This window comes from Pelophylax lessonae (assembly GCF_965119305.1).
Source record: "Pelophylax lessonae genome assembly, chromosome: 2".
Classification (NCBI taxonomy): Eukaryota; Metazoa; Chordata; class Amphibia; order Anura; family Ranidae; genus Pelophylax; species Pelophylax lessonae.
This window is the reverse complement of record NC_138769.1, coordinates 445,674,604-445,818,782: the sequence shown is the minus strand read 5'-3', so window position 1 is coordinate 445,818,782 and position 144,179 is coordinate 445,674,604. Positions and strand designations below refer to the sequence as shown.

The window sequence follows — 144,179 nt, the reverse complement described above, 5'->3', positions numbered from 1 at the left end:
CAATACAGATTAAGCCTCGCTCATGCTTGCTGTGTGGCCCGACACCCAACAGGCAACAAACCGGCACTAGTCCGCAGCACGGGGGTTGAGGATCTCTGGCCTATAGCCTGCATCCATGCACGTGGTTAAAGTGTGAGCTTAGCAAGGGAACAAATCAAGTACCAGATGCTTTGTTATGGGGGCGTTCTATACAGTGCATTGTATAGAGTGACCCACCCACAGGTCTCCTTCAGCTCCAATCTAATGACAATAAACAGTGATTAGAAAAGGATTATTAAGGAATATGGTTATCATTTTGAGCAATCTGCTGGCAGGGTTCAAAAACGAGTTAATGCAGTTATTAGAAAACATCATAATTCAGTAAAGAGTGTCATCCTAAACATGTGCTTGGCTTACCTGTTAAAGAAATCACTCCACATAAGTATGTGTAACATATTTGTGATAATGAAAGGAATCATGCATAAGATAATTATGTAAAGGCACTCCTATGTTTATTTGTTGGTGTGCAAAAGTGATTGGAATGTACCATCCCATACTTAATGCAATGGACCATTATTGACAATTAAAACATTAGAGATGGTGCATGTGAATCTTTAATGTTGTTGATAAAATCTCTAATATTCACTTTGTTGATATTATCTCTATTATTTTTCTTTCCACCCTTGGCAGGCTATGAATTGTACTGTTTTGCATGCACCTTTGCCAAACAAGCGTTGGCCAGCCTTAATTTTCTTTTAAAGTGGAAAGTTAGGTAATTTTCAAAACATTTAATTTAATTTTTTTTTAGCAGAGGAAATTTTACATGTTTCTTCTGCTAAAAAAAAATACTTTACCCTCTCTCCTAGCAATATTTCAGTCAAATTTAGTCATAGATTTGTTCAATGACTGAATTTGTAAAAAGCACAATTTAAAATGCAGTCTATCCAAGGGCTTTTTACACATAAGGAAAGAGGGAAAAGTATTTTTTTAGCAGAAAAAAAACATGTAAAAAACAAAAATTTCCTCTGTTAAAAACTGTAATTTCCTACAGATGTTTTGCAAATTACCCAAATATCTAGGAAAGTATGGCCAAATCTTGTCAGGTGATGTGACAGAGCCGGTCCTGTTAATAATGTCAGGATTCACCCAGATGCCTGATTCACTTGTGCCACTAAGAGCCTGAACCAACCACTTCTGCCCCTTCCCGAGGCTGGTGCTCCGCCCCTCCAGGTGCTTGAGGGGCAAAGCAGACCAAAAACTGAGCAATCAGCAGTCATGTGATCGCTCAGTTCTCACGCTTAGAGCTGGCGGGGGAAAGATGCAGCATTAGACTGATGCTGCAGCCATAGAGGTAAGTATGTGTATGTGTTTTATGATTCCCACGCCTCTCCTTTAAAGATGGTGGCTTTTTGTACAAGCCCCACCCCTTCTGTTATGCCATTATTTTGGCCAATGCTGTGGCTAGTTTGAAAGCAGCATGGAGTCCATTTTATACGCATGAATGCTCTTTAACTGTGCAGAGTAAAAATAAAATAAAAAGGATATATGGTTTTATGTTTACTGCAAAAGGGAAGCCTCCAAATTTCTTTTGGTGTAGATTTTCTTCAAGGAATCAGACCCACCCACTCACATGTAGGGGACTATCAGGAATAGGGCTGCAGTGGATTACACAGGTCATAGTAAACTGAGTGATCCTTTAACTTTAGCTCCATTTACATTTTTGCTGGATAGGAATTTACTAACTGATTAACTTGATTTCAGGAATACATCCATGTAGTAAATTACTAAAAAAGTAAAGGATAACCTTTTTGCAAAGTGAAGGTTTACAATAAAAATGAAATTGCTCTCTTTTGCAACATTATATAGTTGTGATCACTTTGAATATCAAGTCATGTTCGGGGCAAGGTAGAAAACTGTATTTTACATTCTAGATAATTGGATAACTAAAGTGAATGGTTTATTAAGGTAAAATTTTAATCTTTTGGTTAAATCAAGAACATGGAAGATTGGGAAGGAAGGATTTTCCAGGCACATGAAGTAATAACCAGCTCTGTGCTATATGTCCATGTCCATGGTGTCCTCATGGCGGCGGTTCCCCATCCGGAGAGGACACCATGGACATATAGCACAGAGCTGGTTAAAGGCAACCCACACACCATTTTTTATATGGTATAACTTATGGGCTTCACCCATTTAGTTATAGGGAAATGCTCTCAGTATTTGAGTGCTTGGTGGCAGCCAGGTTTTTACCAATCCTGGGCCAGCTTTCTTTCATATGATACCGAGCTCTGACTAATCCATGAGTGTCCCTTCGTTACTAACTACCAATTATTCTGCGGTGACTTCTGTCCTGCATAACAAATATACAGAATCTTTCTACAATACTTACAATTAGGCTCCAGACGAAGCCTCTATATGAGGCGAAACATGTGGAGCAATTAAACCATTACTCTTTGTCACCATTTTCTGATCTCGTGTGGGACGGTGCCTGCCATTGGACTGACCTCTGACAGCATCCCCGTTATGTATTTACAGTCTTTATTATGGCTAACAGCATTGTAGTTGTGTAGATTTACACCTATTAGAACTGCTGTATGTTATACAGATGATTGGTGCAGCCGTTCAGGCCCCAATCCATTTTATATTGTATTTTTTCATATGTGTTTTTTGTTCCCTCTTTCCTCCCCTTCCCCTTCCCTTTTTTTCTATGTGTTATGGAATTTAAATAAAAATTGATTTTAATTACTTCATGTGCCTGGAAAATCCTTCCTTCCCAATCTTCCATGTTCTCGATTTAGTAAATTCTAGGATTGGCACGACCACTAACTTTTTCATATGCTCAGACTGCTGCTGTCTGAAGGCATATCTCATTTATAATCTTTTGGTTAGTCTTCTATAAGGGTAGTTTATTTTTGATTTATCAGTTTTGCCTTACGCTAGCTAAACCATGCTTTAGTTGCAACTGTTTGTCTGACTCGGGTTCATTGTGAGAAATATTAAATCTTTAATGCCTGGCACAGGGGAATTTCCTGTTGGGTCCCTGGAAAGTTAGAATGCCAGAGCCAAATTTACTTCACTTGAAATGTGATCACACGATGCTAGCCAAGGAGATAAAATTGAAAGATGAGCAATGAGATATTAATAGTAATCAGGTACTGACTCACTTGTCATAGTTGTCCCAGATATATATATATATATATATATAGATATAGCGGGTAAAATAAGTATTGAACATGTCACCATTTTTCTATGTAAATACATTTCTAAAGGTGCTATTGGAATTAAAGTTTTCAACACATGTTAGTAACAACCCATGCAATCCATGCATACAAAGAAAAATGAACCAAGACATTCTTGATGAAAATCTGCTGCCATCTACCAGGATGATGAAGATGAAACAAGGGTGGACATTTCAGCAAGACAATGATTCCAAACACAAAGCCAAGGAAACTCTCAATTGGTTTCAAAGAAAGAAAATAAAGTTGCTAGAATGGCCCAGCCAATCACCTGACTTGTGATTATGAATTACTTGTAGGCAGTTTTACTTTTAACCACTTAAGCCCCGGAAGATTTTACCCCCTTCCTGACCAGGGCCTATTTTGCGATTCGGCACTGCGTGGTCATGCGACGCTGTACCTAAACGAATTTGACGTCCTTTTTTTCCCACAAACAGAGCTTTCTTTTGGTGGTATTTGATCACCTGTGCGATTTTTTGATCATGCGCTATAAACAAAAAAAAGAGCGTCAATTTTGAAAAAATAATATTTTTCACATTTTTTTATATGAAATCCCCCCCCCAAAAAAAAATGTAAAAATCAAAATTTTTTAACATTTTAGGCCAATTTGTTTTATGCTACCTATGTTTGGTAAAAAAGAATCGCAAAACTCGTATTTTGATTGGTTTGCGCAAAAGTTATTGCGTTTACTAACTAAGGGAAAGATTTTTGTCATTTTTGTTTTTTTTTTTTTTAACGAGTAATGGCGGCGATGTGCGATTTTTTTTGCAGGACTGCGACATTGCAGCAGACAGATTGGACCCTTGACTGACATTTTTTTTATTTTTTTTTTATTTCTTGCAATCATTTTTTAGTGTGTTTACATAAGAACAAACAATGAAATAAGGAGAAGAACAATAACATAGTCTATGTAACTGAATGACAAGCAGCATATGGTTTGGGGTACGCATACATCAGCCAACAGTCACACAGTAGAAATGAAGCATCCATAATGAAATACAGTTTGATTGTAGTAGGGATGCCCATCCTATCCAGGCACCCCATCTGGGAGCAAACTGTGCCACGGGGAGGATGACAGCATAGCCAGCATCTATTTAGCATGTGTCAAAATGTTATGAAAGCATAGAGGTACATCAATGGGGTTTTAGAAAGTAGAACAAGAGAAATAGGATAGAAGGGGTTAAAGGTGGTTAAAAGGTAAAGGAATCTCCGCAATAGTAGGAGGCAAAGGGGGAAAAGAGAAAGAGAAGAACGACAAGAAGGTCACGTCAGAGGTTCCCATCAGCAGGTGTCAAGTGGCCTGGGTAGAGGGGAATGTTAGAATATATTGCCCACGGCTCCTAAACTGCTTCAGAAATGTGTTCCCTGTCAAGCAAAATGCCCGCCAATTTCCCCTGAGACATAATCCAGGAGATTCTTCATTTTGCCGCAGTGAGGGAAATAGTGTCTCGCTTGGCACCAAGAAGGATAAAAAAGAGCAATCTGGACATGTGTTTGGGGGCGTGAGCAATAGGATAATTAAGTAAAGCTATCTTGGGGTCCTGTGGGATAGCCCGACCAGAAATCTTCCTCAAAAGGTGGAAGATCTTATTCCAGAAGGACCTGATATGTAGACAGGACCACCAGGTATGATACATAGAGCCCGTCATCCCACAATTACGGAAGCACAATGGGGAGGTATTAGGAAACATCGCAGCCAATCTGGTCGGGACTCTATACCATCTGGTAAAAACGTTTACATTGGATTCTATCAGGGAGATATTCAAGACACCTTTAAATGAGCGGCGAAAACATTGTGTCCAAGTATCCAATGGGAGCAACTCCCTTGACTGACATTTTTGACACTTTTGGGGTTACCAGTGACATTACTACAGTAATCAGTGCTATACATATGCACTGTTACTGTAAAAATGACACTGGCAGTGAAGGAGTTAACTTTATTGGAGAGGGAGGGGTTAAGTGTGTCCCTAGGGGCGTGTTTCCAACTGTGATTGGCTGTGGCTACATGTGTAAGAACAGAGATCAACGATCCTACATAGTAGAACCGTGTGATCTCCATTCTTACACAGGGAAGAATGACAGACGGCTTTGTTTACATTAGCCGCCTGCCTTTCTTCCGGTGTAACGGAAGATCGCGAGTGCCCGGCGGACATCGGGTCCGCCGGGCACACGCGGGGGGGGGGGGGGTCCGTGACCGCGCGGGAGCGGGAGCGCGTCTCAGGCGGCGTGCGCTCGCTCCCTAGAGCCTCACACCTACGTCCCTTTGCCTGTGAGGGGCTGACCGCCGCAGTAAATAGTCGTGCGGCGGTCGGCTAGCGGTTAAAAGCTTAAAAGGGTTCAAATATTTTCTTAGCCTTTGTAATTGTGTAAATCTATGGGTTTGTGTCTACATTAAACGTTCCTAAATGCTCCTAAACACCTGTACAAAAATGCTCTATATGAGTTCTTTTTTCTGCCAAGGGAATTGGTGTTTTTTTAAGGCCCAGTGTGCACGGACCCAAATACTGAAGAATGGACGGAGTTCCACTCTAAACAGACACATAATTAAGTAGTGATCAGGCTGAGATTTCATTCAGTTGTAAGTGCTTCTTTGGAGCAACCAAAGAGAGAATTTATAACCTTGTAATAAATCTGTCTCATGATGCGATGCATTTCACTGCTTCTATTTAGCATTGCTTTGCCATGTGACATGATTGATAACTGCCCCCCCCCCCCCCCAAGAGAACCTGTGAGACATTAAATATAGAAGTTGCCATTGTTAAGTTGAACCAAACTCAAAAAGTGTGTATTTGCTATCTTATATGAAACATATAGAAATGATAATTGTGTCTCAGTAGAACCCTGAAAGATTTAATTTTGTATTGCTTAGGCCCCTTTCACACGGGTGGTCCAATGTCAGCTTTTCGAGTGGATCTGAATTGCAAGACAGATATATAAAGGAGGCAAATGTAAATGGATTTGTGTAATTGAATGTGTTTTTAAATATGACAGCGGTTGTGAGGAGAAGAACCCCTTCTTGTTCTCACTGGGAAGAAGGGTGTGGGGGATTGAGGTGGGGGTGCTGAACATGTTACATGATGCATCCTAAATACAGGTGTAACATGTAACATGTTAAGATGGTGAACTTAGCCTTTTAGGTGATTGTACCCATATTAGTACACTTGCAAACACACAGAGTACAGATCATGAAACCTTTTCGAGCTTTCTAGACTTTGGTCCTGAAGACTCCCTGAAAAATAGCAGTGCTGTCTTTGTGCCTACAGCCTCATAGCTGTAAATCCATAATGTGAGATCCAAGGCACTGGGGGGCCTCTGTCTGCTAGTTTATTTTAGATTTAGGGATCGTTTACACTTGCTTCAAAATGTGGCATTGGACACGCTCTGAATGCCAGTCAAAGCCCCTGTCACTAAATAAACTGGTTAGCTTACAGTCCTGTTCACACATTGTGTTTGCTTTGATTCAAAAATTGTACAATATGTCGCTTTAGTGGTGCTTCAAAGCATCTTCAAAGCCTCCATAGAAGTCTATGACAAAGCTATCTTACAGCACCTGCAGCTTTTGGGAGGCTTTTATTCAGCTTTAGCTTTGCTTTGTTTTGGAGAAATTGCAGGTGTAGCACTGCCCTCGTAGGGACCACTGGATATTCACTCTGTGGGTCCCCCCCTGGTTACCAACACCCGGTTAACAACAAATGCAATTCTTACATTCCTCTTGGCTCTTCACTCCATTAACCAGTCCAGGGGTGTTTGGTTGTTTTTGGCTGTTTATTTTGTAATGGGGATAGGGGAGGGAAATAGTGGGATACTCCAATTTAACTATTCACAATTTCTGAGGACTTCTATCTTCTACTTCACTTGTAGTTATGGAACAGCCAGGCTTTTAATTCATCCTGCCACTTTAGATGAATGGGATTAAGTCTCTTGCTTAATCTCAACATGACTTGGTGGAAATATATTATCTAATCTTCAGGATACTCTCCCTAGCACCCTTTTTCTTCTGACACCCATCCGCTGACTATCCTACGAGCAGGGCTGGCCCCCCTCAGGTCAGGGGGGTCAGTTACTGCAGCCACAGGGTCTCCAGTGTTTCCCCTCTCAGTCAGTTTTCCTGGACCTCTGGGTTCAGCTCCTCTCAACTGCTCCTCTGGCCCTCAGGATGCCCTCCTGCGACCGCATGTCACCTCTACAGAGGAGGAGGCAGCCACCCCCTCCCTCTGGGACTCCACTCTACAATGAAAGATCCCGAGCAAAGTGCTCCTGGCTTTTATACAGTATCCCAGCATGCAAGGAGGCAACCTGCCCTCTCCCAATCATCATCTGTATCAAAAGCCTATGCACCCATTTGTCAGGTTTCCTCTCACTGTCCAACATGCCTCCCTATTGGACCAGCGTGAAACACTCAGCTGTGTGCTGTGGGGGCACCCAGAAGTGAGGGGCCAGAAGAGCCAAAGAGGCACCTGAGATGAGGAGGATCCAGGCTGCTCTGTGCAAAACTAACTGCACGAAAGAGGTAAGTATAACATGTTTGTTATTTTTAGAAAAGAAAAAAAAAAAAAGACATTACAAATACTTTAAGATATGGTGGCTACATTTGTTTATTTTCAGGCTCTCATCAGGCTTTTTTTTACTTTTATTTGTACCTGGTACTCTCATGAACAGCACACTACTTATCTTTTTTTTGGCCTATACTTATTTCTCCATTATCTGTAAAGAGGGAGCCATGATTGCCATCCACATTGGCCTTTAAACATGTCTTCATTTGTTCATTTCTGTTACATGGCAGATTGATAGGACTAGTATCTTACAGAATAAACAGGCAAATAATTTGGGGGAGCATACCCATGTATTTCCAAAGCTGCTGCAGCTATGAACCAAAAGACATGTATATTAAAAAAGAATAGCGCGCAAATGCAAAAGAAATTACTACCAAATCTGAAGAGAGTCCATAAATAAAAATGGGGGTTTGGTCCCACCATATGGCCATATCGTGCTCAAGCCCACTACTGCGTCAAAGTACCCCATTATCAGTGGGTCCTACACTATCCATGAAAAAGAGATGAATCCAGCCCTTCTAACCCTTGGAGACAACACTCCTTGCTGGGAAAAATGTGCAAATGCACTACAGGGGACTCCTCCTATATCCATTTGATGGTGGACACTGATTGAGTACAGGTGTATGTGGGGGGTGGGGAGGGCTGCTCAACCTCGATAGTCTGGTCAGACCGAATACATAATAAACAGGCAAATAATTTGGGGGAGCATACCCATGTATTTCCAAAGCTGCTGCAGCTATGAACCAAAAGACATGTATATTAAAAAAGAATAGCGCGCAAATGCAAAAGAAATTACTACCAAATCTGAAGAGAGTCCATAAATAAAAATGGGGGTTTGGTCCCACCATATGGCCATATCGTGCTCAAGCCCACTACTGCGTCAAAGTACCCCATTATCAGTGGGTCCTACACTATCCATGAAAAAGAGATGAATCCAGCCCTTCTAACCCTTGGAGACAACACTCCTTGCTGGGAAAAATGTGCAAATGCACTACAGGGGACTCCTCCTATATCCATTTGATGGTGGACACTGATTGAGTACAGGTGTATGTGGGGGGTGGGGAGGGCTGCTCAACCTCGATAGTCTGGTCAGACCGAATACATAATAAACAGGCAAATAATTTGGGGGAGCATACCCATGTATTTCCAAAGCTGCTGCAGCTATGAACCAAAAGACATGTATATTAAAAAAGAATAGCGCGCAAATGCAAAAGAAATTACTACCAAATCTGAAGAGAGTCCATAAATAAAAATGGGGGTTTGGTCCCACCATATGGCCATATCGTGCTCAAGCCCACTACTGCGTCAAAGTACCCCATTATCAGTGGGTCCTACACTATCCATGAAAAAGAGATGAATCCAGCCCTTCTAACCCTTGGAGACAACACTCCTTGCTGGGAAAAATGTGCAAATGCACTACAGGGGACTCCTCCTATATCCATTTGATGGTGGACACTGATTGAGTACAGGTGTATGTGGGGGGTGGGGAGGGCTGCTCAACCTCGATAGTCTGGTCAGACCGAATACATAATAAACAGGCAAATAATTTGGGGGAGCATACCCATGTATTTCCAAAGCTGCTGCAGCTATGAACCAAAAGACATGTATATTAAAAAAGAATAGCGCGCAAATGCAAAAGAAATTACTACCAAATCTGAAGAGAGTCCATAAATAAAAATGGGGGTTTGGTCCCACCATATGGCCATATCGTGCTCAAGCCCACTACTGCGTCAAAGTACCCCATTATCAGTGGGTCCTACACTATCCATGAAAAAGAGATGAATCCAGCCCTTCTAACCCTTGGAGACAACACTCCTTGCTGGGAAAAATGTGCAAATGCACTACAGGGGACTCCTCCTATATCCATTTGATGGTGGACACTGATTGAGTACAGGTGTATGTGGGGGGTGGGGAGGGCTGCTCAACCTCGATAGTCTGGTCAGACCGAATACATAATAAACAGGCAAATAATTTGGGGGAGCATACCCATGTATTTCCAAAGCTGCTGCAGCTATGAACCAAAAGACATGTATATTAAAAAAGAATAGCGCGCAAATGCAAAAGAAATTACTACCAAATCTGAAGAGAGTCCATAAATAAAAATGGGGGTTTGGTCCCACCATATGGCCATATCGTGCTCAAGCCCACTACTGCGTCAAAGTACCCCATTATCAGTGGGTCCTACACTATCCATGAAAAAGAGATGAATCCAGCCCTTCTAACCCTTGGAGACAACACTCCTTGCTGGGAAAAATGTGCAAATGCACTACAGGGGACTCCTCCTATATCCATTTGATGGTGGACACTGATTGAGTACAGGTGTATGTGGGGGGTGGGGAGGGCTGCTCAACCTCGATAGTCTGGTCAGACCGAATACATAATAAACAGGCAAATAATTTGGGGGAGCATACCCATGTATTTCCAAAGCTGCTGCAGCTATGAACCAAAAGACATGTATATTAAAAAAGAATAGCGCGCAAATGCAAAAGAAATTACTACCAAATCTGAAGAGAGTCCATAAATAAAAATGGGGGTTTGGTCCCACCATATGGCCATATCGTGCTCAAGCCCACTACTGCGTCAAAGTACCCCATTATCAGTGGGTCCTACACTATCCATGAAAAAGAGATGAATCCAGCCCTTCTAACCCTTGGAGACAACACTCCTTGCTGGGAAAAATGTGCAAATGCACTACAGGGGACTCCTCCTATATCCATTTGATGGTGGACACTGATTGAGTACAGGTGTATGTGGGGGGTGGGGAGGGCTGCTCAACCTCGATAGTCTGGTCAGACCGAATACATAATAAACAGGCAAATAATTTGGGGGAGCATACCCATGTATTTCCAAAGCTGCTGCAGCTATGAACCAAAAGACATGTATATTAAAAAAGAATAGCGCGCAAATGCAAAAGAAATTACTACCAAATCTGAAGAGAGTCCATAAATAAAAATGGGGGTTTGGTCCCACCATATGGCCATATCGTGCTCAAGCCCACTACTGCGTCAAAGTACCCCATTATCAGTGGGTCCTACACTATCCATGAAAAAGAGATGAATCCAGCCCTTCTAACCCTTGGAGACAACACTCCTTGCTGGGAAAAATGTGCAAATGCACTACAGGGGACTCCTCCTATATCCATTTGATGGTGGACACTGATTGAGTACAGGTGTATGTGGGGGGTGGGGAGGGCTGCTCAACCTCGATAGTCTGGTCAGACCGAATACATAATAAACAGGCAAATAATTTGGGGGAGCATACCCATGTATTTCCAAAGCTGCTGCAGCTATGAACCAAAAGACATGTATATTAAAAAAGAATAGCGCGCAAATGCAAAAGAAATTACTACCAAATCTGAAGAGAGTCCATAAATAAAAATGGGGGTTTGGTCCCACCATATGGCCATATCGTGCTCAAGCCCACTACTGCGTCAAAGTACCCCATTATCAGTGGGTCCTACACTATCCATGAAAAAGAGATGAATCCAGCCCTTCTAACCCTTGGAGACAACACTCCTTGCTGGGAAAAATGTGCAAATGCACTACAGGGGACTCCTCCTATATCCATTTGATGGTGGACACTGATTGAGTACAGGTGTATGTGGGGGGTGGGGAGGGCTGCTCAACCTCGATAGTCTGGTCAGACCGAATACATAATAAACAGGCAAATAATTTGGGGGAGCATACCCATGTATTTCCAAAGCTGCTGCAGCTATGAACCAAAAGACATGTATATTAAAAAAGAATAGCGCGCAAATGCAAAAGAAATTACTACCAAATCTGAAGAGAGTCCATAAATAAAAATGGGGGTTTGGTCCCACCATATGGCCATATCGTGCTCAAGCCCACTACTGCGTCAAAGTACCCCATTATCAGTGGGTCCTACACTATCCATGAAGAGAGATGAATCCAGCCCTTCTAACCCTTGGAGACAACACTCCTTGCTGGGAAAAATGTGCAAATGCACTACAGGGGACTCCTCCTATATCCATTTGATGGTGGACACTGATTGAGTACAGGTGTATGTGGGGGGTGGGGAGGGCTGCTCAACCTCGATAGTCTGGTCAGACCGAATACATAATAAACAGGCAAATAATTTGGGGGAGCATACCCATGTATTTCCAAAGCTGCTGCAGCTATGAACCAAAAGACATGTATATTAAAAAAGAATAGCGCGCAAATGCAAAAGAAATTACTACCAAATCTGAAGAGAGTCCATAAATAAAAATGGGGGTTTGGTCCCACCATATGGCCATATCGTGCTCAAGCCCACTACTGCGTCAAAGTACCCCATTATCAGTGGGTCCTACACTATCCATGAAAAAGAGATGAATCCAGCCCTTCTAACCCTTGGAGACAACACTCCTTGCTGGGAAAAATGTGCAAATGCACTACAGGGGACTCCTCCTATATCCATTTGATGGTGGACACTGATTGAGTACAGGTGTATGTGGGGGGTGGGGAGGGCTGCTCAACCTCGATAGTCTGGTCAGACCGAATACATAATAAACAGGCAAATAATTTGGGGGAGCATACCCATGTATTTCCAAAGCTGCTGCAGCTATGAACCAAAAGACATGTATATTAAAAAAGAATAGCGCGCAAATGCAAAAGAAATTACTACCAAATCTGAAGAGAGTCCATAAATAAAAATGGGGGTTTGGTCCCACCATATGGCCATATCGTGCTCAAGCCCACTACTGCGTCAAAGTACCCCATTATCAGTGGGTCCTACACTATCCATGAAAAAGAGATGAATCCAGCCCTTCTAACCCTTGGAGACAACACTCCTTGCTGGGAAAAATGTGCAAATGCACTACAGGGGACTCCTCCTATATCCATTTGATGGATATACAAGAAGACAGATAACATTATTTTTGCTTTTTTTTCTGCTCACGGGTGACAAGGACACTGCATTTCTTGCACGTTCAATAGATATTTTCTTTTGCTAAAAATGTTTTTAGTCTGAAAATAAGAAAACTAATGCAAGACTCCATGTCTAAGGAATAAATAATTTTTGTTTTTGGGGTTTATATATAACTATGGGTTAAAATTTTTTGGCTGAAAACCCATAAAATTGCTTTTCTGCCAAAAATGTTTTTCTCTTGCTTCTAGAAAATGTTTATTTTGTGTACACTTACTGCGTCATATACTGAGTGCAGCGTGAGATGCTGTGAATGGAGCTAAATGCTAAGGCACTGTAGTGCCCATTGAAGGAGCAATGAGCAGAAGTGTGAGGGTAAACTCTATAGCGCATGCATGCATATTGTATTGTAAAATTCCCCTTTCTCCGTATAATCTGAGCTACTACAGCATATGTTAAACACAACACCCGCTGGCCCTCCAGGCAATTTCAAATGGCCCTTGCACCTCTTCTGCAGCTGCAGCAACCCTCTAATTTATGCCCCTACCTTGTCTCAGCAGTTGGGCTTTTCTTTGAACCCGTGGAAAGGCTTATCTCAGCCCCCCGTCTCAGATGTTGGCAGCAGAGAGGGTGATGGAACTCCTCCTACAGATCCTGTGCCTTTGTGCAGCTGCAGCACCTCATCACAACCTCCCCTGATCTCAACATTCAGCATACTCTGGAAGCTGACTCCAGCCCTTCTCTGGTCCTCCTGCAGACCCTGCACTTTCTGGTTCCCAGCTCTGCCCCCAGCTTCTTCTCGGTAGCAGCATAAAGTAAGGGGGCCACTGTAATGTAAGGGAGGGTGGGGGGGGGGGCTCTTGACATGTGATGTAAGGGGGTTGAGGTGCTCTGGACATCTATTCTTACAGGTACAACCGGCCATTTGAGGACAACCATAATGATGATGTGACCCATGATAAAATAATGTTTTACACCGCTGTACTACAGTGATAGCAGCAGTCCTCCGAATACAATGCTAAGTGGCTTTTCTTCTGCATATTAACCACAGAGGATCAAATAATCAACACGGCTATCATTCAGAGAATGCTTTGAATTTTTCTGAATGAAAGCAAAGCGTTCTCTCATTGGACAAGAGATGGTGGATATCACAATCTTCACCTCATCCAGGATTTGCCCCAATAGACTTCCGTGGGAATTAGAGTTTGCCAAACAGGATTCACCAGCTCCTTAGTGAATTGAACTCTGGCAGGTGTACCTGTTCCTAGTAATCACTAAGTCTGTTATGATATGATGTAATATTAATGCTGGTGTATGTTTCTTTTTTTGTGCTTTTGTGGTGTAGCGATAAGTTTCAAAATGTTTTTAGAGACATAAATCTTTTTGCACCTTTATGCCTTTTTGTCAACCTATAAAAAAAAAAAAAAATCTGAGCAGGGTATTGAATAAATAATAATAATAAAAAAAATCTGAGCAGGGTATTGAATAAAGCAACGGAGTAAATAAATGTATGTATCCTTTAAAATGTCCAAAAATGATTTACATACTTGTCAAAGATTTATTGTACATTTTACCAATGCATATTGGAGGTGCTTAATTTGGTCTGTACATCTTGGCATCCATGACCTTGGATCATGAAAGAGTGAAGCTGCATGTGAAAAATGTATTTAGAAAAGTTCAAAAATACTTTTTTCAGACATAAAAAATGAGAGTTTCCAGATTTGAACTTTCTGAAATTTTATTAAAAAGTATGACAACATTTTTCCACCATAAATGCCACCATGGAAAATACTCTTTTTAGCTTTTCTATAAAAAGCAACATAAAAATCATTATTTCTTTTTCACTTTCATTCTATATAGTCACCAGCCTTCTTTACATTAAACACTAGATGGCAGCAAAGCCCTTTTTTTGTTATTATAGATCAAGTTGCTATGAAAAATGAAATACTGGAGAATCACAGCTCTAACAAATCTTACTTGTTCACACTCAACTTTATCCACTGTATTAGTAACTCCATAGTACTGTATCTCCATAGCAAAGTTGAAGTGTTGTTGCTACAGGCAATTCATTTGGTAATTTGATCAGTTCCACTTTTTTTATTTTTAGATTTTTAAAATGAGAACAACAAAGTGAAACTTAAATTATTAACAAACTAAACTCACTAGTTTGGAGTGATAAATAAGATATTCATGTTACCCAAATGTCTGTCTCTGAGGTATCAAGTACACCAAATAATATCTAGACAAAGAGGTAACTTAACTGCTTCAGCTCCAGAAGGTTTACCCCCCCTTCCTGACCAGGCCATTTTTTTGTGATACAGCACTGCAGTCGTTTAACTGACTATTGCGTGATAGTACAACGCTGTACCTAAACAAAATTTATGTCCATCTTTTCTCACAAATACAGCTTTCATTTGGTGGCATTTGATCACCTCTGCATATTTTATTTTTTGCACTATAAACAAAAAAAGACCGATAATTAAAAAGTATATATATATATTTTACTTCTGCTATAAAACATATCTAATAAAAAACTGTAGAAAATTTAAATTCTTTAGTTTAGGCCAATATGTATTCTGCTACATATTTTTGGTAAAAAAAAAAAATTCCCAATAAGCGTATATTAATTGGTTTGCGCAAAAGTTCTAGTGTCTACAAACTATGGTATATTTTTATTTATTTTAAATTTTCAGCGACTTAGAGAGAGGAGGCGCCGCGACATCACTAGACACAGCTACACGGCGGTTTGCACTGCAGGCGACCGCCGTCACCTGCTCCTTCTCTGGAAGGGATTTTTGAAGCTTGGTCCTTCTACCTAATTGTAAAGCCCCGTACACACGTACCGATCGTCGGCCGACCGATCGGCCGTCTTTTGTCCCCGGGCTGTCGTGTCCGCTGAAAAGTGCAAAAGACTGCACACGAATTTTGTCCGCCGACTGCAGAAGTGATGTCATGTGATGGTTAACTTTCCCTGTGTTTTTTCTTTTCTGAGCATGCCCAGTCTTGCAAATCTGCTGTCTGTCGGCCGAATTCTGTACTGACTGGCGAACAATCGGCCGTTCTGGTGTCGGCATACAAAAATTTTAATGCTTGCACGACAGATTCTGTTCGGCCGAAAGTGCGCTGTCGGCTGTCGGAAGCATCATACTAACAAGCCGAAAATCGGCCGATCGGTCGTCGGCCGAATCTTTTCGGCCGACAATCTGCACGTGTGTACGGGCCTTAAGTGTATCTTTTTATGCTTAATAAATGTTTTTATGGTAATGCACCATGGCGGTCCCTCTTTCTTTGTTCCCATAATACTGAGGACAAGAGATTGCACCAGAGAACTACCTCATATCCCCTTGCAGGACAGGAGTACTGAATTGTTCCAGGCTTGATACAACATTCCTTCTGGTAAGAGTCCACTCTCTCCCTTGGGGATTGGTGCTGGCCTTAGCTGTTTGGAACTCTTCTCTCCGCTGCATGGTTTTTGGAGCAGAGCTATCTCTACATGCCCTTATTAATTCCATCTTCTGGTAAGCAGTAAAGCTGGTGGTGGGATGCTGAACCTTCCTTCACGTGGTCTACACACTTCAGTTTTATTGTCTCTTCACTGGAAAACTTTGGATAGTGACCTGTATTCACTTGTTCACATCACATGTGGATTGTTTTTGGACATTCATTTGAATGGACACTTTTGTTTGTTACACAAGGGTGTTTTTGATTCAGTTGTATTGATTTGCATCTGTCAGGCCTATATAGTTTTACACTGCAGCACCAGCACTTATACATAGGGCTACGTCGGTCGCCTATGAGCCTCTAGGGGGCGAGCGCGCGCCGCTGGAGGCGCGCTCCCACCCCCGCTCGTTCCCTGAAATGTCCGCGCAAGTGACCGGCAGCTACGATGTCCGCCGGTCACCCGCGATCTCCCGGTAAACAAAGCCGCCTGTCATTCTCCATGATCTAACTGCAGAGACTGCACGATCCTGCTATGTAGAATCATATGTCTCTGTGGTTACATCACTAGCCACGCCCCTTTACAGTTAGAATCATGCCCCTAGGGACACACTTAACCCCTTGATCACTAATAAAGTTAACCCCTTCCCTGCCGGTGTCATTTTTACAGTAACAGTGCATATGTATAGCACTGATTACTGTAGTAATGCCACTGGTACCCCCGAAAGTGTCAAAAATGTTAGTCAGGGGTCTAATCTGACCGCCGCAATGTCGCAGTCCGGCAAAAAAATCGCAGGTCGCCGCCATTACTAGTTAAAAAAAAAACAATAAAAATGACATAAATCTTTCCCTTAGATAGTAAATCCAATAACTTTTGCGCAAACCAATCAAAATACGCTTATTGCGATTTTTTTTACCAAACTTATGTAGCAGAAAACAAATTGGCCTAAAATGTTAAAAAAATTTGATTTTTACACATTTTTTTGGGGAATTTCATATAAAAAAATGTGAAAAATATTGTTATTTTTTCAAAATTTACCCTATTTTTTTGTTTATAGCGCAAAAAGTAAAAATCGCACAGGTGATCAAATACCACCAAAAGAAAGCTCTGTTTGTGGGAAAAAAAAGGACGTCAATTTCATTTGGGTACAGCGTCGCAGGACCAAACAATTGTCTGTTAAAGTCACGCAGTGCCGAATCGCAAAATAGGCCCTGGTCTTTGAGCAGGAAAATCCTCCGGGGCTTAAGTGGTTAAAATATGTGCCTGACGTGCTTTACTACTGTGGGGGAGTTGTCTGTACAGAGAAGGCATGGATCGGTGCCTCTGTCTGGAGCCATGTCTTCTGTAGTGACAGACTGGCGATCTTATTTACATAGGCAGACTGCCGTTCTGTCAGTGTACCGCCGTACCTGCTAATCAGCTCCCGCTGTGTTTAATCACAGTGGTAGCAGGCCTCCGGTGACATGTGACCTAAACCTGAAAGTGCAAGATCGGGTTTTTTCCCTCAGTTTTTACCTGGTGATCTGGCCAGTATTACATGAATAAATAAAAACGGATAATTGTAAGCATCAAGAAAAATCTGCTTGAGTTTTAAGTATTGTGCAATGACTTTCCAGAAAGATGATTGAATATAAAGAATATAACACACCATTTATTTATTTCATATCATAGTTCTGGAAATCTATTCTCCACTCGTTGCTTATCTTGGCAGGATTGTTACCAATTACAAGCCTTTCCCACTCATCTCTACTTGCTTCATTGTTGCAAACCCAAGGCCACCACGGGTTCTCAGTCTTTCTCTTGATTTCTCCTTCCATTATCCCAAAAGCAATGCAGCCACATTTATGTGAAAATCAATGCAAGCCGAAGACAACTGGAGGTAATTTCTTAGGAGTAGATGCTATTCTTATGAACAGTGTATATTGACTGAGCTGAGGTCCTGTTATAGCAAAAATTGTGTTTTTTTTCTTTAAATTTCCCTCCCACGTGATTGTGTTTTCAAAATGAACACAGGTTTACCTTAATCACTAACAGCAAAGTGAAGATATACTTTATAAAGTGAACATTCACTTTGCTAGGTAAACAGCCTATTTCCCTGTGGCAAATTAATCTAGGTTTACCTCTTAGAGTGGAGAGCAATTCAGGCTAATTTATGGTACTAATTCAATACAGAAATATATATTGTATAATTGTCACCCGGTGCACACTGAGCCTTCTTTGCTATCTCATTGTTCCCCTTGCTCTGGACTCTCTGGTGTACGTGCTAAATATTGCCGAGGACCAGACAGGGCTGTGTTCATGTATCATAACTTGAAACTGTCATACAGGTGCCTCCTGGTCCAACGATACATAAACCTTCTCAGGATGCAGCACTCTGAAGGAAACATCACATAGCAGGGTCCCGTTCCTATCTACCAGTGAAAAAAGCAGACCCAACGGGAACAAGAATGGACTCCATGCCCGCGCATAGTTATCTCTTTCTGCTCCAGTACCATTCAGCCAGATCCCTAGGGTGTCCACTACGCAGGTCTAGTCCGGATTGCTTGGGAACCGACCGCTTCCTTCACTATGCATGAGACCCGTCACCCCTGCTGGTACCACTCTCCCATGTAAGGAAAAAGGAAGGCTGAATAGCCCCTTTTTCCTCATGGGAAAGTGGCAGGATAGAGTTAGTCAGGTTCAGTCAATTTCCCCCCCCCCTTTTTTCCTCAGGGAATAGAGAGTGTAGTAGAGTGAGGTATTCCTGAGGTAAAACACCTGGAGTGGGCGGTCCTTTAGCTGTGCAGAGGTTAGAGCACCTATGGGAAGAGAGCAGCTGGAAGAATTCTCTAGAACTCTTGGGGACCCTATTTAAGAAGGGATCGCCTCAGAGAGGGCTCATTCGCCTCAGAAGACTCGTCAGAGCAGTTCAGGAGTTTATCTCAAAATTTTGAAAATGAGTCTACTGAGGCAGCTTATTGAGAGAGCGGGTGAAGAAGGGGCAGAGGAATGGATAAGAAGATGCCTCAGCTTACCGGGTCCTTTAAGTCAGGAAGCGCGGGTGACAGCTACTTCATAGTTACAAGCAGATCGAGCCCCAGCTTCAAGATTACCGCCACCTGAGGCGGTCATGGAAGGAGCGGCGGATGTCAGTCCGGGTCAGAGGGAAAACGGCAGCGTCACCTCCGGAGGCGGTTCAAAAAGGAAGAGGTCGTCCACTCCGTCGCCGGTGCGGCGGCCTCCCGCGAGAAGGGCCGAGACAGGGTCGCAGAGTCGGCGGACCGGGCGAGCGGAAGAACCAAGACAAGACACCGGGAGCAGAAGGCTGGTAGAGGCGGCGAATAGAGAGCGTCAGGCTCCGGTCCATGAAGAGGCGGTGCAGCAGCAGAGAGGAGAGTCGGAGGAGCGCAGAGGAGGAACAGAAGAAAGGGGAGCCAGTATTCAAGCAATCCCTGTGGTCGGCGTAGAGCAGGCAGAACAGCTGCTTCCTCAACATGCTAATGGGAATGGTGAGTTAACTACACTACCAATCCTCTCTAACATTACTGAAATGCTTTTTAAATTAGCAAAAGATGTCAGTGAATTGCATAAGAGTGGTACAGCTGTTCAGTCAGAAAAGGAAGGGGAGACAGGTATTTCGGCGGCCGAGGTTTGGGCGCCATCTAGCGGTAGTTCCGCTAACAGCAGGAATGTTTTAGAAAGTTGTGAGGTTTTAGTTGATTCTGCAAAATCTCAAAATATCCCCGAATCCTGCCTAAAGGAAGCGCTTTCCTGTGAAATTTCACCGCTAGGCTTCCACTTATCACCAGGGGTAAAAGAAAAAATATGGAAAGGCGAGTTTATTGATCTATTGTCTTTGCTTCCATCAGCAAAAGAATTCCTTACTAAAAGTGGAAAGGAAGAAAAAATGGAAGATGATAGAAAAAGACTTATAAGTAAATCTTTTAACAATTGGCTACAGGCCTTTTTTATTTTCTCAGCAGTATTGTGTGAAAAGTCTCCGGAAAAAAGTGTTGGGCTTTTCCAACACTTAGATATTATTTTGGAGGCGTATAGAAGTTTTAATGGTACCAGTTGGTTTAATTATGACGAGGCTTTCAGACAGAAGCTTTCTGTTCATAGGAACCTAAAGTGGGGAGTAAAGGACATTGGGCTCTGGCTAAATCTTTTTCTCCCCCAGAAGCAAAATTTTATTAAATCAGGAACAAGTCAGCAAGCAAACTCTAGTACAGGTTATAAAAAAGGATTATGCTTTAATTTCAATGACGGCCAATGCAAATGGCCCAACTCTTGTAAATACAGGCATGAATGCGCATTTTGCGGGGAGAGTCACCCCGTGGCAAAATGCTTTAAAAAAATGGCGAGTAACAACCAACAAAACATTCCAAAAGGCAATATCGCCAGTGAAATTGCAAAGCATGGTGCCTTACCTGTTAGTTTTCCTAGACAAGGAGAAGGCGCAGCTACTGTTTGAAGGGTTTAAGGATGGTTTTTTACTCCCCCCTTTTAGTGGTTTGGGTTGTAAGTTATGTAAAAATTTGAAATCAGTAGAGACATTTTCTGAGATAGTACAGGATAAATTGGCTAAGGAAGTTTTTGAAGGAAGGATGGAAGGTCCTTTTGTTCATCCTTCTTTTAAAAACTTCAGGATTTCCCCCCTAGGAATTGTACCAAAGAAAGAGAGAGGTGCCTTTAGGCTTATTCACCACCTATCTTTTCCTAAGGGTTCCTCTCTAAATGACCAGATTGATAATGACTTAATATCAGTTTCTTACTCATCTTTTGAAGATGCGTTGAACATATTGAGAATTCTGGGTAAAGATGCATTATTGGCTAAAGCCGATATAAAATCGGCTTTCCGATTATTGCCGATTAATCCAGCGTGCTTCAATTCATTGGGCATTTGTTTTCAAGGTCAATATTACTTTGGCAAATGTATGCCAATGGGCTGCTCACTATCTTGTAATTATTTCGAAAGTTTTGCTTCTTTTATAGAGTGGGTCATAATTAAAGTGTCTGGTTCACAATTTCTAATTCATTATCTAGACGATTTCCTGTTTATGGGTAAGTCTGAATCTCAAGGATGCTCTACTCTTTTAGAAATCTTTTTTGAGATGTGTAACAGGTTTGGAATACCATTGGCAGAGGAGAAGACGGTTTGGCCCACAACATGTCTGGATTTCTTAGGGATTACGATTGATACAACATCGCTGGAATTCAGGTTACCTGTTGAAAAAATTCAGAAGTTGGAAGGTATGTTGTTGGTCATGGTAAGAAGAAAAAAAGTATGTCTGAAAGAGATGCAATCTCTTTTAGGTTTATTGGCCTTTGCATCCAGAGTTATGCCAGTGGGAAAAGCTTTTACCAGAAGGCTATACCTGGCAATTTCTGGTTTAAAGTCACCATATTCACACCTTAGAGTAACCTGTGAGCTTAGAGAGCACATGTTAGTGTGGTTGCAGTTTTTAATACATTTCAACGGTAGGAGCGTATGGCAGGAGGATTTTATTTTGGATGAAAAATTTTTGTTATTTACCGATGCAGCAGGGTCAGTTGGGTTCGCAGCAATCTGGCGCAACCATTGGTGTGCGGATCGCTGGGCTCCTAGGTGGGAAAGAAAAGGCTTTTTGAAGAATATCGTCCTGCTTGAACTTTTCCCCATTTTGGTTGCTTTAGAAATATGAGGGAGGGAGTTTAAAAATAAAAGAATCTTAGTTAGAACTGATAATAAGGGAGCAATGTACGCCATCAACTGCCTAACATCTAGATCTCCGCCTGTCATTGCTTTATTAAGGTATATGGTTTATCTTTGTTTAAAGTGGAACATATGGATTAAAGCGAAGCATGTAGCAGGGAAAAGCAATGACATGGCGGATGCATTATCTCGGTTGCAGATGGGCCGATTTTTTCAACTACTGCCGAACGCGGATCGAGAGGGCTCCCCCTTCCCACAGAAGTTATGGGATCTGATCTAGAATTGATCTCAGAAAATATTAAGAATTCATTAGCCCCTTCAACCTTAGCAGGATATCAGTTAGCTTGGTGGATGTGGTGCAATTTTCTTTTGGACTTAAAAGAAAGTAATGAAGCTTTTTCTGAGGGTCTTGTGCTTTTATTTTTAAATTCCATATTTAAAAGGAATTATTCCTGGGCACACGTGAACAAGATTCTGGCCGGAATATCTTTTTTTCTAAAATTAAGAAATTTGCCATCCTGTATTTCCTTCTTTTCAGTTAAACAGTCATTAAAAGGCTATAAGAAGGTGAATTTTAAAAAGGATAAGCGCAGTCCCATCACACCAAAGATTCTCTTGGATATATGCGAAGCAACCAAGGAAGTATGTTTTTCTGATTTTGAGGCCGTGTTTTTTAAAGCGGTTTTTGTTGTGGCCTTTTTTGCAGCTTTAAGGGTGTCCGAGATTGTAAGTATTCTAAGTGGGGATGTTATTTCAGAAGGAGGATTGGCAAGTATTAGGATTAGAAAATCAAAAACTGATCAAATGGGAGAAGGAGTCTTGATCCATTTACATGAGTTGAAGGGGTCTCCAATTTGCCCTGTGCAAGATTTACGTGAGTATTCTGTTTTGAGACCAATGATAGGGTCGAAGTTTTATTTTATTCATTTTTCTGGTTCGGCTTTAACCACTTAAGCCCCAGCCCTATTTCGGACACTTTTTGTTTACAAGTTTAAATCAGTATTTTTTCCTAGAAAACTACTTAGAACCCCCAAACATTATATATATTTTTTTAGCAAAGACTCTGGAGAATAAAATGTCGGTCATTGTAATATTTTTTATCACGCGGTATTTGCGCAGCGGTCTTTAAAGCGCCATTTTTTTGGAAAATTTTTGAAAAATCACATTTCACTAATTTTAAAAAATACTAAACAGTAAAGTTAGCCCATTTTTTTTGTATATTGTGAAAGAACATGTCACGCCGAGTAAATAGATACCCAACATGTTACGGTTTAAAATTGCGCCCCCCCGTGGGATCGCGACAAACTACGGTCAAAAGAGATCTCAATCTGCGACGCTTTAAATTTATGTAACGGTTACCAGTTTAGAGTTAGAGTGTAGCTCTTTTTTTTAAATTATTGCTCACGCTCTGGCGATCGCGGCGATACCTCACATGTGTGGTTTGAACAGCGATTTCATTTGCGGCTCGACTTCCGTATACGTTTTTTTTTGTGCGCGAGCTAACGGTGACGGGGGCGGCTAAATTTTTTTTTTTTTTTATTTTCCCATTTATTTTATTTATTTTTTTAACTTTATTAAAGTTTTAAAAAAAAAAAAAAAATCTGATCACTTTTATTGCTGTCACAAGCAATGTAAACATCCCTTGTGACACCAATATGTAGTGACAGGTACACTTTATGGAGGGATCGAGGGTCTAAAAGACCCTAGACCCCTCCACTACACTTCCCTGTATGCAAAACGCCGAAAACGGCATTTTTGCATACAGCCGTTTTTCAAATTTGCCGCCTTTTGCAGCACAGTAACCCGGAAGTGACGTCATGGACGCCGCCTCCGGGTTACGTCATCGGAGACCCGATCGATGCCGTTTCCGGCATTCATCGGGACTCCATCCAGCCGGCGGACGTGCCGGCTGGGTGCTCGGGGCTCCCGGTGGAACGGGAGCCCCGGGCAAAGCCACGGAAGGCGGCGGGAGGGGGGGGGACGTCCCCTCCCGCCCCCCCGGGTACCGATCGAGCGGCTCCCGAGCCGCATCGGTCGGTACCGACGGAAAGCCAACCGTCGGCTCTAAACCACGGTACCGGGATGGTGCCTCTAGCTAGAGGCATCATCCCGGTACACTACCGCAAAGTTTACTGACGTAGACCTACGTTAGTATGCGGTAAGTGGTTAACAAAATTTCAGTTTACTCAAGTTTTGAAAAAATGTTTGAAGAAGTTAAAATTGGATGCTCTCCATTTAACATCACATTCTTTTAGAATTGGGGCAGTGACTGAGGCCTCCAGGTTGGGTTTAGATGAGTCAATAATAAAAAAAAGTTGGTAGATGGAAGTCGAATTGCTTTCAATTATACGTTCGACCTAATTTTTCTATTTAATTTATTTCAGGTGAGAGCCGCATTATTTGGATTGTCGGCCATTCTTTTGTCTATTGGGCTTTCAAGAGAGCGCAGCAAAGGGTATATTCAGAAAATTTAGGATTGGATCCCGAAAAATACAGAATTTTCTGGTATGGCAGAAGGGGAATGGTATGGGCGGATCTCTTAATGGAAATCAGCAGGCTCCAGATTCTATTTCCTCATCCAGATGTACTAATTGTACATCTGGGAGGGAATGATATTGCCCAAGAGAGAACTTTGGATCTTATTTACAACATTAGAAACAACTTATTTAAATTTAGTTTGTCTTCCCCGAACACGGTTATCGTTTTTTCCGAGATTATCCAGAGGTTAAGGTGGTTGTGTTCCCCTTCTCTGAAATCTTTGGAAAAAATTAGGAAGAGGATCAACAGATCTCTAGCAAAGCTGTTGGAAAAAATAGGGGTTAGGTCCTTTAGGCATAAAGAATTGGAAGGAGGTACGGAGGGCTTGTATAGGGATGATGGTGTACACCTATCGGAGATAGGTTTAGATATTTTTAATGCAGACATGGTTGACTGTATTGAGATGGCCGCGGTGCGGGGTGTTGTGTGACAGAAGGGGTTAAATTTTCCCCCTTCTGTCTTTTGGAAGTGATGATTTGAAATCTGAAGTTATTTATTATGCAGCCTGAGCCGTGGTGGCTGGGTTGTCACAAGTGTTATATATTTTATATTATATTTATGGAAGTTTTAAAACCAATAATAAACGTCCGCGGCCAAATTTTTGCCACAAGTACAGTTGTCTGCTGTTTTTTATTTATTTACACATTTTATTTATTTACATAGTTTACAAAATACTGCCTACTGTCCCATGTAAGGAAAAAGGAAGGCTGAATAGCCCCTTTTTCCTCATGGGAAAGTGGCAGGATAGAGTTAGTCAATTTCCCCCCCCCCTTTTTTCCTCAGGGAATAGAGAGTGTAGTAGAGTGAGGTATTCCTGAGGTAAAACACCTGGAGTGGGCGGTCCTTTAGCTATGCAGAGGTTAGAGCACCTATGGGAAGAGAGCAGCTGGAAGAATTCTCTAGAACTCTTGGGGACCCTATTTAAGAAGGGATTGCCTCAGAGAGGGCTCATTCGCCTCAGAAGACTCGTCAGAGCAGTTCCCCAACCCCCCCTCCCTTGTCGCGGCTGTTGTTATGTGGTGGGTCACCTTTGCAGTTGCAAAGGGGGACGGTTTTTAAGTATATGTGGAAGTGATGATTTGAAATCTGAAGTTATTTATTATGCAGCCTGAGCCGTGGTGGCTGGGTTGTCACAAGTGTTATATATTTTATATTATATTTATGGAAGTTTTAAAACCAATAATAAACGGCCGCGGCCAAATTTTTGCCACAAGTACAGTTGTCTGCTGTTTTTTATTTATTTGTTTAAGTACATAGTTTACAAAATACTGCCTACTGTCCCATTGTTTAGCTGTCATCTCATCCTTCTCTTGTACTTGTTGCCCCTAGGATGTCACAACTTCACTCTGTATGTGTGTAGCACCCTCCTAGGTAGGTGCTAGAAGAGAGAGTATAGTTTTTGGGTCTTTCTGCTTACCAGAGAGATCGCAAGGTACATTTATATTGCTCTCTGCCTACCAGAGAGCAGGATCTGCTAGTGAGGTCTGTTAATGGTGCTCAGGTGCAGCTCAGTTTGTCTGAAGTGTTTCACACTGGTCCAATAGGGAGGCATATTGGACAGTGGGAGGAAACCTGACTAATGAGTGCACAGGCATTTACCACAGCCCTGGTGATTGGCAGAGGAAAGTGCCACGGTGCATGCTGGGATGCTGTATAAATGCCAAGGGCAAATGTGCTCAGGTTCTTTCAGATGGAGAGTGAGGTAGCGGGGGGAGGGGGCGGCTGCCCTCCTCTGTAGAAGCTGCCATGCAGCCTCCAGTGGTCAACCTGAGGGCCTGAGAGTCAGAGAGGAGCTGAACCCAGATGTCCTCCAGAGCTGACTGGAAGGGAGACACTGGAAAGGATCTGATTCTGCCTATAGTGAGTACAAATCTGTGTCGTGGAGCCTGTCCTGTGAGGGCCACCCCTTCTGTTAGAAGACTCAGTGGACGGGTGTCAGTCACGGGGATGCTAGAGAGTGTCCTGATGATAATGTAGTTGCATCAAGTCTACGGCTATAAAGAGCAAGAAGACCTAATTCTTCCATACAAGTGGCAGTATAGTCAAAGCAGTGTGTCTGCTTCCTCAAATAACCTGGTGAGGCAAAGTGAGATTTATCCTAATCTTCTGTGAATAGTTCAAGTTGGAGTATCCCACTATTCCCTTCTCCCATCCAACTTCCACAATAAATATAAAACCAAATCCCCTGGACTGTTTATAGAGTAACTAGCAACACACAGCAAGCCCTATGGGGACAGTGCTACATGTGCATTACAGGCCCTTTTCTTCCACACGCCATTACCATGATGCATCCCTTAATACCTGGCATGACTATGTTTCAGAAGCTTTACTGGAAACTCTCGGCATAACAGTTCCTAAACAAAGTGCACAGTCTATTCCCTAAACGAATCTCTAACTCAGGCTTGTGGTTGCCCAGGCAAGAGTCTATACACAGCAGAGTCCAAAGTAGAAGATCTCCAGAGCTGGTGTTCTTTAGGGAGCACTGCTGGTTTCAGCAGTCCCAGGCATGTTGCTATGTTGGAAAGTTCCTCAGGCAGCGACCCTGGACTGCTTTGTGTGGTGCTCAAGCTCTCTGTAACTGGTTGTGAATCCTAAGCATTAGCTGCTGGGAATCCTGACAGGAGAGGGAGCTCGTCCCAGCTCCTACAATCACTGACAGTAATAAAAGGACTTTTTGGGGGCGTGGCCTGATCGGTGTTCAGGCTGAGGTTGCCATTCATACATCTAGTTTAGGAACAGCACGGGTGTGCGGTTTCAGGTAGTCCTTTCTTGACTGCCAAGTTCCTCAGGCAGGCAATCTTCAGTAATGACAGCTGGATAAGAGGGTAGCTGAAGGCAGAGAGCAGAGCCCCTCAGGCTGATGGCTGCTGGAGGATCAGGTTACATCTCAGCTATCAGCCTTCCCTGCTTCCCATGTGGCTGGCAAAGTCTTCCTCCTGAATTTTTGAGCACAGGGATGGGGGGGGGGGGGGGGGCAGAGTCCAGCAGAAGCACACCAAAGCAAGAGACCTGGGAAATACAGTTAACCCTTTCCCATTCTTATCCCATCTGCATAAATAACAATGCAGAGCAGACAGGGCTAAAATAGTCACAGGCACCTGCACATACTAAAAAGGAAAGACAATAGACAAGAGATTTGATACTAATAAAATGACTACGCATGGAAGTATAAAAAAAGAAATAATAAAGCTATAGGATTCTTTTGTTAGTATATCTGCTGCCTTTTCCAAATGTTCTTTTACCATCATACTTTTATCAGATGTACAAAGAATGGAAGATTGGTTTGATGAGGAGTGTAGAACGCCAGTGAAAGGAAATTAATATGGCCAGATCTAATATTATAGACAGAAAAACTAAAGCAAGTATGGATGAATATACTTATAAAAAGAAAGATAAGTGACATATACGGGGGGGGGGGGGTGGGGGGTGGAGAGGGAGTCTTATTTTAATGCCAGAAAACTGAAGCCCCACCAAAACATAGCATTTACATGTATCAAAAGGAACCACAGTACCAAGAAATTACAATATTAGAAGGATGGTATAAACAGGGCCTGTACTACTGCTAGGTGAACTAGGCAGCTGCCTAAGGTGCAGCCATGGTCGCTGATTTCTCTACTGTCTGCCAGCTTCCTAAAACTCTGCTGGCTTCCCCACACAGTCTGCAGATGTTCCCCACCAGGGCCGCCATTAGAGGGGGACAGCCCATTTACATGTAGGGGCCCCGGCTGTCCTGAGGGCCCTGGGCCCCAACTGTCCAGTTGTTGCTGGGTCCAAACTCCTTCAGAGCATCCTGCCCAAATACCCAGTCAGCGTCCCAGGCCGCTCAGCAACAATGCACGCTGTGTACAGGGTTGCCGCTACAGCTAGGCAAACTAGGCAGCCGCCTAGGGCGCAGCCACAGCCCCTGGTTTCCCTATTCTCCTCTGGCTTCCTAACACTCTGCTAGTTTCCCCACACAGTCCGCCAATGTTCAGTCCCCACACACTGCACTGGTGTTCCGCATATTGTTGCAGCATTGGACGAATTTGTCTCCTGCAAACTTCAGCCAATCAGTAAGGAAGAGGCAGCCGGCCAATGAGGTGCCACGCAAGCCGTGCTGCATGCAACAGCTCCCCAGTCAGTCTCCACACAGAGCTAATGTTGGCAAGGAGGTGAGAAAGCATCCCTGCAAAGGCGTTTGCAGCCTTTATTCTTTTTTTTTTTTTTTGGGGAGTGCAAGTAACTGGTCTTACAATCTGATTGTACAATCTCCTTTAGCTCTACCATCAGCTATGCTTAAATGGATTATTTAGGTGGGTCCTTATATTCCATAGTTTTGGTAAATCTAAAGGAAATTGTACACAGATTGCACAATCAGATTGTATAGTGTATGAACATCCTTGTACAAGTAGAAGGGAGTAGATGGAGACACTCAGCTGTCAAGCCCTGTTCTCATCTTCATGTAAAAGCAACTCGCATTCCCGCGTGTATGTTTTTTGCCATTTTGGAGTGTTTCCGCTCCTCCCAAAGAAGCCCCCGGACCTTTTTTTAGAGAAGAGCATGGTGCACTTGCAACACATTTGTTGCATGGCAGACATCTGCCTGCTACCCGCACTTAAGGTGCCATTAACCTTTATTGGCGACGCAAATGTGTGATGCGCATTTTCAGCTAGTTTCCAAAACGGACAGCAAGCGTGCATTTGGGGTGTTATTTATTTTGTTGTGAATGGAACCTCATTATTCTTGTGTAAACACGCCAATTTCAAATTCAGGCCCCATTCACATCTAGTGTAGTGGGAGCTCACTTTTTTGGCTTGTTTTTCCTGCAGCATGCATAGGTCTGCCCTAAACATGGCAAACTGGCTCAGGGGACATTTTGGTTCGTTGTCATTTGTACATTTTATTACTGCGTCTTTTGATGCGTCTGTCACTAGTTTTTTCAAGAAAATGTGTTTTTGCTTCTGCATTTAGGGTCCTGGTAACAATTAAGGGTACTAAAAGTATGACTAGTTCATTTTAGGTGTATAAAGGTGGCAATACACTATACAATTTGATTGTACAATCTCTGTACAATCTCCTTTAGGTTAACCAAAACTAAATAATAGGAGGACACACCTATCCAATCACTCTGTATACAGTCAGGTAGGCACTTGCACTACATAGTTGATGGTAGATCTAAGGAGATTGTACAATCAGATTGTATAGCGTATGGTAAGCTTTGCAGACTTCCAGGGACATATTTCTCTTGTCAATACTACAGTTCTACTCCACATAGGCTGTTAAGTGATTGCTCAGCTCCTGCACACTCTGCCAAATTAACGATCTAAGAAAGATGAAGGTAAAGTACAAAACTATTGATGGCTGTGTATTTAGTGAGGACAGTGCTGACTGTTAATGACTGCATTGGAAAAGCATTTAACTGCAGAGGTGGGCAGGAGCCATCTTCTGGAGGGGGAGGGCAGGTGCAGGATGTGTGTTCAGTTTGAGTAAGTAAAAAGAGCTGCTACCACTTAAAACAGTGCATACACTGTAATGATAAATAAAAAAACAAAAAAGTAGCGAAGCACTCTAAGGAATAATTACCAAAATGAATCAATAAAAGAATAAATAAATATAAAAAATCAATGGTCAAAAGTGCAAGTTCATCAATATATATAACAAATATACCAGTATTGCATCCAAATATACTTCATATGTAAAAAAAGGCTTTCAATTAGATAACATTTGTGCAAAAAGAAAAAAAAATTGGTATCCCAAAATATGCGTGTCAGATGTGCCACTTATAATAAACAAACACTTGTGCAAACAAAAGCAGGGCTGCACTCTCCTATTGATTGTTCGCAACCCTGACCGATGATTGGTACAGAGAAGAGGAAGTGGGTGAAGTTGGTTTCCCTGGGAAGTGTATGTAGCACTACTCCCATGGTAGCTGCTGGTTACAGGTTTCCCTGGGTTACCCATAGCAACATCTTGACATTGTAGCGTATTCAAAGTGCTTGGCTCAGTCAGAAAAAAGTCTAGGGGTTTTGGTTTTTGTTGATTTATTTGAGAACTTGGATAGGAGAAGGGATGAGTGGGATACTCCAACTATATAAACTATGCACAACTTTGCTGGGACTTCTATATAACACTAACTGCGGCAAGGCCGCTGCTTCACCTTGATACTGCAGTGAAGAAGAATTAGATGAACTGTAGTGTACTGTGTATCGCTCTTAAGGGTCCTACTTGGCACCCCCTTTGTCCCTACTCTTCAGGGTTCTAAACGGCACCCCCTTTACTCTGACACTCTGTGTGAGCTGGCCCCTTGATCCTCTGACTTCACTGGAGTGGTCCCCCTTCCTGGGAAGACCCTTTGACAAGTCCCCTGGTACTCATGGACACTGTTTTTCCCAGAAGATTCTGCCAGCAGCTCCACTGTCAGCCTCACTGGATCCTCTGCAGCTCAGCTCCACACCTGGTTCACTAGGCCAACTGCCTAAGACCACTTTCCTCTTGCTTTAGGAGGAGAGACAAACCATCAGCCTCCTCCTGGGACTCTGCTTCCCACCAAAGACGCCATGTCACATGTCCCCCTGGCTTTTATGAGCAATCCCAGGTTGCACTGCAAGAGTGCCCACCCACTGAGACTCCCACAAAAGCAAATGTGTCACTGGCTGGGTTTCCTCCACTGTCCAACAAGCTCCCTCATTGGATACAATGGGGACACTCCCTCAGACCCAGTGAATCACACCTGGAAATATGTAACAGGCAACCTAACAGATCAGGCTCCCCTAATAAGCAGAAGGAGCAATAGATGCTTTTACCTAGCACCTACCTAGGAGGGTGCTACATGTATGATTGCCATGCCACCCTGAACTTCCTTTATAGACCATCCAGCTGTTAAATGGATGCGGATGGGGGTCAGGCGGCTGGCTGACACTGAGCAGGTGGGTGATGTTACTTCTCGCAAATCTCTCCATAGTGGTATAGCAGTCTGCTGTGCAAATGAGCTCTGCCTAGTGTACAGTACATGTGTAGGTCAGTGGATAGGTTGGGGGGGGGGGCACCAGGAGAGAGGAAGAGCCAGAGGCTCCATTGCTTGTCACATAGAGAACAACAGAGATCAATGTTTTTATGACTTATAACAATCAGAGGCCAGTAGAGAACAGTATGGGGGGCAGGAGGATACACTATAGCACTGGGGTGCCAGGAGGGAACAGCATAGCACAAGGGGCCAGGGAAGAACAGCATAGGGGGGCAGGAGAGGACAGCATAGCACAGGCAGGGGGACCAGGAGAGAACATGATAGGGGGGCACGGGAGAGCCAGGAGGAAATTGGAGATAGAGCTGATTGGAATATGTAACAATGTAATAGTGGGATCTGTAGCAGTTAGGGAAGCTGCTGAATTGTATAGCATCTTGCGCACTGATTCCTGCCCGCATTTCTCTCTCATCCCTGGCAAATGATGTGACACGCAGGCACCTGGGAAGGACAGGAGGGGAGGGCCGGCTGGGATCCGAGCATGACAGTATTGCAAGTTGTTTATCTCTGCGCTCTGCAGCCTGTCAGCTATGTTGGGATGCAAATCCAGCATGCATCTGCTTGTGATTGTGGCAGAACCCCTGTCAATAGTACATTGAATACCCCTGTATGTTGTGGTCGTTAAGGTGCCCATCTAATAGTTTTTTTAAACTATTGATGCTCCCCGCTGACACCACTACTTGTGGAAGAAAATTTCACATCCTTACCGCTCTGATGGTAAAGAACCCTTTACGCAATTTAAGGTTAAACTGCTTTTTTCTACTTTTAATGAATGGCCGTGAGTCCTTTTATATTCCCTTTCGCTGAATAGTTTGTTACTGCTAGGGTCGCCAGTACGGTATTTGTACATTGATATTATCCCCTCTCAAGCGTCTCTTCTCCAGAGAGAATAAGTTCAATGCTTGTAGTCTTTCCTCATAGCTGAGATCCTCCAGTCCATTTATTAGCTTTTTTTCCCTTCTCTGGCCTCTCCCCAGTTCCAGCACATCCTTCCTGAGGACCGGTGCCCAGAACTGGACAGCATACTCCAGATGTGGCCGGACCAGAGACCTGTAGAGTGTGAGAATTATAATTTTATCTCTTTTATCTCTGGAGTGAATCCGCTTTTTAATACATGCCAGTATTCTGTTGGCTTTGCTTGCAGAAGCTTGACATTTCATGCCATTGCTGAGCTTATCATCTACTAGGACCACCAGGTCTTTTCCATCTTAGATTCCCCCAAAGGCTCTCCCCCTGGTGAGTAACTTGCGTTCGTATTTCTGGCACCCAAATGCATTACCTTACATATTTCAACATTAAACCTCCTAGATGCTACCCCATTGTTTTATTCAGGTCGTCTTGTAAGGTTTCCACATTCTGCGTAAAAGTTATTGCCCTGCTTAATTTGGTATTGTCCACAAATACAGAGATTGTGCTGTTTATCCCATCCTCTAGGTCAGGGATTCCCAAACTATGGCCCTGCAGCTGTTGCAGAACTACACATCCCATGAGGCATTGTAAAACTCTGACGTTGACATACATGACTAGGCATGATGGGAATTGTAGTTCCTGAACAACTGCATGGCCGTAGCTTGGGAATCCCTGCTCTAGGTCATTTATGAATAAATGAAATAGGATTGGTCCCAGGACAGATCCTTGGGGGACCCCACTTTCCACACCAGGTAATTCCGAGTACTCCCCATTAATCACCACCCTTTGGACTCACCCCTGAAGCCAGCTTTTAATCCAGGTACTCACTATAGTCCATACCTACGTACCTTAGTTTGTACAGTAAACGTTTGTCTCTGTGTGTGTCTAACAAGCACCAAGGAAGAGAATGGGACTGTGCAATTGTTTTCCAGGGTGAACCTGAGTAATATATGGTTGGAAGTGTTCTGCCTTTATTTAGGAGGGAGGGGGTTGTCTGTTTGAAAGTAAATCTGCAGCATGAAGGAAGACAACATGAGCTTTTGTTTAGGGAAATTATTGAGAATCATTTTTCATATTTCAGGCGTGCCTCCACCTCGTCAAATCAGGGAACGCTCGAGCAGGACGTGTTTCAATAGACTTCAGTGGGAGTTGGGGTTTTCCAAATTTCAAACAGGATTTGTAGAATCCTCAGTAAATCAAACCCTGGCAGGCTCACTCATCCCTAGCGATTACCAAGTCAGCTATGACTTGATGATCACATGGCCTTATTTGTAACATCTGTCAGTGATATTTGATTATGTTTTTTTCTGTGCTTTTGTGGTGCCGAGATAAGTTTACAAAAGAAGAAAAAAATCATAGATCTTTTTGGACTTGTATGTCCTATTTCAGCCTATAATAATACATCTAAGCAGGGTATTTGTTAAAGCATTGTACCAAATCAAAACCGTATGTGTCTGCAAAATATATTTAAGTAGACATATTTATCATAGCATTATTACCTTTTTAACAAATGCAAATCGGTGGTGCCAAACTTGTTCTGTACATTAGTGACCTCTGGTCATGAAAGGATGAAGTTACATTTGAAAAAGTAATTTAAAAAAGTTCTAAAATATTTTTTTGTAAACCTAAAACATGAGATTTGAACTTACTGAAACTGTAATTAAAAAATATGACAAAATATTGCCACTGTGGCAATAACTCAACTTAGCTTGTATTTAAAAATTAACCTAAAAATCATTGCTTCTCAGTTTGACTTTCTTTCTATGATAAATTCACCAGCATACTTTACATTGCACACTAGATGGCAGTGAAGTTCTTTTTTTTTTGAAGGACAAGTTGCTATGAAAGATGAAATGCTGGTGAATTAGAGCTCCAAAAAATCGAAAACTTCCCTTTTCTCACTCAAAATTGTCAGTCGTGTAAAATATTGCTAACTACATACACTGTATATATCCAATGACCCAAGCATGCAACAAGCTTGCTGGTACTCCATAGCAAAGTTGGTGTGCCATTTTACTGCAGGTGAATAATTTGGAACTTTGATCAGGTCCACTTATTTTTTTGGAATTTTTAAAATGAGAAAAGCAAAGTGAAATTTAGATTATTAACATGCTGAAACACACAAATTTGGAGAGATAAATAAGATATGTATAATACCTACTAAGTCTGTCTCTGAAGTATCAGGTACGCCCAGAAATATCAAGACAAAGAGGTCAAGGACCATTCACTTTTAAGAAAGAAAAGCTAAACCAATGGTCATTAATCTACAGCATAAACAAAAAAAAATCGAAATCAGGAATCCTAAGTGGCCTTTGATTAAAGAGTAACCATTCTAATGGAGGAAGTGATATGTTGCAGCATATCAAGAAAAACCTGTTTGAGTTTCAGTTAGTATGAAATGACTTTCTAGATATTTAATTAGATATAAGGAGTATGACACATTATTTATTTCATATCATAGTTCTGGAAATATATTCACCACCCCATTGCTTATCTTGGCAGGACTCTTACCCAATTATAAGTCTCTCCCACTCATATGTTGACTTACTTTAACATTGTATACAGTAGTGAAAAACCCAAGACCAGCGCCTATTCTCAGTCTCTCATGATTTCTCCTTCCATTTTCCCAAAGCAGTCTGGCCACATTAATGAGAATAATGCAAGCCAAAAAGAACATGAGTTGATTTTTAAAAGGAGTAGAGGCTGTTCTCATTTAAAGTGTTTGTTCACTGAGCTTCCTATATAAGGTCAAGCTGTGTTCACTTTAAATATACAACTAGTGTTCTAGCAAAAATTCTGTGTTTTTTTATTTCCTTCCTAGATAATTATGTTTTCAAAATGAACACAGGTTCGCCTTACTTACTAACATCAAAGTGAAGATATACTTCATAAAGTCACCATTCACTTTGCTGAATGAGCAGCCTCTCTCCCTATGGTATAATAACCCAACCTCACCCCAGCAGAGCGCAATTCAGGCCAATTTTTGGCACTTATTAAATAAAGAAAAAACTGTATATATTGCATGAAGATACTGAAAGGAAAGAAAATAAGGAGATTTGATAACAAAAACTGAAAAAACCTGGAAGTATAAAAAATAAATATCAAGCTATAGAACTCTTTTGTTAGCCTACATGCTGCTTTTTTTTTTTTCTTCAAAATGATCTAATGTACTTTTAACATGATGCTTTGGTTCTCAGATGTACAAAGAAGGGGAGGTTGATTTTATGAAGAGTGAAGAATGTCAGTGGAAGAAAGGAATAAGGCCAGATCAAAAAATCTATATAGAAAAATTAAAGCGAGTATATACTGTATGTATTTACAGTAAAAACAGGGAATGGTGACTAACATAAATGGGGGGGAGTAAAGCTATTCAGAGAATAGAAACATTGTTTGATTAAAAATAAAAAAAAAAGAAGTTAAAAAATTGCTATCTGTAGCACACCCCAAAAGAGCCACTGGTGAATTTTAGTCTTAAGTCTCCACTCAGAGCACACATAGCATTTCTTCCATTCTTCTACTGGCCCAGAAAACAGTCTAGAGGTTCCCTTTTTAGCTTTTTTTGGGGGGTAATTATGAACTTTGATCGTCAGAGTGAGCATGGGATACCCAAAAAACTGTAGAACTGGATAAATTGAGGACTCGTCATTTTCTGGCTGCATTTCACAAACTGCTGGCTGCACTGCACAACTGCTGAATGTCGCACAGGGCATAGCCTGTACTTCTTCCAGTGTTTAAAAGCTACACACAGTCACTTACTCCTCAGCAGATGGGTTGCTCACTCACTTAGCTACAGGATCATCAGTTGCCTCCTGCCGATATCCACAAGGCTCTACCTAGTGAGGGAGATGTAGACTCACTCCACCATAAGACAGCTCTTCTTTTTCTCACCAACTTCCTTCTGGATCTCTCCAGTGGGCTTCTCCAGACCTCACTTGATCCTTGGTTTTCAGCTTGCTAATAGGCCTCCCAGCTAAGCTAAGCTTGGGCCTTGATGTCTTCCTCACAAATTCTTCCAGAAAGCTGCCCTAGGGGCAAAGCCCTTGCACAGGGATCTCCTCCAGAAGAACTGGACCCAGGAACTCTGCAGCTGCTGCTCAGGCCTCAGACTATTTATGAGCTCTTCCTATAGGACACACCTCCCCAGGGATTGTCTGGAGTCCCATCAATATTCAGGTCGCATGCCCTATTCTTCCTCCCACTATGATTCTAGAATTCTCTAGAACACAGGTGCAGTAACAGAGCAGAAGCCTGTGAGAAAATAAACTAAACAGTCATCAACCCCTGCTTCACTTACAGAGGAGCTAAACTAAATTTACCTAGCAGCCTGCGCTACACTAAGATGGTGCTACATATTGTTTTCTTGACAATGTATAGAGATAAAAATGGAAAATTAAAAATTGAATATTAAAGTATAACTAAAAGGCAAAACTTTGTTTTATTTTGGCTATAGAGTGGAGACGGATTAGAACACCTGTCAGGTTTTTATTGCTACCTGTGCCTCCATTAGGGAGATTCACTCTCTCTATTTGGCATGTTTCCTGTTATAATCAAAAGTGAAAGTAAATAAAATTCCTACATTTTGGGTTATTCCTAGAACAGTAATAGAAGTAATATCTGTCAAAGGGGTCATTCTGGTGCCCCTGGTGACAATCTGGGATTCCCTCACTTTGGAAGGATTTCCTTTCACTACCTGTTTCCTATGAGACAGGAAATGAAGGTAAAGCTCTCCAATGGGACAAAAATGGCGAAAAAAACTGACAGAGGTTATAAAACCCTCTTACTCTATGCAAAATGAAAAAAAGTATTGCCTTTAGTTCTGCTTTCATTTTGAATTAATGATGAAAAAGCACCAGAATGCTGTACTAAATACCCTGAAGGACTTTTCCTCATTTCATCATTTCCCATATCCCTGTATATTGTGTTCTCTAAGATGCACTTCTAAGAGTCTTTTAAAACTATCAATACTTCCTGAAACAAACAAAAGTAAAATGCCCAGTTTAATTTGCTAGCCAGTTTGCTTACCAACCAGATTAACCTATCTAACAGTTTGCGTCAAAACAGGGGTTTAGTTAGCACACATTTGCAAACGCATGTGAAAGCTGCAGGGCCACTTCACGGCTCCCTGTATACCTGCAGTCCTAACTCTAATGAATTTATAAGAGTCTTCACAGTGGAAGCACATGCAAGCTAATGGATAGATAGGGGGCAGGTGAGCCTGGAGGTGGCCCATCCCTCCTAAAGGTAATTGGGGGCATAATGGATGCCCAGCTGATGGTATTACAGCAAAGGCATCCAGTATGTCCACTCACCAGTACATATTAACAACAAAGAAAATGGCCTCTGCCCCCACCTATTACTGGCCTTCATAGCAAAGAACACATGGAAGGCCAACGCACATGAAACAAACAAAAGTAAAATTCCCAGTTCAATTTGCTAGCCAGTTTGCTTACCAACCAGATTGACCTGTCTAACAGTTTGCGTCAAAACAGGGGTTTAGTTAGCACACATTTGAAAACCCATGTGAAAGCTGCAGGGCCACTTCACGGCTCCCTGTATACCTGCAGTCCTAACTCTAATGAATTTATAAGAGTCTTCACAGTGGAAGCACATGCAAGCTAATGGATAGATAGGGGGCAGGTGAGCCTGGAGGTGGCCCATCCCTCCTAAAGATAATTGGGGGCATAATGGATGCCCAGCTTATCAATACTTCCTGTTGACACCACTGATTGTGGAAGAGAGTTCCACATCCTTACCGCCCTGACAGTGAAAAACCTCCTACGCAGCTTAAGGTTTAACCGCTTCTCTTCCAATCTCATCGTGTGGCAATCCATTCAAAAGTGATATTTGTTCACTTTTCTAATCATAATGGTGGTAAAATTGTTGTTCCTTTTCGACCACAGTGATAAAAAATTCCAAGGCACAGAATTTAAATCTTTTCTCAGACTACCCAATTTTTAATAGTGTATGTAGTTTCCGTTTGGAAAATTACATGCATTCCAAAACCAGATAATAAAAGAAAAGAACATTATGAAGTACTATTGAACAACATTTACTGAATTATTGAATGTACTGAAAATTTTCATGCGAATGATCATATAAATATTAGTATGAACATTGCTTGAGAATCTGCTAGTGTATGGTCAGTTTTAGGTACTATGATTGCAGATGTGTAATGGGAGCAGGTAGCTATATAATGACCAGCAGATGCTTCTAACTGAATTCTGTGGTGATGTGGAGACTTCCATTCATGATTCCCAACCCAACATATGCTCATAGCACTGATAAGGGGCACAATTACCCTCATTTCAGTCTGTCCCTGATTTTTTTTTCTGCAAGCTTACATAAGATAGACATGCATTAAATAAAAAAAAAAAAAAAAAAAATGAATCTACTGATTTTAATAATGTTTACTTTTTGGGTCCAAACCTACTTTAAGAGATTCAGGCCCCCTTTGCCAAAAGATCAAGGTGGCTTCTACATTCCCATTCAAAAGCATTGAAGAAGCGATTCAATTTTAAAGTTTATTATAAATTATTACACTCAAAAGTAAATGTTTAACCTTTGACAGATTGTTACTCCAGTTTCAAGTTTTACAACAATGGCATTTACATAAATATATTACCCATTACCCATGGAAAAACCACTGTGGATGCACAAGTGCTTGTGGTGCCAACAAGTGATAAAGGCAATCTGGGAAAACCTTTTTGCAAAAGTCTGAATGAGTCAGATTGGAAATGTTTAGGTCAGCCTTCAGTATCCGTTTTTGGTGTTGCTGGTCATAGCACGTGATTTCTTAGGCATGTGAGTTTCAAGAAAAAATAACTATCTCTTGTAGGTCAGATTGACATCTAAAGTGACATTAAACAATATCCTTATTCTCCAAAAATAATTTAAAAAACATTGACTACTTAATGGCTCTGTAATCCATTTTTGATTACATATTTTCTCACTATGTTTCCCTCTCACCTCCATTTGTTTAGAACGGGCAGTGTGTGCCAGTTGAGGTCATATGCACTATCCTATCTAATACAAATCTAATAGTCCATAGACCCTAGTCCAGAGTGACCAAGAGAGGGTGGCTATGTTCCTACATACAGTAGGACCATCAAACAAATACAGCCACCCTCTAACAGGAAGTTGGATGAGCCATAGAAGGTACTTCTGAGTTAAAAATATATACTTTGATAGATTTTTTTTTCAACAGTTTAGTGTCATTTTAGTTTTCAATTGCAACCTTGTGCTTGATATCTTTGTGATCTTAGCACACACAGGCATCTATTTATAAATACTTCCACACAAGTTTCACACCACATTCCCTGAAGTCACACATTTCATTTTCAAGAACGTATGAAATTTGTGTGAAAACATTTACATAAATAGACCACCAAAAGAAGTAGCTAGCAAACAAACCATGCATGCATGTAAATACATTTGTTATGACCTTCTCTCCTCCTATATCCTGTCTGTCTTCATTCTTTCTTCTGGAAGTATATAGGTACATCTTACCAGTTTGTGCTTAATGCCCAGTGTCTGCAGTTTTTTCTAAATGTATAACATGGTTACTTCAGTTCCCCATACTTTAATTAATCGATTTCTATAGGATGTCCTGACTATCCACATCTTCCTCAAGAACTATATCAAAATATGGCTTCTTTTTGGTTGGCTGATATATTGGTCTTGCATTGAGCTGTTTCTGGGGCTCATTCTTCTTGATTGGCCAAGTCCCAGTTCTAGTCCTATTCCTAGTTTCCTCCTTTCCAGCATTTTCTTGAAGATTTTGTGATGGTGAAGGTGGTAAGTTGGTACCAGGCCTAGATAGAATTCCTGCTGGCTCCATAAATACAGAATCACTATCATGATCTTGACCTGAAACAAAAGCAAAAAAAATCCCAATTGTAAATATCCCATAAAATATGTAGAATAAAAACCCAAAGAAAATTTAGTACTAATTCCTAATGGCCAATTTGTGGACTAAATCAATGTAAGGCTTTTTTATTTTCCATAAAACAATTAGGCCTCATAAACACTGGACATTTTTCAAACTCTTTTAGAAGTTTTTTTCCTCCTGCCAACAGCGTTTTGGAAAAAAAGATGTCTGATGCTTGTAAAAGTGTGTTTAGGCGCATTCACAGGCGTCAAATGCTTGGGCGTTAATTCATTTAATTGGCCAGAATAATAATTTATTCTGGGCATTGAAATGAATTAACACTCAAGAGATAAACGTGCCTAGCGCTAACGCCCGTTTAGATGCGTTAAAGCGCATTTTCAAGCATCAAGCAGTACTGCTTTGCATTGACATTTTCACCTTGTAAATATTGATGATTGTTCCATAAATATTTTTAATATTTGTTTTCTACATTAAAAACATAACTTCATTGACCAAGTCTCAAATAATTTGTTTGCATTTACACACAGACATACTAAATATGTCACATTTTGCTCAGTATAATGTAAAAAAGAAGGACAATCTGTAGTAATAATATAGTACATGTAAAATGTTTTGTGTAAAAGGCATAAGAACAAACATATTATTATTATTATTATTAACATTTTAAAAATGTTTTGTTATTATGGATATTACCTTGCAAAAATTGCAGGTCATAATCTTCTCTTGTTTTATAACAGTCATGGGGCAGTGATAAATAGCGTACATTCCGGACATTTGTCTGTGCAATAGAAGGACAATAAAACAAATTGTAAAGGAAGGTAAAGAAACATTGATTTGCATTTTCTACAAGGCTAACCTGCAACAGAACTTTGTCATATAGCTTGACATGGTTAGTTTTAAGAAATACAAAACTGATATTTGTACGTGCTCCCAACCAATGTAACAAGTTTTAGTACATGCTTATTTTGTAATTCTCAAATTATTGGCTGTGTTTGAATAATCAATTTTTGGTTTACTACTCCTCCTATGTGTTAACGGTTCAATGGACAATTTAAATGTACCGCCTTTGCTCAGGAATAGTGATGAGTGAATATTCTTGGGTTCAATTTAAGGGCTATTTAGCAAAGTCATTGTAAAATCTTGTGAATGTTAATGCAGATCCCAAAAAAGTCAATCAGAGGCAAATCCTGAAAATCAATTCTGCCCATTTTCAAGGTTAATAGGCAAGGAATTGTCAAACAAAGGGCATAGAGAGCTGTGACTGCCATAAGGGACATGAACCATCGCAAAAAAAAAAAGTTTAAGAATACAGTTCAGCAGGAGTACTTTGTTTAATAAGGCTTAAAGCAAACCATTAAACATGCACAATTCTTTTAACCACTTGATGACTGGCATGTTAATCCCCCTTCCTGTCCATCCATTTTTCAGTTTTTAGCACTGTCATACTTCTAGTGACAATAAATTAGTCATGCAACACTGTATCCAAATGAATTCTATATCATTTGTTTTAAACAAATAGAGCTTTCTATGGTGTTATTTAATCACCACTATTTTTTTTTACTATTTAAAGGAAAAAAAAAAAAACACATCTTGTTAGTGTTTTGCAAATATTCATCTTTGTTCATAAATTTGGGCAAAAAATGTATTTTGCTAAATTTCTTTGACTGAAAAAACAAATAGGTGTATACTATTTAATTTGTGCGAAAGTTATAGAGTCTGCAAACGATATATATACAGTATAAAATATGTAAACACACACACACTCTCATTTCTTGAGGCCCTAAAATGCCTGGACAGTACAAACACCCCCAATATGACCCATTTTGGCAAAGTAGATAGCCCAAGATTTTTGGGCGGAAACTACCGGACCAGTCCAAGCCCAAGCAGGGTGATTTCCAGAAGTGGCAGATCCCCTAGTCTTTCCTTACTTGTCTGGAACCTTTCCCTGGTGCCGTTACTTTCCCTGACAGATGAGTGACCTGTCCCTACATTATCCACACACTAAATGCACGCCAAACTCAGGAGCCAGGGTCCTAAATAGACTCTATAAAAGTATTTCTCCTCCTCTCAAGTGGTATGCGGGAAGGTGAGTGGTCTATATGATCCTTAATATCACAACCTAAGGTCTTGCTGTCCCCTTAGGACCATGGTTATCCAAACATACAGAAAAACAACAACAAGATAAGGGCACACCGACCTAGTGCATTACCACTAAAAACATTTTTATTTAAATAAAAGGACAACATACCATATAATGGTATATACAGTATAAAATACACATATACTGTAATATATATGTGTACCTAATAAAGTGGGCGATGAGTATATATATATATATATACATACAGTATCTCACAAAATTGAATACACTCCTCACATTTTTGTAAATATTTTATTATATCTTTTCATGTGGCAACACTGAAGAAATTACACTTTGCTACAATGTAAAGTAGTGAGTGTACAGCTTGTATAACAGTGTAAATTTGCTGTCCTCTCAAAATAACTCAACACACAGCCATTAAACACTTAAGCCCTGGAGGATTTGGCTGCTCAAAGACCAGGGCCTATTTTGCGATTCGGCACTGCGTGAGTGTAATGGACAATTGCGCAGTCGTGCAACGCTGTACCCAACCTGTGCGATTTTTACTTTTTGCTTTATAAACAAAAAAAGAGCAACAATTTTGAAAAAATAACAATATTTTTGACATTTTTTATATGAAATTCCCCCAAAAAAAGGTAAAAATCAAAATGTTTTACCATTTTAGGCCAAATTGTTTTCTGCTACATATTTTTGGTAAAAAAAATCACAATAAGCGTATTTTGATTGGTTTGCGCAAAAGTTATTGCGTTTACTAACTACGGGAAAGATTCATGTCATTTTTATTGTTTTTTTTTTTTAACTAGTAATGGCAGCGATCTGTGATTTTTTTTTTGCGGGGCTGCAAGATTGTGGCGGACAGATCGGACCCTTGACTGTCACAGTACATGTTGGCATTCATGGTTCCCCCAATGAACTGTAGCTCCGCAGTACCGGCTGCACTCATGCAGCCCCAGACAATGACACTCCCACCACCATGCTTGACTGTAGGCATGATGCACTTGTCTTTGCACTCCTCACCTGGTTGCCGCTACACACGCTTGACACCATCTGAACCAAATAAGTTGATCTTGGTCTCATTAGACCACAGGACATGGTTACAGTAATCCATGTCCTTAGTCTGCTTGCCTTCAGCAAACTGTTTGCAGGCTTTCTTGTGCATCATCTTTAGAAGAGGCTTCCTTCTGTGACGACAGCCATGTAGACCAATTTGATGTAGTTTGCGGCGTAAGGTCTGAGCATTGACCGGCTGACCCTCCACCCCTTCAACCTCTGCAGCAATGCTGGAAGCACTCATACATTAATTTCCCAAAGACAACCCCTGGATATGATGCTGAGCAGGTGCACTCAACTTCTTTGGTCTACTATGGCGAGGCCTGTTCTGAGTGGAACCTGTCCTGTTAAACCTCTGTATGGTCTTGGCCACCATGCTGCATCTCAGTTTTTGGGTTTTATCAATCTTCTTATAGTCTAGATGATCTTTATGTAGAGCAACAATTCTTTTTTTCAGATCCTCAGAGAGTTCTTTGCCATGAGGTGGCATGTTGAACTTCCAGCGACCAGTATCTGGAGAGTGAGAGTGATAACATCAAATTTAACACACCTGCTCCCCATTCACACCTGAGACCTTGTCACACAAACGAGTCACATGACACCGGAGATGGAAAAATGGCTAATTGGGCCCAATTTGGACATTTTGACTTAGGGCTTTACTCACTTTTGTTGCCAGCGGTTTAGACATTATTGACTGTGTGTTGAGTTATTTTGAGGGGACAGCAAATTTACACTGTTATACAAGCTGTACACTCACTACTTTACATTGTAGCAAAGTGTCATTTCTTCAGTGTTGACACATAATAAAATATTTAAAAAAAATTTGAGGTGTATATTCACTTTTGTGAGATATTGTATACACACACACACACACACACAGACACACACACACATACACACACACACACACACACACACACACACATTTTCTTGAGGCCCTAGAAAGCCTGGAAAGTACAAACACCCCAATAGTACCCATTTTTGGAAAGTAGATAGCCCACGATTTTTGGTGAGAGGCACGGTGAGTTTTTGAAGTTGTAATTTTTGCCACGATTTTTTGGAAAATGAAGAAAGTAAATGCAATTTTATTTTATTTCACAAAGTTTTAAAAAGGTATTTCTAACACACAGCATAGGCATACTTACATCTACAACCCAAAAATCACTATTTAACTCCTTCCAAGTATGGAGATACCACATGTGTGAGACTCACTGCCTAGATGCATAAAAGGGCCGAAGGGCATTAATAATGCATCTATATTCATATTCATCACATTTGTTAAGGCCCTGAAGTGCCAGAACAGGTGAAACACCCAAAAAACTACTACACTTTGCAAAGTAAACCTTCAAATGCATGTAATTAGAGATCACATTTTGTGCCACAAGTTTTCACATACAACTGTCAATAATAAGATTTTTCTCTCACATTGTCTGGGCATTATTAGAATCAAACAAATTATTTATTCTTCTTGAGTATGGAGAGATGTTTTTGCCGCCTAGCCGCATAATGGGGGTCTAAAATCCAAGAATCCATAAATTAGGCATCTAAATTCCAGTCTTCTTATCTGAATCTTGAAGGCCCTGGAGTGCCAGGACAGTAGAAAAACTACAAAATGACCATATTTTGGAATACAAACACCCAAAAGTATTTTTTAAGGGGCACGGTGAACCTTCTTAAAAGTTAATTTATTGCAAACCTTTTTAAAAAACTAAGAAATAAAAGTTAATTTTTGTTTTACACAAAATTGTCAACTAATAAGATATCCTTATCATGCAGTATGGGCATACTTAGATTTACACCCAAGAAAACATTCTTCTACTCCTCCCAAGTATGGGGACACCACATATGTGAGACTTTTTTGCAGGTTAGCCACATAGAGGGGCCCAAAATTCAAGGAGAATGTGGGAGGGTGCAGTGTGGTGCAGAAGCAGTAACCCACACACAGTCCAGTTGCAATAGAAGAAACTTGTATTTTCGTCAAAATATAACATTTCACAACAAGCCCAGAGAATGGCAGCCTGACCAGGAACACTTACAGGTGAAAAGCAGCTTGTAGCAGAGCAAATCTCATCTGAACTGACAGCGTCTGTCTTGAGGGGTGGAAATTACCTGACCGGTCCAAGCCCAAGCAGGGAGATTTCCAGAAGTGCCAGATCCCTGGTCTTTCCTTACTTGTCTGGAACCTTTCCCTGACAGATGAGTGATCTGTCCCTACATTATCCACACACTAAATGCGCGCCAAATTCAGGAGTCAGGGTCTTAAATAGACTCTAAAAAAGTATTTCTCCTGCGCTCAAGTGGTATGCGGGAAGGTGAGCGGTCTATGTGATCCTTAATATCACAACCTAAGGTCTTGCTGCCTCCTCAGGATCATGGGTATCCAAATATACTGAAAAACAACAACAACAACAACAACAAGAGAACGGCGCGCCGACCTAGTGCATTACCACTAAAAACATTTTTATATAAATAAATGGACAACATACATTATACTCACAAATGTATGATGTATACACGCATATCAATAGAATGGAACCAATCGCCTTCAAGACTCCTGGGATGCACCGATGATTCAAGGAGACCTGGTGACTTCCATATGAAACCTGGTTGATGTGTTTTGAGGGAGAACCCTCTTCCTCAGAGCTGAAAAGACTACTGACCCACCATAAGTTTAAATAGGGATATCTGACCAATCTGTACCGCCTTCAATAATCTGCCCCTCCCCACAGGAAATCAAGATGAGAGGTATGTATGACTGGGGTGGGGTTTGTTCACTAATAGTCTGACTTGCGTGACTTGTGCCACTCATTTTTGTGGATGCCGCACACTTTTTTTAAGGAATAATGAATCAGCAAGTTTTGGAATATGCAGAAGGAAAATGAAAATTTGTTTATACAAAGTTTTCAATTTAAGGCGGTTCTTCATTCTGTTTGAAAAACAATTAAAAGTCAGCAGCTACAAATACTGCTAACTTTAAAAAAAAAAACGACACTCATTTGTTCTAAGATCCAGCACAATCCTCACCTGGGCCAGTTCTTCGCCGGTCTTCAGGTCCGTTTAGAGGGGGAAGCCATCTGTGACTCCTTGCAGCCTCACAGCCAGCTTCCCACTGCACATGCACAAGCTGTGCCGCACTGTGTGAATGATCTGTAGCCTGCTGGGACCTGTGACATGTCCCAGAAGACTGCGGGCAGGGGTGCTGAACTCTTGGTGGAATCGCTTAGGCGATTTGACTGGAAGTGGCAGCCGGTACCTACCAAAATTAGAGAACCCCAAAAAAAATGTTCTAAAAGAATAAGGGGAGAGGACATAAAACAGAACTTCCCCTTAAGAGTGAAGTTCTGCTTCAATAATAGATTTCTCACACACAGGATGAGCATATGTAGAATTTCACCCCAAAACATTATTCTGCTACTCCCGAGTATGGGGATACCACATGTGTGAGTGCTTTTCAGTGTATAGACTAATTATGTACAGGACATATTGTATTTTTTATATCATAAACAACAACCAATATTGTATTAAAAACAGTGTACTATAATGCTTGCTTCTGTATGAGTGGCAAGGGAATATAGCTTAGTGTAGCAAAATCTATAGCAGTCCCCATTCCTATAAGCCATGCAAATCAAACCTGCAGGTACATGGCTGCCTTCAGGAATGCTATATTTACTGGCATTGAGATACAGGAGGCTGAACAAATGATGAACAAAAGAATTTGAAAAAGAACCACATTGTCCATCATCAATTATGATGGATGAGGATCCCTATGACCTGCTAGCACAAACACAACAACCTGCACAAGATGATCTTTTCCCAAGGGACTGGCGCTGACAGCTTGGTTGGTGGAAGTCAACAAATCGGTTGGTGATGCTGACAGACCTTACTGATCAAATGCGATATTAAACATGGCATCACCCCTGATGCCTGTTTACTTATTTACAATTTTTATCAAGCCAGCAGGTAGCAGGATCCTTGGTAGTTAGAATGCTGCCGGCTGCCTGTATCATTACAACTAATGATACTGTGTTGCCGTTGTGTCCCAGCAACCAAACCAACCAAAGACATGTGTGGTCAGCACAGTGGATAATTGCAAATTGGTGGCAGAAATAATACCACCACTAAGCAAATGACTTCCTGTAGCTTCGGCAACTGGAAGTTTGGGTGAGCAAATATGGACAAATCTGGCCATTTAGTTGGCCCAGTCTATAAATCAGCAAGCGTTCGGTGGCGATGCAGAGCTCAACCCTCATTCCTGCTCAGAGACTGTTGCTGAATGTTAACCTTCTATTCAGTAGACCAACTTTTAATGTCTTTAGTCAGAAGCTGAAAGGCTTTGTTTCACAGGTGCCCTTGATCCTTGATTCTTGAGACTATTCAAAATTAGTTTGCTTATAGTGGGTACCAATTTTCGTCTCTCATTTTGGGCAATTCTGAAGAGGACAAGTCTGTCTTTTTCTATGCATGTTTTTGATGACATCAACATATCTAACATATTTTCATTACATCTATTAAGTGGTTAAAGGCCAGTTGTAATAATCATCCTTTCATAATTTGAAAGAGACTTTCACAAAAGGTACATTCTATGACAAAGGTTTTTTTTTGCCATTGTGTGTGTCACATCCATCTAATTATAGAGTTACATATCCCCTACTTGAGCAGAAACAAAGAAGATAAAATTTGTATTTATTATGATAAACCACAAACAAGTCTTGTGGGTCAATTTATATATGTAAAAAATATTTGTCTATTACCTGTCTTTCCCAGGGCAGACTGTTTCCTTTCCTCATACTTGAATAGCGACGAGTAAGGATTTCTCTGTTTTGTCTCTCATTATCTTCTTTTGGTAAATTATACTTTACATAGGAAGAGGTCTAAAAGAGAAGAAGGTCAAGACTGAGTACAACAACATTTGTAAGGCAACATTACTTATTTGTAGGATACATCATCATTGTATTGAGTTGTAAACCTTCCTCTGAATCATTTGTTGGTATAGGATTAGATTTTTTTTTTTTCTTTTAATGGTTGAACTGGATGGAATTGTCCTTTATTAAACAGACTAACTATGTAACTATGTATGTAACAGGAAAAAAAAAGTTACTTACTTATTATTTAAAAATATCCATAAAACATCTAAAAATGCGGTTCAGTTCATTTATGCCTGAAATTTCTTTTAACTTCTACCTAGTGTAAGCCATCAGAGGGTCATGGATTTAGATTTCCATTCAGCTTGCTAGATTTGTAAATATTCTAACTCCACACCGCTACTTTGCTCCCTGAAATTTTATATCACACTGTGACTTTCCATTTTTGTCACCACCAATCCATTAGTCTAAGTTAAAATGAACTAATTATTTTCTGCTGATACAGTAATGAATTAGGGTTCCTGTGATATTTACATCATGTGTACATTTTTTTAGACTGTAAAAAATGTCAGAGACTACTGGACTTGCACTTTACTTCCTCTCATCCTCTTCTCTCATATTTTAAGGAGGTACAAAAAGACAGATGGCTTGGCCTTCTTTTGCTACCTCTGTAAAGCAGAAATAAAGTCCTGCTTTGAAAAATTGCTAGATGTTGAAATTTTTGGTAAAGAAACTTGAAAAACATCTTTCATCAAAAAAAAAAAAAAATAATGTTGCCCCTTTCCTATCATTTTTTCTGTTTGCATTAACACTGCAGTGTAGATTCTGGCTCTTTCTCAGTATGCCAACGCTATCCCTGCAGATGCCTCTAGGTTTGATGGGCCTTCTATTCTTGCTTGACTCCTTTGAAACTGCTCAGCCCTCACTGACACACCTGATTATAGACTGAAGGCCGCTCACCCATGTGTAAAGTAAGCGTTAACATATTACCACCTATACCAGTCAACAGAAAATAGGCAATTTAAAGCAAAGTGAACACAATACACATACAGAGGAATGAGTCAATACATACGCTAGGTTAACTGATGAGAATAGTAGCCTCACCTTCATCCATTAACTTACAATGCTATAAGGCTAAACTCTATTAAATTAGTTTATATAGCATTAGTAAGAACCACATCAAACAAGAAAGCATTAATGGCACAAAGAAAAAGTCTCATGTCCTGACAACACTTATTTAAAAAGGGTCCCTGAGTGCACTTTGCGCATACAGCCCTTTAAGGGTTGAGTGTATGTATTTACTAACAAAGAGGTACTCCTGGAGATGACCGCAGGTCAGCTTTCTGTGGGGACCTTCAGTAGGTGGCGCACATGCAGCTGTTCCTTTAAGACTGTACACAAGGGAGGGATGATGGGCTGCTAGGTAAGGGGCAGTCTTAGTTGGCATTAACTGTGGGCAGCAGAGGGTTAGGCTCCGTAGTTCTGCTAACCACTACCAATATGCAACGGAACACACCCAGTACACTTGGGGATCAGTTGTCCCAGAAGTCTCAGTCCTCATGATCAGACCCTCACAAGGCTCAGTCTCTCAGCTCAGGTATTAGCTCAGCAAACAATCTCTCTACAACTTGGTCCTCAAGCTCTCATGGGCAAAGCAAAGGCACCATATCTCTACAAAAACGATGTCCCCCCCTCATGCATTGCACAGACTCCAGCAGCAAGCCTGCACTGTCCTGTTACCCTTGCTGGTCTGCCCCATTCTCTCCAGATTTGCCCTGGAAATGTTCTGGTCTCTCCTGTGTACAGGGATTTGTGTCCCTTTGTAGTCCAAGACCCTATTTATTTTCCTTGTACTGTGCTCCTTGGGAAGTACATGTCCCTTATTAATTTTGGCTGCCTTCCTACACAGGGCGACCTCCCTGCCACTGATATGCTCAAGCCACTGCCACCAGGAATGAGGGAGGAAGCAGGAATGAGAAGAGAACACACAGCCACTCTGATACCTCCAGGAGAAGGGGGGCGAATAGGGTTATCCACACAGTGTCCTCTTTGCATCACATGACACATGCATTCAGTAGGGCATATTATGGGCACAGCAGGGCATATTAAATGGGGAATAGAGGGAACATTATGGGGCACAGAAGAGCATATTACATGAGGCGGGGCATACATTATGGGGCAAACAACAGGGCACATTATAGAGCATATAGCAGGGCACATTATGGGGCACAGCAGGGCATATTACAATGGGACAGTAAGGCACATTATGGGAGCACAGCAGAGCACATTACATGGGAGCAGGAGGGTACATTTTGGGGCACAGTGGGTCACATCATGGGGCACACACCAGGGCACAATATGGGGCACATTAATGGGGGGCATAAAATGGCACATTACAGAGGAGGCAGCAGAGCAAATTACAAGGTGGGGAAGCAGGGCAGGGCACAGAAGGGCATTTTACATGGGGGCAGGTCGACACATTATGGGACATAGGAAGGCATATTTCGTGGGGGAAGGAGGGCACATTATGGTAGTACAGCAGAGCATAATCTGGAGCACAAAGCAGGGCACATTGTGGGTCACACAGCAGGGCACATTAAAGGTAGCATGTTCCTTCATATGCAGAGCAGTGCAGGGAAGTGTCTGTGATAAGTCCTCTTATGGCACATTGTTCCTCGCTTACCCCTTCTCCCCTTTTGTCCATCACATGTGATGTCACATACAGACACCTGGGATGGACAGGGGGAAAGGAGGGGTCAGCAGAGAACAGCACAGACACTTGTTGCTTCCCTGCGCCTCTCAGCATGTTTGGGCTAAATGGGGATGCAATCTACTCGTCAGCTGCCTCAGCATCTTGAATGCAGATACTCAGTTAATTAAAGAAATTGTTGGGATTTGCAATTTAAAAGGCCTTATTTCAGAAATGTATGCACAACTTATATCTAAATTTTTTGTTGAGACATCCAGCTCCATGTAAATAGAAATGTAAAAAAAGAGTTAAGTCATATTCCTGATGATGTATGGGACCAGGTTTTGCAAAAGATCCCTCTTGTTTCTCCTTGCCCCTCTTATAAGCTAACGCAACTGTTTATTAGCCAGCAGGTATATCGGTCTCTGCATTTTCTTTGTAGTGTAGATCTACGCCAAGATTCTTGCTGTAACAGATGTGGTCAACTGCAGGGTGACCTAATTCATCTGCTGTGGCGCTTTCCTAACGATACTGAACAGAAGTTATCTAAATGATTAATAATGTAACAGGTCTTTCTCTTACTACAGATTTACTGACATGTATTTTGGGGCATATTTCTTTTTTGGATGAGTATAAACTCCTGAGGATTTCGAGAGTACTCTTTATTGCTCGAAGAATGATTATCATTAAATGGGTTTCAGTCTCTATATTTTCTACGCAATGCCTTGTTTAAGTTTGACCGTATATGAAAATGCTGGTTAGTTTTTTTTTTTTTTTAATTTAGAAGCCCTGTAACTGACATGTACTACTTGTAGTTTGTCCCTATTTTTTTATTTTTTTCTTTAATGGATCTGTGCTGTGATGGGATGACATGGGTATCTTTTTATTTAGGTTTTGTCTTTTTTGTTGTCATTTGTATATATATATATATATATATATATATATATATATATATATATATATATATATTATATGTCTTTATTTGTACCGAAAAATATTTTTCTAATAAATAGAATCTGACAAAAAATAAATAAATAAAAATGAAGTAAAAGAGAAAACTGCCTGTGACTGAAGGGAAGATCATGGGAGAACTCTTGGGCACTTCTTGCAGAAGCCTGGTTGAGAAACCTTGGCTTTACATAGTTAAATAATATCATCTATTTTTGAACCAAAGAAGACTATTATGAACTATCATTTAAATTTGATGAAATTAAGTACATCTTACCCTTCGTCGCACACGATAGAGACTGTTTGTTAATATATCTTTCATGTGAATTACGTCTTCAGTGGAAAATGTATTTGCAGTTTTTCTTTTTCTGCAAATGATAAAACAAAAATTACATTGATGGCTTCTGCACCAATATCACTAAAATAACACCATACCTTAGTGCTAGTAAAGCAATTTATTTGCTGCATGGTTTGCTCACAGTTTTCTGTCTGGACTGCTTACTAGTAGGTCAAGGAATCACCATAGAGGAGCCTCCCTTAGCCCTTTTACCCCAGAGGAACCCCTAAAATAACTTTCAGGTCTTGGGGAACCCTAACTAAAACAAATTCTCCAGGGGTCAGTGGGAAAATTCTCCCTACATTGGCTGTAAGTAGAAAACACATCCCTAACAGACGGTTTAAAAGATAATTGGTGTCATGCTGCTGGCTTTGACCCAGGAACTATGCAGGCGCCATCAAATAGGAGGTCATTCAACCACAGGTCAAGGAACACCTTGCAACTTTTGGAGCAACTCTAAAGTTCCATGGAATCCTGGTTGAGAATGGCTGCCACAGAAAATAATAGAAGTCCTTCTTACTGGATAGAGCTTAAGTTGCAGTAGCTCTGATTAGGAAAGCAGCATAAAGATGTAATTTACAAATTATTATGAACTTCCGTGAGGGTCACCTCATTGTGGGCGGGGACTTCAATTTTGCTCCGGAGCCCCTCATTGATACCTCGCGTAGATCATCCCACCTCTCCTATGCACGGCTGCGTAGACTTAAAAGGGAACTCTCCCTCCTCGACCTGGTCGATCCGTGGCGAATCATGCATCCAGGTGAGCGGGATTACACCTATTACTCTGCCACCCACAACATTTACTCTAGGATAGACCGTTTTCTGATTCCTCAGAGCGATCTCTCCTTGATTACTTCCTCTCACATTGACTCCTTCTCTTTCTCGGACCATTCACCCATCCATATTTCTATTGACTGGGACTCTGGGCCACCGAGACCGCCGACCTGGCGATTAAACAAATCTCTACTGCAACTCCCCGCGGCCCGCGCCAAAATTGATGCGGCCCTGTCTGCGTTTTTTGCACCTTTTTCATCCAGGTGCGGTCACTATTCCGGTCCTTTGTGTGGGCTACCAAGTCCCCCCAGATCAGGCTGCGAATCCTCTCTATTCCCAAGGCGAGGGGGGGTAGGCCTGCCGGACCTCCTTCGTTATTATAGGGCTTCCCATCTTGTGCGGGTCCTGGACTGGCATTGTAATGCTTCTACTAAGCAATGGGTGGGTCTGGAAAACACGATCACTGGACGTCCTTTGCCTATGGCCCCATGGACACCTCTGCCAACTGGTGATCCATTCTATTCTCACCCGACGATCGGGGCCACCTTGCGGGAATCTCGGAGGATACAACATCATCCGATGGTCACCCCATCGACTTCCCCTATGACAACTCTTTTGGGCAATCCTGACTTTCCTCCGGGTTGCATGAGTGCCAGGGTGCTGGGCATGGCCCAGGCTGGGAGGGCCTGCCTTTTGGACGTTTGGGCACAGGGTTGCCCACCTACTCATGCGGAGATCATGGCTTGGCCGGATCTGGATTTGGACCCCCTCAGTGCTTACCAGATTCGACACTTTCTTCTTCACTTACGGAGGTCGGGCTACATTCCCCGACCCTTGACTCCATTTGAGACTTTGTGCAGACGGGGCGACCCCCTCCCACATGCATTGTCTTTCTTTTATTCCCTTCTCTTGGACGCGGTAGATGAGCGGCCTTTGCCCTTCCTGCGCCAATGGGAACGTGATCTCACTGTTTCTTTTACTCCTCATCAAATTGACAAGATATTGAATCTTGCCCATAAGGCCTCACTGGCCAGTAAATATCATGAGGTCAGCTACAAAATTCTCACTCGGTGGTACAGAGTTCCTGGGGTCCTTCATAAAATGGACAGGAACAGTCCTGACCGGTGCTGGAGATGTGGTTCTGAGGGAGGTACGATGTTGCACATTTTTTTGGGCCTGTCCTCTATTGAGAGACTTCTGGAGTGAGGTCACTTCGGTGGTTAAACGGCTCACTGCGGTCAAGGTGGGAGAGGACCCTGCATTGTGTTTATTCCATCTTACGAGGAGGCCAATCCGGAAATATAGGAAGTCCCTGATAGTCCACCTCCTCAATGCGGCGAAGGCCTGCATCCCGGCTATGTGGAGGCAGACCCAGCCTCCTACCCGGCAATTGTGGTTCTCCAAAGTGAATGAAATCCACTGCATGGAAGAATTGACTGCTACATTAACAAATATTGAAGAGCAAACATGGGCTCGCTGGACGCCGTGGGCGCACTTCATATGCACCGATGACTATTTACGGGCCGTTAGTTAAGTCAAAGCGGCTGGTTCTGTTACCCATGGGGCCCAAGTCCTGGCGCCCCTGACCTGGCCTCTCTTCTGCTTTTTTTCCCTTTTTTCTTCCTTTTTACCCTCTTACCCTCTGTCTTTTCCTTTTAGCTGCTGTTGTCACGGTATTTCATCTTTTCTTTTCGTATATCAGTAGATGTCCCTAGAGGGTGGTAAGTTAGGTGTACCCGGCCCGGGTCGAGGGTCGTGCTCTTGTTTTGTCTCGGGCATTACGTTCACTCGGTGTGCACCTTTCTTTTTTTTTTCAAACACCTTCAACAATTTAAAAGTTTTTTTGTTTGCATTACACCGGGTCTTTTTTCTCAATTGTTTATTTGCTATCTTCCTAAGTGCCTGTGATTGAGAGGTGCCTGGAGACACAGTCTTTTTACTAAGCCTGTTTATTATTGGGATAAGGTGAGCGTCCATTTCTTACTAGCACCTGGATTCACTGGGATCACACTAACAACCATCTTGAAGCTGAGCGCACTTGATGTCACTCACATCACCATCACAGAGCTGCGTTTTTCTCTTTTTTTTTTTTTTTCTTGCAAATCTTACACAATTATTGAAATGGTCCTTATCTTGATTCTAGCACTTTCACTATGAGCACTATATATGTCATGTTATATGACTCACTTATATTAATTTTTCATTACTTTCTATCACCGCATTTTGGTATTGTTGTTTTGTATTTCACTTGCACAATACAGGTATATTCACTTTTTTTTTTTTTTTTTAGGTGTCACACATTTTATTGATTTTATGTGTTTTTGTTTTCATAGCTTGTATTCTCACCATTCTATGTATTTGGATTATTATCTTGTGTAATGACATTATTTTAAATAAATAAATAAATATATCAGCCCTCCCCATTTCTGGGGGTCGCCACCACTCCTCTGTAGGTCAGGGGGCACTACATTTATGATCATATTTACATATATACAGTGCCTTGAAAAAGTATTCCTACTTCTTGAAATTTTTCACATTTTGTCCTTACAACAAAAAACGTAAATGTATTTTATTGGGATTTTATGTGATAGACCAACACAAAGTGGCACATAATTGTGACGTGGAAGGAAAATGATAAATGGTTTTCCAAAATTTTTTACAAATAAATATCTGAAAAATGTGGCGTGCATTTGAATTCAGCCCCCTTTAGGGCTCTTTCACACGGGCGTTCCTTTTTTTTTGCCCGATCAGGTCCTTTTTTTTTTTTTTTTTGTAACGGACACGGATGACACTTGTGTCATCCGGTCCATATGTCCGTTTTTCATCCCATCCGTTTGCGGATGAAAAACTGACATAATGCATGTCTATGTAAATAAGGATGTCAGCGGATGACACCACTGACATCTGTTTTTGCGTCCGTTCCGTTTTTTGAAAGGAAGAAAAAATAGGGTTCTCCTCAGTCCAAAAAAACTGAACTGAACTGAACTGACAAAAAACGGATGTCAGCGGATGATCATCCGATGACATCCGTATTTACATAGAGATACATTATGTCCGTTTTTCATCCGCAAACGGATGGGATGAAAAATGGACATACGGAACGCCCGTGTGAAAGAGCCCTTACACTGATACCCCTAACTAAAATCTAGTGGAACCAATTGCCTTCAGAAGTCACCTAATTATTAAATACCTGTGTGTAATTTAATCTCAGTATAAATACAACTGTTCTGTAAATTCCTAAGAGGATTGTTAGAGAACCTTCATGAAGGTCAAGGAACACACCAGACAGGTCAGGGATAAAGTTGTGGGTTAGGTTATAAAAAAATACCCCAAGCTTTGAACATCCCATGGAGCACTGCTCAATCCATCATCTAAAAATGGAAGGAGTATGGCACAACGGCAAACCTACTAAGACATGATCGTCCACCTAAACTGACAGGACAGGCAAGGAGAGCATTAATCAGAGAAGCAGCCAAGAGGCCCATGGTTACTTTGGAGGAGCTGCAGAGATCCACATCCAGGTGGGAGAATCTGTCCACAGGACAACTATTAGTAGTGCACTGCACAGATGTGGAAAGAAGAAAGACATAAAAAGTTCCATTTGCAGTTTGTGAGAAGCCATGTGGGGGACACAGCAAACATGTGGAAGAAGGTGCTCTGGTCAGATGAGTCCACAATTGAACTTTTTGGCCTAAAAGCAAAACCCTATGTGTGTCGGAAAACTAACACTGCGCATCAGCTTGAACACACCATCCCCACTGTGAAACATGGTGGTGGCAGCATCATGTTGTGGGGATGCTTTTCTTCAGCAGGGACAGGGAAGCTGGTCAGAGTTGATGAGAAGATGGATGGAGCCAAATACAGGGCAATCTTAGAAGAAAACCTGTTAGAGTCTGCAAAAGACTGGGGCAGAGTTTCACCTTCCAACAGGAAACAACCCAAAACATACAGTCAGAGCTACAATGGAATGGTTTAGATCAAAGAATAGTCATGTATTAGAATGGCCCAGTCAAAGTCCAGACCTAAATCTAACTGAGAATCTGTGGCAAGACTTGGAAATTGCTGTTCATTCAATCTGACAGAGCTTGCTCTATTTTGCAAAGAAGAATGGGCAAAAAATCTTACTCTCCAGATGTGTAAAGCTGGTAGAGTAATACCCAAAAAAATTTGCAGCTGTAATTGCAGTGAAAGGTGGTTCTACAAAGTATTTACTCGGGGGGGGGGGGGGTTGAATACAAATGCACACCACACTTTTCAGATATTTATTTGTAAACATTTTTGTGTTGGTCTATCACATAAAATATCTATAAAATGAATTTACAATTTTGGTTGTAACATGACAAAATGTGGAAAATTTCAAGGGGTATGAATACTTTTTCAAGGCACTGTATTTTATCATAATTGTAAAAAGAATATAGATACCCTTTAAATGATTAAAGTAACATTTTACCAGTAGCATAATCTACCATTAAACTAAGATCTACTTGGAGGTATGGGAAGACCTCACAGCAGTTCTGTGTTAGGTGATAAAAAAAATTTCTAACTGTATTCATAGGATCTGATTGGTGCTCAGCTGGATGTCAGATTTTGATGTAGATGTTGTGGTAATACTGTAGATACAAAACACTGCCTGGAGGGCCAACAATTTCAGGCCTAGCCCTGTATTTGTGGAATCCTGCTGTGCATGATAAAATAACACTTACTGTAGAGAGGATGAAGAAGTATCTCTGCTCATTCCAAAGCTGGTCATTTCAATGGCTTGTTTAATCTCAAGCTTTTGATGCAGAGAGACTATACTTGACTTAGGCTGATGTTCTCGGATAAGAGCTTTCCGGAGAAATTTATTATCAAGTTGTTTAAATCTGGAACAAAGCATATATTATATAATACAAACAAACAGAAAATTTCCCAGCACACCTACCAATAAAGGGCTGCACTGGGTTTGGGCTCCCGTGGGACCCAATGCAAATCTTGCGAGCGGTTTTACCTCTGCTGCGGGCGGGAGTGGGCAGCCAAAATAGTTTGCTGGTACCCGCGAGGAACGGTGTAATTTGGTGTAACGTATTTTCCGGAGTATAAGACGACTTTTTTTATAATAAAAAAGATACTCTAAAAATCGGGGGTCGTCTTATATGCCAGGTACTGTAGCTTCAGCTAGTTACATAACATCCCTTTTAAAAATGTTAGCCCGCTGGATGTGTATACAGTACCTTTGGCAACTTACAGAACCTCCCTGTGCTGTAATACTCTATGTGCGGTGCTGAGCCAATCACGGCAAGCAGTATATTCTATTAAAGCATACAAAGCCTGCTCGGATTGGCTGAGTCAGAGAGGCGGGGGCTTATACAACCTTTGCCAATCCAAGCAGGCTTTGTATGCAATAATAGAATACACAGCTTGCCGTGATTGGCTCAGCGTGGCACATAGAGTATTACAGCACAGGGACGTTCTGTAAGTAGCCAAAGCTTACTGTATGCACATCCAGCAGGCTAAACTATTTAATAGGGACGTGATGGCTCCACTGACGTTATGAAATGGTGCCCCCCCCCCCCCTCTTAAAAAGAACAAAAACAAATTGTCACTGTCTAACAATTTACATTAATATCAGAAGTTTTAGTTGCACACCTATCACCTATAGCATACTATGGAAACAAACATTATTTTAGAGGCTAAGGCTACATTTGGATGGTCTAGTCAACCATGCGAATGTAGACTAACGTTTCCTTTTACTAGAATAATAAATGTGCATATATTTGCAGGAAAACAAGTATGCATTTATTATTTTTTTGCAAATGAGCCTGCATAGCTTTGCAACCGTGATCATTGGACCAATGCCAGAAAAGAAAAGTCCCCTTTTCTTTGACATCAAGGGGAGTGGTCAATGGAATGTCTGTGTTTACGATCATGCCACAGATCCAGTTTTATATAGGTATTAATATCTTTGCATACCTAAATGTTACTGTCTGCTAACATGCATGATAATGTCCAACATTAAATTACCTCCGATATGACAGGTTTCAGATGCCCAGTTCACCTAGGAGAGGAATTGGGTAAGGTCTGCTCCCGGTACTCCTAAGGTTGGTGGTGTTTGGGCTCAAAATGCTCCGAATGAACAGAGGGAGGTGAATATTCAATATCTGACTGTGCTGTTATTATTTCATGAGTTATGAAATACACTGAGATTAAGGATTTTACCAAGAGGAGAGACAGTTATGTGTATTCTACAGACTTCAGTTAAGGGATTTGCAATGGGGATGGTCTGGCAAGATCTGTTTGTTTTCCGGATTGCTCAAGCTTGCAAATTTGACAGTTTTTCTGAGGGTACCTAGACTGAATTTTGTATTGGTTAATAGAAAGGGTCTTTGTGAGTCCGATCAATGGATTGATAAAGAGGTTCTAGGATTGGCTAACAGTTTGTGTATTGTATGAACTGAAGGAGGAAGGTCAATGCAGCTATGTCTCTTATGACAAAATGGCATGGGAGATTTGTGACATAAACAAATGGCTGCCACACATACAGCTATTTGTGTGCCCCCTACACATGATCATTACAGGAATGGGTTAACAGTGGACAGTGCAGTCTGCAGTCAGTCTTTTAGATTGGGAAAGGGAGTAGGGAGGAAGAGCAGAGAGTGTTTTATCACACTAGGCTACAGGGCTGTGTTTCTCTATTGAAGCACACATTGTAGAGAGACACACATCTAGTCCCTGCATGTAGGGTGGCTCCACAGGACATTGCAAAAGAAAGAAGCCACTCTGAAACAGGAAATCTGGTCATTGTACTAGCCTGAACTGGAACATAGACAATAATTAAAAGATGAAAAAATAGCATACTCAGTAAGTGATTAAATCAGCTGCTGAAGATGTCTAAAAAATAAGGGTTTAACATCACCTTCCGGTCTGGGACAATTCTGAGATTCCTCTCCTACATGTAGTTGCTAGAAAACTACTTGGAACTACATACATTTTTTAAGCAGAGGCCCTACAGAATAAAATGGTGGGTGTGGCATTTTTTTGTTTGCGAAGCGTTTATTTTTCAAATGCAAATATTTTCGAAAAAATATACTTTAATGAATTAGAATGTTTAAAAACACAATATATTACCCAATTGTTTTGTAAGATATAAAAGATGATGTTACGCTGAGTAAATAGATACAAAGCATGTCACACTTTAAAATTGCAGTGGAAAGGTGCGAAAAGATGATACATAACATCTCCATAGGCAAAGTCTTAAAACCTTTATAGGTTACCAGTTTAGAGTAACACAAGAGGTCTGGAGCTAGAAATATTTCTCTCGATCTGACGCTCGTGATGTTCATGTGTGGTGCAATCGCTGTTTACATATGAGCACGTTGTAAAAAAAACCCCAAACTACATGGGATAATATAGCGCTTGCTGGTAAGAACAGGGACAGGTAGGGATAAAATTACAATTAAAAAGGCTAATATCATAAATATCTAAAATTTATACCCTTAAAAAATACACAGTGAGAAAATGCATAAATATATAGCAATATAAATAATGTGCCAAGTGAAGTCCAAAACAGTTCATAAAAAATGCACAGTGAGAAAATGCATAAATATATAGCAATATAAATAATGTGCCAAGTGAAGTCCAAAATAGTTCATAATTGACTCAGTGATAAATAGTCCAAAAGAGTGCCAAAAAAAATGCAAGTGCATGGTGCTGGATCCTCCAATGGTCCAGGAAATCCAATCATAAAGGTGACTTCAAAAAAGAATAAGGTGTAAACTCACCAGATATGGTGGGTCTCAACTGCCTTACGACAAAGAGACCAATAATGCTTTATGACCCTCTGAAGACGTCATACGCTCTGACGAAATGCGCGTCAGGTGGAACGCACGCCGTCAGCCCGGAAGTCAGCCTGGAACGCAAACCGCTCTCCACGCTACAGACACTTTACCGGCGGGCATTGAACAGCGTGTTTTATCCTTGTTTGCCTTTTTAACCCAAATAAAGTAATTTTTAAAACGGTACTGCACCATCCGGAGCTTGTTTATCTTGTCTCCCTATTCTGACCTGGAGGACTTTGAGGACCCTATTCGTCCAGCGTGGGGGATTCCGGTCTAGAGGGATCAGAGCCCAGCAGTCACCATTTCTCTGACCTGGAGGGTCATAAAGCATTATTGGTCTCTTTATCGTAAGGCAGTTGAGACCCACCATATCTGGTGAGTTTACACCTTATTCTTTTTTGAAGTCACCTTTATGATTGGATTTCCTGGACCATTGGAGGATCCAGCACCAAGCACTTGCATTTTTTTTGGCACTCTTTTGGACTATTTATCACTGAGTCACTTATGAACTATTTTGGACTTCACTTGGCACATTATTTATATTGCTATATATTTATGCATTTTCTCACTGTGCATTTTTATGAACTATTTTGGACTTAACTTGGCTTTATATTGCTATATATTTATGCATTTTCTCACTGTGTATTTTTTAAGGGTATAGATTTTAGATATTTATGATATTAGCCTTTTTTATTGTAATTTTATCCCTACCTGTCCCTGTTCTTACCAGCAAGGGCTATATTATCCCATGTAGTTTGGGTTTTTTTATACAATCATTTCACACTTTATAGCAGCTGCTTATATACTCATTAAATTTTATTAATATTTTATATTTATTAGTGTACCCACCCGTTTCACTAGGCACTCCTAGGCGCGAGGAATATATTCGTTTGAATATATATATATTTTTAATATGAGCACGTTACAAGTGCACTTTAAATTTTTTTTTCATTTTATTATTTCTTTTATTTACATTTTTTTAACACTACACCTTAACATTTTTGTAATCAGCTTTATTGCTATCCCAAGGGATGAACAACATCCCTTGTGATGGCATGGACCATGACCAGTCCTCTTTATGGAGAGATCTGGGGTCTATTAGACCCCAGATCTCTCCTCTGGCCTTCAAAGCATTCTCAGTTTGATCTGATGCTTTCACAAGCCAGTAATGACTTGTTTACATGAGACTGAAACCATAAGTGATGAAGCAATCTGATGTCACACAGTGGGAGGAACATCATCCGTTTCTCTCACTGTGTTTTAGAAACCGGATGCCGCTGGTCGCATCCTTACCAGGCTCCCTGATCGGATGGGAGAGCCCTGTGAAGGTGGCAGCAATGGGAGGGGGAAGAACCCCGTTCTGCCACCTGTAAAAGTAATCCAGCTGATCAGATTACTTTTACTAAACAGAGAATCAGGTGCTGAAAAAAACGATACCAGCATCATGACTGTGGCTACAGTCATGATACCAGTATAACAGCTCCAACCTGCCTCTGTTTTTATAAACATTGAAGGGACAGGCAGTGGATAAAGCGGTAGTAAACTTTAACAAAAAAAAAGATTTCCCCCTGCAAAGTAAAGACATAATGTGCTAGTATGGAGATATAACGCAATGAGCCAGCATCTTGTCCATCTGAAAAAGTCACTTTATAACAGTGTAGTGTACAAAGAACAGTGGCTTACACATTTTAGCAATAAGCCTTAATCATAGCCATCGCATACTAGCACATTATGAAAGACTTATCTTGAAACTAAGCCCTCCCACGGCGCTTTGCAGAGGCTTTCACCTTCACCCGATCTTCCTTCTAGGTTCATAGGCTGTGGCTGCTTGAATGGCCAAGTCGCCGTGATGTCACTACCACATGCATGGCTGCAGCTCAGAGCTCTGACGGAACAGCACAGACTGCGACATCACCAGTTGCAGCTCATTAGAATATCTCCTAAATGGTGCAATTTTAGGAGATATTCATTTAACCTACAGGTAAGCCTTGTTATAAGCTTACTTGTAGGTAAAAATAAAAAAAAATACAGTTTACCACCACTTTAAAGGTTGCTTCTACTGTAAGTCTTCAGGGCAACAACTGAAGATATTAGTGAGTGATGCAATTTTCTTCATCAGTCTTTGTTTCTAATTCATTGCATGGCAGCCACAAGTTATTTTATACATTCTGCTATGCTTTCTTTTAATATAAAAATGACATATAGAAAAGGACAAATACCCACTTTTCTTTCATCTGATAGTGACCCCAGAGACCACATATGTCTGATATTCCTGTCTTCAGGTGATCCATTAACTGTTTGGAGAAACATTACTCATTGTTAATAATGAGTGATCAGAATATGCAATTTGAAACAGATCATTGAAAGTGTTTTAATTTTTACAGGATTTCCTTTCCAACATATAAATTTGTAATTAAACCATAGGATGTATTATATCAAAGACCCAAAACATCAGGCGGCGCTAATCATAAATGATATGCTTCAATATGCAATATATAAAAAATGATATATAATTATAATATTATAAATATATATTGCATATTGAAGCATATAATTTATGATTATCGTCGCCTGATGTTTTGGGTCTTTGATCTAATACATCCTATGGTTTAATTTATTGAGTTTGGTAGGTGGCTGCTTCTTAGGTTTTTCATTATTTCATACTTGGCGCAGGGTGGAGATTGCTTGTGATTTTCACAGGTTGTTCTCCCTTTGGTATATAAATTTGTACTATTGGAAATCACCTACGGTCACACTAAACTGCATAAATGTTGTATTATTATTAGTTAAATTAGGGTTTCTCAACCAGGGTTTCGTGGAACCCTAGGGTTCCTCCTGAGGTTGCTAGGGTTCCTTGAGCAATGGGCAATTTCTGCCTCTCAGATAAGTTTCCAATGACACCATTGTTCCTTTTAGCTATCTGTAAGGGGGTAATTCTTCCCAATGATGACAATAGTAAGGAGCATTTTTCCCACTGACTGTCACATTAATGTGTCATGACTCATGAGTTGTAGACTCATTTTTTAGCAGGGGTTCCCGGAGACCAAAACTTTATTTCAAGGATTCCTCTGTGTTGAAAATATTGAGAAAAGCTGAGTTAGATGTATCAGCTAGGGCTTCTATAAGTTACAGGTAGAAATGCAGAGGTACAGTAGTTAATGGAATTACTATTGTTAGCTTAGAAGTCAAGGCTTTGGAACCAGAAAGAGGAGCTAACCTGTAGGGGACCTGGATTGGGCAGATGTTGGCACAAAGCTGTACAAGTCCAGCCCTATTTTTCTTGGATAGAGCACCCACAAACCTTTTGTTTAGCCACCATCTTGGACACATTTTTCCTTGTCAGATGCCCACTCACTCATTCCCTGGCCTGAGGTCTAACACTTGAAATAAAAGAATGTCCACATTCAGATGCATTTTCAGCACTTTACTGCAACTTCACATTTCATCCCAAGACACTAGCATAAATATACATCCTGCATCATCATTTCAGTGCAGAGCACAATTACACATATTTAGCCATCTTCACCCATTCATTTTCCTAAGGAGGACCACAGAGTTGGGACTAATTCCCAGTATATACTAATTCTCTAATCCTTCAGCTATACACCACTGACCACAGCTGAGGATCAGGGGTTACAAGTTCCTTCTTTTAATATACTGCTATTCTCTTTCAAATGTTCCTTCTATAGCTTTGTCCAGCTGGACATGCTCACTGATGTTATATATTTTCAGGTTTCTTCTATGTGAGTGGCAACAGACTCTGTCACAGGCTCCTAAGGCCATATGCACCATGCTACAGAACCTGGCATAGAAAGTCAGAGGTAGACAAGATAATTCCAGCTAGTCCTCGCATGATCTGTGCCACTTCTCCTGGTTATTCAGCCCTGCACAGGGCTTTTTTTGGGATATCTCAGTACAAGATTACATCATTACAGTGCTGGGGTGTCCTGTTCCCATAACCCATCTATCGAGATTTTACCCACAGCTGGTATTTATAGGGACAATACCTCCACCAATTGCATCACTACAAGAGGGGTTTCTCTAAAATGTAAGCTATCACTTGCTTATAATCTTCCGCCGGCCATGCCATAATGGCAACAAAGCCACCTAGTGGCAGGTAAGCTAACTGCACCTGCTTACAAACCATTGCCAATGCCATTATCAGATGCCATTCTATAACAAGACACATTTAATAGAGGAACAATCAGAACAAAATATGACAGTGGAAATTCTCATCAGTAACACGCAGCAGAAGGCTCTCATCAAGACACAAAACCCAGGAGTGACTGGTCTTCACCAGAGCCTCTGGTGGATGGGGGGGGGGGGCGTGAATTTGGACTCCCATGCTGTGGCTATCTAGGTGGACAGGAAATTTAAAGCTAGAATCTAACAAGTAGTATCTAGGGGCAGCAGGGAACATGGAAGAACAAAAACTATGACTGGAGAAATGCAAAAGGGAAAACATGAAAAAGACAGGGACTGAGAGACACAGAGAGGACAAAAGAGAAAAATGTGTTTGAAGATTCTATAGTTTAGAAGAAGACAAGGTATGCACATAAATTTATAAAGTTCTAAAACAGAATTTATAAATTTATAAAGCGATTCAGTAGTCAGTGTTCGTAAATTTGTAAATCTGTACGTTTTGCAAGTTCTCTATATACATATTACTCTATAATCTAATTTTTTGCCAAGAAACTGCACTATAGCACCTTTCAAGTGAATATATGTAGGCAAGTGGAGATAAGTAGAGGCCCCCTTAAGGGTTGCTCTTTCTGCTGTTGAGTGTTTTGTGGGTATCCCTATTTAGAGTGGTTGGAGCTGGGGCTCTGAGCTTGTTCTGGTTGGGAGGAAGACCGAGAAGGAAGGTCTGCTGGAGGTGGCCATGCTCTCCCCTTGGAGAGAGAGGCTGGAGTGTGTCCCCTTCTTATCCCCACTAGATGAACTGACAGCTAAGAGAGCCTGTAGCCTTGGGAGTGCAAGAGAAAAGGCAAGTTACATCTGCTTAGAGCCACAAGAGGGCCAATGTCAATACCGCCTGACCTCAAGTCAGTATTTAGAATGTAACTATGCCATTTTATGAACTGTTGTGATTTATCTATTGACCACGGAAATAAGGAAGTTAATTATTTACTACAAGCCTCCGTGCGAATATTGTTAGTGTATTACTGATGCAAACCTGGGCATCTAGGCTCTGGAAGCGAAAGTGGGGACAAAGTGTGTGAATACTCCTGGGCAGGGCTTTTTTTTTCCAGAGAATTGGTGCAGGAACTCAACCAAGACCCCACACACACATACTCCAAACACATAGTGGGTGTGGCCAAATTTCACTAGCATTAAATACCAGGAGTGCATTACATACCGAGTGTAGAGTTCAGGGGTGCATTACACACAGAGTTCAGAGTACAAGGGTGCACTACACACAGAGTGCAGAGTTCAACACTCTTCCACAGCTGCTTACCTCTGCATCCTCCATCCACATCTCACTTTCGCCCCTCTTTCACTCTGACCTCTGCATGCAATCCCCCTCCACTGTCCAATCTTCTCCCCCACTCATTAAAAGCTCTGCCATCTTTCACATATATTACTTTTGTTGCCATATTAAGCTTAAAGCGGAGTTCCGGCCTCAGAGATGAAATTTAGATAAAAATACCCCCGGGACAATCAGGGCTAGTACATTCCATAATGGATAGCTTCTGAACTGTCCCAGGTCACACTTACCTTTTAGAAGAAATTCTTACCTTGAAAATTTCTTCTCCAGCGATGCTATCCTGGGTGTGGGCAGCTGAAGCCAACGCGCCCTCTTCTGCGTCCTCTTCCGTGTCCTCTTTGTCCCAGAATGCCCTGCACTGGTCCGGCTCGTCACTTCTGGGGCATGCGCGTCATTCCTGCACAGCTTCTGGGCATGCCCAGAAGCTGTTTAGCAGGGAATCACGCGCCTGCACCGGAACTGACGAGAGGGGCCGGTGCAGGCGCATTGACTCCTGGGAGCGATGACGTTCAGCTCCCAGGAGTCATCGCAAGCAGGAAAAGACCGCGCGGGCGGCGGCCGAAGGGGGAGGAAGTAGAAGGAAGGTAAGTATACTTTCTTAAAAACCAAGGTAAGTAAAGAAAAAAAAAAATTGGGAATATCATTTGTTTTTTAGGGCATTTACAGCAACGGATGGGCCAAAGTTGTTTTTGGAGCCCAGAACTCCGCTTTATTAAGCACCCAGCTGGCTCTAGTACCTCTCCAAACACTGTAGGCAGCTCGCCTCTCTCATTTGCAGGGAGCCATCCAGCAGGAGGCAGGGATATTGGCATATGAACACCAGGGAAAAAATGGAGATCACAGAGAATCAGCCTACCACATGATGTCCCTCTCCCGCCCATGACCACACTGCACCTCAGGCACCTGCATCTCACTTGTCCCCTTCCTGCACTTAGTGGGATCTTCTCAGAGGATCAGATCTGTGGGAGCTGTAGGGAGACAAGCTGTCATTGTACACACAGAAGGACTTCTGTGTTTACAAGTCAAAGTGATGAGCGGGAAGCAGAGAGCCCGTACAAAAGGTGGTGGAACTGTTTCCACTAAGTTCCAGCTGAAGACAATCCTGTTCCCGGTGAAAAGGGAGTGATTTGCACCAGGGCCAAGAGGATGTGAAGTGGAGGCCTCAGGCAACCATCCGTGCATAGAACAGAATGGGTTTGGGGCTGAACAACCCTGGCGCCCTGCAACCTACACTTTCATATGATTAAAACACAATTCTTCACTCTCTTTTAAGCTAAATTACATTTAATGCCATGTTAAAGATTTACTTAAATATAATAATGTAGAATTTAAACTCACTTACACGAGTATGAATTTCTTGATTGACCGTTTGTTCCCTTGATATTCTTTTCACATTCAGATATCTTACCAGAGGTCCAATAGTCAGTCCCTAAATTTAAAAGCATATTTGCTAACCATATTTTTTCAATAAAAAAAATAAATAAAAGTATCTGCATAAACTATTGGCACATTAAAGAAATATTTATTTTCCCCACATTTTAAGCACATTCTTACCTTAATGAACACTGTGAAGTATATAACTACAATGGTTGAAGTGATGAACAATTTCTTCCTTGGAAATAAGAGAATAGGTAACAAGAATACAAGTGAGAAACTACTGGCTCCCCGTAAACCACTGTATGTAATGATGAATTGGTCCTTAAAAGTAAATGGGTATGTCCGGAAACGATTCATTATCGGAAAAAGAAGAAAAACACCTGAAAAGTATAAAACACAAAGTTAAAAATAATCAGATACTACTACCACCACTACTACTAATTGTAATTAGTATTAATAAAACCCATACCCCACATCATTTATAATAAAATACACATATGTAAGGAACTTTGCGAAATACAGTGTTATGAAGATTTTTTGTGATCTGCCGGAAGCTGCTTAGAGGCCTGATTTGCTAAAGGCAAAAAGACTGTGCACTTTGCAAAGTACAGTTGCACTCTGCAAGCACATTTGCACTAGAGCAGGGGTCTCCAAACTTTCTAAACACTTCGCCAGTGTATTGTCCTTCAGACTTTAGAGGGCTGAACTGTGGCCAGCGGTTGTGGAAAATATTCCTGGCATCAGTGGGAGTAAACATCACCACATTTGGTATTGGGGAGAGGAGTAGTGCCCCATCGCTGATATCGTTAGGAGGATTAGTGCCCCATTTTTGGTGTTCGTGGGAGAAATTATGCCCCATTGTTAATGTCAGTTGGCAGAATACTGCCTCGTATCAGTGGGAGGAATAATGAGTGCCCCAAGGGCCGAAAAAAAGGCAAGAAAATTGCTGAGTTGTAGTAAATGCTTCAATATATGGCAGATATAAATTAATTTATCCAAAGTCCTATGTATTGGTTAAATGCTCTGGGGTCTCCAAAAATTAGAGCTGATGATTGTGTTTTAAAAGGGCTCATGGATATTAGCCACAGTATAAACTGCTACACAATCACTTCCCTCCAAGTCAGAAAGTCAGATCAGCCAAGCTCTCACCATTTTCAAATACAGAGATTATGTCTTCACATCTTTGGCTTGTGAGAACATAATCTCTGCATTTGAAGATCTCTTGTCTTATCTCACATTAGAACATATGGAGCTGTTTTTTTTATGCTTGGCAACGGTAATAAATAGTAAAACTTATAAACATCATACTTAGAGCTCGCCATATCAGGCAAAAGAGTAAAGTGAAGCTGACAAAAGCCCAGTTCCATTCATGGTTTTTTCCAACTGTGGAGACGCCCATAAAGATAAATATAAGAGTCTCGCTCACGCTGCTCAACATCTTCATAAAATATTTAATAGTTGTGCTTGAATTCTTGGAGATGTTTTCTTCCACATATTTCTTCATAGTCATTGCACAAGCTGTCATACTGTGAACACACAAATTATTACTCCATATTCATATGGAAAATATAAGGGACCTGTGTCTAAAATACTAGAATATTGATTTCTTAACCTATATATTTATGAAACAAACTTGCTGTTTTTATGGAATGATATTTACATTTTCTTGTTGGGTTACATAGTTAAAAAGAGATTTATCAGATGTTACTATGGAAGTATTCAATGAGCAAATGTAAAATCAAAGGAGCACAATGCCATATGCCATGGGTTCATGTAGAAGGAAAGACTAAAAGGTGCACATGTTTAGTGTATGGAAAATAACAATCTATACTACAAAATTCTATATACATTAGTTATTATTTAGGATTACATGACAAAGCTGCACTTCGGTAAATACCAAGAACAGGATCATGAAATGAAATTGTTTTATGTAGTCCTTTGCAATCAGTGCTTAAGTATAAAATAGCAGGTGAACATTTACCTGGTGTTGTTCTTGTTTGTACTTAGCCCTCGTTCACATTGATTGTGGCTTAGAAATCGTGCGTGACCTAATCTGAAATCGCACGATTTAAAAGCCACGTGTCAGTGCAACTTTAGGTGCAACTTGGAAGATGTCTGTGCGGCTGGATGCACAGATGTCTATCCACGTCGCACCTGAAATCGCCAAAAGTAGTGCAGGAACTACTTTTTCAAATCGATGTGGCACAAAAAAGTCGTCATCACACCAGTTTGAGCAGTGCCATTGCTGACAATTGAGATGTGTCATGTGATTTAATAGGCAAAAAAATATATAGCAGAGGAACCTGTCCATCACACGTCACATCCTCTCTTCTGCTATACGAAACAGTGTAACAGCTCGCACTGCTGAAGTGCTGATCTATGTAAGTGTGTCATCTTTGAAAAAAACTGCTTATGCACCCTATCAGAGAGCATTATAATCTGCTGTATTCTTTTCTCATGACTGGGGTGTACCACGAGCAAACCGGAGTCCAGCCCTGGAAACACCTGCTGATATCCAAGTTTAAGACCTGTCCATCGACCCATTAACCCTTTTAGGGTACTGCTGTATCTGACCCATTGGTGACTCTTGGGTCAGATAGGAAGGGGAGAGGCTTTAACACTTGGTGGTGGTGGATCAAGGAGCACACTTGTACTTTGAGTTTTCACAGAGGTGTGGGATACCCAAGTCACCTTCGGATTTTTTTATATTGTTTGGACACTGGGACATTGTTCAAATTTGATCTATTGATTTATCAATTTTCTCACTGATTTATTCACATGTTTGTATTCAGTTTATCTTAATACTGCTTTAAAGATTTTTTGCTGGAGATCAATATTTCTTTTAGTTTTTTTTTTTTGTTGTGCATCTTATTTATCACATATAATTTTCTAGTGCAGCACTTTTTTTGCCTATTATGTCTTATTGTGGAGTGGAAACACAGTGAGTGTTAGCAGCCGGTTATTGATTTACTATATCACTTAATACTTTATAAATTTTTTCACAATTAATTGCGCTGATAGTTTTTATATATTTGTATGTCATGTGATTTGACCTGATGTAACACAAAGATCCATTCATGTAACACTCTGTACTAATTCTGCTTAATTTCTAGATGAAGCAGTAAGGGGGTTTAGGACCACTGTCAGGTTTTCATTATAATTTCCTTTTCCTGTTTGTCAATTTAACCACTTAAGCCCCGGAGGATTTGGCTGCTAAACGACCAGAGGGTATTTTGCGATTCGGCACTGCGTGACTTTAACGGACAATTGCGCGGTCGTGCGACGCTGTACCTAAACGAATTTGGCGTCCTTTTTTTCCCACAAACAGAGCTTTCTTTTGGCGGTATTTGATCACCTGTGCGATTTTTTGATCACGCGCTATAAACAAAAAAAGAGCGTAAATTTTGCAAAAATAGCAATATTTTTCCCTTTTTTTTATATGAAATTCCCCCCAAAAAAAATGTAAAAATCAAAATTTTTTAATATTTTCGGCCAATTTGTTTTATGCTACCTATGTTTGGTAAAAAAAATCGCAAAAAGCGTATTTTGATTGGTTTGCGCAAAAGTTATTGCGTTTACTAACAAAGGGAAAGATTTTTGTCATTTTTGTTGTTTTTTTTTTAACGCGTAATGGCGGCGATCTGCGATTTTTTTTGCGGTACTGCGACATTGCGGCGGAAAGATCGGACCCTTGACTGACATTTTTGACACTTTTGGGGTTACCAGTGACATTTCTACAGTAATCAGTGCTATATATATGCACTGTTACTGTAAAAATACACTGGTAGTGAAGGGGTTAACTTTATTTGAGAGGGAGGGGCTGTGTGTGTCCCTAGGGGCGTGATTCTAACTGTGATTGGCTGTGGCTTCAACTGTATGCAGAGTGATCAATGGATCTACATAGTAGATCCATGTGATCAGCTCTCATACAGAGAGGAGAATGACAGGCAGCTTGTTTACACAAGCTGCCTGACTTTCTCCCTCTCCCCCGCCGATCGCAGAGTGGCCGGCGGCGATCGGGTCCGCCGGTCACACGCGCGGGGGGGTCCGTGACCACGCGGGAGCGGGAGCGCGCCTCCGGCGGCGCGCGCTCGCTCCCTAAACCCTCACAGGCGAGCGACGTAGACCTACGTCACTTTGCCTGTGAGGGGCTGACCGCCGCCGTAGATAGTCGTGCGGCGGTCGGCAAGTGGTTAAGATATTCCAAAAATCTTTCAAAATCAATTACTATTAGGCTTCGTTTACATTTATGCGAATCAGATGCATTTTGAACTGCATCTGAGTCACATAATGGCAACCTTAATAATGCGCTGGTTTACACATGTGTGGGACAGCCGCGGTGCAGTTTTAAAAACAGTCCTGTGCCTTTTTCGGTCTGGCTCAGGTGCGATTTCAGGTAAAAATTTGCACCTGAACAGAACCACACTGGACTACAGCGCTGAAACCGCGGCCACATATATGTGAATGGAGCCAAAGTCCATGTACAAATTCTTCAACAGAGCAATATGGGCTTTTTAGTAGCCAGCTGCTGCACCCAGTCTAACTTTTTTTCCCTTTCTTCTTTCTTTTAGATTGGTTTCCCTGTTATGGAGGTTTACTCTCTCTTTGTTCTGATCACCAATGTCGATGTGAATGAAAGTAAGGGTAGATCTCAAATTTTGTGTTGCCACCTGAACAGGAATTATGGATAAAGGGTAAATCTTCTATTGGGGACACTTGTTCCTGTGACAACAGAAGGGGATTTCCTTACAATGGAAAGCTATGCTATCCTGATGGGTACACAGGACATGAAGTGAAGGCAAGTCTCTAAATGTGACAAGGATTGCAAAAAAAAACCTGATCCCTCTCCTTCTCTATGAAAATAAAAAAAAAGCTTTGGCTCTAGATGTTAGTAACAAAAAGATGATGTTAAAAATACATCTATATTCTTTCCCTATTACAGTATACACAGTTGTGTATTGCGTTGTTACATGGCAATTTTTTAGACAGCAAAATAAAAAAAAAAGTCAAATTTTAAGAGACATTATCGCAAACATGTACACGGTGTAATGTGTGGAAAAGGTGCTTTTTTCAGAAAATTTTTACATAACTTCCCAAAAAAGGAAAGCCTTTTTTAAGCACAAAGAAAAACGTCTAAGATCTATTTAAAGGCCGTAAAAACCTAAAACACCTTAAATCCACTATCATTTTGCCTTCAAGATTGACTCCAATACATTTTGCCAATAGACCAAATTTTGTTAAAAAACAAAATCTGTAAAATTTATTGCAATTTCAGGTAAGCAAAATTGTCCATTTTCACTCATGTCTAATCAAGACAGATATTTCATTCAATATTTACCTAATATGACACACTATAAAGTGAACTGTAAATTTTCTTTTAAATGTGCTCTAGAAGTCATCCATTTGATTCTCTACACCTTTTCAGGCCTGGTTTCTTAAAAGTGCTTAACCAGTCCACTTTTATTGCTTAGGCAAGGGCTAACGTTCCTTTCCCAGATTTGTACTGGGCAGTTTACGTGCAGCTCTTCACAATGCTGTAACTGAATTGTGGCTTCACCATTGGTTGCAATGTTACTCAATTATTGGGGTTAGGAACACATCAGTGATTTATTATGAAATATTGGGACAGTCTTTTCTGACTTCATATATGAGTGCTGACCATGCAGTCTTTGTTACTTGGTAAATAATTGCTGTTGGTTATGCAACCACATCGCACTCACCACATGCCTAAAATCTCATGTGAATTAATGATTAGATCCTAAATCCCATACAGTGGATGAACTATCAGATCCTTTTTTCATGCTTTTTGCATATGCATTTATTGTCATGTTTGTTGCCATGGATTGTTGCATTTATTGATTACATTGATTAAACATTTGTTCAACAATAATAAACTTTAGCAGTTACCTAGTCCCCTACAGAAAAATGTAAAAGCTAGTAAATCACAAGCATAAAATGGAATATACCCTAAAGATTAAACAAACATTATTAAAAACTGGTATCTTTCTGTACCATCAAACATGTTGTTGAGACAAGCAGCAATTGTTACTGTAAAACATATAAAAGGAAATGAAACATATTTACAACATAATAAAATTGCTTAGTGGTACTTACGCCAAGATTCCAGAGAGGTAGAAGGCCTCAGCAGACAGATAAGACAGGTAGCTGAACATGAAAACAAGAAGGGGTTCAATAGAAGTTATGTTCTTGGTGAATCGTGTGATAAAAGCAGTGAAGAATCCAAATATGATCCCGATAAACACACCACCAATTCCAACCATAAAGAAACGCCCGATGCCTGCTAAAATGTCTACGGGTTCAATGCTTTCATAGGTGTGCATTTGTGTGAATGAAATAAAAATATTATACAGCACCTGTAAAGGAAACATACATTATTGAATACAGTGCAATCAAAGTAATTTTTTTACGCAACTGGTTTGTAATGCAGATGAATACATAACTCCAGGAAAACAGCTAAATACAAATTTGTGTGCTGATTTTACTAAGGGAAGAAATGGATTCTAGTCCCTGCTTTGCAGGAACACAGAATCCATTTCTTCTCCTCTCAGAACGACGCTCTTCCTTGTTTACATAGGCAGATTGCCGTTCTGTCTTCTTTACTGACGATCGGCGAGTGCCAGAGGACATTGAGTGGCCGGCATCTGCAGATCGACTTCTGCAGAAGATTTACAGCGTGTGCCCCCTGCGGGCGGAAATGCAAAATCACTTATATACACACACAGCTGCCGCCCTGTAGCAGTAAAACCAATATAGGGCAGGCAGAAAGGGGTTAATAATGTGTAGCGTTGTGATCTCATCTGTGGATTACTGGTTGGGTGTAATTGTGAATAGTTGCCATATATATTTTACTTATTATGTAGCTTGAGTGCATAGAAAATATCGAAAGTAAGAATTCAATTAATACATACTATATAATATGCATACCTGCTATACTGTTAGTCTATCAATTACATTTTGTATTATAAAGCAAAGAAATTGCTAAGAAATGTTTCCTTAGTGTCTGCACTGCCAAAGGAAGTATTTTACCAAAATCAATATCTCTTTCTACTTTGTTTGCAAATACCACAGTAAACAGAATGAACTATGCAAAGCAGCACATTTTTAAATAGCAATGAATTCATAAAACAGGATGTGCACGTCAAGTTCAAATATAATTTGCTACTTATCTACAAGGTAAATCATATATGGTGTGTTTGTTAGCATAATACACTGCCTGGCCAAAAAAAAGTCACCACCAAAAAAAAAGGTTTCGATAAGCTTCTGCAATGTCACAAGATTTATTTCCGTCCAATGTTGCATTCATTTTCACTAAGATCTTGTATTGATGTTGGGAGGGTCGGACCACTGCACAAAGCCTTCTCCAGCACATGCCAAAGATTCTCAATGGGGTTAAGTTCTGGACTCTGTGGTGGCCAAAATGTGAAAATTATGTCTCATGCTCCCAGAAGCACTCTTTCACAATTTGAGCCTGATGAATCCTGGCATTGTCATCTTGGAATATGCCCGCGCCATCAGGGAAGAAAAAATCCATTGATGGAATAACCTGGTCATTCAGTATATTCAGGTAGTCAGCTGACTTCATTCTGTGTGCACATGCAGTAACTATCCAATAGGATAGTTGCTGCATGCTTAGTTTAGTTAGTTGCTTAGTTAATTCCAGGTGGCGACTTTTTTTTTGGCCAGGCACTGTATTTCTGTGTAATGGCCAATACATGGGGGTTCAATTATGGAAATTATATATATATATATATATATATATATATATGTATATATATATATATATATACATACATATATATACAGTATCTCACAAAAGTGACTACACCCCTCACGTTTTTGTAAATATTTTATTAAATCTTTTCATGTGACAACACTGAAGAAATGACACTCTGCTACAATGTAAAGTAGTGAATGTACAGCTTGTATAACAGTGTAAATTTGCTGTCCCCTCAAAATAACTCAACACACAGCCATTAATGTCTAAACCGCTGGCAACAAAAGTGAGTACACACCTAAGTGGAAATGTCCAAATTGGGCCCAAAGTGTCAATATTTTGTGTGGCCACCATTATTTTCCAGCACTGCCTTAACCCCTTGGGCATGGAGTTCCCCAGAGCTTCACAGATTGCCACTGGAGTCCTCTTCCACTCCTCCATGATGACATCACAGAGCTGGTGGGTGTTAGATACCTTGCACTTCTCCACCTTCCATTTGAGGATGCCCCACAGATGCTCAATAGGATTTAGGTCTGGAGACATGCTTGGCCAGTCCTCAGCTTCTTTAGCAAAGCAGTGGTCATCTTGGAGGTGTGTTTGGAGTCACTATCATGTTGGAATACTGCCCTCAGTCTCCAAAGGGAGGGGATCATGCTCTGCCTCAGTATGTCACAGTAGATGTTGGAATTCAGGGTTCCCTCAATGAACTGTAGCTCCCCAGTCCCGGCAGCACTCAAGCACTCATGCAGCCCCAGACCATGACACTCCCACCACCATGTTTGACTGTAGGTAAGACACACTTGTCTTTGTACTCCTCATCTGGTTCCGCCATACACGCTTGACACCATCTGAACCAAATAAGTATATCTTGGTCTCATCAGACCACAGGACATGGTTCCAGTAATCTATAACCTTAGTCAGTTTGTCTTCAGCAAACTGTTTGCAGGCTTTCTTGTGCATCATCTTTAGAAGAGGCTTCCCTCTTGGAAGACAGCCATGCAGACCAATTTGAAGCAGTGTGCGGCGTGTGGTTTGAGCACTGACAGGCTGACCCCCCCACCCCTTCAACCTCTGCAGCAATGCTGGCAGCACTCATACGTCTATTTCCCAAAGATAACCTCTGGATAGAACGCTAAGCAGGTGCACTCAACTTCTTTGGTCAACCATGCCGAGGCCTGTTCTGAGTGGAACCTGTCCTGGTAAACCGCTGTATGGTCTTGGCCACGTTGCTGCAGCTCAGTTTCAGGGTATTGGCAATCTTCTTATAGCCTAGGCCATCTTAATGTAGAGAAACAATTCTTTTTTTCAGATCCTACGTTGAACTTCCAGTGACCAGTATGAGAGAGTGAGAGTGAGAGCGAAAACACCAAATTTAACATACCTGCTCCCCAGTCACACCTGAGACCTTGTAACGCTAATGAGTCACATGACACCGGGGAACTAATTGGGCCCAATTTGGACATTTTAACTTAGGAGTGTACTCACTTTTGTTGCCAGCAGTTAAGGCATTAACCTTCTTAGCGGTATTCCCCAGTGTGGCTCGGGGTTAACTTTCAGTACCAAAAGCGGTAACCCCCGAGCCACACTCGGGATTACCCCACAATGTTACTCACCTTTCCTGTGATCCCCCGCCGTCCTCCCTGCCGTCCTCCCCGCCATCCTCACACTCTCTCCCCGCTCTGTGCACGGCCGATTGCTAGCCATTGCCTTCCGGTTCCCTTCCCTGCGAGCGTTGCGACGCAGGGGGGTAGTACCGGAGGCAAATTCAAAAGTGTAAATACATAAATGACATGATACAAAGCTGTGATCCTAATGGATTACACTGTATCATGCCATTTCACCACAGGATTGCACCTGGTGACTTTTCCGGTGCCCTGCCTGTGCTTTTCCAGTGCTTTGTGCCTGGAAAATAGAGAACGACCATGGCGTCCAAAAAGCGTTCTTTTTGCACCAAAGCGCTTTTAGACAAACTGGAAAACAACGACAGCAAAATTGAGTTACTTGAAGAACTGAGCGATAGCGATTCGTCGGAAAATTCGTCAGCAGGTACGGAAAGTGACGACAGTGACGATTCTGATGTCTCTTTCCGGTACATAGCTTGTGAAATTTGGGAAGTATATCAAATGATTCTTCAGAATTTCCAATGGAGCGATGTGCCAGAAAGAGACATCAGAATCGTCGCTATCATCACTTTCCGTACCTGATGACGAATTTTCCCACAAATTGCTATCGCTCAGTTCTTCAAGTAACTCCGTTTCGCTGTCACTGTTTTCCAGTTAGTCTAAAAGCGATTTTGCGCAAAAAGAATGCTTTTTGGACGTCATGGTCGTTCTCAATTTTCCAGGCACAAAGAACTGGAAAAGCACAGGCAGGGCACTGGAAAAGTATCCAGGTGCAATCCTGTGGTGAAATGGCATGATACAGTGTAATCCGTCACAACTTTGTATCATGTCATTTAGTGTATTTACAATTTTTAAATTGCCGCTGGTTCCACCCCCCTGCATCGCAATGCTCGCAGGGAAGGGAACCGGAAGACAGGTGCCGGCATTGGCCAAGCACACAGCAGGAGGACGGCGGGGGAGAACGGCGGGGGATCTCAGGGGGAAGGTGAATTTTAAAATGTAAAACAACAGATTTCCATGCAAAAGAATGTATTACTTTTAACACAGAAATCTGGACATAATCAGACCACCAGGGAGGTTAATGGCTGTGTGTTGAGTTATTTTGAGGGGACAGCAAATTTACACTGTTATACAAGCTGTACATAATATTGATAAAATATTTACAAAAATGTGAGGGGTGTACTCAATTTTGTGAGATACTGTGTATACTGTATATATATATACACACACACACACATACAAATATATATATATATATATATATATATATATACTCACACACTATAATAATAATATATATATACAGTTTATATAATGAAACAGATTAAAGGATGTATGATTAAATCTATATTTATACTGACTTGTATAAAGCAGGAAATCTAAAAATACAGAATGAAGCAAGCAAGCTCAGCGAGTCCGTGTTTAAAAAATTCCACATCGATATATATAATTTTGAAAGTCACAACCTACTTTAGAAATACGTGTCATGGATTAAGGTGGAGTGTAGAAATACCAGTTCTCCATTGTGTTCTAAAAATTATGGAGTACGGTATCCTACCACATCCTTCCCTACTATGTAATGCTGGCTTTTTTAGTTTTCTTGAATTCATATCAGTAAAATTCCTATAAACAAAGAGCTAGGAATTCTGATAATTTGGTATTACAGCATTTTGTGAAAACAGTCATGGTTGCTGGCTGACTGGAAATGTTCTGATAACCAAGAGAACATTAGCACAGTAAGCATTGGGAAGATGAAAACTGCTTATGCAATGTATTCCAAATGGAGTCCTGGGAATGTGCATGGTTAGTGATATGACCAACATTACTGATTTCTCCTTAAGACATAACTGCTTGTAAAAATGTAGATCATAGCCATTAGTAAATCAGTAAAAGTGGGGGTGGTATTTGATGGAAAGTTCTCTCTGTCTTACCAAATGGATATTAAAAAGAACCATGTAGGATGACCATACAGTACCTACCAACCTTCTGACATAGAAATGTCCTGGGTTTGTTCATTTTCTACTACACACACGCCCCATTCAGTCCTAAAAATCTACAATACTCTGCTGAATAGGTAAGGTACCACCATGAGTATGACTCATTCACACAAATAAATGAGCAGCACTGCGTGTGAGCAGTGGGAAGAGGAACCAACTAGTACAATTACTTTGCTATGCGATTCCAAGTCAGACCTCAGAGTGGAGATCTCTTTGGGGAGTCCAGGAACATCTATAAAATTAGTAAAGCAGAAAATCGCCAAAGGTCCTGATTTATTTTATTTTGGCCAAAAATAGGCAGTCTCACATTGGATAGTTGGAAAGTATAACAGATCATGTGCTTTTTCCACTAAGGGAAAATGCCAGCACATCTCTATACATATACTATAACAAATTAGGAAAAATATTACTAAACTAGAAATCGTTAAGCTAGCTCATATTTATAAAGCCCTAGTCATTCTCTGCAAACACATTAGTAAATCAGAGCTTGCTGAATTCTAACATGAATATTTTGGAAACAAACATTCATAGTAAAGTACCTGGAATAATAGCCAGTAACTAATTTAGGTAAGACAGTAATTGATTCCATATACAGCAAAAAAAAAAAAAAAAAAAGAAATTGAACACTGCTAATTAGCTAGAGGAGAGAAAAGAAGAACAATGCAGTGACATCACTGCTCAACAACGATTTTCCACATTGAACTTGTGTACTATGTATTCTGTTATAAATATGTCTAATAGATGTGTTGCAGGTTATGAAAAGTGCTACAAGTGTATTTTCTTATTGTTTATGGCATTTTTCGAATAGTGCAGGTTTGGAATAATGGTACTGTAGGCATCAGAGTTGCCAGAAAAGCAGCAGGTAGACAGCTACATGCACTTGAAACCATAGGTGTGCGCACAGGGTGTGCTGGATATGTCTGGGCACATCCTAATCATCCCATGCGGTGCTACCTGGTCCAGTGCAGCTGAGGCTGCAGAGAAAGGGACTGGGGAATCTCTGTCTTCAGTGCCTTTTTCTGTCTCAAAAGTAAGACATCAGGGGTCTGTTTAGAGCCACCAAAGCCACACAAAGGGGCTCAAAAAAAATTGTATAAAAAAAAAAAAAAAAAAAGAAAACTACTGCCATCATCCACTGCACTACTGACACCAACCTCTGCCCTACTGACATAATCTACTGCTCTACTGACTGAAACCATCCACTGTCCTACTGACACCAACCCCTCTGCCTTACTTACATCATCCACTGCTCTACTGACATTGTCCATGTTTTAATACATCTTAAAATGTTTGTGTACATTTATTTTAAAAAAATGTGTATAAATATATACATGATATTATATGTATATATATATATATATATATATATATATATATATATATTTATATATAAACACACACACACACTGTATATATATAAATACAAACAGGAAATGCACTTGCCCGAGGGACTTTAAATAATGAGGCTACACACCAATAACATGGTGCAGTGTTATAGCATAGTTCAAATGTTTTATTAAACAACCATATGGATAATATATATATATATATATATAATATATATATATATATATATATATATATATATATATATATATATATATATATATTAGAGATCGGCCGATATATCGAGGGCCGATATGGACTTTCCCCGATATATCGGAATCTGCTTTTTTTTGCCGATATTTTCGTGACATCATTCCGTATGTTGCGCGCACACGTTCTGCCTTCTAACACCGCCTCCCACGCCTGCGCGGCCCGTACGTGACGCCATTTCACCGCACACACTGCACTTAAGACCCCCTTCCCCTCCTCCCACAGCCTCGTGTTACAGCCAGCTGCAGTCCGGTCTGGTCACGCTGCCACCCATCCATCCACTCATAGGCCCTGGCCTCAGCCACCCACCACAACAAGATGCCAGCCCAGCGAGCAAGCAACCAGCTACTCAGATGACACCAAGCCAGCCACCTGCCACCGTGACCAGTGTTCCAGGAAGCCAGCATTAGCTACCCACCACAACAGGCCAGGGTGAGTGAGTGACACCAAGCCAGCCACCCACACAACAGGGTGACCCCAAGCCAGCCCCCCACAATAGTGTTCCAGCAAGCCAGCCACCCACCACAGTGTTCCTGCAAACCAGCCAGCCAGCCATCCACCACAGTGTTTCAGCAAGCCAGCCACCCACCACAGTGTTCCTGGCGGCCAGCCAGCTGCCACAGTGTTCCTGCAAGCCAGCGAGCCACCACAGTGTTCCTGCAAGCCAGCCACCCATAACAGGCTGACACCAAGCAAGCCAACCAGGCACCACAGAGACTGTTCCTGCAAGCCAGCCACCCACCACAGTGTTCCTGCAAGCCAGCCATCAATAAGGGTGACACCAATCCAGCCAGCCACCACAGTGCTCCTGCAAGCCAGCCACCACAGGGTTCCTGCAAGCCAGCTATCCACCACAGTGTTCCTGCAAGCCAGCCATCCATAACAGGCTGACACCAAGCAAGCCAACCAGGCACCACAGAGACTGTTCCTTCAAGCCAGCCACCACAGTGTTCCTGCAAGCCAGCCACCCATAAGAGGGTGACACCAATCCAGCCAGCCAACACAGTGTTCCTGCAAGCCAGCCACCCATAACAGGCTGACACCAATCCAGCCAGCCACCACAGTGTTCCTGCAAGCCAGCCACCCATAACAGGCTGACACCAATCCAGTCAGTCCCCACAGTGTTCCTGCAAGCCAGCCACCCATAACAGGCTGACACAAAATCCAGCCAGCCACCACAGTCTTCCTGCAAGCCAGCCACCCATAAGAGGGTGACACCAATCCAGCCAGCCACCACAGTGTTCCGGCAAGCCAGCCACCCATAACAGGCTGACACCAATCCAGCCAGTCCCCACAGTGTTCCTGCAAGCCAGCCACCCATAACAGGCTGAAACGAATCCAGCCAGCCACCACAGTGTTCCTGCAAGCCAGCCACCCATAAAAGGGTGACACCAATCCAGTCAGCCACCACAGTGTTCCTGCAAGCCAGCCATCCATAACAGAGTACCACCAAGCCATTCAACCACCACACCACAGACTGTTCCTGAAAGCCAGGCACCAATAACAAGGTCACACCAGTCACCAAGCCAGCCAGCCAGCCACCCATAACAGGGTGACACCAAGCCAGCCAGCCACCAAAGTGTTCCTGCAAGCCAGCCACTCATAACAGGGTTACACCAAGCCAGTCAGCCAGCCAGCCAGTGCCACCACAGTAATATGATGCTCACAAGGACTGCCCAAAGAAAAAAGTGAACAACCCAAGTGCTTCAGGACAACCCAACTGCTAATCCATAGTGCTGCTACTTGAAGTAAAATATGTAAAAACGGAAAACAAACAATATGTAAAAACATATAAAATGTAACCAGTAGCGCAAGGATGGTGGTAACCTCTCACCATCAATAGAGTAAATGGACCATAAGTGCAAACAATCCTTCTACTCAGCAATCTCACATAAAATCACATTAAAAATCAATAAAAGTCCTTCAAGGCATCAGAATGTCCATCCATAAATAGATGCATCCATAAAATGTGAACTTGATGGGATGTAAACTTAATAAGTGGATGTACTGCGGGTCACCTCTTAACACCACCACTGTGCAAGCAAGGGGGAGTAAATCACACTCACCAACACTAATGGCTTAGCCACTCTCGTGGACAAGCAAACGCACCAGATGTAATTGATATCCACCATAGACAATGCTGAATGCTCATAGGGATGAGGGGGGCCAAGGTGCTCTGGATCATGTGGGAGAGAAAGCACAAACCCCACTAGTGCAATATCTTTTAAACACTTTATTTTGCATCCACTTAAAAAAGACACTCACATTTCAATGTATTTACAAGAGCATGAAAACATTGCGGAGGATGTAATGAACCGTTCGGGGACTCTCCGGGCTCCATGCCGTGGTCAGCGCACCTTCCGGGTCTGCTATCACTCCTTGCAGCGATACTGTCTGGTAAGTTGACGCCGTCAGGTCACGCCCCGGCTAGTTTCGTCCTTTCGAGTTCATCACAGGGGGCGTGACCCTGACGGCGCTGCGTACAACTAAATGCACCAAGCTCCCCACCTTTTAGGGAGGAGACGGCACGTCATCAAGCATAGTATTCACACTACTCGTCACTCCCTGCTAGAGCTATTGTATACACGAACAGACTATACACAGGGAAAAGAGCATTCCTTCGCACAGCACTTCCTAGCAGTACAAGCGAAATGGTGCTTCACTTATCCATCCAAGATGTTACTTGTACTATCACCCCATAGGTCCAGTACACACCTCAAAGACGGAAATTAACACCTTCACTGCCGTGGGTGACAACATAGCATGATTTACAAACTACCGGTGTCACTGGCAGTGAGTGATCTCCATAATCTATAGCAATAAATTACATCTCATTAGATTAAAACAATATTAAATATTGAATATTATGCAAATCGTGCTGACAAGATATATTAAATAAATAATACATACATGTATCCATAAAATACAGCTAAAAAAGTATATACTGTATATTAAAAGCTTTAAAATACATATTATAAAAGCCTTTAAAATGCAAGATAATTGCCAGTATATGATCATAAAACCAATAAAATATCATAAACCAGTGTAAAATGGAGAAATATAATACCAAAAGACGAACTAAGAATTGCTGATAAAACAATTTAAATCAATTTCAATATTAATTCCAATTGGGCAGAGAGATTGTGTCAAAAAAATCAATTTAGTCTCACACTTCAACAACTCCCTCACCCAATTGGCCCCCCTCCAAGATGGGGATACCCGTTCAACACCCTAAAATTGCAGACCACTTGGGTCACGATTATGGTGCTCCTTAAAATGAGCAGATACACTGTGTTCATGCTTTCCTTTGATAATATTCGTTATGGGCTCACCAACCCTCACACGTAAATTGCGTTTTGTGCGTCCAATGTAAAGCAATTTACATGGGCACATTAACGCATAGACCACATGTGTTGTTTCACAGGTAATCAAATGTTTAATGTTGAATTCCTTCCTGATGGCCTGGACAGAAAAAGAGGTGCATTTCCTCAAATTGGACATTGTAAATGTACATGCCCTGCACCTGCCACAGGTGTGAAATCCTCTACGTCCCGGAAAAAACGATATTGTGGTTGGTGGGTCCAAAATCTTTTTGACGACCCTATCCCCAAAGTTTGGGGCCTTTCTATAGATAAAAGATGGAATATCCGAGAGTGCTGGTCCCAAAGCTGCATCTAGTTTCAGAATGTGCCAATGTTGTTTAAAGATGGCCTCCGCTCTTTTATAGGCTTCTGAAAAATCTGATAAGAAACACCACTCCTTGGTATCTGCAACCTGTCGTTGGTTAGTGTTTTCTAAACATGACGCTCTCGGGACCTCGAAAATCTTATTAATTTCTTTATCCAAATCTTGTTCGTTGTAACCCTTCACTAGAAACCTGTCTTTCAATATATCAGCTTGAGATTTAAAATCATCATCAAAAGTACAGTTGCGTTTGACTCTCATAAACTGGCCCCGGAGAATATTCTGGAGCCAGTTGGGATGGTGACCACTTTGCATAGACAAATAGCTATTACGGTCTGTTGGTTTAAAATAAACCATTTTGAAGTTTGCCTATTCCCTTTTTGATGACAACATCCAGAAAATGGATTTCATTCTGGCTCCAATGAAAATCTAGTTTAATGTTACTAATATTATTATTAAGATGATTCATAAATTCTACTAGTGACGTTTCGGAACCATTCCAGATGAATATGATGTCATCTATAAATCTTCGATAATACAACAGTGCTGGTCTCTTTTCGTTAAACACAAATTTATCTTCCCTCTCTGCCATGAAGATGTTGGCTAGGCTGGGAGCAAACTTTGCTCCCATAGGCACACCCATCTTCTGACTATAATAATGGCTCTAGTACCAAAAGTCGTTGTGACCTAGTCAAAAATCCAGAGCATTACGAATAAACACTTTTTGGTTATGAAGTAACTCATCACGTCTACTAAGAGCCCAGTTTAGAGCCAGCAGCGCATCATCGTGCTGGATGATGGTGTAAAAGGACGACACATCCGCCATTACAAGAAAGGCAGACAAGTCGTCCCCCAAGACCAAATCATCCAATGACATGAGTTGGTCCTTAGTGTCCTTCAAAAATGCCCTGGTGCTTGTCACACTCGGTTGCAGGAATGTATCTAGATACTGTCCTAATCTTGCACAGACAGATCCGATTCCATTTACTATTGGACGTGGAGGGGGACACACATGATTCTTGTGGACCTTTGGTAGGGTGTAAATTATGGGGATACGACATGCACTAGGTACTAAATAACTTCTCTCTTTTTTAGTCAGTATGTGATTCTTAAATCCCTGATCTATCAAAATCTCCAAATCCCTTTCAAACTGGCCTGTTGGATCACACGGCAGTTTAATATAGGTAGTACTATCTGCCAACATATCCTGCAGCTGTTTGTGGTATAAGTCTTTGTTCATTATAACCACACCTCCACCCTTATCCGCCGGTCGGATTATAATGTCCTTACGCTGTCCAAGGATTCTAGACCTTCCAGAATATGTTTACCTTTTCTTTGGACAGAGTGATCAACAGGGAGTGCATGCAAGTCCTTCAAGACTAAGTCAATGGACTGGTTATTTCTAACCGGGGGGGGGGGGGGGGGTTTCCACGCGGATTTATTCCGCAGTTCACTATTAATCACTCCACTCAGAATTGTATTACTAATGGAGGTAATGGGATTGTTAATAAAATATTTTTTTCAAGTTTAGTTTGTGTATAAACTTATGTGTATCTATATACGCATTAAACTTGTTTAAAGTGCGTTTTGGAGTGCACTTCAAACCCTGGTTAAGAATATGTAATTCATCCTTCGATAGTTCTGTTGAACTAATATTGTAGATCCCCTGATTTAATGTTCCCTCCTTCTTTTTCTTGAGTTGGACTCTGCGTCCCGCTCTGACTCCACGTAATAGTTTTGGTTTTCCCTGTACTGATTGTGGTCTCCTTGATGTCCTTGGGGTGAGGTCGATGTCGTCCCCTCCCATTGTGCCATCTTTAAACAACATTGGCACGTTCTGAAACTAGATGCAGCTTTGGGACCAGCACTCCCGGATATTCCATCTTTTATCTATAGAAAGGCCCCAAACTTTGGGGATAGGGTCGTCAAAAAGATTTTGGACCCACCAACCACAATATCGTTTTTTCCGGGACGTAGAGGATTTCACACCTGTGGCAGGTGCAGGGCATGTGCATTTACAAAGTCCAATTTGAGGAAACGCACCTCTTGTTCTGTCCAGGTCATCAGGAAGGAATTCAACATTAAACATTTGATTACCTGTGAAACAACACATGTGGTCTATGCGTTAATGTGCCCATGTAAATTGCTTTACATTGGACGCACAAAACGCAATTTACGTGTGAGGGTTGGTGAGCCCATAACGAATATTATCAAAGGAAAGCGTGAACACAGTGTATCTGCTAATTTTAAGGAGCACCATAATTGTGACCCAAGTGGTCTGCAATTTTGGGGTGTTGAACGGGTATCCCCATCTTGGAGGGGGGCCAATTGGGTGAGGGAGTTGTCGAAGTGTGAGACTTAATGGATTTTTTTGACACAATCTCTCTGCCCAATTGGAATGAATATTGAAATTGATTTAAATAGTTTTATCAGCAATTCTTAGTTGGTCTTTTGGTATTATATTTCTCCATTTTACACTGGTTTATGATCTTTTATTGGTTTTATGATCATATACTGGCAATTATCTTGCATTTTAAAGGCTTTTATAATATGTATTTTAAAGCTTTTAATATATACTTTTTTAGCTGTATTTTATGGATATATGTATGTATTATTTATTTTATATATCTTGTCAGCACGATTTACATAATATTCAATATTTAATATTGTTTTAATTTAATGAGATGTAATTTATTGCTATAGATTATAGGGATCACTCCCTGCCAGTGACATCGGTTGTTTGTAAATCATGCTATGTTGTCACCCACGACAGTGAAGGTGTTAATTTCCGTCTTTGAGGTGTGTACTGGACTGCTGTGCGAAGGAATGCTCTCTTCCCTGTGTATAGTCTTTTCGTGCATACAATAGCTCTAGCAGGGAGTGACGAGTAGTGTGAATACTATGCTTGATGATGCGCCGGCTCCTCCCTAAAATGGCTGCAGAAGTCTGCATGCGTCACGCATGAGCAGCCACTGGCGCGGGGAAAAAAAACCCAAGCTCCCCAGAACCTGTCCTGCCACAGAGTTCATACAGGTAGTCTTTAACTGGAGGAGAGGGAGGATAGAGGAGGAGAAGAAGAGGCAGGCCTGCATGCAATCCGTGGTGGTAAAACCAAATCTACACGGGTGCCACAGGTTACATGCTTGACGGCCGTCAGAAGGTTCACCCAGTGGGCAGTAAAGTTATATACCTTCCCTGCCTGTGTTTGCTAGACCAGGTGTCTGTGGTCAGATGTATCTTGGCACTGACACTGTGTGCCAGAGATACATTCACTTGCTGCTGAACATGGCCATATAGATCTGGGATGGGAGAAATATTTCCTTCCTGGGACCTTCCATTATGGTGTTCCAATGGCCACAAATTTTCTAAAGGCCTCCGAGTCCACCAGTTTATATGGCAGTAGTTGGCGGGCTATTAGTTCAGACAAGCCAGCATTCGACCGTTGGGCAAGAGGATTATCTGGCATCATCATCTTTTTTTACGCTCCAACATTTGGGCCATGGCAGCCTGCCTTTTTCCAGAAAAACTTGAGGATAGCATGATGGAAGGTGGAGTGGAGGACAATTGTGAGGAGAGAGGAGAAGGAGAAGGAGAAGAGGCTGGACAGTGAGAGCCTGGAGTGTGGCTTTGTGGGTTCTGACGGCGTTGCTCACACTGGGCTCAGTGATGAGAGTCCAGGTGCCTTCTTAAGGCGGTCGTCCGTAGATGAGTGTTGTGCTTACGCGTTGATTGCAAAGGCTGCAGATGGCAACACTATTGTCAGCAGCGGACAGGTTAAAAAAAGCCCACACTGTGGAGCCATGTGCCGGCGTCCTGGGAGCGCCAGATGTGACCGTACATGGTTGATGGCTCGCTCCTGATACACTACCAGTCTGGTTTGTCCCTCCTGTGCAATGTAAGTTCAGCCTGCTTCTCCTCCCTATCTGCTGGTCCATCTCTCTCTCTCTGAACTCCCCTCCTCGTCCTCTCTTGTGGGCACCCATAGACATATGGGTGCCCACCCATAGACATATAGTCCATAGACACGTCATCATCGACGTCACCTTCCCCACCACTAACATTTGAGATCTCGGAGTAGGCAGCAACAGCGGGGACCAACCTCCTTGGGCTGATCTGGGTACTGTCGTCAGACTGCTGAGTGGCTGCTGTTGCTACCTCCTCTTCCTTATCCGATGCCAAGAATGACATCATAAATGTCTTGTAATGGATCGGAAAATAATTCCTGTGACTCAAGTGGAAGGTACAATAGTGGTGGTGGTGGTGTTGGTGGTGGTGTTGGTGGTGGTGTTGGTGGTGGTGTCTTTGCGGGTGCACACAGCAGAGAATGAAGAGGGTGCAGATAGAGAGGATGAGGAGGGTGCAGAAGAGGAAGGCTAAGTGAGCCACTCAACCAAGTCTGGTGTGTCCTTTGCGTAATCGAACGCACCTTCTGCAACTTCCCACTTTGGCTCCAACCTGGTGCTCCTGCCTTTCCCGTACCACCCCTGCGGAAAGGCCTGCCTCTTCCAGTCATTTTTTAGATGACCCTGTGACAAAAGTCTCTAGAGAAGCGCAGTATATGTGGAAGAAGGTATATAACAACCCCGCTTCAATCTGTCGTTTTGGGGGGCCCCTGGTTTATCACACCAGTTATGAAAAATATTTTCTAGTAACTTTTGTCACTTTGTGTAGCAGAGTTAACGCAGCGAAAGAGACAAAATTTCTGCAGTACCCAAAAACACTATTATGAAAGTATAACACCCCCCTTTAATTTGTAATTTTGGGGGTCCACTGGTTTATCACACCAGTTATGAAAAATATTTTCTAGTAACTTTTTTCACTGTGTGTAGCAGAGTTAACGCAGCGAAAGAGGCAAAATTTCTGCAGTACCCAAAAACACTATTATGAAAGTATAACACCCCGATTCAATCTGTCGTTTTGGGGGGCCACTGGTTTATCACACCAGTTATGAAAAATATTTTCTAGTAACTTTTGTCACTGTGTGTAGCAGAGTTAACGCAGCGAGAGAGGCAAAATTTCTGTAGTACCCAAAAACACTATTATGAAAGTATAACACCCCGCTTCAATCTGTCGTTTGGGGGGGGGGCACTGATTTATCACACCAGTTATGAAAAATATTTTCTTGTAACTTTTGTCACTGTGTGTAGCAGAGTTAATGCAGCGAAAGAGGCAAAATTTCTGCAGTACCCAAAAACACTATTAGGAAAGTATAACACCCAGCTTCAATCTGTCATTTTGGGGGGGGGCACAGTACCCAAATACACTATAATATGCTGTCTATATTAGAAAGTATATTATAAGTGTATTACACCCCTATATACTGCACACCAAACAATAGTACACCTATACCAAATACCAGTCCTTTAAAGGACTTTTGTGGACCTATTACCGAGTGATTTGTGTCACTGACAATCTGTCCCTGCTCCACACAGCAAACATCTCCCTACACTGACAAAAGACAGAATATAGACCCTTAGACAGTACACCTATACCAAATACCAGTCCTTAAAAGGACTTTTGTGGACCTATTACCGAGCGATTTGTGTCACTGACAATCTGTCCCTGTTCCACACAGCAAACCTCTCCCTGCACTGACAAAAAGCAGAATGTAGAATGGAAGCCAGGTCAGGTCTATTTATAAGGTAGGGGGTATGTCCATGTGCTAAAATGTCTCAATTGGCTGTCCTGTACCACCTGATGGATGTGTCATGGGTCAAAGTTCTTCACAATGTAAAATAATATGGCCGCCGTGAACATCACCATATGTTCGAATGATTGGCGGACAGCGAACGAGCAAAGACCGGCGTGAACCCACCGCTGGGCGAACCGCAAGGCCATCTCTACTAGTCACTAAACCACCTGCGCATAGGATAGGTGTTTAATTAAAAAGTGCTATGTGTTTGGTGTGTAAGTCCCTCACAAGGAGTGTGATTTTCACCTTAGGGTGGTATTGTAATTACAAATTCTAATATATGTGTGCATAAAAATCAATATGTGAACAGCAACGTAAAAAAAGTGTGGTGACGCCCAAATGGAAGTAAATACAATATATATATATAACCGCGCTCAAAGAAAATAACACACAAATTTTACAATGTGACCAATAATTGTGCATTTTGTGAGTCTTTGATGTGATAAAAAACCACAGAGGATATCACAATCTCAATATAAGGAGAAGTTATTATATAAGGAGCCAATGCTGTTCATGCAGGTAGGGTGCACCGGTCACCTCCACCTTGGGACTTTCACAGGGGGTCAGACCAAGTGATATTCCCAGCTAGGTAATCCTAATTTAGGGCCACTTCCAGTGTTCAGCAAAACACCATAAGTTCCAGGTAGATAAATCCCTCTGAGGTCCAGCTACTTATTTGCTATGGTATGCTCAGCCCAGGATCAAACTCAGATTATACATGATACATATGAGACAACAAAAGGAACCTCTCATGGTGTAGTATCTTAAACAGCCATTTATTAGACTATAAATGTTGTACTTACTATAGATTTCTCAAGAGTATAGCAGGTATGGAAGTTTCAATCACAGTACCAGCAGGGGACGCCGCTTCCGCGTTCCACAGAGACTGGAAATTGCGTGTTTCGATCGCACGTCCCAAAATTTACTATTGGGAAATCTCTCTATTTGTCCTTTTTACCCTTATCATTGAATGCATAAGGAAAAGAAAATCCCACATTTGGGTTGTCTCCAGAAAATCAATAGAGAGAAAATCTTCCAGTGAGGATACTAGAACTGGTGATCTTGGGATTCCCTAGTTTACAGGGATTTCTTTAACTTCCTGTTTTTGCTATGGAACAGGAAGTTAAGGTATATCTCCCCAAAAGGACACAGATGGCTAAAAAAAATAAACAAAAAAAAAAAAACCCAAAGAAAAATCAGATGGGTTATAACCCTCCCTTACGCTACCCTAAATGGAAAAAAAAAGGTTTTACCTTTAGTTCTATATTAAAGTGGAACTTTAGGCTGGGTTTTAATAATTGGAGGACAGGCTGGATTTTTAATGCAGAGAGACATGCTTTGTCTCTTCTGCATTAAAGTGTCTTTACCTGCCTGTCCACCCTTGCACAGTAAGGTGCGCAAGCGCAGCTAACTGCACAAATTTTGTAATGCCAAATCTGATGGATGTCATCTCCGCCCAGCCAATGACAGTGGCCAGCAGGGAGCTTCAAAGATGCTGCATTGCTGAATTCTACGTGAGTTTAGTCTACTTTAAGCCCCAGTTCACACTTATGCGAGTGCGGGAAGGCTGCGAATCCGCAGCCTGTTCCCGCATCGCACACGCACCCCCGGCAGTTCACACTGCCATATGCGATACGCTGGGGGTGTCAATGTAATCTTAACGACACCCCCAGTTTAATCGCATATCGCAGTGCGATCGTGCAGTTCGCACAGGATCGGATCGCACAAGTGTAAACCGCTGTGCGATCCGATCCTGATGCGGCTGAAAAAAGGGTCCCTGTGCGTGTTTGGTGCGGCTGCGGTGCGAATTTAGCCATACAAAGTGTATGGCTAAACTCGCACCGCACAGCCGATCGCATGTAATGTCGGAGCAGTGCGCTCCGACATTACATGCGAACCCCGCACACGCACAAGTGTGAACCGGGGCTTAAGCATACCTCCAGCTTGTCCAACTTGTAATTTAACCACTTGCCGCCCGCCGCACGACTATCTACGTCGGCGGTCAGCCCCTCACAGGCAAACTGACGTAGGTCTACGTCGCTTGCTTGTGAGGGTCTAGAGAGCGAGCGCGCGCCCCCGGAGGCACGCTCCCGCTCCCGCGTGGTCACGGACCCCCCCGCGCGTGTGACCGGCGGACTCGATGTCCGCCGGACACTCTGCGATCGGCGGGGGAGAGGGAGAAAGTCAGGCAGCTTGTGTAAACAAGCTGCCTGTCATTCTCCTCGGTGTAAAGACACTGATCACACGGATCTACTATGTAGATCCGTTGATCAGTGTCCTTACAGCTCAAGCCACAGCCAATCACAGTAGAAAGCACGCCCCTAGGGACACACACAGCCCCTCCCTCCCAAATAAAGTTAACCCCTTCACTACCAGTGTATTTTTACAGTAACAGTGCATATGTATAGCACTGATTACTGTAGAAATGTCACTGGTAACCTCTAAAGTGTCAAAAATGTCAGTCAAGGGTCCGATCTGTCCGCCCCAATGTCGCAGTACCGCAAAAAAAATCACAGATCACCGCCATTACGCGTTAAAAAAAAAACAACAAAAATGACAAAAATCTTTCCCTTTGTTAGTAAACGCGATAACTTTTGCGCAAACCAATCAAAATACGCTTTTTGCGATTTTTTTTACCAAACATAGGAAGCATAAAACAAATTGGCCGAAAATGTTAAAAAATTTTGATTTTTACATTTTTTTGGGGGGGAATTTCATATAAAAAAATGTGAAAAATATTGCTATTTTTGCAAAATTGATGCTCTTTTTTTGTTTATAGCGCATGATCAAAAAATCGCACAGATGATCAAATACCACCAAAAGAAAGCTCTGTTTGTGGGAAAAAAAGGACGCCAAATTCGTTTAGGTACAGCGTCGCACAACCGCGCAATTGTCCGTTAAATTCAGGCAGTGCCGAATCGCAAAATACCCCCTGGTCGTTTAGCAGCCAAATCCTCCGGGGCTTAAGTGGTTAAAGGATTTGTTTAATTTTAATGTGGTCAGGTCATCAAAGCCACATCAAAGCCCCATGAAATGGCCTTCTCCCCACTGTATGCTTTTTTTTTTTTTATTGGCCAGAATTAAATAGCAAGATTTATTGCCATAGATCTTAATGGGATTAAACACAAATGGTTACTTAACCACTTGCCGACTGCGCACAGTATATTTACTGCGGCAGTCGGCCCCGGCCAGGCAGAGTGACGTAGGTCTACGTTGCTACTTGCCGCCGGTCCTGTGCGCGCTCCCGCGCGTGCCCGCCGACACCGATGGCTCGATTGGGTTCAGAACCGATCAGTCATCAGGTCCAGGCCAATGATTTTTGGCCTGGACCTGTAGATCGGTCCTGCCCAATCAGATCTTGTTCTGAGTCTGTGAAATGTAAACACAGACTCAGAAAAGACGTGCCCTCTTCTCCCATGATCCCTTTTGGATTCATCTGGAGAAGAGAGCACTTCTAACTGTAAGTACTGCACCAAACACAGTCACACACAGCTAGATAGGCACATTTACCCCCCAATCGCCCCCCCCCCCCGATTAACCCCTACAGCACCTGACACAACACACACTATATACAGCATATAGCAGTTATCTATATACCTGTATAAGTGTGATTTGTAAACAGGTGTAGCACTTGCGACCCCCCCTTTTCCACTTGAATTACCCCCCACCCCCCCCTAATAAAGATTTGAGCCCCTGATCTCCCCTGACCCCCCCCCTGATCACCGCTAGTTAACCCCTACACCCTCTGTCACATCAGCACTAATACAAACGCAATATACGGTGTTATTGTATATTTGTATTAGTGTCATTGTGATCAGAATTAGCGCAGGCGACTAAGTTTCTGTCCCAAGAAGGTTTAGGGTCCCCGCCACCCGCCCAATAAAGATTTAAGCCCCTGACCCCCCCCCTGATCACCCCTACACCCCCTGCCATAACACACACCGTATACAGTATATAGCATTTTGCTATATACCCGTATAAGTGTGATTTGTGGTCAGGTCTAGCGCTTGCGACCCCCCTTTTTCCACTTGAATTACCCACCACCCCCCCCCTAATAAAGATTTAAGCCCCTGATCCCCTCCTGATCACCGCTAGTTAACCCCTACACCCTCTGTCACATCAGCACTAATACAAACGTAATATACAGTGTTTTTGTATTTTTGTATTAGTGTCATTGTGATCAGAATTAGCGCAGGCGACTAAGTTTCTGTCCCAAGGAGGTTTAGGGTCCCCGCCACCCGCCCAATAAAGATTTAATCCCCTGATCCCCCCCTGATCACCCCTACACCCCCTGCCACAACACACTGTATACAGTATATAGCATTTTCTATATACCCGTATAAGTGTGACTTGTGACCAGGTTTAGCGCTTGCCACCATTCCTTTTATCCTTAGGATACCCGCCAGCCCCTTCCAATAAAGATTTAAACCCCTGATCCCCCCCTGATCACATCCCGTTAACCCCTACACCCTCTGTCACATTAGCACTAATACACACATAATATACTGTTTTTACTGTATTTTGTATTAGTGTCATTGTGACTTGAGGTTGCGCTAGCTAGCTAGTTTCTTTCCCAAAGGAGGTTTAGGGTCCCCGCCACCCCCCCCAGATCCCCAGCGCATAGTTTAGAAGTAACCCCTTGATTACCACACACGCACGCACGCACATACACTTCCATTTCTAGTATAGTGTTTGAACAGATCAATATCTGATCTGATCAGAACTATACTAGTGCCCCCATAGTTTAGGGTTCCCAAAACGCGGTGTTTGCACGATCAGCACTGATTCCGGCCAGCACCTGCGTTTAACCCTTTCACCCAGGCAAGTGTAGTAATCAATAGATTACTGTCACTTGCAAAAAAACACAAGACACAAAACCGCTGTGTTAGCAGAGTCAGGCCTGATCCCTGCTAGCATTAGCAGTTTTTTTGGTAGCGCTTGAAATAATCTTCGACAACCAGGTGCTTTTATTACCTGTGAGTCGCATCACTGTACGGGTAAATTTAGTTACCAAAATGACCAAACGTTCGTACAGGGATGAAGAGCTTATCAGTTATATGCTGACCGGGTCATCTGATAGCGAAGGGGAAGCTACAATGACCGAATTAGTGTCAGTATATGAACCTGATGACGGCAGCGGCTCCCTGACAGATAGCTCCGACGACAGATGGGTCCCTGTTAGACCCAGGCGTACCCGACCCCATTCTGAAATTGTTGAGATGCAGGAATCGCAGGGTGCTCGTATGGAGCAGAGTGTGGTTACTAGTGCCGCTCATTTTTCTGGCGACCTGGCAAGCGCCAGCGGCCTAGTACAACCTGGACCTAGTACAACCAGCACTGCAGTAAGACCTGGTGACGTGGCGAGTCCCCTAAGTGCAGTTGAAGCTGGTGCGGTGGCTAGCACAAGTAGTGGCCCGCAGCCACCGCGTATTCGTAGACAGGCCCGTAGAGCCCATAGTGCCCTCCCTGATGCGCTGGCATATCCGAATTGGCAACCCACTGATACTACAGCGCCAGTACTTCCCCCATTCACCGCCCAACCTGGAATCCACGTGGAGACAGCTGGTTTTACGCCCCTAAACTTTTATGAGCTGTTCTTCACGGAAGATCTTTACAGATCGATTGTGGATCAATCAAATTTATATGCACAACAGTTCATCGCCGCCAACCCAAATTCACACCTTGCCAGACAATTCGGCTGGAAACCTATAACGGTTTCCGAATTTAAGATCTTTCTGGGCCTTTCCCTCCACATGGGCATAACTAAACAGAGTGAATTGCGGCTATATTGGTCCACTAGCCCAGTTCACCATATGCGCATGTACTCTGCCTCCATGTCCAGGGGGAGATACGAGCAAATTCTGCGATTCATGCATTTCAGCGACAATGAAATCTGTCGTCCTCGGGGAGACCCTGAATACGATCGGCTCCACAAAATTCGGCCCCTCATAGACCACTTCAATCAGCGGTTTGCAGCCTTGTTTACCCCCGAACAAGTTGTCTGCGTTGACGAGTCCCTGATTAAATTTACTGGCCGCCTTGCTATGAAACAGTACCTCCCCAGCAAGCGTGCCAAGTACGGGGTCAAACTGTATAAATTGTGTGACAGGGCCACAGGCTATACAGTTAGTTTCCGGGTCTATGAGGGAAAAGATAGCTGTGTGGAGCCCCCCAACTGCCCAGACTACATAGGGAGCAGCGGTAAGATCGTTTGGGACTTGGTGTCACCCTTATCCGGAAAGGGGTACCATTTGTACGTGGACAACTTTTATACAAGCGTGCCACTATTTAGTCACCTTCTCGATTTACAAATTGGCGCATGTGGCACCGTGCGACCTAATCGCCGGGGCTTCCCCCAACGGCTTGTAAATTCCCGTCTTAGTCGGGGGGCGAGAGCCTGCTTGAAAACGGACAAATTGCTTGCGGTGAAGTGGAAGGATACACGGGATGTTTATGTTCTGTCCTCCCTTCACGCAGACACGACGATCCAAATCACTACGGCAACTGGCGTTGTGGAGAAACCCCTCTGTGTCCACGAATATAACCTTAACATGGGAGGGGTGGACCTTAACGACCAGCTTTTGGCGCCGTATTTAGTTGCCCGTAAAGCCAGACGCTGGTACAAAAAAGTATCTGTTTACCTTTACCAATTGGCTATGCTGAACGCCTTTGTCCTATACAGGGCGTCAGGACGAACTGGATCTTTCCGGGAATTCCAGGAAGAGATCATCCTTGCCTACCTGTACCCAGGAGGCATGCCTGCCCAACTTCCCCTTCCAGATGCAGTGAGCCGAGTGCATGAGAGGCATTTTCCTTATGTCCTCCCGAGTACCCCTACCCAAAGATACCCCCAAAAAAGATGTCGTGTCTGTAGCAGGCGCGGATTTAGGCGTGACACCCGTTATTATTGTCCCAAATGTCCTGACCAACCTGGTCTCTGCATCGGGGAATGTTTCGAGCGCTACCATACACTAGTGGAGTATTAGCGTAGGGTACAGCATGACACAGTGTAGGGCACACAAACACAGGGTCTCGAAAGATGTTGGATGTCCATCGACATTTTGAGAGACCCAAGCTGGAAGAGAAGATCGCAGAAGATCGCAGTCCCAAATCAAGAAACAGTTAGAAAAATAAAAGGATCCAAAAACTGTTGTTGTGTCAGTAATTTTATATGTCCTTCTACTCCTTCCTACTGTACTTTTTTCAATGTCCTTTGTTTGTTTTTTCATTCTTTTGTGACCTGTTTCTCTTGCAGGTACTCGTCGGCTACCACGCATTGATTTTATATATTCTGACACAAACAGTGTTTGCGCTCAGCATATATGGATACCTTTGCTGATAGCAGCTGTGGTGATTTTCTGATTTCAGCACTGCAGTTAAAATCCTATTTTGGTATACGTGGATAGTGCCGTGTATACCCATCATTAAATTCAGTGGGTGGTTGTTTGGGCGGTTAATGATGAGAATCCAAAAACTTTTGTTGTGTCAGTCATTTTATATGTCCTACTCTTCCTACTGTACTTTTTTTTAATGTCCTTTGTTTTTTCATTCTTTTGTGACCTGTTTCTCTTGCAGGTACTCGTCGGCTACCACGCATTGATTTTATATATTCTGACACAAACAGTGTTTGCGCTCAGCATATATGGATACCTTTGCTGATAGCAGCTGTGGTGATTTTCTGATTTCAGCACTGCAGTTAAAATCCTATTTTGGTATACGTGGATAGTGCCGTGTATACCCATCATTAAATTCAGTGGGTGGTTGTTTGGGCGGTTAATGATGAGAATCCAAAAACTTTTGTTGTGTCAGTCATTTTATATGTCCTACTCTTCCTACTGTACTTTTTTTTAATGTCCTTTGTTTTTTTCATTCTTTTGTGACCTGTTTCTCTTGCAGGTACTCGTCGGCTACCACGCATTGATTTTATATATTCTGACACAAACAGTGTTTGCGCTCAGCATATATGGATACCTTTGCTGATAGCAGCTGTGGTGATTTTCTGATTTCAGCTCTGCAGTTAAAATCCTATTTTGGTATACGTGGATAGTGTCGTGTATACCCATCATTAAATTCAGTGGTTGGTTGTTTGGGCGGTTAATGATGAGTAATACTACGCATTATTCCTGTGCTGATTTCTGATAGGTTCTCTTTTTTTCCGTTCAGCCCACAGGCTGCATGAAAAAAAAAAAAAACCTATATGCCAAACAATGACCAGCAATGTACTGGTACGTTGCTGGACTTTGAGTGGTTATACCAGGATGATGCCTGCAGATTTAGGCATCATCTTGGTATCGTTTTTTACAGCCAGCGGTCGGCTTACATGTAAAAGCAATCCTAGCAGGTAATTGGCCGCTAGACTGCTTTTACATGCAGTGGGAGGGGCCTCCCCCCCCCCACCGCCGCCTTCCGCAGCCTTCTGTGGTTTTTCTCGGGCTCTCCTGTCCCACCGGTTAACCCGAGAGTGCAGCCGGTGGTTCAATTGTCTAACCATAGAGCTAATTGGAGATGAGAATGGCTCCAATCATCTCTATGGCCTAAGATGCCGGAGGCTACGAGCATTTCATGACTTCTGTTTCGCCAGAAATAAGCAGGGCCATTGGGAAATTGGGAAAGTATTTTATCACACCAATTTTGGTGTGGTCAGATGCGTTAAGGTCAGAGGAGAGATCTAGAGTCTAAAAGACCCCAATTTTTTTTTAAAAAGAGTACCTGTCACCACAGATTGCTATCATAGGGGATATTTAAATTCACTGTGATAACAATAAAAATGATTTAAAAAAAAAATGAAAGGAAAGGTGTCAAAATAACATAAAAAAGCAAAAGAAAAAAGAAGAAAAAAAAAAATTGAGCCCCCCCCTTTCCCCCGGTGCTTGGGCGCAATGGCGCACGCAAGCGGTGGTCTAGTGTCATATGTAAACCACAATTGCAGCATGCATGTGAGGTATCGCCGCGATCGCCAGATCGAGTGCACTAATTCTTGCAGTAGACCTCCTCTGTAAGTCTAAAGTGGTAACCTGTAGAGACTTTTAAAGGTTTTTAAAAATGTATATATGTTTTTGCCGCTGCGCAGGCATGCGCAATTTTTAAAGCATGTCATGTTAGGTGTCTATGAACTCGGCATAAGGTCATCTTTTAAATTTTACCAAAAAAATTGGAATTATATAGTGTATTTGTGCAATAAATTAAAAAAAATGTATTTTTTTCGCAAAAATTGCGTTTGGAAAATCTGTGCGCAAATACCGTGTGACAAAAAATTTGCAACATCCACCATTTTATTCTATAGGGCCTCTGCTTTAAAAAAATATATAATTATTTGGGGGTTCAAAGTAATTTTCTAGTAAAAAAAAAATATTTTTTCATGTAAACAAAAAGGCACAGAAAAGGCTTGGTTTTCAAGTGGTTAGAAGAGTGGGTGATGTGTGGCTAAGATTGAGCATAAAATGCCGGGACAGTTCAAACACCCCCCAAATGACCCCTTTTTGAAAAGTAGACACCCAAAGCTTTTTTCTGAGAGGCGTGGTGAGTCCATGGAGTATTTTATATTTTGCCACAAGTTTCGGGAAAATTATTATTATTTTTTTTGTTGTTGTTTTTTTACAGAAAGTTGTCACTAAATGATATATTGCTCATGCATGCCATGGTAATATGTGAAATGACACCCCAAAATACATTCTTTTGCTTCTCCTGAGTACAGGGATACCCCATGTGTGAGACTTTTTGGGAGCCTAGCTGTGTACGCGACCCCGACAACCAGTCCACATCTTCAGGTTTTCTAATGGCGTAAATTGCTGATTTTACCCCTGACTACCTGTCAGAGTTTCAGAGGCCCTGAAATTTCAAGATAGCACAAAACCCCCCCAAATGACCCCATTTTGCAAAGTAGACACTCCAAGCTACTGGCTGAGAAGCATGGTGAGTCCATGGAATAGTTTATATTTTGCCACAAGTTTCGGGAAAATTTTTTTTTTTTTTTTTTTTTTTTTTTTTTTTTACACAAAGTTGTCAGTAAATGATATATTGTTCACACATGCCATGGGTTTATGTGAAATCACACCCCAAAATACATTCTGCTGCTTCTCCTGAGTACAATGATACCCCATGTGTGAGACTTTTTGCCAGTCTAGCCGCGTACAGGACCCGGAAAACCAATGCGCACCTTTTGGCTTTCCAAGGGCGTAAATTGTTGATCTCACTCCTTACTACCTATCACACTTTTGAAGTCCATAAAAAGGCAAGATGGCACAAAACCCCCCCAAATTACCCCATTTTGCAAAGTAGACACTCCAATCTATTTGCTGAGAGGCATGGTGAGTATTTTGCAGCTCTAATTTTTTTTGGAAAATGAAGAAAAAACAGGAAAATGCATTTTTTTTCCTCTTTTTTCAATTTCCAAAGCTTTGTGACAAAAAGTGAGATCTGCAAAATACTCAACATGCCTCTCTGCAAATAGCTCAGGTTGTCTACTTTCCGAAAAGGGGTCATTTGGGGGGGGGGGGGGGTTGTGCTGTCTTGGCATTTCATGGCCTCCAAAACTGTGATAGGTAGTCAGGAGTGAAATCAACAATTGACGCCCTTGGAAAGCCTGAAAGTGGAGGTTGGTTTTCGGGGTCCTGTACTCGGCTAGACTGCAAAAAGTCTCACACATGGGGTATCCCTGTACTCAGGAGAAGCAGCAGAATGTATTTTGGGGTGTCAGTTCACATATAACCATGGCATGTGTGAGCAATATATCATTTACTGACAACTTTGTGTAAAAAAAAAAAAATATATATATATATATATATATATATATATTTCCCGGAACTTGTGGCAAAATATAAAATATTCCATGGACTCACCATGCCTCTCAGCAAATAGCTTGGGGTGTCTACTTTCCAAAATGGGGTCATTTGGGGGGGTTTTGTGCTATCTTGGAATTTTAGGGCCTCCGAAACTGTGACAGGTAGTGCAGAGATGACATGAACAATTTACGCCATTAGAAAACCTGAGAGTGTTGATTGGCTTTTGCGGTCCTGTACACAGCTAGGCTCCCAAAAAGTCTCACACATGGGGTATCCCCATACTCAGGAGAAGCAGCAGAATGTATTTTGGGGTGTCATTCCACATATACCCATGTCATGTGTGAGAAATTTATCTTTTAGTGACAACGTTGTGTAAAAAAAAAAAATTAAAAAAAAAAATTGTAATGTTCCCAAAACTTGTGGCAAAATATAAAATATTCCATGGACTCACCATGCCTCTCAGCAAACAGCTTGGGGTGTCTACTTTCCGAAATGGGGTCATTTGGGGGGTCTTTGTGGTATCTTGACATTTCAGGGCCTCCTAAACCGTTAGAGGTAGTGAGAAAATGCAATGAAAAATGTACGCCCTTTGAAATTCTGATGGTGGTGATTTGTTTTTGGGGACCCCTACACAGCTAGGCTCCCAAAAAGTCCCACATATGTGGTATCCCTGTACTCAGGAGAAGCAGCAGAATATATTTTGGGGTGTAATTACACATATACCCATGGCATGTGTGAGCAATATATCATTTCAATGACAACTTTGTGTAAAAAAAAAAAAAAATTTTTTTTTAGTCATTTTTCAAACACCTGTGACAAAAAAATGAAATAGTCAATGAGCTCAACATGCCTGTCAGGACATTCCTTAGGATGTCTACTTTCCAAAAAGTGGTAGTTTGGGGGGGTTTTGTACTGCCCCGCCATTTTAGCACTTCATGAAATGAGATTGGCAGTCAGAAATTAAAGCTGCGTAAATTTCACTATTTACACCATAGTTTGTAGACGCTATAACTTTTGCGCAAACCAATAAAAATACGCTCATTGATTTTTTTTTTGTCAAAGACATGTAGCTAAATATATTTTGGCAAAAAAAAATGACATAAATTGAGAATATTGGATATTTTTTATAAGACAAAGTTGAAAATGTAATTTTTTTGCAAAATTTTCGCTATTTTTTTATTAATATCGCAAAAAATAAAAAGCGCAGAGGCGATCAAATACCACCAAAAGAAAGCTCTGTTTGTGGGAAAAAAAGGACGTAAATTTGGTTTAGGTACAGCATTGCATGACCGAGCAATTATCAGTTAAAGTCACGAAGTGCCAAGTTGAAAAAAGGGGTCTGGTCTTTAAGTTGCAAAATCCTCCGGTGGGAAAGTGGTTAACCAAACCCAGGCACATTCACACGCAGGACTGAATGTGTGAAGTTAATGCAGCTTCACTAGCTACAGTACATGAAAAGTGTGTTCCTTTCGTGAATCAGAACAGACACATTTTTAAAAGGTGCACCTACTGAGATAAATTGCACCTGCACCTGTTTCACAGTCTGCTTTCTTTGTAATTCTTTACAAACATTTATCAAACATTTGTCATTTTATATTAGTGCTATGAGAATATCAATGTGCACTGAAATTTTTAGCTGCATAGATAAGAACTATCACACAAGAAACCTACAAAGGTTAGTTTTAGTGTTTACATTTGGCATGTTTGCAGTAGTGTACTGAGTTTTTTTTTTTTTTTTTAACTATTATATCACTCTGTTCCTGAACATATAACACAAGTCATTATTAAAAATGCATGGGCTAATGCCTACAGCAGGTGTGACATGGAACAAATTACCTGTGGACATAGAAACTATATAATGCAAACAGCAACTATGATTTGTCTGCTGACCAACCATCACCTTTTTTGTTCATTATGTACATTAAAGCTGACATTCCTAGTTGTACTGCAAGTCCTTTGATCTCACAGAACAATAGTTAAAAGAACCAAGTACATACACTTAGCTTGTTTTGTGGTTTACAGCGAAACCATGTTGGCTTGTAACAATGCAAAGACACTGCTGTTTGCACCGCTTGTCTTCTAATGACTGTTTCCTCCCGCAGGTGAGCTTGTAATAATATCGTGTATGATGATCATTATTTCCATTGCATTATAACATTTTCTAATAATACATATAGATGTAAAAACACTTTACGAATGTAATTATATGCAACAGTATCAGCTACCAGGTTAAAGAAACTGATGGCACAATGTACAACTTCCAACCAAGAAGGATTTATAGCTGGAAGGGGAAGATAACAGCTAAGATCTCTTTTGCTGTTATATGAAGTTAGTTGTGGAAGGTCCCTAGTTCTGTTCCTGTCAATAGATGCTGATAACACTGGAGATGTTTTGGACTCGGTCCAAGGATACTTCAATGGATAAGGGCTTTATATCAACACCCTACAACCAGAGTACGTATTAATAGCAGCTTGTCCAAATCGTTTGAACTACTCAACGGAACAAGACGGGGTGCCCTCTTTCAGCCCTGTTATTTGTTCTATCATTAGAGCCCCTCTTGGCAACAATTCAGGCAAATGTAGATATAAAAGGAGTGAAGATGGGGGAGCTGGAGCACAAAGTGGCAGCTTATGCTGACAATATATTGTTCTCCGTGACCAATCCCAGAGTAAAATTATTGAATATAATAAAGTAGTTAAAAACCTTATGGAGAGTTATCTAACTTTAAAATGAATCTATGAAAGTCAGAGATTTTAAACATTTGTATGACACTGGACGAACAGGTATTAATAAATAGTCAGTTCCCAGGGCCGCTGATAAGGGGATACCACCTATCCTCCTGTATGGAGCCCAGGCCCGATCAGTTATAAAGGGAAGCCCAGGCACCTGACAAGCAGCTCTCTTCCCCAGTCACTCTTCCTTCCTGCTATATTTGCAGCCACTAAACTACACTGTTTTACAGCCACCTGCCATTCTATCGCAGTGCAGCTCAGTCCTCTAATGTTAGCTGCGCTCAGTCTGGGACTCGGCTTGTTCAGGGTCTCCTATTTTTACCTCTGTAACTTTGTTTTCCATCCCCCCCTTTCTCCTTCCAAGTCCCAACTCACTCTCCATCCCAGCTATCACCCCCCCCCCCCCCCATCCCTGCAGCCACCACCTTGTTCCGATCTCTCTCCTTTCCCAGTCCAATTGATTGTGCCCGGTTAGTTTCCCTGCAGTGTTTCACTCCTGTACTCCTCATCTTATCATACAGTATCTTGTATGTTGTGTCGGCTAATAATGATTTTAGTGTATTTTATTGATTTTTACTTTCTGGGGAGGCTGTCATTTAGCCTGCATGGTGCTCTGTGATTTATATCATCAGCCCTGTCAGTTTCCCTCTACTTGTAGAAATACAGAGTTAAAATATTTAGGGCTAAAAATACAACTATTGATTAAGAATTTATGTCAAGCTAAAATAAAATAAACTCTCAGTAAGGATACTTTCCTGGGTAGGACAAATAAATATTAATAAAATGGAGAGAGTTCCAAAAGTAATTTATTAATTTCAGATGCATCATATTCACTTACTGTATACATAGTTTAAGGCATTGAAATCTCTTATTTTAGGGTTTATTTGGCAAGTAGAGGAAAAGTTAAGTGATGGAGCCACTGAGGAAGATGGTTTGGGTTCCGCAACAGAGGCAGTTGTTGTCTAAAGACATATGCCCATTAACAAGAAATATATATGGGATGCAATTTTTAGAGAATTTAAAAGGGAGTATAATCTACCTTAGTGGCACAAGTTATTTTCCACGGGGAATAAAGGATTTTTTTTTTTTTTAGCATGGACAAAGGATAAAAATGTGAAATTGAAGGATATTATGAAGGGTGGGGTCGCAAACACTATGCAATAGTTCAGGCACAAATGGGGCACTGTACCTTTAGATGAGTGGAGGTTTTGCCAGTTAAGGCATTTCATAGCAACACTGCCTCAACCTATATGAGAAAAAGAGAATTTACTTTCTCTCGAGAAGTTGCTTAGTTTACAGGCAGACCTGACACGTATTTCACAGATATATTATAACTGCTGAGGCAGAGCCTAAAATACTGGTTGTCATTACAGCTGCGCTAAACCACAAACATAAATTGTGATTAACTAAATCAAAAACAACCTAAGGAAAATAGTCCATTTAGTGAGGATAATACCAATATGGATAATCATAAATTAGTGTTACACTAACAGTGCAAACAGTAATGAGGTATATGAAAAGTCAAAATTAGGACGAAAAGTTTCCTTCCAGTGATACTAACACCATCCAACACCGCAAATCAAGTGTAACCACCACCATAAAAAATGCGCGCTTACCAGCTTGCATGGACCTCCTATCACTGGAGTTCTATACCGCTTGTGACTAATACCCAGCCAGGGCCTTTATCCGTAGAAGAAGGGTATGAAGATAGCAACTCCCACCATATATGGATTTCCCACAGCAAAGATGCAGCAACACCTATCACGGGAAGTCTATACTGCTTGTGGCTAATACCCAGCCAGGGCCGTTATCCGTACAAGAAGGGTATGAAGATAGCAACTCCCATCATATATGGATTTCCCACAGCAGAGGTGCAGCAACAATCACGGCTCAGTCTCAGAAATCAGCCGGAACCCTCCAATGAGCCTGTATGGCACAAAATCCACCCTCAGATTGTAATGCTCATAGAAGTTCCCCAAAAAGATGTAAGAGCTGCCATAGTATAAAACCATAAAAACTTTAATCTAACTTAAAATAAATTGCAGTTACATCAAAATCGCATAAAATATATATTGAATAGTCATAAGCCGGCCGGCTATAGCATTAACACCCATCCTTCTGGGATCGAAAAACGCCCATTCTTCTGAGATCGGTGACGTCGGCATGTCACTTCGCCCGATGCGTTTCATCGCACACTGACATTCTGGGGCACAGGCGTGCTGACTCACTGTTATAAATACCACGCCTCAGTCTCAACCTCGGGCAGTCTGCCTAGCTATTCGCCGTTTTGGAAGAGGGAATATTACCACACATATTAAATGGGTCCAGGATCTCCCTCTTGTCATAATATTGATAAATAAATGTCCCTTTATCAAAATTAAAAAAAAATCCTAGAACAAGAAAATATACAATAGAACAAAAAAAAATATAAAAAAGTGTTTGATTAAAAACAATACATCTGCATCCTATATGGCGGCGAAGGGATACCACTAAAAAAGGTCTGTACCACTAAAAAGCCAGTACAACAGCCCCCAGTGGTTAGAATGAGAATAACATCTTACTCAAAATTGAAATTGGCTATCCCTTCCCCGAAAACGGGTTAAACTTGCAAACAACAATATAAATAATTATAAACAACCTGTCAGGGTGCCAGGAAACCAGGCCACATGGGGATGCAGATAAAATAAAGCAGTTTATTTTAGCAAACAACAATAAATCCACAGCAAGAGTGAGGAAGTAAAAGCAGGAACAAGCCAGGGTCAAGTCTAGAAGCAGGTAGTCTACCGATGTCGGGTCGTCTGCCGATGCGGGATCGAGAGCCAGGAGAGTTGTCAGCCAAGCCAGGTCCTACACGGAGGAACACGGAGAACAGAAGACTGCTAGCAGAGATGCACCTTGGAGCACAAATGCAAGGGCAAAGACTGCAACCCATCAAGTGATAGGTATAGTCAGGTGTGCAGCATCATCACTGTGCAAAGCCCAGGCAGCAGGCAAGTGATGATGCAACCAGAGTCTATAAGAGGCCGCAGTCTACACGTCTACACGTCTACATGTCCATGATGGTTGACAACAGGGAGGCAAGGTGAGACCTTGACACAACCTCATAGGACCCTTAGAGTAGATTAAAACCAATTGGATATATCACAACAAAATAGCTAAAACCAAACCTAATGATCAAAGGCTAAGTGTCAAGGACTAGGCGGAACAAAGCTACTCTCATGTAAATAATTGACCGCAAACGAACAAATAATAATGCACATTAAATCAAAAATAGATCTACATACCCAAACAAACTAAATGGCCACCATCAACCTAACATTACTTGAATCCGGGCAACAGGAAGTGTCACCAAAATCAACAAATGGTCACTTTCCAGATGTAACAAGGCAGGCCCCTAGTGGTCAAATTAAGAAATAACAAATACCGAATATATATACAAATAACAATAAAGATACGATAAGGACCTTATATGAGCAGAGGCCCAAATGTTATATTATGAAGCTCCTGTCTACCCATCCAAGGGCAGCAACATAGATTGGATAAATTACATTATCCAACAAATAATAAATTCAAATCAGCAAGAGATATTGGTCTTATATCCAAAGGTAACAAAAAGAAATGCCTGTGGCAGAAAAACTAGATAATAAAAATGGTTACAAAGGGAAAAAAACAGGAATAAAAACAAAACAAAGATTAAAATGAGGAGGGACAACTCAAAAAAAAAAAATCCTAAAAATTAATTTAGACTGATGCACCAGACTCAGATCAAGTTTACAAGGCAAATGCAACGATAAAAGTCATATACCATGGCACTAATCCTAAATTTGCTCATTAGGTTTCAAGAGTTGTCAATAAAGGCATTGAAATCTACATTCAGCCTATAATGAACATAGGATTTAACCTTATAGTTCCAGGACATCTCAAGCTTAGAGATCTCTCTCACCAAGGAGTTTCCTCTACAGTGGGGGCTATATTTATCTATCCCCAAAAATACTGTGTTTGTGGGATCTCTGTTATGCACTACAGAGTAATGCATGGATACAGAATGGTGTTTAAAACAATTTCTGATATTATAATTGTGCTCGTTAAATCAAAGCTGAAGGGGGCGCTTGGTCCTTCCCACATATTGTAGCCCAAATGGGCACTGCAGTGGGTAAACTACTCCAGTGATAAATGACTTTATCTCAAATTCCACTGATGTACTAGTGGAGACAAAATCATTAAAATAATTACATTACACCAGTTAGGGCACATAAATATGCAGAAGGAAAGTCACCATTATGTCGGAGAGGGTGCAATAAAAGTGGGACTATGTTTCACATGTGGTGGGGTTGTGTTAAAACACAAGAGTCCTGGAGGGGGATAATTCTGTTAGTACAAGAAATCACTGTTACTGCGATACCCAGGGAACCATGGATATGCTGGTTTCATGGTACAGTGAATTCAGTAGGATAGTATAGGAAATCACTTACTCCCCACTTAATAAACACAGCCAAAGGACTGATTCCAAATTTCTGGGGCTTACAAGAATTTCAATCTATGGGAAATGGGCTAAGGAGGGTGGAATATATTTGTACCATGAAAGAATTGTATCATTCTAGCGAGGATTTGATGGAAACATTTTTAAAGACCAGGGAGAGGTGGTTGGAGTTTAAGAAACAGAAAATTAGATTGGTGCAAAAAATTGTGATAAGAGGCAAGTAAGAGGTTGTGGTACTGTAAATTAACAATGTGGCTCAAGGGGAGAGCTTTTATTAAAGTTTTTTTTGTTTTGTTTTTTTTGCAGTGGGTTGTGGGTGGTAAGGGTTTACATAAGGGTTTACAATTGTGTTATATGGTGTTGTAAATGCATTTGGTAAATATTCATGGTATGTGAGAAAAATGTAATAAAGATAAAGTAAACTAGAACTGCAGACTATAGCTGATTGAGTGGAAATCTTCCAATGGGCAGGTTGTATAGAAATTGATTGGTAGATCGACTTCTGTACAACTACCCTGCAAGGATCAAAACTCAAATACCCATACAAGAATCAGAACTTGGCTGGTCCCTGCTAAACCGGCTGAATTTCAACCCATGTAAGTCTGACTTAAAGTTACCCAGCAAAAGTGAAAGTGAAAGAAAGTATTACATTTTGAGTTTTCCCCAGAAAAGTAATAGAGGGGAAATCTTACAATGGGGACACTAGTTCTAGTGACCTAGGGGGCCCCAAGGAGTTCTCTTAATTTGCAGAGATTTTCTCTCTCTCCCTGTTTGGCTATGGGACAGGAAGTGAAGGTAAATCTCCAGCTGTGGTATATACAGTCTGTAAAGCCTGGTACATGGGCCAAATATCGACCAGTATTGGCTGGTTAAATAGAAACCAGCTGACATTCAGCCTGTGTGTACATCAGCCTGTCTCCCAGAAGCTAGCCAAAAAGCTGACTTCTGTCAAATAGGCATGCTCGAAAACCAGCGTCCAATCAGCGCTGGCAGCCACAGGATGCCAGTGCTGACCTGTATGTTCTGAGGGGGGGAGGTCCCCCTGTCAGAACACAATAGCTTAGCTTGGAGATTGCTGTACTAACTTCACATAGTAGAGCAAGCTCCTTCCAAGCTCCACAGTTGTTTTTGTTCAGTTCGCTGTTTTTTTAAAAAATACCTTTAACTACCAATACCTTTCTTTTCTGCACAATTAAAAAAGATTCAATCGATACTGAACTCTTTGATCTGGAGAAGCAAATGTCCTTGGATAACATCAGCTATATCTCTTTACTTCTGTTAAATTTCTATGCCTAGGAGCTATGAGGAAAGCCTCCAATATGGCACAACTGAAGATGTGGTGGAACCTGACCTCAACGGTTTCATGGACTCAAATTGAACAAACTGCTCTGAAATTTGATCTGAAACGCATCTTGGGAGCAATGATCCTCCACCCACAACCTACAAGCCACCATCTAGCAACAATTTTATTCTAGAGTTTTGACCTCCCTAATAGATCTTCCTTATCATTAAGGTCCTACAGAAACTAAACTTAATCTTATCCCCGACATATCCTTGCAGTCTAGGGAATCGGCTGGTATGCATACGATATCTCACCTATAGAAGGACATGCACCTAAGATTTTTTTCAGGATCGGAATATGACTTATTCCATCCCGACCTCAACTTTTTTCAAATACCTTCAAATATGCTATGTGCTTCAGCATATCAAGCTCGACAAGTCCTCTCTCATGGATAAACTCTTGAATATATACGACTCTACACAACTTAACTGTAAAGGCATTGCACTGATATATGCCCTTCTCAATGGCAGTGTTGCCAACCGCCTGCTATTTTATGGGCAGCCCATAAATTTCAGCCCATTTTCAGGCTGCCCATAAATTCCCGTTATGGGCAGCAGTGCCCATAAGAAAGATGGTTGTGGGCCAACATTGTAACTGCGAATGCGCCGTTCAGATGCCTGCCTGGCTTGGGAAACCTCGTACAAGCTTGGCCGGGTGGACGCAGGTGAAAGTGGCACAGGAAGACACTTATGTCGAGAGGTAACATCAAGGGGGACAGAGGAGGAACTACCATGTCTGCGCAGCCTCTGACCACCTCCTGTACCATGTCAGCAGCCTCTAACCATCTCCTGTACCATGTCAGCAGTCTCTGACTACCTCCTGTACCATGACTGCAGTCCCTGACCACCTCCTGTACCATGACCGCAGTCTCTGACCCCCTCCTGTACCATGACCGCAGTCTCCGACCACCTCCTGTACCATGACCGAAGTCTCTGACCACCTCCTGTACCATGACCGCAGTCTCTGACCACCTCCTGTACCATGACCACAGTCTCTGACCACCTCCTGTACCATGACTGCAGTCTCTAGCCACCTCCTGTACCATGTCCGCAGTCTCTGACCACCTCCTGTTCCATGTCCGCAGTCATTAATCATCTCTTGTATCATGTCTGCAGTCTCTGACCCTCTCCTGTACCATATCCATAGTCTCTGACCATCTCCTGTACCATGTTCACAGTCTCTGACTATCTCTTGTACCGTATCCACAGTCTCTTACCATCTCCTGTACTATGTCCACAGCCTCTGACAACCTCATGTACCATGTCCACAGTCTCTGACCATCTCCTGTACCATGTCCACAGTCTCTGACCATCTCCTGTATCATGTACGTAGCCTCTAACCATCTCTTGTATCATGTTAGCAACCTCTGACTATCTCTTGTCTTTTATCATGTCTGCAGTCTTTGAGGGGAAGTCTGGAGAGGAATCAAGAGTGAGAGCACCACCGGGATGGGGGGTCAAGGGAGAAGTCAGACATGTGTGGACTGTGGAGAGGAGACTATAGGATAAAACCACAGCCACTAACCTGGAGCCGTCTGACTAAGCCCGGCATGGTGCACCCTAGAGGAGGTTAGGGACAGCACCGCCAGGCCAGTCTGATGGGGGAGGGGGGTCACTGATGTAAGGGGGCAGTGAATACAATGATGTAAGTGGGCACTGATATAAAGGTCCCCCTATATTAGTAATCCCCCCTTACCTTAGTGTATTTACTCTGCGGAAGGCGGTCCCTGGTCACCAGAGTGCCCCCCACATCAGAGTTCCTGGCATTCCCCTTTACATCAGAGTCTGCAAGATTCCCCCTTATGGTGAAAACGGTAACTCTGTGGACCCTTATGTAAGTGGAAACTCTGATGTAAAGGGGAACGCAGTGGACTCTGATATAAGGTGGCCTCTGGTCATCAGAGCCCCCCTTACATCAGAGTTTCCCCCTTAGATCATGATCTGCAACGTTCCCCTTAATATAAGAGTTCACTTCCACTGTAAGGGGGATTCCTGCAGACTCTGATGTAAGGGGGAACTCTGTGCTGGCTGGCTTATAGTAACCTGACCTTTCCTTGTAAATGGAGATCTATGGTTTTTGACTTTTAATTAACTTAAACACATTGCTAATAGCACTAGCTACATGTTTATAGTTAAAATATTGATATTTGTACTGTTTAGCACTGAAAATGGTAATTTTGGTTAATTTTTTGCAGTGTCAGTAAAAAATGCGGCTCTGTCAGTAAATTTAATGATATTTTGTCAGTAAAAAAATTGGTGCCGTTTGTAAATTTTGGTGTCCTGCCAATAAATTTCACTTCAGGGGGTTGGCAGCACTGCTCAACAGCCTATCCTCTTTGGAAGAATCAACTATACCACAATCCTGGGAAACAGAACTTAGTTTTACAGCTACTTCCCAACAGTGGCAAACAGCATCTTCCCTACCCCTGAAATATTCATGACGCATTACACACTGGGAATCTTCCCAGAAACCCTTGTACAACTAGTACTTTACCCCTGTAAAGCTTGCTTCATTTTATCCAATTCAATCTCCTTTATGCTGGAGGAATTGCGGATCTGTGAGATGAACATTTCACATTTGGTAGAATTGCCCTGTCATACTGAACTTTTGCACTCAAGTTTTTTTTCATTCATATCCTATGTTACTTGACTTGCTTTACTAGGTTTAGAGATGGATTCATGGCCCTCAGATTTTCAAGCTGTACTTACCAACATTTTTGTTGCAGTCTGTGTACTTATTGCCCGTAACTGGAAAACACCATCCCCCTCCAAAACCACATCGATCATACCCCTTTTAAATGACCGAGCCTATTTCATTCCAGCGAAGGAACCTTAAACCCCCTCCTGTCCATCTGCAATGGGTGTAAAGTTTGTCTCCATTAATGCCCGGGGACTCAACCACCCGGCCCAGTAAGATTCTTATGGCAAGAGGCTTTACACCTGAAAGCAGACATTTTAGCAGTCCAGGAGACCCACTTTGACATTTCTGCTTCTCCGAAATGCTCGCACCCGGCCTTCCCTCATGTCTTTCAGGCCTCGGCCAAAGAAAAGAAGAGAGGCGTGATGATCGCTATACGGTAACATTCTCTCTTACAGACTCCACCATAGATCCAGATGGTCGCTATATTGTACTGAAATGTATTATTAATAACCTACCGCTCACCCTAGTGTCTGCATATGCACCTAACTCCAGACAGGTCAAGTTTCTCCGCCAGCTAGTAAAAAAAGTGTCACGCTCGAGGTATGGTAATCTCATAGTGTGATCTGAATACACCAGTCAGTCTAGACCTCGATACGTCCTCCCCGCGTGGCAGAGGAGCCCCCTCCCTGGCGGCTCTGCTGCGTTCGAAGGACTTATACGACGCCTGGCGCTGTATACACTCCACCGAAAGATCCTATACTTATTACTCCCCCTGTCACAACTCCTATTCTCGCCTAGATTTCTTTTTATTTGACAAAACTCTCCTGCAGAGAGTCACTGAAGCCTCTATACATGATATTGTGTGGTCTGACCACGCTCCGATATCCATCCTTCTAGAAGAAGGGAACTCCTTTGCCACGGCGAGAATATGGAGGTGTAACACGTCCCTTTTTCAAGACCCTAGTACCCGACAACTTATATCCCAGGAGCTCCAACAGTATTTCTAATTGAACTCTCCCTCGGATACAAATGTGTTTAATCACTGGTGTGCCCACAAAGCCTTCATCAGGGGTATCCTCCTTAAACTCAATGCCCAACGCCGTAAGTCCTTCCGTCTCAAATTCGACAAAACCCTAGCTGATCTCCGCACCCTGGATGCCCAAAATATGACTTCCCCCTCCCAAGCCCTAGCAGACGAGATAGCTGCCCTCCGTCACTCCCTTAGAGAACTCCTGTCCTCCCAACACGATAACAATATGCGCAAATTGAAACTTGATTATTATGCCAACAACAACAAGGCTGGCAAACTCCTTGCCAACCGCCTCAAGGCACACAGATCCAAAACAAAGATCTCCTCCCTGGTCCACCCCCATACCCATGTCACCCTGACGAACCCTCAGTCGATTGCCGACGCATTCTCAGACTATTATGGATCCTTATACAACCTTTCCACCTGTACCTCCACACCTCAACCCACTGATGCCAGCATTACTGATTTCCTCTCTAAACTTCGCCTCCCCTCCCTATCTATGTCCCAGCTTGAATCTCTTAATCTCCCCTTCACTGAAGAGGAGATCTCCAAAGTAGTTAACTCCTTACCCAACGGCAAATCCCCGGGCCCCGACGGTTTGTCCTCAGAATATTTTAAAAACGACTTTCCAGTTTTATCCCCTCATCTCCTTGCAGTTTTCCAATCAGCGGCCTCTAACGGCTCCTTCCCCAAAGAAATGCTCCTTGCCCATGTGGTCACCATCCCTAAACCTGGAAAGCCTCCAGATACCCCGTCAAATTTCCGCCCCATATCACTCCTAAACGTGGATGTTAAAATCTACACGAAATTATTGGCTAACAGACTTCACCTAGTGCTCCCTTCCCTCATAGGTCTGGACCAGTCCGGCTTCATGCTCGGTCGCCAACCCTCGGACGCCACTCGCCGCATGATCAACCTTATACACCACGCCAAAACTAGTCGAACGCCGTCTCTGCTTCTCTCCATAGACGCAGAGAAGGCGATCGACCGAGTCCATTTGGGGTACCTTACAGCAACGCTGCGAAAGTTCGGTTTCCAGGGCCAGATTCTATCCTCCATTCTAGCACTATACTCTTGTCCCTCTGCTAAAGTCCTGACCAATGGTATGCTCTCGAAGTTGTTTGACATAACGAATGGCACACGTCAGGGTTGTCCCCTCTCACCCTCCATCTTCAATCTTGCCATAGAACCCTTGGCCGAAGCTGTCAGATCGCATCCACACATCACTGGCTTTAAACTAAACCACCAATCCCACACCATAAATCTCTTCACAGACGATATCATCCTCTCCCTGACAAATCCCATCGTCTCCCTCCCCTTCGCCCACAAGCTTCTACAGGACTTTAGCGCAATCTCCTTCTATAAGGTAAACTTCTCTAAATCGGTCACCCTTGACCTAGGTGTGAACGCTCACGCGAAATTACATCTCTCCTCTTCCCTCCCCTACCCCTGGACCGATCAATCCATAACTTACTTGGGTATCTCCCTAGCCCCCACCATTTCCAAAATGTCCTCCCTCAACCTCGACCGTCTTCTCTTCCAACTCACTAAAGACCTGACGACCCTGATGAAGCATGAGATCTCGTGGGTAGGCAGGGTTGCTACATTAAAAATGCTTCTCCTCCCCAAGATCTTATATCTTTTTAGAACTCTCCCCATACCACTGTCCTCTCTCCAACTCAACAAACTGTCGGTCCACATGAAACGCTTTGCTTGGCAGGGTAAGAAAGCCAGATGTGCCCTCAAGCACCTTACACTCCACAGGAGAGTAGGGGGCTTGGGTCTTCCCGAAATTGGAGACTACTACTTAGCCTCCTTGTTGGCTCAACTCCCCTGCTGGTTCGATAAACGCAGGGCCTCTTGCTGGGTAACCCTAGAAGCAGCTTGTTCCCACACATCGGATCTCTCCCTTCTGCTCTTAGCAGACTCTTGGAAACCGCTCTCCCTTACCGACCTACCCCCCCCCTACCCGGGCCTCCATTCTGGCATGGAGATCCAATACCAAAATTAGACTTCCCCTCAAAACATTGGAGTCTCTGATCCCACATCTCTCCCTGACTCTGTTTCAAGCAGCCAACATTCTATGGATAGACCAGCTATATTCCGGCACAACCCTCTTGCCCTTTGAAACATTGTCCTCAATGCACGGTATTCCCAAAAAGGCCATGTACTCCTACACCCGCATCTCGTCCTTTCTCCTCAAATACCCCCCCCCTCCCTCAACTTGGACTTTCAGGCCTGGCATCACCTCTCAAATCCTAAACCACACACCAAAGGCATTACCCTATTCTACTCCCTGCTTAACAATAAAAATCAAATGTCCAAAACCCCCCTGATGAAGGCTTGGGAAACAGACCTTGGCAGAGAATTCCCTCTTCACCAATGGGCCTTGGCCCTAAAACAGGCATATACATCCTCTCATTGCATTAACCATTGGGAAACATTCCAGAAACTCTTGACCAGATGGTATCGGACTCCCTTGTTACTGTTGCGCTTCTACCCCACGGTGTCTCCACTCTGCTGGCAAGACTGTGGGGCTACGGGCACCATCCTACACACATTTTGGTCTTGTAAATCTCTCACGAGTTTCTGGAAGAAGATTTTTTCCGTCCTAGCTAGTATCACGAATGTTACTGTAAGCCCAAATCCTGCCCTTGCCCTCTTGCTCCTGGGGATTGATCTCTTTCCCCCGCCATACCGGACGCTAGTATCCCACAATTTGCTTGCCTCCTCACTAGCTATAGCTCGTCATTGGCACGACCCCTCATCTCCCAACCCCTCAGAGGTGGTTTCACAGGTCCAACTGAATTACCAATATGAACGTCTACTGGCGTTGCGTACTTCCTCATATGCCTCCTTTGCATCCAACTGGGACCCGTGGGGGCAGGGGCATGGGGGATGCCTCCCTCCTGCGGCTGCCAACACGGACCCCCCACCTCAAGCTACAGCATCCCCAACACCCTCCTCTTCCCCTTAGCTTTGTTTGTCTCCTCTTAATATACTGTTGATATAACGGCCTTGCCGTAGCGGTACCTTATGAATTCTTTCTCTGTTGATTATCTAACCCACCTTGTTGCACATGTTATGATATCTTTACGCTTGACCATCTCACTTGTTCTTGTACCATCTGCGATGTTGCAGCTACACTGTTATGTATTACAGTCCTATTATTCGTATTGCGGCTGCGACCGCGTCTTTATTGTTTGTTTTTTCTTTAGTTGTGTTAAAACCTCAATAAAAATCATTTGAAATAAATGACCGAGCCTATTAGGAATATTCCTTCACTAAAGCCCATTTCTACAAAAAACATTACACCACCAATGGCACTCCTGATTGAGACACCCTGGTTGTTCTTTGAAACTCTAAACATTATATTTTGATATATGTCTCCTAAGGCCCTCTCCTTCCCCTTTTTTTATTTCACTTTTTATTTACACCACAAATCCATCTCTACACCTGGTTTTATAAGGTTTGACACTGATCAGCTTATTATACTCTTAATTCCAGTGCCCTGACTGTTTTTTTTACGATAAATCCATGTACACACACGGTACCAACTTCTTACCCCTATATCTGTACTCTCTGCTTTCTCTCCCTTCCTTTTGTTCTCCCTACCCTCTCTGACTAGCCCTACTGGGCCACACTCATTTGTTTCCCCTTTTATTCAACGTCCACTCTTTTGCTATACAATGTTTATCGGCTATTATTTGCTGTATTGGACTATTGGAAAACTAATGTAGCCACCACAGTTTAGGACTGTAAAGCTGTGATATATTTTTTGTGTTCTTGGATTTAAAACACTTTAAAACTATTGGCCTTTATTGCATCACTTTACTGAAATATTTGTTTTCTTTACAAAGTCTTTGGGAGTACATTTTTTCTATACACATTGGTCTAATTTCCGTGCTATACTCTATCCTATAAATTCAATCAGATAAAAACCTTTCGATTTCCATTGTCAATTTTACAGTGTAGATTTGAATCCAAAGGGAAAGTACAGACTGCTTTTATTTTGTTTTACATTATAATATATGTAGCCTATTGCATTTACAAAAAAATGGTTTATGTGGTGGTAAAGGCAGCAATCCTTTGATTGAGAAAGCTGAATGGTATGTCTATACAAATATAGACACTGTCCCGTCTTTTTCTTATTTGTCTGTGTACCATTAAGTTACTTAAAACAAATGACTTACCACTGTTATTCCATCATTCAACAGAGATTCTCCAAAGATCATCATATATAGCTGTTCATTTACAGATATCTCCTCAAAGACAGCAAGGACTGCCACCGGATCGACTGCTGATATCAGGCTTCCAAAAAGCAAACTTTGTAGTAGACTAATATCAGTTAATGCAAAGGCTTCAATCTGACAAATGGCATATAGAGAAAGACCGATGCCAAAGGCATTAATAAGTGTCCCCATCACAGACCACCAAATAATGCTTCCAATGTTTTCAAAAAAAGGGCGCGTTGGTAGAAAGTATCCCCCTTCAAGCACAATTGGAGGCAACAGATAAAGGAAATAAATATCAGTTCTCATTGCAGGTGGCGCTTTGTGATCTGTCCCGAAAATTATTCCTCCCAGTAGTACACCAATAGCTATCAGAATGCAGCTCTCAGGCATTATTGCTGGCAATTTGTGGTAAAGATGAAATCCTATGAAATAAAATTATATCATTTAGGAAAAATACAAAACAATATTTTATTGAATTGATTTAACCAGTTTGGCCCCTGCGCATTCAAACCCTCAGTTCAGTATCTAGTCTATACAGCCAACAAAACATCCTAATGTATTTTAGAATTATTATCTAAATCTAAATGTCCTGCTGCAGTTTTTCATTATAATTGTTTAAAGTAGAACTTTACCAAGGACAACTTAATAAAAAAAAAAAAATAATGTTCTTTAGCAAGGAACATGTACTCCACATTTAGGCCTCATGTACACTGCTGCTGATAAACGGACGTTTAGGAGCAGTTGGGCGTTTTTTTAGCAGCCCCTGACCTCTCCTCTATGTTATCTTATCTGTCCATGTACACAGGGTCGTTTACAGTCATTTAGAAGCAGTTGAGTTCAGTGTCGTTTTTTGGAAAGCAATTATTTGCCTTCAGGATGTTCAGAACGTGTGTTTACTGGCGCTTCAAACGCCAAACGCGGTCATCCGCGTTTAGCGCTTGCGTTTTTACTGTAAAAGGGGAATGATTTTTTGACCTCTAAAAACGGATCTGAGTGCAAACGCCCGCTAATGCGACACAATGCGACCGCATGCAAATGCGACACAATGGTCGTTTTAAACGTTTTAAATGTCGTTTACATACCGGTAGCTGTTAAATTCCAGCGTTCAAAGGAGTTTTGCAAACGTCCCATGTACATTTAGCCTAATAATTATGCTACTAAAATAAGCGTGTGCTGTAAATGCCTCCAGAATTGCTCCTGTTTCTTATTGTTTGTGGGCCTCCATTTTGCAGCCCAGAGCAGCAGTAAATCTTTAGACTGTCAGCAGATATATAGCCAATAGTGGCTCTTAATTCCGACACAATGCCAAAAATGGAAGCCTGTGCTTTTATGTTTTACATAGCTATACCTGCAAAAGGGGCCAGCATAAAGTGATCTAGCAGGAGCAAAGAATAATAGGTTCCATCCACTATAGCAGATTGCATGTGGTATTTTGGTGTCCAGACACATTTTCTCTTAATATCGCAGGCTATTACAATGCTGTTTTGCCGTATTTTGAGTAGTCTCTGCCTTTTTGGATCAGTTCTCTCAACAGCAATGCATAGAAACCTAAATATGGAAATAAATATGGAAATATGGAAATCAATGGGTTTGATTTACTTAAAGTATAACTAAGGCCATACATGGGTCAAACTCTGAAATAATTTTCTTTCGAAAATACTTATCGAAGAATTTTAATTTAAAGTTTGCACCATTTGTGGGTCCGCAGAAACGACCGAAGATTCCCGGCCTCAAAAATTTTTTTCTGTAGCAACATGGGGTGAAATTAAGGCTTGGTTGGTCGAATTTCAAAATCAGTGGAAGCACCATCGGATCACAAAACTAACAAATCTTCTAATTTTTTAAAGAAAATTTGTTCCGAATTTGGCCCATGTATAGCCTGCATAAGGGAAAAGATTTTGGATAGAGTACAGGTGGATTAGAACACCTGTCAGGTTTTTATTGTTGTATGTGCCCCCATTAGGGAAATTTACCCTCTCTATTTGTCCTGTTTACCATTATCGTTGAAAGTGAAATGAAAAGAAAATCCCAAATTTTGGGTTGTGATGTATGGGCACTGTGATGTACAGGCTCTGTGATGTATGGGGCACTGTGATGTGAGCAGCACTGTGATAAATGGGGCATTGTAATGTACAGGGCACTGTGATGTACGGGCCACTATAACATAAGGGGCACTGTAATGAAAGGGGCAATATGATGTAAGGAGCACTGTGAGGTAAAGGGCACTGTGATGTATGGGGAACTGTAACATAAGAGGCACTGTAATGTAAGGAGCAGTGTAATGTAAGGGGTATTGTGATGTGGGGACATGGTGATGCAAGGGGTACTGTGATGTATGGGGCACTGTGATGTAAGGGACACTGTGGGGTAAAGGGCACTGTGCTGTACGGGGCACTGTGACAGACAGAGCACTGTGAGGTAAAGGGGCACTGGGAGGTAAAGGGCACTGTAATGTATGGGGCACTTTGAGGTAAAGGGCACTGGGATGTACAGGGCACTGTGATTTAAGGTGCACTGTGACATAAGTAGCAGTGTAATGTAACGGCACTGTGTGGCAAAGGGCACTGTGATGTACGAGGCCCTGTGATGTAAGAGGTACTGTGAAATAAAGGGCACTATGACATAAGGGACACTGTGATGTAAGGGGCACTGTGATGCATAGGGCACTTTGATGTATGGGGCACTGTGACATATGGAGACTGTGATGTAAGAGGCACTGTGACATAAGGGGCACTATGATATATGGGGCACTGTGACAGACGGGTACTGTGATGTAAGGGACACTATGACATAAAGGGCACTGTGATGTACAGGGAACACACCTCCCTGATGGTATGGCAAGATGGATAATTATCTGCCTGTTTCTCATCATTAAGGATTCTATTGATCCTAAGCAAATCTCCAACTTCATTTGCAGAATTGCAGCCCCAAACTTGCAAGGAACCTCCACCATGCATCAGTGTTGCCTGCAGACACTCATTATTGCTACAACCCAATATTTTTGTATAAGTGTACAAAGTGTGCAAGTGTAGGAATTGATGTTGGTTTGAAGCCAAAGAGTAGACACACTGAATATTGATTTCATTTAGATTTTTCATTTGTTCCACCACTTTGTGTTTTGTAAAATGATAAAAACCATTAAAATATATATTTTTGAAAGCATTCCTACTTACAAGCATTTCTTCACACCTGCTTAGTACTCTATCTATCTATCTATCTATCTATCTATCTATCTATCTATCTATCTATCTATCTATCTATCTATCTATCTATCTATCTATCTATCTATCTATCTATCTATCTATCTATCTATCTATCTATCTATCTTTCTATCTATCCATCCATCCATCCATCCATCCATCCATCCATCCATCCATCCATCCATCCATCCATCCATCCATCCATCCATCCATCCATCCATCCATCTATCTATCTATCTATCTATCTATCTATCTATCTATCTATCTATCTATCTATCTATCTATCTATCTATCTATCTATCTATCTATCTATCTATCTATCTATCTATCTATGTGTGAGTGTGTGTTTTCCCACCTAGTGTCAGGGATGCTTTAAGTAAATGTATGTATTGTGTCTTTTGTTCATCTAAAGGGGACTTATACAAACAAGATGCTTGAATGTACACACACCTTACAAAGTCTTCTTTCAACCAGATTTTCTGCATTTTCATTGAAAAATAATGTCAGTTTTGTACCCAGCTTTGATTGTAGCACATGTGGCAGTTATAACAATGCCTACTTTGCTTTGAGTGATGTAGTACACCACTGTAAAAAAATTGCATACTGTATAATATATACAGTATATATATATATATACCGTATATGCATACTGCTAAAACATATAATTAATTTCAAGAATTCTACACAATGTTTTAATATGGCAAGAAAGACAAACCAAAAAGTCAAGGACATGTTCATATTAGGAACTTACCAATTTTAGCATAGGAAGCGAGGATGATCCATAGGGTGATTTCATAAGGGATTTGGACCAGGCTGTAATCCACAGAAAAGGCATGTATTCTTTCCTGTACTTCTGGATTTTCCATAATCCCTGCAGTCATATCTGTGCTTCCACTTGTGCTGTTCAGAATCATTAGTAGAATAAGAAAGTGAAGTATATCCATTTTCAAGCAGTAATTAAAGCTTTCTAAGCACTATAACAGAAATGATTTCAGGAAGCACCATCTCGTCCACATAACATGGTATTTTCATTGCTCATGGATACTTTCTATAAACTCATTTCATTTTTGTTACAGAGGAAGAAAGCAAAACACAAAATGTGTAGAAGGCAATGCTTTCAGTATTAGTGTTGGAAATTGTGTTCCTGTTTGTTGAAGGAGTCACCTGGTCAGAGTATTTGTTTAAGATAGGGTTCATTTTCTTTGATTGAAAAGCATATATTATTCGGTGGCAGGTTTGTCTCGTGCAAGTTAGTCCGCCCAATTTTTACATAGGTCTCTGTGTTATTGTGAAATCTGACACACATAGTGCTCTAGGTTCAGAAGCAGTGTATGATGGCAAGGTGTGGTGCCTGGGAATGAAACATATGCTTTGACAATCAGTGTTTACACATAACAATATTGCCACCTTGTGAATAGCCATGTAAGTGCCACCTTGATATTATCAAACACAATAATGACAAATGCAGTACTGTAGAATTTGTTAATATTTTTGTTTTAGCATTATATACCATTTACATCAAGCACTTACAGATTTATTAACATAATATATTGTTATCTTGACTTGTTATTGTTATCTTGCAATGTCTGTTTCTAAAAATGATATCTGCCACAGAGTACTTATACGGACAATGTTTGCTGTATATTTTCATTTTTCTCTTCCTTAATATGTTTAATAAAAATATAGAGTTGGAAAAATATACTATATGATTTTTTTTTTCTTTTTAACGAATAGAACGATTCAGTAATGTCTAAAGGCTTTATGTGTTTTAATTGCTTGTCTACAGAAGCAGCATATTTGTTAGCCAAAAAAAATAATTAATTAATTGCATAACATATTCATTTACGTTTACCTAAATAAAAAATATTAATATACTAAAGCGGAACTTTACCCACAACAACTAGATAAAAAATAATGTTCTTTAGTTTTAATTTAATTTAGTTTTAATTTCAAAATGAGTGTGTGCTGTAAATTGCCTCCAGCATTGCTCTTGTTTCTTCTTGCTGGAGGCTGCCATTTTGCTGAAGCCCAGAGCCCCTGAACAGCAGTAAATCATAAAGCAAAACTAAACCCGTTGATTTAATGGTTTCAAACAACAGTTACATTCCTAGAGTACCAAGACTGCTAACTGTCACATTTGCTTGTGTCCTCAAACTGTCAAACCCTCAAATGGCTGGTGTCAAAACTGATCACATGTGCAGCACCATGGCAGTTGCAGATCAAACAGAAGCAGCTTCCTTGGCTTTAAAGGATAGGAGGGTTTAAATTGTGCTTTAGGGCCAGCCATGCAGGGAGCAAATTCGCTCCATTCCCCCATCAACACAGAGTGTTGAAGCAGAAATCCCTCCTGCTGAGCCACTGTCTTCTCCCAGCAGGGAGGAAGCTGTCCCCTCTGGGAGAAGACAGTGAATAATCCTTTAGCTGCCAGACCCTGTGCTCCACTTTTATACTTAGCTGGCCAGGCCATTTCTGCAATTTTTTCATTGCTTTTTTATTTTTCCCTTACAGCTCTTAGAGTTTGTTAAATATGCCCCAAACCATATATCTTCTAAAAGCACATGACCCGTAGAATACAAATAAGGTGCTACTGATTTTTAGCGCACAATGATATTTCGCAAATGTTTATCAAAACAATATTTTCACTAAAAATACTCTAAAAAAATACTTTCACTAAAAATACTCTAAAAAAAATACTCTAAAAACATTATTAACAATAATTATTAATAATTGAAAAGCACACCAAAAATGAGGGACATAATAGAAGTCTATGGGAAACCACAGGTAACGCACATGAAAACCACAGGTATCCTGCACTACACCTGCGCTGCGGCCGAACTGCAGCAGACGGGCATGTGGAAAACAATAAAAAAAAAAGTGTGCAAGCGGAATACAAAAAAAAGAAATACAGTTACCACTATCAGTAATATAATATAGTAATTAAAACATTATCTTTTTATAAATATACCTACGTATATTTATATTACAAACAAAGCAATCACCATTCTAAGGTTAAAAAACCTGTACCTCACGGAGCTCAGAGGAGCTCAAATGCAGCCACTGAAGAGCCTTCACCCTGGTTTTTCTCCTGACTTCACGCTCAGCTTTGCCTCCCCTGGGGAAAGGTGCGCCAGCCAGCATCTCCCAGATCGCACATCCCAGCAAGCCCATGCTTGCATGCCGGACCCGCCCACAGCAACCGATTATGTAATTGGTTGGCAAGATGCGGTCGGTAGGCCTGCACAGCTTCCCGAGTGCCCGTAGCAGCGGGAAGTGAGTTTTAGACAGCGGACCGGCACAGTACTGGCACCGCTGTAACAACTTACTGCCCAGCAGTGATTAATGAGCAGATAGCTGCCTAAGTTGGGGTCATTTTGCCGTGGCACACCTGGGGACCCTTCATGGCACACTGGTCGATAAACCCTGCTCTACACTCACAATAGAATCACAATAGCACACTAACTTGCTAGTAGCAATGAACAGAGCCCTGTTCTATCTATCTCCACTCCAATATCACACTGCAAATGGCTGCTCTGGGAAGGATCCTTTTATAGTGGGGGGTGGGTCTATGAACAATGAGCCATGACTGGATACAGACATCAAAAACATGGCTCTGACCGTGTTCTGTGCCCATATTGGGCAATCCTTCATTGCTTCAGCCAATCAGGGCTTTCAATGCACTGTTCGGCATGCAGCGCATTGTGGGATACTCGGCGGGCCGAACAAATGGTCGAACACCCTGACAATTCGGGTGTTTGCAAAACGGGTGAAAAGCCAATGTTTGGCCCGAAATCATGCTCAGGTAGAAATGTTCCCCCAACACTACTTGCCTAGTTACCAATCATATTGGGTGACAATATATTAAGTTAGTATTTACTAACTGGTTCAGTGCCTGTTTTCTTTAAAATAGCACTACAACTGGGTATCAAGTATTCATTTCAGTGATATAACAAAATGCATTTAGATATTTTTTAACAAACCAAATGGAAGTTAAGGGAAATGAAATGTACTGTATAATTAGAGTTTACATATACTTTTAATAAAGTAGGCTGACGATTTTTTCTAGTGAAATAAATTATAGCTTGTTTATTGGTTGACATATTGAACATTTAATTTGAAACCCAAAAATACACAATACATTGAAAAATGTAAATAAAAAGTCATCAATTACACACTCCCAAAACCATGGTAATGTTTATTCTTCTTTATTCTTTTGGTCTGGGGAAATAGTCTGGTCTAGGAAAATGTAAAAAAAGTCTTTAAAAGTGTTTTTTGTGTTTAATAATATATATACAAACAAGTGTTTCTCAACCTAAGTCTGGTCTTTTTTCCACTGGGGCACTGTCCAGTTTGCCCTGGATCAGCATCAAGATTTTCAATTGTGCAGGTGGGTCGAACGCCAGCACAATAATGATCTAGGGCTAAGATGCACAGTGCCAATACACAAAACTCCATAAAAGGTCCAACCACCTAAACCAAAAATGATATTACAACATACTGTATATGATGTATATAGTTTGTACAATTAAATATCAGAGTTTTTTTTTTGTTTGGTTATTTATGTTTAAAGAACATTTGCTGCTGAGAGCCGGTTCACACTACCACGACCAGAAAGTCGCCCCGTGACTTGAAGAGACTTGTTTAGAGACTTGGAAGAGACTTGGAAGAGACTTGTGCACTACTTTGAAGAGACAGGCGACTTTGTCTGTGGGGAATGCCTGGCTAATCTCTTTCTTCTTCCTGGAAAGTCTGATAACAAGTCGCTTCAATTAAGATAAGGAGGCGACTCCCATTAAAGTATATGGGACAGGTCGGATCACAGGTCGCCTCAAAGTAGTACAGGACCCTTTTCTGAAGTCGGAGCGACTTCAGTAGTGCCAATTAAGACGGCACTGATTGATTAACATTGCGTTTGTTATGTCAAGCGACCTGGGGCTACACAAGTCGCCTCACAAGTCGTGCTAGTGTGAATGGGCTCTTAAAGTGATTGTTTTCCACGTATCTGCACCTTTTTAACTGGCATGTAATACCTGATTCTATTCCAAAATTTTAAGTTCTGTGAAGTTTTACTATCTAAATCCGCCTTCCAAGTCACCATTGGCAGAGTGCTGAGGGCCTTTCTCACTACATTTGGCAAGAATTCTGGCTCTTTAAATGGCTTGAATTTAATAAGAATCAGTTTAAGAGCTTCCTGCTCCTCCAGCGAGCATGTAATGGCTGCTTGTAACTCAAACACTTTGGGACTTCTAATATATTTCTCAGAGAGGATGAAAATAGCTCTTCTGCTTCTTTTAATGATCTTGGCAATGTCTTCCACGTAAGCTAAAATATTAAAGAAATATACGAAGTGAGATATGGAATACTACAGTTATAATTATTTGTTAATCCATCACTGAACATTATAAAAATAAAATCAAAACTTTTTTTAATAAATAAAATAAAACAAACGAGTATTATTGATGATGACAACTGAACAAAAGTGACTATAATTATGACAAATAAAATATTACAGTATAGAAGGATTTTATCACCAAAACATTGAACTTGGCACATATCTAACACACATCTGCCATTTTCACTTGACAAAGGAACCTAAATAAGTATTATTATTATCTGTTGCCCCTGTTCCTGCAGACTTCGCAGGGTTGCCAAGCCTCCAACAACTTATTTTTACTGACAAAACATGGAAAATGTACTAACAGAGTGAATTTTTTGGTGACAAGCTGTAATATAACAGAAACTCCTAATCGAAATTAAGAGTCCATTCACACTAACGCGACTTGTCAGGCGACTTGTCAGCCTGACAAGTCGCGGCCCCTTGCGGTCCTTTGACTGCTACAGGAACCGTTCTAATAGGAGCGACACAAGTCGCTCCAACTTAGAAAAAGGGTCCTGTACTACTTCGGGGCGACCTTGGAGCAACTTGCATAGACATTCATTATATGAAGTCCGTGCAAGTCGCACCGAAGTCGCGGTGCACGGGACTTCACAAGTCGCCCCCGAAGTAGTACAGAGTCGTGCCGCGGTAGTGTGAATGCGGGCTAAGAGAATTGATATTTAAAAAAATATAAACAATATGTAAGCATTAACAATATCTATAAATAATAATATGCCTGACTTTGCAATGAAAAAGACAAAACAGCATAACTAGAATCACAAAAACCTGGGGGAATCTGGGCCAGGCATGGAGAAAAACAAGTTATGTGGTATGATACGTGCACTGTGACAAATGATGGTCAACAAAACTGGTAGTGAGTGGGAATAATGTGTTTTGCATTGATGGTCAGTGGGAGGAATTCTCCTTAAATTGGTGATCAGTGGAAGAATGCCCCCTTAAAGATAGATAAAAAGATTATTGGCAACGTATCTAAGAGGGAGACATTATTCTTTTCTCATGGAATCACCTAGCAACCTCTGGAGGAGCCCTTGTTGAGAAAGGTTGTTCTAGCCGCTCCAGAAAATACCTGCAGCAGCCTCCCAAACTTTTCTGTCATGACTAAATCCCAGGCTGTTATTACAGGGAAAGCTTCAAAACATACTGAAAGTGCTGAAGACTGTCTACTCCTTGTCTCACCTCCTCCTGGCAAAATGTCTCTTTCTAGGATACAGAGTTTGTAATTATATTTGTCTTCCAGCACATCTGGTAGCAATTGGATTGCAAATCTCTCTTCGTCATAGTTATCAGAATAGCTTTCCATAGTCCCCATATCCAGCTCAGAGCCTTGTGATGCATATGATATAAAAGCATCAAAGTCTTTATCATCTGGAAAAAATATGATTTTGTTTAATCGTTTATTACACTTTTGTAATTTGTGTGAATTTTCATACATCATGACTTACAATATCCATCTGCAATCTACACCATAATTGTTACAACATTAGAGTAAAGTTGTTTTTTCTCTAGTTGTGTCTCACTACTACTCCTTATTCTATAACAGGGGTGTCCACCCTTTTGACCTTCCTGGGCCACATTGGAAGAAGAAGGAATGTCTTGGGCCACACATAAAATACATTAACAATAAGGATAGCTGATGAGCAGTAAAAGTTTGGCAGATCGGACACCTAACTGACACTTTTGACACTTTTTAGGGACCAGTGACACTAATACAGTGATCAGTGCTAAAAAAATATGAGCTGCCACTGTGCATTTGACACTGGCTGGGAAGAAGTTAACATCAGGGGCGATCAAAGGGTTAACTGTGTGCCTAGCCCGTGCTTACTCACTGTGTGGAAAGTGATTTGACTATGGTGATTTCACTAGGGGAAAACAGAAACACTGGATCAATACCTTCCCTACTAATAAAACGACAATCTGTCTTGTTTATATAGGCAGGTTGTCGTTCTGCCTGTGTACTGTGCATTCGGCGGTTGCCCGCGGATATTGAGTCCACGGTACCTGCCACCGGGCTTGCACTGTGATCACAGTGAGCCCCTGACCTGTAAGTGTCAGATCACGTATTAGGTACGTGATTCGGCACAGAGCGGCCACCCTGCCGCAGTATATGTACGGTGAGCAGTCAGCAAAGGGTTAACAATCAATGATATAGATAATGTACATATCTGAGTAATAAAACTTCATTTTTCTATATAATTTTTTATTATAAAAGCAAAAGAGGTCAACATAAACTAAAGCATCAATATCTGGTTTGATACATATAGTAGCAATTCTCAATGAATTTGTAATTTGCTCCACAGATATTTTGGTTCTAATTTTGTCCTTCTTGTGCTTCATCCTTAAAAAGAGTTGCTCACAAATATAGATGCATGATTGTGAATGGTGGCAGATTTTCCTTTGGGAAGATAAAAGTCCAGTAAAGAGATACTGTAAAATTTTTCTTCAGCCGCATGTGTTCGTTAAGTGTTAACACATTTTTACAAACAAATTTCCCTTAAAAATCAAAATTTTCAAGTAAGTTTACAATTTTGTGTTGGGCAGCCTTTTATAGCTGTCCTGGGCCACATGTAGCCTGTGGGCTGCAGATTGGATACACCTGTTCTATAGCTTTAGCATTGAGCTCCTTCATAAAGCCACACACCAGTGGTGGAACTACAAGGGTCGCAGCAGTCGCATTTGCAACTGGGCCCTAGAGTTCCGCCACTGTGGGGGAGCCCAACTGTTCGTTCTGGCTGTGCTGCCGAAAGCCCCAAATTTCCACCTGCCAATCCGTTTGTTCTGCTGTAAGGGGGGGGGGGGGGTTTGCGGCCGGCCTCTAAGGGGAGGCTGAGCTAATCACTTTACTGGAGTCCGGACCGCCCCATCTATCTTCTCCACAGAAGAAGCCACAGGGAGGCGGAGATGGACACTGAAGAAGAAAATCAGCTGACCAGCTGACATCAGTAGAGTGAATAGGGGAGGAGCTACCCCCTCTGCAAGGAGCCCCCAAGACACAGAGGCATCCCTGGAGGCACGTGAATACTGAAGATGAATTGACCGACTGACCAAGTAAGTGATTAACTTCCAGATGTCAGTGCAACTAATCCCATCCTCCGCCCACCCCCCTCACCACCACCTCTGCGTCTTACTGATCCCACCCCCACCACCACAGGTCTCATCCATGTCCCCCCCCATGACCTCTACAACAGAGGTGATGGGGGGGATAGGGATGAGACCTGTGGGGTTGGGGGAGGTATCAGTAAAAGGCAGAGGTGGTAATGGTGGTGGTGGTGGAGAGTGGGATCCGTAAACGGCAGAGGTGATGGGGGAGGGGTGAGATCAGTGGCAGAGATGATGGTGGGGGGTTGAAATTAGTGGCAGAGGTGGTGGTGAGAGGGTGGGGTGGGATCAGTAAGAGACAGAGGTGGTGGTGGTGGTTGGGGAGGGTGGGGTCCGTAAGAGGCAGAGGTGGCAGTGGGGGGGTGGGATCCCATTCCCCTTCACCACTGCCACTGATCCCACCCCTCTCACCACCACCACCGCAGCCACTGATCACCCCCGCCACCACCACGGCCACTGATCCCACCCCCTTCACCAAAACAGCTGCCACTGATCCAATCCCACCACCGCTATCACTGATCCCATCCCACCACCACTGCTGCTACCTATTCCAACCCACCACCACCACCACCATTGCCACTGCCACTGATCCCATCCCCCCACCACCACTGCCACTCATTGCATTCCAACCTATCCCCCCACCACCACTGCCACTCATCCCATCCCACCACTGCGGCTACTAATCCCATCCCACCACCACTGCTGCCACTCATCCCATCCCCCCACCACTACCACCACCACTGCCCCATATCCCATCCCTTACCCCCACTACTACCACCACCACTGGCTGCCACTCATCCCATCCCAAATTCCCCCACCACACCTGCCACTCATTGCATCCCATTCTATTCCCCCGCCACCACTGCCACTCATCCCCCCACCACCACTGCCGCACATCCATCCCCCCCACCGCTACCACCACTGCCGCACATCCATCCCCCACCGCTACCACCACTGCTGTCACTGATCCCATTCCATCCCCCCGTCACGAACACCACCGCTGCGACTCATTCTAACCCCATGCTCCAAGGGGCCAATGCCTCCCCCCTGTATACCTGGATAGGAGGGGCAGTGGGGCGGCATATAGAGGAACCAATCCCTACTCCGCTGCAAGAAGAAAATTGAGGGGATCAGTTCCTCTATATGCGGCCCCTGCCATCCCTCCTATCCAGGTGTACAGTGGTAACCCTTGGGGCTGGGTCGCCTTGGGGGTCAGGGGGGCCCTTCGTGGTTTCTTGCACCAGGGCCCTGAAGGTTCTAGTTACTCCTCTGCCACACACGTATTATATTGGACTGTGTTTTTTCAGTCTATTGAGCAACAGGAATTTACAATGTACTTTACAATGACCAGCAATGGCTGTTCATACGACAAACTAGCAGATGTAGGTATATATGCATATTAATAATATATTTTTAAATATAATTTACACTTTTTTTATGTAATGCATATATATTTTGCCCATGATAGCACAAATAATGATTAATAAAAGTCTGCATCTGGCCATAAAATTAAAAGTCCTGCCTGAAGGAAACTAGCACAATTACCTTTCGAGCCGGTTCACATTAGCGCGACATGACTCTTTACTACTTCGGGGGCGACTTGTGCATTACATTGCACCACGACTTCGGAGCGACTTGCAGGGACTTCATATAATGGAAGTCTATGCAAGTCGCTCCGAGGTCGCCCCGAAATAGTACAGGGCCCTTTTTCTAAGTCGGAGCGACTTGTGTCACTCCTATTAGAACGGGTCCTGTAGCGGTCAATGGACCGCGAGGGAGCGCGACTTGTCAGGCTGACAAGTCGGGCTAATGTGAACCGACTCTTCATATCCAAAAAGCCTCTTCAGTGGGCCTCTCTGATTTAATTTTACATTGTTGCTCAAGCTTACTTACCTGAAAAGCCAAGCTAACCTGTCCCTGTCAATTGAGAGTGCCCTTGCTGGCCATTTGAATTCTCAAAAAGGCAAAATTCCAAGTAGACTGCTTGACATTTAAAACAAACACATATATAAGAATTCTAACTTTCTAATATTCACATTGCCTTAGTATTAAATTCTGTCTTAAGATTTAAAGCATAATTATTCTTCTTGCCATTTAGGGCGGATTACAATAGGGATCTTTGACCCAATCTTATTGATATCCTTAAAATCTTGATTACATAGTGTAGCACAATCTATTTATTAGCATACAACTGTATGTCTGTGAAGTGTGCTTTAGTTTACAATTCACCAGATTATGTTGAATCTTACCTCCAATGGTCTCATCTTTTGATATATAATTTCGGTAAAGCAAAACTATTTCTATCCAGTAAAAGTAAATCATTCCACTCCCTAATAGTAAGATCAACAGAAGCAGCACTGCTCCACATAATATATATGTCAAGAATACAATGTCTGTTAAAATGAGAAAAAGACACACATAGATAAGAAGGCTGATACAGTATGATCAGTTTACCAACTGACACAGTTAGCAGACATGATATAACCACTGGAAAAATCTCTTGAAAAACTGTTAATGATAATAATCATGCAAAATTAGTCTTGTGTATGATACAAATAAGGTTCAATAAACCCCAAACTGAGTAACAAAAATAGGGAGTTGTATTGAATAAGGTGTCACTTATTTTTTCAAAAGTTTATAATTCAGTGACCAAAACATAGGATTGAACATTTTACAAAGTGAGCTATAATAAATCTCATTTACCATTCTTAGCAGAAGATGGTAAAACAGGTAAAACAGTTTTAATGAATTCCAGTGAGACAGCTTGAGCTGGGAAGGGGATTATGTAAATGTGGTTTATCAAGTCTGCACAGACTGGTTAAAGGCTGTTGTAAATTGTTAATGGCTATCATTAACAGTACTTAGCAAAACAGTAAACAGAACACGAATAATCAGAGACTTTATTTAACCTAATATAAAATTAGTCATTAAAACATTTTAATTCAAAGTATCTCTGACATGTCCCAAGTCAGGGTAATTAAACCCATTAACAAAGTATCTCTCAAGCCACCAGCTTGCTAAGAGCATAGGTTTCAAAATCATATCATATTTGATGTCTATCATATCAGGATTTCATCCTGTGAAATAATATATTGGTCACCAGAATGTAACATGTGGTCATATGAAAATATTGCTACAGTTCTAAAATTTGACCTTGTGGGATGGTCTTCTGAAATTATCATAAATGCTTCAGCCCTCCTATCCCACACTCCTAAACTCTTCAATCTGGGTAAAGGTTGACTCTCCAAATAGTCCACAAATGCTGCAAAGCTAATGCAATTTTCCATCGAAATTTTGCACAATGCTAAGATTCCTTGTGAATCCAGCCAGTGATTCGTCACACCAAGCTAATGATGCAGGAATTGCACTCTGGTGGATCCATAGACCAAGAAAAACCTTTTCAGGTACTTTTCTTTTTTTTTTTTTTTCGCATTTGTTTTACTGTTGTTATTATCTATTTCTCAATATTTATTTTTGTAAATATTTAGCATGAGCCATTCTCTTTTTAAAGATATCTAAAAGTCATTTAAGCTTCTGCTCTAAAACAGAACTTAAAGTGACATTAAATTTGATGGACTCGATGGACTACTCACTTGTTCAAGCCATCCTAGCGGCTGTTTAACTGCTGGATTGCTTTTACAGGCTATGGGGGCTGACCTCCAGGCACTTTCCAATGCCTCTACCGTGCGATCAGGAAGCTAGATCAGATCCGGCGGCGGGGTTGGTTTGCTATAGAGCTGGCCATGGACTGCATGGTCCCCGACCACCTCTATGACCTTGTGAGGCCAGAAGCAATGTCATGATTCCACTTCCGCCTCTGACAGATGTAAACACGCCAGTTTTTTTCCCTGGGAAGCAGGGATCAATATTCTTTCTTTTTTTTTTTAACTCATGCTTTCCAGGGTATAGGAGATATCTGGGGTCCTATTGACCCCAGATATCTCTAAGAAGAGGACCTGTCATGCCTTATTCCTATTAAAACTGATGTTTACACTTTTTGTAATAGGCATAAACCTGATTAAATTATAGGGACAGCATAAAAATTAAAATAAAAGAAATAACAATAGTAAAATTTTAAAAATGCCCTCGTCCCCTCGTTAGGATGTGCCCGCATACAGTATCTCACAAAAGTGAGTAAACCCCCCTCACATTTTTGTAAATATTTTATTATATCTTTTCATGTGACAACACTGATGAAATTACACTTTGCTACAATGTAAAGTAGTGAGTGTACAGCTTGTATAACAGTGTAAATCTGCTGTCCCCTCAAAATAACTCAACACACAGTGTCTAAACCGCTGGCAACAAAACATCCCAAAGTGGAAATGTCCAAATTGGGCCCAAAGTGTCAATATTTTGTGTGGCCACCATTATTTTCTAGCACTACCTTAACCCTTTTGGGCATGGAGGTCATCAGAGCTTCACAGATTGCCACTGGAGTCCTCTTTCACTCCTCTATGACGACATCACAGAGCTGGTGGATGTTAGAGACCTTGTGCTCCTCCACCTTCCATTTGAGCATGCCCCACAGATGCTCAAAAGGGGTTAGGTTTTGAGACATTCTTGGCCAGTCCATCACCTTTACCCTCAGCTTCTTTAGCATAGCAGTGGTGATCTTGGAGGTGTGTTTGGGGTCATTATCATGTTGGAATACTGCCCTACGGCCCAGTCTCCAAAGGGAGGGGATCATGCTCTGCTTCAGTATGTCACAGTACATGTTGGCATTCATGGTTCCCTCAATGAACTGTAACTCCCCAGTGCCGGCAGCACTCATGCAGCCCCAGATCATGACACTCCCACCACCATGCTTGACTGTAGGTAAGACTGACTCCTGTACTGACTCCTCTTTGTACTCCTCACCTGGTTGCCACCACACACGCTTGACACCATCTGAACCAAATAAGTTTATCTTGCTTTCATCAGACCACAGGACATCATTCCAGTAATCCATGCCCCTAGTTTGCTTGTCTTCAGCAAATTGTTTGTGGGCTTTCTTGTGCATCATCTTTAGAAGAGGTTGCTTCTGGGACGACAGCCACGCAGACCAATTTGAGCACGTGCACTCAACTTCTTTGGTCAACCATGGCGAGGCGTGTTCTAAGTGGAATCTGTCCTGTTTAACTGCTGTATGGTATTAGCCATTGTGCTGCAGTTCAGTTTGAGGGTCTTGGCAAGTTTCCCATAGCCTAGGCCATCTTTATGTAGAGCAACAATTCTTTTTTTAAGATCCTCAGAGAGTTCTTTGCCATGAGGGGCCACGTTGAACTTCCAGTGACCAGTATGAGAGAGTGAGAGCGATAACACCAAATTTAGCTCACCTACTCTCCGTTCACACCTGAGACCTTGTAACACTAATGAGTCACATGACACCGGGTAGGGAAAATGGCAAATTGGACCCAATTTGGACATTTTCACTTAGGGGTGTACTCTTGTTTTGTTGCCAGCAGTTCAGACATTAATTCAGTGTTGTCACATGAAAAGATAGAATAAAATATTTACAAAAATGTGAGGGGTGTACCCACTTTTGTGAGATACTGTATGTAAACAGCATTCGCACCACACATGTGTGGTCTTACAACAAACATTATAGTGAGAGCTAAAATAGGGAAACTCTAAACTGGTAATTTTTAAAGCATAGCCTATAGAGATTTTTAGGTTCTGTAGTTTTAAATTTTTAAAGCATGATATGTTAGGTACTGTATCTATTTACTTGGTTTAACATCATTATTTATATTTTACCAAAAATCGAGTTATATGTTGTGTTTGTTTCCATAAAAAATTCACTAAAGTGTATTTTTTTTTTTTTATTGCATAATTGCATTTGAAAAATTGCTGCTCAAATACTGTGTGACATAACAAATTGCAACAGCCACCATTTTATTTTCTAGGGTCTCTGTTTAACTATATATATATATATATATAATGTTTACGGGTTCTAAGTAATTAAATGGATGATTTTTACATGTAAGAGAGAAATGCCAGTATTGGCCTGGGTGGGAACTGGATAAGATTTGGGAAGGATGAAGTCTCCAATCCTGTATCCATGTTTTGTGACCAACCAGCACACTAATAGAGCAGGTGTGTGCAGGACTTTTAGTAGAATCATGACTTTAATTCTGGGATCAGCCCTGGCAGACGGAGGAGGTCTCTACCCAGGAGTCAGATGGGCTCCACCTAGGAGACAAGTGGGAGTTAGTATAACGTGGAACTGTTGGGTACATGCACAGAGCTTGTGAAAGGACAGTCTTGAGGAGATAAACAAGGGCCTAAAATGTGAGGTCAGAGCAGCAGCACTGCAACTGTAAGCCAGGAAGCTGCTCAATGTGTATTTGTTTGGATGGAAGAGAAATGCAGAAAAACCCATGTAAAAGAAAACCCATGCATTGTTTTGATCTTTCTTTTTAATAAAATTGGACAAGAAAATACCTTATATGGCGCAAATAAGCGAATAGCTGTGTCCCTAAAGTTCTATCATTTGAAGCCAGTTCTCAGAATATGTAAATTGTGTAAATTGTTGCTGCATAAATTGTCAGTGCTAAATAAATACCTGTAATGAATAAATAACTTTTTTTGGAACAAATTTAAATTGTGCTGCCTGACTCCAAATGAACACTATATTTTTAGCCAGAAAGGATTTTGTATGTTTGTAACTCTACTAATTTGCAATTGTATATATTTTAGAAAGAGTAGCTTTGCATATATGACAAGATAGTTGCCAATGGATTATTTCACCAACTGGCTTCTAATATTTCTTAGGGACTCTAGTCTCAAAATTTCCACACTAGTGCTTTCCACTATTTCCATTATGAAACCAAAAGTATAGGTTCTACAAGATTTTTTTGTTTTATCTCTTTGATAAGTTGAAAAAAGTTGGAATTTTGATGTACCTGTAATTTCTACATCTTGGAGTATAGGACACAGGAATTGATTCTTAGACCATGGATTATATACTGTTACCTTAAAATCATTGGACACTGGCAAAAGCTTTGCAGAGACTGCTCCTAGTGTATCCATTAGGAACTCTGTATATACAATGGGGTTCAAGTTTTGTAGCATACAGCAAGGAGATCACAGAAAAAAAGAGGGGAGGGACCTCTCTATTGTACTGTACTCCAAGTTGTAGAATTTACAGGTACATCAAAATTCCTATTGTCCTAATCATACAACAGAGAACAAATGAATTGTTTCTCACACTCCAAGCAATAATTCAAAAAGTGGGCAACAGATTACCCAAAACAGCAGCTACAAGCCTACAGGAAAAAAAGAAGGGTCAACAGGCCTAAAGCATGCATCAGCTGAGGCTCAAATGGCAAAAGGGTTTTGAACACATGAACAGAGGATCAGGTGATGATGGCCTTGCAACTTGCAACCACGTTGCAACCAGAGCAGGATGAACATATTTGTGGAGAGCAGAAACACTATAATAAAAAGGCAAAATAACCACTCAGCTGGGTGAAAAAGGAGGTAAGAAACTCATAGATGGACTACCCTGTGAGGAAACAGAAGAGGGGAAAATTGGCAAGAGAAGACATGGCAGGGAGCCAAACATGATAGTCCTGACCCCACCCATAAGGTTTATCGTAAATTGTTAGACATGGCTTCAAGCATTTTTAAACTCTATCCATGCATCCTCCTGTGCTGCTGCTTGGTTTGCCTTTTAGGGGCTATGGTTCTCTCCCACAACTCCTGGGTTAGACACTTTGCAAAACAATAAGGTGATACCACCCTTCTCCTGCGCTTAGAATCCAAGCTCCCCGACCACACACCACGGACTTACAGCTGGCGTCTTGGATAGCTAGGTCTTGCAGCCCAAAAAGGACTGGGGTAGTCCAACGGTACTACAGGCAAAAAGAAACAAAGAAAGGGAGCATCCACCTAGCGCATTATCCTCAATAATAGGCTTTATTTATGCAACATATAAAATGGCTACTCACAAACACAGGTGTAAAAATGATCATAACAAGCTGAGCCTCGAAACGCGTCAGCCGTCATCTCATTGAATTATGGACTTTCATATGGACTATTCCTGACACTGGAGCAACTGAGCTTGTTATGATCATTTTTACACCTGTGTTTGTGAGTAGCCATTTTATATGTTGCATAAATAATGCCTATTATTGAGGATAATGCGCTAGGTCGATGCGCCCTTTCTTTGTTTCTTTTTGCCTGTTAGACACTTTGCAGCAGTTGTTATTTGATGGTGTAATTTTAGATCGGTTTTCAAGCTGGTTTGTAAGTTATTCTCCATTGAGGACACTAGTATAATTAGTATTGTACTCCCTTTATTTTAGGGAGTGCTCTAATATATATTCTTTGAATTTGTTTTCTAGTTTATTTATCTTACATTGATGGCATCCGCTCCTGATGGAGTGAAACAACATTCACGAAACACATCAAGTTTTAGGATGAATTTTTTGTAATGTTTTACTAATCTGGTTATGTGTAACATGTTAATGAAAAAAACTATATCAGTTTGCTGTACATTGTATATCAATGCATGCTAGTTGGAACATACCAACTTGGTATTTTTTAAGCTCTCATATGTATAAGATCTTCATTTATTGTTAAATAAATGGATAATTTTTTACCAATTCACTGTTCAACAAATGTATTTTTTTCCATTTTTCTCATTTAAAGTCCCATGGACAAATTAATTGTTCTGTGTGTAAGTTGTTTCAGGATGGAGGCATAGCTTCATGGGCAATAGATCACAATTTTAATCTTTATATTAAACAAAAATGTATATTTAACACCTTTGCCAAGATAGTCACTTGCTGTAACACTATGTTCTTTCTCAACACCCAATTATGAAACCATAAAGACAGACGACAGAGGAAAACCACTATTACTCTATCTAGATTTATTCAATACAGTTCCCTGTAGTGACAAAACATATGAAAAATCACAGTGATGAGATTTGTATATTTCCTGTATATTTCCTGTATACTAATATTACGATTATACTGATAATACCATTATACTAATCATTATACAGATAAATGTGATTCCGTGATTCTGGATATGAAATGTCCTGTAGAAAATGAAATAGCAATATACACTTAATGTAGAATTGTATGTATATATGAGCAGAATGTACTGTACAATGCCATATTATATAAATGTTGACATGTTTTGGGTCATGTTCAGAAGGAGGCATTATGTGTATGTATATGAAGATATTGTACAGCCCTACTATTCTTAGGCTGAAATGTATTACCATTAGCAGTCTGTATTAAGCAGAGAAATCTTCTTTAACCACTTGCCTACTGTGCACTTAAACCCCCTTCCCATCCAGGCCAATTTTCAGCTTTCAGTGCTGTCACACTTTGAATGACAATTGCGCGGTCATGCTACACTGTACCCATATGAATTTTTTATCATTTTTTTTCACACAAATAGAGCTTTCTTTTGGTGGTATTTAATCATCTCTGGGTTTTTTATTTTTTACAAAAAAAAAGAATAAAGACAGAAAATTTTGAAAAAAAAAAAGTTTTTCTTATTTTCTGCGAGTAAATTTTGAAAATAAATTTTTCTCCTTCACTGATGTGCGCTGATGAGGCGGCACTGATGGGCACTGATAGGCTGCACTGATGGGCACTGATGAGGTGGCACTTATGGGCACTGATGAGGTGGCACTTATGGGCACTGATGAGGTGGCACTTATGGGCACTGATGAGGAGGTACTAATATGCCGCACTGATAAGCACTGATAGGCGGCATTGATAGGCGGCACTGATAGGCGGCACTGATAGGTGGCACTGATGAGCACTGATAGGCGGCACTGCTGGGCACTGAGAGGTGGCACTGAGAGGTGGCACTGCTGGGCACTGAGAGGCGGCACTGACAGGCGGCACTGATGGGCACTGATAGGCGGCACTGATGGGCACTGGCGGATGGCACTGATGGACACTGACGGGTGGCACTGCTGAGCACTGATGGGCGGCACTGATGAGCACTGATGGGCAGCACCATCAGTGCCCACACTCAGAGCCCATAGTGCTGCCAGTCAGTGCTCATCAGTGCCTAGATGAGCAGGCACTGATGGGCACTGACTGGCAGTACTATGGGCACTGATTGTGGGCATTGATGGGGGGCACTGATGGCGGGCACTGTGGGCACTGATAGGGGGGCAATTTGTGTATTTTTTTACCTTTAGTAATCAGGGCACTGGTGATTAGTGCCCTGATTACATTGCTGTGTGTCCCCGGCGGCTGACGGCTCCCCCTCCTTCCTCACACTGCAGTGTCTGTGTGAGGAAGGAGCGCCGGCGATGAGAGATGATCTCATATGTTTACATATGAGATCATCTCTCATTGGACGGCTTGATCACGTGGTGAATGGCCGCTGTGATTGGCCATTCACCACGATCTGTGATCGGCTGTGTCCAAGGGACACGGCCGACACAGATTCTCCCCGATGCGCGCTCGCGGGAGCGCGCGGGGAGAGTCTTTCTGGGAGGCCGTTTAAAAACGGCCTCCTGAAAATTCAAGTCCGCGCTGCAGCCGTATATAGGCTGTAGTGCGGATGTGAGGTAGTTAATCAGACAGACTGCACGTTGCGTATCTGTGAGGGAGGCCAAATCAGGGGGCTGGAGTGTTGTATTAGACCCTGCTCCAGAACAAGGGAACAGTTATCAACCTAAGGCAGTGATTAGGAAACTTTGGCACGCATGCCAACGCTGGCACGCAGAGCTCTCTCTGTGGGCACGTGAGAACCCCTGCCACTGCCCACATTGTGACAAGGGGAGAAGTGGGAGCAGGCTGTAAGTGTATTTACCCCGCTTGTCCCCCTTCTTCTGTCAAGCAGCGCGGGACAGAGCGGTGCTTGCAGGGATCGCCGCCCACTCTGATTCCTCCTGCCTCCCCATTGGCTGAAGTCAAGGACCAATGAGGAGCCAGGACAAGTGCATCATGGGACATGTAGTCCCAGAAGACTATGGCTCCTTTTTAATCCTTTAAAGAAAAACTACAGCCCCAGCATACCCTGAGAAAATAAGAGGAGGGACAGCCTGGAGCCCGGGAAAAAAAAGGGCTGAGCAACGGTGAGAGGAGTGTGGAGACAAGAGTGAGAAAAAGAAGCTGAGGGGGTTCAGGAGGGAGAGAGAGCCCAAGCCACAACAGCCCTTGGAGTTGAACCAGCCAGAGAGTAGCAAGAGGACGGTGTTGAGAGGACACCGTCAAGAGTGAGGAGGGTGATCAAATGCACCAACAAAAGCAGAAGCTACTGCCAGGCACACCGACACTGGACGCTGGAGCCAGGTGAGTTCTGAATTGACTACAATCCCGCTTGGAGTGTAAGATCCTCACCTGGGTGTCTCCAGTTTAATTGCAATGTTGGCACTTTCAAAAAATAAGTTGGTTTTGTGATGAAGTTTGGGCACTCTGGCTCAAAAACGACCACCATTACTGACCTAAGGGGAACGTAACATTTTTTCAGGGACTGCAGCACAATTCTCACTATTACTGTAGTTTCATGTGCTCCTGTTCTGAAGTGCTTGTAATGTGCCATTTCTAAGTAAGGATCTTCCTCTGAAGGGGATCAGCATGTCCAGTATGAGGGAATCACAAACACCCAGGCACTAACTGAGTTCCTGTGGTTGTGTCGCCAGCAGAAGAAGGCGGCTAGAAGTGAAATAGAAATATCCCCCGCTGCAGATCCATTGTCAAACATAATGAACGCTGCCCACTGCCCACTGCCTGCGCAAGAAAAAAAAAACGCTGATCCCTATGCTTGGCTCCCACCAACTGACACGCTGCTTCCCCCGCCTATTAAGTTTTCATTGGGGGTGGGGGACATGACAAGGGGACAGGGCCACTCAGGGATTTCGATGACTAGGGAAGAGCTAATGGCATCACTGGGTGGCCCTGTCCTTGTGACATCATTGATCCCACCCTTAAGGGGGGGCCCTGGGATCTGGGAGCCCTCTTCCAGATTCTATTCAGAGGCCCCCCAAAGCACCTCCCCTATGCTGAGGGCATGTGGTCTGGCATGGTTTGGGGGAGGGGGCATGCATGCCCCCTCCCCTTTCCTGCATGCTCAGATAAGGGTCTGGTAGGGATTATGGGGAGAACTCACATCAACTTTTTTGTGAATTGGATTTTAGACGTTTAGACATCCTAGACATTTTGGTGTGTTTCTTAGTATTTGCTGTAAATACCGCATAAACCTGTAGTGAACTGACATTTTTCATATCGCATGAGATATTTAGAATACATTTTTTACATGACTCAAGTATCTCATGTGATATCCTTTTGTGAATTGACTGCAAAGTGAAGATTACTCCATAACCTGTGCCTTTAAAACTGCTTGAAGAATAAGGATATAATGTATGGTGTGCTACAAATCCAGCATGTAAAGGGACAAGGAAACACAGTCTTACCTTGTTTTACAAATTTTTGTTGTTAGGTTTAAATGGAATTTAAGTAGTTCAAACTTTGGTACTTTATTTCAGCCACCTAAAAATACATTGTACTTCATATTATAGTCTCTTATTTACCTATTTGCTTTAATGATAATGTGACCACTGTTGTTACATTGCCTACCGCATTCTCGGCATAGCAGCAAAATTTTGCAATAATGTCATTCTCAGTTACTTTATTCAGCGTGATTGTTAAGAAGCACTCATTTTCACCTATACCAGTGACATTTGAGCTAAAAAATAATAAAACAAAAAATTATTAGCATAAACAGTCAAGAAATAAGAGAGTATGTTTTTATGTTTAACCACAATGTAAGAGATATTGAGGCTGATTTACAATAGTAGGGGCTGTTCACTTTGCAAAGTCAATGTTAGAAAATAAGGTAAACCTGTGTTTACCTAAAGGAGAAGTATGGCCTAAGCTCTTTTGATCACAGAAGTGCAGTTCATTCTGACGTCACTCACCTGGTCCAGGCTCAGGAAAGATCCCGACCATATGGTTGGGATCCACCTAGATGCCTGATCCAACACCTGGCTTGGCCTCTCTGTGATACCCAGAGTGTATGAGCCAGGCCCTCCTGCCCCCTCCACAGCTCAGTGCTCCAGTGAGTGCTGGAGGGAAGAGCAGAGAATCACTGACTGACATTCACAGCTCTCTGCTCAGGACCTAAGCGATCAGTGGTGTTTCATCGCTCAGTTTTCAGTGCAGAGCCAGCAGAGGCTAGATGCAGGATCTGATCAACACTGCATCCACCTAGGTGAGTATAAAAGTTATTTTTTTTTAAGATCCTGAACTTCTTTTTTAATTACGTGGATTTTAATGTGGGACCGCATATATGTGCTGCTGTTTTTGTGCTGATGCACTGCACAGCATACTCCCAGCACAAAGACTGAGCACTCACTGAGAGTTCCAGGTCTCGTGGTAATGATCATGAACAGGAAGGCCAAAACTGTGATAGTCTCTGAGTGGATACCATAGTTATCAGTTACTGTACAGCGCACCCCTGTGTTTTCTCCTCTTAAATGGAGAAAAAGATACATTATATCTTTGTCCTTGCTAGAGGAAAAAATACTAAGGGTATGTAAAAAAAAATAAAAAAAAGGATAAAATAACTAGATCAGGGTTTGATCTAGGTCAGTATCAGGGTTAGAGTTAGAGTCAAGGTTAGGGTAGAAGGGTCATGACTTATGATCAGAGTCAAAGATCAGGGTCAGTGTATTTTAGTAAGTATTCAAAAAAATAATAATTTTTTAAATTTAGTAACAGTGTCTGATTGTGTCACTGCCAGTGTGTTTTAGGTAGGCTAAAATAAAGCAAAATGTGCACTATTTTTACTGGGTCCTACTACGGGTACAAAAAAAAAAACAACAACTTACAAACAGTTGGTATTATCGCATTTCATTAGGAGCAGGAACATGTATTTAAGTTTTTTCTGTAATGGTAGGCTATGGTAATAGCAAAAAATATACAGCCAACTTAAAAAAAATATATTTTTTTACTGTTTTTTGCCAGTATTTAATAATAAAAGAATATATCAGGTGATAGCCATTTACATTTACCACCAAATGAAAGCCCAATTTGTCCTGAATAAAAACAAAGTATAATTCACCTGGATACACTAAGTAGTTGCAATGATATATACAGTTTTACTAACACGTTATGGTTGCAGAACTAACTGTGTTCCGGCATTAGAATTTGTTTTACCCTCTGTCATGAAGGGGTTAAAAAAATTGATTTTTGCTAGCACTTGATTGGGTATTCAAAATGAAGTTTCTTTTATTTACTAACATTGAACAGCATCTATTCATGTAGTAAATCAATTCCATTATTCACCTGTGAATACCTCCCAACGTTTTGGAATGGGAACGAAGGACACCTAATAGCAAAAGTATGTAGGCATAAGACACACCCCCTGCCATACCCCCCCAAAGGAAAATTAGTTGAATCCACAAGTGCTTTTTTTTGCCACTACTTTTCATTTATACTGGCTTTTGAGATTTACAAATACAGCAATTTAGAAACTGGATGAAATGTTTAGTGCTGTAAACACTTCTTGATAGATAAAAAGTGCATTTTATATACAACTATATAGATAAGACCAAAATGAGGAGGAAAGAGGGACAGAGGGACTCGGAGACTGTCCAGGCATTTGCACTTGGCCACTATGTTCGAGAAAGATGAGGCGTATTTTACAATGGAAGATGGATAGATTTGGCAGGTGTTATGTGTAGCCTAACTAGTGAGTATTTTTTTAGAGCTAGCAAAAAGCAAGAAAAGCAGAAATGATTTGTTAAGTAGTATGTACTACTTTTTTTGCTAGGATGCAATGTCAGTGGGAGAAACCAGGGTGATTTCATCTGGCATAAACACACTAAGAATGAAAAAATGTACAATTTGCTGCCCAGCTTTTAAAGCATGTTTAATAGACCACTATTTCAGAGGGAGAGAGCAGGCAGATTTAATGTAAAAAAAAAAATGGAATAACATTTATTGTCTATTTCCTAAAATGTAAAACTGAAAATTTATACAGATTTGAAGCACACCTTTTAAGTTTGAGTGCAGAATCTAAACTCCATGTTAAAAAACAGTAATGACTATAGGGGAGCCAGATGCTGCCTTGAGAAACATGTACCAAAGCAAAAAAGCATGACAAAACTGTAATTGGAATATTTATAAAAATGTGCAAAGCAAAAAAAATAACATTATTAACAATTTAATTATGCTATTTTCTGGCCTGAAAAATGTTTTTTATTGATTTAAAACAGAAAATACTAAATTTTTGCCATTAGATGGTGCTAAATATCATAAGAATTTTCCATGATACTTAGCACCATCTAATGCAAAAATGCGGTATGTTCTGTTTTAAATAACTGAAAGCCTTTTCTCCAGCACAATCCTAATAACATTCTTTTTTCCCCCCATTCACACAGAATAAATGTACATTCCCTGGGTGATTCTTTACAAATAAACTGCTAAGTGTAGTC

The 144,179-nt window shown here is 41.7% G+C and overlaps 1 protein-coding gene across 2 annotated transcripts; it reads right to left on the bottom strand.

Moving 5' to 3' along the window:
• Positions 1-39,594: 39,594 nt before the first annotated feature.
• SLC9A4 (solute carrier family 9 member A4) lies at positions 39,595-121,623 on the bottom strand. 2 transcript variants are annotated; one of them, XM_082246075.1, is made up of 13 exons: positions 121,450-121,623; positions 121,037-121,185; positions 117,044-117,507; positions 73,634-73,893; positions 68,828-69,045; positions 67,697-67,899; positions 67,485-67,571; positions 62,878-62,948; positions 57,544-57,702; positions 52,007-52,097; positions 47,982-48,101; positions 40,773-40,857; positions 39,595-40,057 (listed from the first exon to the last, which is right to left on the bottom strand). In XM_082246075.1, the coding sequence occupies exons 2-13, from the start codon at positions 121,164-121,166 to the stop codon at positions 39,786-39,788; spliced, it is 2,160 nt and encodes a 719-aa protein (XP_082102201.1). In that variant the 5' UTR covers positions 121,167-121,185; positions 121,450-121,623; the 3' UTR covers positions 39,595-39,785. The 2 variants fall into 2 exon arrangements, with proteins under 2 accessions (XP_082102201.1, XP_082102200.1); XM_082246074.1 differs by having other exon boundaries at positions 121,037-121,623.
• Positions 121,624-144,179: the final 22,556 nt, after the last annotated feature.

Coding starts and splice junctions, on each gene's coding strand:
- SLC9A4 (XM_082246074.1), bottom strand. CDS start 121,229: ATGGATATACTTCACTTTCTTATTCTACTAATGATTCTGAACAGCACA. Junction 69,046..73,633: donor TACCTCTCTGGAATCTTGGC/GTAAGTACCACT, acceptor GTGTGTTCACAG/TATGACAGCTTGTGCAATGA. Junction 40,058..40,772: donor TGACCTGCAATTTTTGCAAG/GTAATATCCATA, acceptor CTTTTGTTTCAG/GTCAAGATCATGATAGTGAT.